At 42.6% G+C, this 144,179-nt stretch overlaps 1 pseudogene; it reads left to right on the forward strand.

The window, feature by feature from the left end:
* The first annotated feature begins 32,922 nt into the window (after nt 1-32,922).
* LOC129696059 (U5 small nuclear ribonucleoprotein 40 kDa protein-like) lies at nt 32,923-113,869 on the forward strand (annotated as a pseudogene).
* The last annotated feature ends 30,310 nt before the right edge of the window (nt 113,870-144,179 follow it).

The following is a 144,179-nucleotide window of genomic DNA, read 5'->3' on the forward strand; positions in this document are numbered from 1 at the left end:
CCTCTGAAGCCGCGCGCGCACGCGCGCGCGCGTGTGTGTGTGTGTGTGTGTGTGTGTGTGTGTGTGTGTGCATGCGCGCGTGGCCGCCAAAAAATTGTGTCCCCTGTCCCCTCCATGTTTTGATAGCGAGTTCCGCTCTTGCTACAAACAGCTTACAATTGCCTGTTTCCTTTATCTTTTTTTTAAAAATATTTTTATTAGAAGCAATTGTACAAAGATAAACCATTCGGCATCTAAAATTATACACTTATTGTACTGCTTCATTTTTAACCTTATACCCTGAAATTGAAAGAAAAGAAGAGAGAGAGTAGTGTGGCTGAAAAGTAAGTAGAGATAAAAGAAAAAAAAGAGAAAACAGGAAAGTGGAGATATACCTGCTACTCGTCACCCCCACCCCCCCGCCCACTTCACCCAACCCAGAATTGTGCTTAAATTTAGATTTGTGTTGCGCCATACTATCCTTGTAAGAATTCGGTGAAGGGTGTCCATGTCTTGAAATATTGATCTGGTTTTTCTGCCAAGACAAGTATAATATATTCCAAATCTAGTGTCTCGGACATGTTTGTAATCCACATCTTCACTGTAGTGACTGATGTGTGTTTCCAAACTTTAAGTATTAGTTTTTTTGCCGTTATCTGGCCATATTTAAGGAAACGTCTTTGAAATAATGTTAGCTCAGAACAGGCTTCTGACGTACCTAGTGTAATTAATTCTATGTCGGGGTCCAATTTTATTTTAAGTATTTGCCTGTTTCCTTTATCATCATTACTTTTTTGCATGTCTTTCATTCATTGTTATTTATCACATCACCATCTATATCTCTCATTTACCTTATCCCTAACCAGTCTGAAGAAGGGTCTCGACCTGAAACGTCATCCATTCCTTCTCTCCAGGGATGCTGTCTGTCGTGCTGAGTTAACTCCGTTTTTGGTGTCTATCTTCAGACTTTATGTTTTGTACGTTACACTTTGCAGAAATTCTTGGCACGTCAGATATCCATCAGTTTAATTCCCTTAGTCCAGCTTCCAAAAGAACATGGCCTGGTTAAATTTTCCAACCTAAAAAAGCAAGGAAGTAGGATTTGCTTGTAGAGCACCTTCCACCCATTGGCAGCAACTGAATAACTTTGTAATTCAGGAAACAGGACGGATAACATGCACAGAAAGACAGGCAGCCAAATCCAGGGCAAAATCAAAAAGGGCCACTTTTCAACATAATTGTATAAGGGGTAAGGGTGTTGTAAAAACAAGATTGAAGGCTTTGTGTCTCAATGCAAGGAGCATTCGTAATAAGGTGGATGAGTTGAATGTGCAGATAGCTATTAATGACTATGATATAGTTAGGATCACGGACACATGGTTCCAGGGTAACCAAGGCTGGGAGGTGAACATCTAGGGATATTCAATATTCAGGAGGGATAGAAAGAAATGAAAAGGAGGTGGGGTAGCATTGCTGCTTAGAGAGGAGATTAACGCAATAGAAAGGAAGGACAAAAACCTGGACCCGCTGCAGTTTGCGTACCGCCATAACAGATCAACGGTGGATGCGATCTCGCTGGCCCTTAACTCCGCATGGACCACTTGGACAACAAAAACTCATATGTCAGGCTGTTATTCATTGATTACAGCTCGGCATTTAACACAATCATCCCCTCCAAACTGGTTACCAAACTCGCAGAACTGGGTCTCTGCGCATCCCTCTGCAACTGGATCCTCGACTTCCTCATCCACAGACCACAGTCTGTTCGTATTGGTGGAAATGTGTCAGCCTCGATAACAATCAGCAAGGGAGCACCTCAAGGCTGCGTGCTCAGCCCCCTGCTGTACTCACTCTATACTCATGACTGCGTAGCGAACCAGAGTGCGAACTCCATCATCAAGTTCGCTGATGACACCACTATTGTGGGGCGTATCACTGATGGGGATGAGTCAGAATACAGAAAAGAGATTGAGCAACTGTCCATATGGTGCCAGCGCAATAACCTGGCCCTCAACACCAGCAAAACCAAGGAACTGATTGTGGACTTTGGAAGGAGTAGGAGGGGGACCCACAGCCCCATTTATATCAACGGGTCGAAGGTTGAAAGGGTCAAGAACTTCAAATTCCTGGGCGTGCTCATCTCTGAAGATCTTTCCTGGTCCGAGAACACTAACGCAATTATCAAAAAAGCTCATCAGCGCCTCTACTTCCTGAGAAGATTACGGAGAGTCGGATTGTCAAGGAAGACTCTCTCTAACTTCTACAGGTGCACAGTCGAGAGCATACTGACCGGTTGCATCATGGCTTGGTTCGGCAATTTGAACGCCCTGGAGAGGAAAAGACTACAAAAAGTAGTAAACACTGCCCAGTCCATCATCGGCTCTGACCTTCCTTCCATCGAGGGGATTTATCGCAGTCGATGCCTCAAAAAGGCTGACAGTATCATCAAAGACCCACACCATCCTGACCACACACTCATCTCCCTGCTACCTTCAGGTAGAAGGTACAGGAGCCTGAAGACTGTAACAACCAGGTTCAGGAATAGCTACTTCCCCACAGCCATCAGGCTATTAAACCTGGCTTGGACAAAACTCTGATTATTAACAACTACTTTATGTTATTTGCACTTTATCAGTTTATTTATTCATGTGTTTATATATTTATATCATGGTATATGGGCACATTTATCTGTTTAGTAGTAAATGCCTACTATTTTCTGTGTGCTTAAGCAAAGCAAGCATTTCATTGTCCTATACAGGGACACATGACAATAAATTCACTTGAACTTGAACTTGGACATTAGCTTGGAGGATGTGGAATCAATATGGGTAGAGCTGCGAAACACTAAGGGGCAGAAAACGCTAGTGGGAGTTGTGTACAGACCACCTAACAGTAGTAGCGGAGTTGGGGATGGCATCAAGCAGGAAATTAGAAATGTGTGCAACAAAGGTAAAACAGTTATAATTGGTGACTTCAATCTAAATATAGATTGGGTGAATCAAATTGGCAAGGGTGCTGAGGAAGAGGATTTTGTGGAATGTATGCGGGATAGTTTTCTAATCCAACATGTAGAGGAACCAACGAGAGAGCAGGCTATTCTAGACTGGGTATTGAGTAATAAGGAAGGGTTAGTAAGCAGTATTGTCGTGCATGGCCCCTTGGGTAACAGTGACCATAATATGGTTGAGTTTTTCATTAGGATGGAGAATGACGTAATTAATTCAGAAACAATGGTTCTGAACTTAAATAAAGGTAACTTTGAGGGTATGACACATGAATTGGCCAAAATAGACTGGCAATTGATTCTTAAAGAGTTGACGGTGGATATGCAATGGAAGGTATTTAAAGACTGCATGGATGAGCTACAACAATTGTTCATCTCAGTTTGGCAAAATAATAAATCAGGGAAGGTAGTGCATCCGTGGATAACAAGGGAAATCAGGGATAGTATCAAAACAAAAGATGAAGCATACACATTAGCCAGAAAAAGCAGCCTAACAGAGGTCTGGTAGAAATTCAGATTATAGCCGATGAGGACAAAGGGCATAATTAGGAAAGGAAAAATAGATTATGGACGAAAACTGGCAGGGAACATAAAAACTGACTGCAAAAGTTTTTATAGATATGTGAAGAGAAAAAGATTAGTTAAAACAAATGAAGGTCCCTTGCAGTCAGAAACAGGTGAATTGATTATGGGGAACAAGGACATGGCAGAACAATTGAATAACTACTTTGGTTCTGTCTTCACTAAGGAAGAGATGAATAATCTGCCGGAAATAGCAGGGGACGGGGATCAAATGAGATGGAGGAACTGAGTGAAATCCAGGTTAGCCGGGTAGTGGTGTTAGGTAAATTTAATGGATTAAAGGCCAATAAATCCCCAGGGCCAGACATCACAGAGTACTTAAGGAAGTAGCCCCAGAAATAGTGGATACATTAGTGATAATTTTTCATAACTCTTTAGATTCTGGAGTAGTTCCTGAGGATTGGAGGGTAGCTAATGTAACCCCACATTTTAAAAAAGGGATGGAGAGGGAAAACGGGGAATTACAGACCAGTTAGTCAAACATCCGTAGTGGGGAAACTGCTAGAGTCAGTTATTAAAGATGGGATAGCAGCACATTTGGAAAGTGGTGAATTCATTGGACAAAGTCAGCATGGATTTATGAAAGGTAAATCATGTCTGACAAATCTTATAGAATGTTTTGAGGATGCAACTAGTAGAGTGGATAAGGGAGAACCAGTGGATGTGTTATATCTGGACGTTCCGAAGGCTTTCGACAAGGTTCCACATACGAGATTAGTATACAATTCAGATTCAGATTCAGATTCAGATTCAGATTTAATTTTAATTGTCCAGTGTCCGGTGGGGGGGGGGGGGGGGGGGGGGGTGGGGGGGGGGGGGGGGGTGGATTGGCAGTCACCGAGGTACGTTGTTGAGTAGAGTGACAGCCGCCGGAAAGAAGCTGTTCCTCGACCTGCTGGTTCGGCAATGGAGAGACCTGTAGCGCCTCCCGGATGGTAGGAGGGTAAACAGTCCATGGTTGGGGTGAGAGCAGTCCTTGGCGATGCTGAGCGCACTCCGCAGACAGCGCTTGCTTTGGACAGACTCAATGGAGGGGAGCGTGGAACCGGTGATGCGTTGGGCAATTTTCACCACCCTCTGCAGTGCCTTCCGGTCGGAGACAGAGCAGTTGCCATACCATACTGTGATGCAGTTGGTAAGGATGCTCTCGATGGTGCAGCGGTAGAAGTTCACCAGGATCTGAGGAGACAGATGGACCTTCTTCAGTCTCCTCAGGAAGAAGAGACGCTGATGAGCCTTCTTGATCAGAGTAGAGGTATTGTGGGTCCAAGAGAGGTCATCGGAGATGTTGACTCCCAGGAACCTGAAGCTAGAAACACGTTCCACCTCCGTCCCGTTAATGTGGATGGGGGTGTGCGTGCCGCCTCTGGACTTCCTGAAGTCTACAATGAGCTCCTTGGTCTTCTTGGAAGCTCCTTGGTCTTCTTGGAACTTAAAGTACACGGTATTGGGGGTTCAGTATTGATGTGGATAGAGAACTGGCTGGCAGACAGGAAGCAAAGAGTAGAAGTAAACGGATCCTTTTCAAAATGGCAGGCAGTGACTAGTGGGGTACCGCAAGACTCAGTGTTGGGACCCCAGCTATTTACAATATATATTAATGATCTGGATGAGGGAATTGAAGGCAACATCTCCAAGTTTGCGGATGACACTAAGCTGGGGGGCAGTGTTAGGTGTGAGGAGGATGCTAGGAGGCTGCAAGGTTACTTGGATAGGCTGGGTGAGTGGGCAAATGCATGGCAGATGCAGTATAATGTGGATAAATGTGAGGTTATCAATTAGGAAAAGGGGAGATGCAACGAGACTTGGGTGTCATGGTACACCAGTGATTGGAAGTAGGCATGCATGTGCAGCAGGCAGTGAAGAAAGTGAATGGTATGTTAGCATTCATAGCAAAAGTATTTGAGTATAGGAGCAGGGAGGTTCTACTGCAGTTGTACATGGTCTTGGTGAGACCACACCTGGAGTATTGCATACAGTTTTTGTCTCCTAATCTGAGGAAAGACATACTTGCCCTAGAGGGAGTACAGAGAAGGTTCACCAGACTGATTCCTGGGATGTCAGGACTTTCATATGAAGAAAGATTGGATAGACTCGGCTTGTACTCGCTAGAATTTAGAAGATTGAGAGGGGATTTTATAGAAACTTACAAAATTCTTAAGTGGTTGGACAGGCTAGATGAAATAAGATTGTTCCCGATGTTGGGGAAATCCAGTACAAGGGGTCACAGTTTATGGATAAGGGGGAAATCTTTTAGGACTGAGATGAAAAAAACATTTTTCACACAGAGAGTGGTGAATCTCTGGAATTCTCTGCCACAGAAGGTAGTTGAGGCCAGTTCATTGGCTATATTTAAGAGGGAGTTAGGTGTGGCCCTTGTGGTTAAAGGGATCAAGGGGTATGGAGAAAAGGCAGGTACAGGATACTGAGTTGGATGATCAGCCATGATCATATTGAATGGCGGTGCGAGCTCGAAGGGCCGAATGGCCTACCCCTGCACCTATTTTCTATGTTTCTATGTAAGACGGAAAGATCCCATACACACCAATGTGGCCGGTACGGTGGCACAGCAGTAGAACTACTGCCCTACAGTGCCAGGGACCCGGGTTCGATCCCGGCTACAGGTGCTGTCTGTAAGGAGTTTTTAACTTCTCCCCGTGACCTGCGTGTGTTTTCTCCGAGATCTTCAATTTTTTCCCACACTCCAAAGACATATAGGTTTATAGATTAACTGGCTTGGTATCAACGTAAATTGTCCCTGGTGTGTGTAGGATAGTCTTACCATGCGGGAATCGCTGGTTTGTGCAGCCTCGGTGAGCCGAAGGCGTGTTTCCATGCTGTATTGATCTACTAAACTAAACTAAACAATATGATACCAATCAGACAATCTGTTTCAGGCACTTAAATGAGAGATAAATATCATCTCAGTTGCTAGGGATAATACACTTTCTGGCTAATGATAATAAAACCAGTCATGCCTTTGTAGACAAAAATGCTGGAGAAACGCAGCGGGTGAGGCAGCATCTATGGTGCGAAGGAAATAGGCAATGTTTCGGGTCGAAACCCTGCTTCAGACTGGGTTTCGACCAGAAACGTTGCCTATTTCCTTCACTCCATAGATGCTGCCTCACCTGCTGAGTTTCTCCCGCATTTTTGTCTACCTTCAATTTTCCAGCATCTGCAGTTCCTTCTTAAACAGTCATGCCTTGGTCTGGCCTTACAGACAGGCACCAGTTTCTCTGTTCAGCACTGATCCCCAGCAGGAAAATAGCTATTGGAAATGGGTCATGTTATTTATTTATTTATTTTCCTGGTATTGCCCTGAACTGAGGGGCCAATTTAAAGACAACCACATTAAATGTTCCAGAGTCATCTCAAGGCCAGATCAGCTGAGGGCTGCAGATTTATTTTTATGAACCAGATGTGTTTTTATTACAAATCTAATTGTTTCTCGATTGCCATTATTGAGGCAAACTCTTCTCAAAACACCTATTTTATTTAATTATTTGTTTTGCTTTCCGCTGCTGCCATGGTGGGCTTCAAGTTCATGTCTCTGGATCAACGAGCTAGATCTCTAGCTATTAATCTAGTAATTTATTCATAATGCTATTGCACCACTGCTGCTAAGAATGTCTTTGATGTCTGGAACTTTTCACTTGTATTTTTTAATGTAATAACCCTGCCTTGCAGCATTTTCATTGGAGACAAATAGTCACAAGATAGACACAAAATGCTGGAGCAACTCAGCGGAACAGGCAGCATCTCTGGATAGAAGGAATGGGTGATGCTTCAGGTCAAGACCCTTCTTCAGTTCTTCAGTTTGAAGAAGTCTCAACCCAAAATGTCACCCATTCCTTCTACCCAGAGATGCTGCTTGTCCCGCTGAGTTACTCCAGCATTTTGTGTCTATCCTCAGTTTAAACCAGCATCTGCAGTTCCTTCCTATAAATATTCACATGTCCATTCAAAGAAAAATAATGACCTTCCCCTTGTTTCTGAGGTGGTAATCACTGTATTTATCACCAGATCTTTGTTTTAAAGGTGAATCCATATGAGTTGCATGTATATATCAGTAGATGTCACTGTTGCTCCATAGAAACATCATTGATGTATGTCAAAATAAAGAGAACTGTTATCACCAGACATTACCGATGTTATATAAATCTGATTAACACATAAATGATGTACCCATGACTCATTGTTTTTCCTTGCAATACCTACAAGGAGAAATAAAGCAGGGAAATATGGTTCTGTCTATACTTAAGTGGGCAGAGATGTGCATATATGGGAGCCAGGCAGTGGGATTAGTTATGTTCTTGCTGTGAACAAATGCTTTTATGTTCACAGAAATACTACTGAGTCTTGCTTTGTTTGGATGCTTTGTCATTTTTACCCATATTGGAATATATTTATCAGTTAGTTTCTAAAGTAGCTTTGTTCGAAGGTATCTTGATTTCCGTAGTCCTCACCATCAAGACAGGAAATTAATCAAAAGTAAAATAACACATTCAATTTAGTCACAGGAATTTTGGAAGGCGACTACGGTATATTGTATTATTTGATGACCTTTCCCATGGTATGATGACTCTGATAAAGTAACACAGTGTTAGAAACCTTTGTACAAATCATATAATTACACTTTGTTATTCCCATTGCATAACTTGAGAAGTTCTGATACAAAGTGACAGCAAGTGAGGTTTTCAGTGTGACTTGGTTTTTAGATGCCCAATGGCTGCCATTGTCAGTGTTAAAGCCTCAGTTTTCCCTAATTACCACATTTTCACAGATGTCTGAAGGATGCCTATCCACTGGATTGAAGTAGAGCTACATGAAAAGTGGTAATGGCCAATTGGTTTATAGAGGCGAAGCTTCACCAGCAATGAAAACAAGGAAATACCAAAGCTCTGCATGCTCTGATTTGTCGTGGTTTAAAAATGTCATGGCATTATTTGCGGAAAAGCAGGGAATTCAGCTGATACCGTGACCAACCGTGAAGCAAAAAGAGAATTGTCTATTACACACAATGCCTTCTGCTGGTCAGTTGAGAGCACCTTGCCTCTGAATATAAGGCTCCATTTTCAGGTCTCACTCCAGACACCTGCACACAGGTATCTAGGCTGACACTCCAGTGCAGTATCAAGGGAGTGCTGAACTGGAAGAGCAGTTGTCATTTGATGAAACTCTAAACTTGTACACTTGGGTGAACTAAGAAGACCCACATAGACAACTTGAAAGAATGGCAGAAGAGTCATCTTCACATCAATACTTCAGCTGTAGTTAGTAAGACAAATGATCTTAGTTAAGATAATCAAATGATCAATTATTTGATAATCATGCTATCAAATTATCAAGGTTGTTGTGTGCAAATTGGCTGCTGTGTTTTCTTTGTTAAAGCACTGAATACAAGTGAAAATGCCTGACTTTTCGGGTCAGGACACTTCTTCACACTTTAAACCTGTGCCCTATAGTTCTAGACTCCTGCTCTGGGAGAACGACTGGCGATAATACCCTCTCGATGTCTCCACTATTCCAGTGAGAATAAAGCCTACAAATTAAATCTCTCATTAAAGTACAGCCTCTATTCCAGCCATTTACCTGGATGCTCCCTCCATCTTCCCATGTTCTTTTGAAGTCAGACTATTATTCACCAGTGATTTACTCGAAAGCAGCAAAAGTAATTAGTACCATTCATGGTGTCAAACTGATACAGATTGATGATACTAATGAGGCGGAGATAGACAATAGACAAAAGGTGCAGGATTAGGCCATTCGGCCCTTTGAGCCAGCACCGCCATTCACTGTGATCACGGCTGATCATCCACAATCAGTACCCCGTTCCTGCCTTCTAACCATATCCCTTGACTCCGCTATCTTTAAGAGCTCGATCTAACTCTCTCTTGAAAGCATCCAGAGAATGGGTGAAAAGGTTTTTCCTCATCTCCATTTTAAATGACTTAACCCTAATTCTTAAACAGTGCCCCCTGGTTCTGGATGCCCCCAACATCGAGATCATGTTTCCTGCCTCTAGCATGTCCAATCCCTTCATAATCTCATATATATATCTATACATAACTAAAGTTCTGATATTGTTATCTTCCGGTTGCGCAGTCATTCTATTTGCGCAAAAATGGTATGTGATAGCGCTACGATTTTTTTGCCAGGTTACTCACCGTTCTCCTGTGCTGCGATTGCACCAAGTTTCGTTCCGATCGGTGGTCTATTGTAAAAGTTAGCGAGGTATGAAAAATCTTAAAAACTGCGCATGCGCAGATCGATCAACTCTCCTGCCATTCAGTGCTGCGTGGATTGGAAATTTCTACTCTCACTCCGCAGGACGGTCCGCTCCTTCCTGTAACATTGCATCTTTACTGGAGCTGAGGATGGCGGGCGGAGGTTTCCAACCAGACACAATTTTCATTGGGACCGGCACGGCGCGGGAGATGTCGCCAAACGGAACGCAGAGAATCTGATCCCAGTGGAGGAGAACGTCCAGAGACCAGCACCCGCTGTGAGTCACCATTGCACCATCAGCTCCAGCCTCTTCCCCCTCTGGTCGCAAATGCTGGCTCCTGCCTCCCTCCCCCTTGGTGCCCCCTCTCCTCCACACACCTACACACCCTGGCCCCCCCCCCCCCCCCCCCCCACACGCACCCCACCATCACACCTCCCCCTCCCCCCACACATACCCCTCCCCCCCACACACACACCTCCCCCACACCCCCTCTCCCCTTTCCACATCCTCCCCCCCCCACACAACCTCCCCCAACAACACCCCCACACGCCCTCACCCACACACCCCCCTCCCCCCACACACACCCGCCGCACCACCCTCCCCCCACCCACACACCCCACTGCCCCACAAACCTCACCCCCGCCCACACACCCCCCTACAACCACAACCTCACACACACCCCCCCACCACCTGCCCAAACACCCCCCTCCCCGCCCACACACACCCCTTCCCCCGCCCACAAACCCACCTCCCCCCTGCCACACACCCCCTCCTCCCACTCACACCCCCCTCCACCCGCCCACACACCCCCCTCACACACCCGCCCACACAACGCCTTTCCCCTTCGCCCCCACAACCCCCCATCACCCACACACCACCACAACACACACCCCCCCCCCCCCACAACCACCTTCCCGACATCACCCCCATCCCCCTACAACCCTCCCAACCCACACCCACCTGCCACACACCCACCCCGTCACACAGCAGTAGGCCACGGCAGCATTGTTCCCCTCCCACCGGACTCAGACAGGCCCTGCCTGAAGCCGTCCCATCCCCAGCTGCAGGACGCTCCCAAAGCCCCCACCAGCCCCCGCCTGAAGGTGGCCCCGTCACCAGCTGCAGGATGCTCCCCACCGGTCCCCACCTGAAGCTGGTGGGGAGCCGCAGCTATAAGCCACAGCAGCGACAGGCCAGAGCAGTGGCAGGCCATGGCAGCAGTAGGCAGTGGCAGCAGTAGCCCACAGCAGCGGCAGCGGTAGACCACAACAGTGATAGGCTAGGGCAGCGGTAGGCAGGCGTAGGCAGCAGTAGACAGTAGCAGCGGCAGGCCATGAAGGGGTAGACAGCGGTGGGCCACAGCAGCGGTAGGCCATGACATGTGTCGGCCGCGGCAGCGCCCCACCACCAGCCCCCGCCTGTGGCCTTCCCCTCCACCGGCTGCAGGACATTATCCCCCACCTGAAGCTATCTCGTCCCCAGCTGCAGGATGCTCCCCTCCCCCCCCCCCCCCCCCCCCCCCCCCCCCCCCCCCCTGAAGCCGTCCCCCTGTCCCGGCTATAGGATGCTCCCCCCGGCCCCTGACAGCCCCCTCCTGAGCGTCTCCCTCCCCCCGTGCACGACGCTCCCCTGCACTGGCCCCCGCCTGAAGCAGTTCTGTCCCCTGTAGCAGGATGCTCCCCACCGGTTCCAACCTTAAGCCGGTGGGGAGTGGCAGCGGTAGGCCACGACAGCGATAGGCCATGGCAGCGGTAGGCAGCGGCAGTGATACGCAGTGGCAGGGGTAGGCAGCGGCGGGGTAGGCAGTGGCAGGGGTAGACAGTGCAGGGCTAGGCAGCGGCAGGGGTAGGCAGCGGCAGGGATAGGCAGCGGCAGGGATAGGCAGCGGCAGGGATAGGCAGCGGCAGAGGTAGGCAACAGCAGGGGTAGACAGCGGCAGGGGTAGGCAGCGGCTGGGATAGGCAGTGGTAGGCTATGGCAGCGGTAGGCCACGGCAACACTCTGCCCCCTTCCCCACCAGCCCTCGACAGGACCCACGAGAAGCCGTCTCCTCCCCGGCCCCACCGCCGTCCAATAGCCCCCGCCACAAGTCTTGCCCCTCCCCGGCTGCAGGATGCTCCCCCCACCGGCCCCGATAGCCCCCGCCTGGTCGTCCCCCTCCCTCGCTGCAGAAAGCAACAAGAGATGCAACAAGAAAGAATGGACTGAATGCATTGGAGGCTTTATTTGAACCCATTCAGCATCCTCACCACCCTTACAATAGATGCGACAAAGCCCAATGATCTATTAGGAAATTTCATGAACAGAGACCCAATCAGTTTCCCTTTATTAACAGTGTCCACTGCCGGACTCCACTCATTGTCTTCAAGTGAAAGGTATGGCCACTGGCATGAGTGAGAGGTGTAGCTAGGGCCACTGGCATGAGCCCTAACCATTCCTTTCCTTTTTGTTGTTTACATTGAATTTTCCTTATTCCACACATACCCTGGCACCATCCCCCTACTCTTTCTCCGCCACATTGACCACTGCATCGTGTTGCCTCATTCACCTGTGCAGAACTCCTTGATTTACTTCACTTTACTACAAACTTACAATCTACCCTCAAATTCATTTTGACTATCTCTGACACCTCTCTTCCTTTCTTGATCTCTCCATAGGGACAGACCATCGACAAACGTCTAGTACAAACCCACCAACCCACATAGTTATGTAGACTATACCTTCTCTCAACCTGCCTCTTACAAAGATGATATCCCCTACTCTCAATTTCTCTGCCTCCGACACATCTGCTCCTAAGCTGAAGCTTTCTATTCTAGGACATTTGAGATGTCCTCTTTCTGTAGTAAATGTGGTTTCTCTCCTGCTGTCATAGATAGATCCTTTACTCATGTCTCCTCCATGTCTGGTCTCTCCTTCCCCCCAGAGGGAACAAGGATAGAGTTCCCTTGATCCTTATCTTTTACCCTGCCAGCCCTTGCATCCTAACATTTTCACCACTTTCAATGTGATCCTACCACCAGTCACATCCTGCAATCCACATCCCTTTCCACTTTCCACAGAGACCGCTCCATCTGAAATCCTTCGTTCATTCATCCCTACCCATCCAAACCATCCCCCCACCAGGCACTTCCTCCTGCAACTGCAGGAGACGCAAAACCTGTCCATATACCTCCTCCATTATATCCATCCTGACACCTCAAAAGTCCTTCCAATGAGACAGAGTTTCAAGTGCATCTCCTCACCTATTGCATCCAGTTTGTCTGGTGTAACCTCCTTTAAATCAGTGAAATCAAGCATAAACTAGGTGACAGTTTCCCTAAACCCTTGCACTCAGTCCACCTAGGCCTGTTAGATCTCCAGGTTGCTAACCATTGTAACTCCATCTCCCATTCCCATCATGAACTTTCTACCCTGGCCCTCCAGTGTGAGTACAGAGTGATAGCACCTCATATTCCACTTGGGTAGCTTTAGACCTAATGGTATGAACATTGAATACTACAATTTTAAGTAAATAACCTACAAACAACACACTCCATTCTCCTCACCCAATTCATAACCCATTTTTTTCCTGTGCCCCAACTGGATTAGCACCCATCCCTTCCAACACTCCTCTGCCCCCTTTCACTAATATTCATTTCTCTGGATTCACAATGCACACCTCTTCCAAGTGGGGATCTTATGTTACAGTTGCACAAGATGTTGATGAAGCCACACCAGGAGTATTGTGTTCAATTCTGGCCTCCTTATTATAGGGAAAATACCATTAAGCTGAAAAGAGTGCAGAAAAAACTTTTCAGGCTTTTCAAGTCAAGAATAGAACCCAAAACGGAATGGATTATATTTGGAATAATAGGAGAAGATACCAATTTAAATAAAGATCAAAATGTTTTTTTTAATTATGGGTTAATAATTGGAAAGAAATTGATACTTAAATTTTGGAAAAATACAACCACACCAACTGTTAAAATGTGGATTAGGAATATGATGGACATAGCACGCCTTGAAGAAATGAGACTCCGACTAATAGATAAATATGACCAATTCTTAAGGAGTTGGTCTCCTTTCATCGACTTTTTGGAATCATGTGATGCAGCGGTACCGTAAGGATTGCTGATTTCAGTTCATGACGCGGATAGATCTACATCTCCGAATACAGATTTGAAAAATTCTCTTTTAAGGGGCCTTCTCTTCTATTTCTATTTTCCACTTTCTCTCTTCCTTTTTTTTTATTTTTTATATACACACTTCACTTTTTTCTACTCTCTACCATCTATTTTTCCACTTTTTCCCCTTTCTATTGTTTTCTTTTTCTTGTCCTGCTTACTTCCTTCTTATAACATAAAACTAGAGGTTGTACATAGAATGGATTACGCTATTACATAGTTGGCACCTAAAATTAGGTTCCACTGTACTGTTTTGTGCTGTATTAACTGCTAATAAAATAAACAAAAAAAACAAAAAAAAAAAAAAAAAAAAACTTATTAGGATGTTACGAGGACCCGAGGGCCTCGGTTATAGGAAGTTGGGCAACCTAGGTCTCTATTCCTTGGCACATGGGAGGCTGAGGGATTATTTTATAAAGGGGTCGGAAATAATGAGGGAATAGATGGGCTGAATACATAAACCTTTCTCCCAATGACAGATATATGGATAGGAAAGGTTCAGGGAATTAATTTCAAGGGACATGAGCCGAATGTAGGCAAACGTGATTTGCTTAAGAGGGGGCATCTTGGTTAGCATGGATGAGTTGGTCTATGACTATGTCTTCATGTTTCTATGACTCTATGTTTTCCTTCAGCAGGGAATCAGGAAATCAGGGCCATCCATTTAGAGCAGAGACAAGGAAGAATATATTTTCTAAGAGATTATGTATCTTTGAAATTCTCTACATCCCACCTCTTTGCTTTGTGCCGATCCGCTCCACTTTAACATTGATGCAGCTTCAAGCGTTGGCGTGAAATCAAAACGATTTAAGAGACACATTTGAAATTAATTGCAGATCTGAATAACTTAACCTGAAATGTCATGACATATAATCTTGCAATTTAACATAAAATCCTCTTGACCTATTTTTCTGAAGGCATGAACAGACTTATTTTGAAAACAAATAGGTCCAGTACTTTATGACAGATAATAGATGTGTTGTGTTTATAAACCCTATAGATTACGTTAATAAAGTGGCCTTGCCACTAATAAAATGCACATGCATATAAATTTGCCCATGATATCACTGAGTGGCTTCACCATTACAAAGTCCTTGATGACCCAAAGTTCCATCTTCACACTTACAGTAAATAGCAGATCACGACCCAAAAAGTCGCCTATCCTTTTTCTCCAAAGATGTTGGCTGACCCGCTGAGTTACTCTTGAATTCTGTGTCTATCTTTGGCATAAACTAGCATTAGCAGTTCCTTTTAATTACATTCTAGTAAATAGCAGATCCCACAATAAAAAAATTAACATCCATAAGTACATTGCTGGCAGCAGAATTCTATTCAACCGCAATCTGGAATCCATGCGCTAGCATTTCCTTCACTTTATCTTTCTCACCAAGCTTGGGGACAATCTGATACATCGAGGAGTGCAGAAATCTATGCTATGAGCAGTTTTAGTCTGCCAAAAATAAGGTTCAAAGCTAGTGAGGCTGACCAAAGTACGATGTTCATGCTGCAAGCCACAGGCAGGAAGGTGATTACAAAAAAACAAAAGCCTTGCAGTCCGATCAAAGTGAGTTGTAAATGGAAATAGACACTTAAGGGCCTGTCCCACTTAGGCGATTTTTGGGGTGACTGCCGGCAACTAAGCTGTCACCACACGGTCGCCGGGGTGTCACCAGTATGGTGGTGATTAGTCTCCTCAGTCGCCCAAAGAGTCGTAGAGTTTTTCTAGTTGCCGCTGGATTATGAGATGTTCAAAACTTTTCGGCGACAGTCGGAGACAGTGGGTTTGTCAGAGCTTGGCTTCTCCTGATGTAGATGTTGTTGTAGGTTGTAGCCAAGATGGCATAGGTTATCGCCAGGATGACGTAGGTTGTCGCCAGGTGACTTAGGTTGTCCCCGGTGCTGACTTTGGTGAATTCCATTGTCGCAGTCGCCTAAAATATTACCTAAGTGGGACAGGCCCTTTTTCACAACACATAGAAGGTGTACACTCCTTGTGTGACATCATCCTCAGTCTTGCAAAGTCTACAGCTAACAAAATAGAACGCTGGAGCATTTGTAACCATTTTCAGCCAGATAGAGTGAATTGTCCATGTTGAGGTCTGCACCATCACAAAAGTCAATCTAGAGCCCCTTCATTTCACTGAGGATATCAAAGTGCTGGAAGGTATTTTCCCCAGTGTTATTAAGTTTTACTATCTCATCTATAATCCATCAGCATGATTAAACTCTAAAGTTCTTTGCAGCTTTGGATCGAAGCAGTAAGAAACTGAATTTCCAAGTGAGGTGACTTACTTCAGCCTAAAGACAGTACTGCATCAAATGTGGTGCCAAGGGCCTCTTAAAAATTAATTTAATGGGAATCAAATGGAAAACGCTCCACTGGTGGTCAGTTGTGCTGACTCATCAATAATTACCAGCATGATTCATGCCCAAATTTCTTCACAGGTTTGAATCAGTGTGGTGGAAAAAAGCTGAACTTCACCACTATAGATATCACTACAAATGCCAAAAACCTCTTCTTCTTCCTTTAATGCAATAAGCATTAATGCAAAGCTATCTTTTTAATCAAGCATTGGGATCTCCATTACAATATTTCATTTTGTGGAGATAGACACACGAAGCTGGCGTAACTCAGCAGGTCAGGCTGCATCTCTGGAGGAAAGTAGGTGACGTGAGTGACTAGGCAGACTGAGAGAGAGGTGAAAGGGAAACAAGAGATATAGACTGTTATATGGAGAGATATGGAACAAATGAATTAAAGATATGGGAAATAACAATGATCAAGGAAAGGTGGAGCCCACAACGGTCCATTGTTGGCTATGGGCTAGTTGTTAACGAGTCATACAGACAGTGAAACTCAACAGGATGATAGTGAAACTAGTACAAAGACTAGGATGGGGATGGGACAGAGAGAGAGGGGATGCAAGCATTACTTAGAGAAATCAATATTGATACCACTGGGTTATAAGTTGCCCAAGTGAAATATGAGGTGCTGTTCCTCCAATTTGCATTTGGCCTCACTCTGACAAAGAAGGAGGCCCAGGATAGAAGGGTCAGTATGGGAATGTGAAGCGGTGTTAACGTGTTTGGCAAACGGGAGATCTGAGCGAAAATGTTCAGTGAAACGATCGCCCAGTCTATACTTGGTCTCGCCGATATATAAGAGTCCATACTTGGAACAGCAGATACAGTAGATGAGTGCAGAGAAGGTTCACCAGACTGATTCCTGGGATGTCAGGACTGTCTTATGAAGAAAGACTGGATAGACTTGTTTATACTCTCTAGAATTTAGGAGATTGAGAGGGGATCTTATAGAAACTTACAAAATTCTTAAGGGGTTGGACAGGCTAGATGCACGAAGATTGTTCCCGATGTTGGGGAAGTCCAGGACAAGGGGTCACAGCTTAAGGATAAGGGGGAAATCCTTTAAAACCGAGATGAGGAGAACTTTTTTCACACAGAGAGTGGTGAATCTCTGGAACTCTCTGCCACAGAGGGTAGTTGAGGCCAGTTCATTGGCTATATTTAAGAGGGAGTTAGATGTGGCCCTTGTGGCTAAGGGGATCAGAGGGTATGGAGAGAAGGCAGGTATGGGATACTGAGTTGGATGATCAACCATGATCATATTGAATGGTGGTGCAGGCTCGAAGGGCTGAATGGCCTACTCCTGCACCTAATTTCTATGTTTCTATGTTTCTAAGAGATTAGAGTAAGTGTAAGTGAACGTCTCATCTTGGACGCAGATGGTGGCATAGATGGAGGAATTGGGAGTTCAGACTAGTCTTTGCAGGAGGCAGGGTGGAAAGAAGTGTAGTCTAGAAAGTCAGTATTTAAAATAGGTCAGACAATAGTCTATTTCCTGTAATTGACATGCTGTCACATTTACTTGATAATGCATCAATAAAGCACCTTGCAAAGTTTGTTATTATGTTAAAGATACTACATAAATGAATGCCATTCTACATACTGGAATATAGTGTTCAATTTAACACGGTGTTCTTTGAAGGGATAAAAAGTTAAAAGAATATTGAGCATATTTTTAATTAAATCTGTTGAAAGCAGGCAGATTGGTTTTCCCAAAACTAATGGTGGGAATCTTGCAGGATAATTACAGATTTTAGCTCCATTGAGTCAATGTCAAGGCATTTAAGACAGATGGCAGCCTTAAAGTAAAATCTTTAATGATGATATTAACATGCTCACAAGGCAAATTAATTAATTCATTTAATCATGTATCTTTTTTAATTTAAATTGAGAGAAATTAAGAATTGTGACTATTGAAAAATAACTCATGGGAGTGAACTTGTATCTCAATAGACAGTCTTATAATCTTAATTTGTTCATCATACAGATGTACATATGAATTAGGAGCTTGAATTAGACTCTTGGGACTGCTCCGCCATTTGATCTGCTTATGGCTGATCTGATTATAAGAATTGCTGCTTACCTGCTAATATTCCATCCCTTGCTTTATGGGAAGTAGTTTCTTTGCCATAAAGATAATCTAAGAATCTTCTTCCACTGTCCTTGAACAAAGAGAAAGATGACTGAACTTTATTGCCTTCCATCACAGTGGGAAATGTTGATTCTGCTGTGGTGGATGTTTATGCTCTATTGTTTATTGTGTTCTTTTTATTCATGTATTATGTATCGTGTATCGTGTATTGTATTATTTTTATTCGTATGGCTTATGGTAACTCAAATTTCACTGTACTAATTGGTGCGTGTGACAATAAAGGTAAACTTGAACTTGAACTTGAGGGTATCAATACCAACAACAGGCCATTCCCATTATAAACATTGAAATAAAATGCATTGCACAAAATAACAATTAGTGAGAATGTTTGTATGATTGTTTGCAAAAAGATAATGAGGCAGGGGAAAGGAATTTCTGAATGTGTTCATTCAACAGAAAAATAAAGAGGGGCAAGCATAAATCATTAGTGAAAAAGAAAATGTAATAAAAGTAAAATAGAACGAACAAGCAAATAAGAGCTATTTATGCAGGAGAAGAAGAATTCTACAGAATACATTAAGTAACAGAAAATTACAGGCATGCTGTCTCTGATTTTCTTATGCACATACTGCAAGCAGATTTCTTGTCAAATATAAACTCAGCAAATTGTCCAATAATACTGATGTTCCCAGTTTCACGTTCAAATATCAATAAATCCATTTTTGCAGTGAAGAGAGAGGATTGGTTTATATTTATAATATGTTTTTGTTTCCTTGCTTTTCATCTAACTTCAGCAGAACCCCTAGAGAAATGATGTAACTGTCTGAAAATATTGAAAGATTGGTCAAACTCCGTGAAAATTATACCAGAAGATTTCTGCAGGTCTGAATGGATGATGCATTGTATCATCCTGAAATGCTGAAGTGTATTTTTGAGTGATTCCACAGTTGTCAAGCAGAGTGCTGGTTAATTCATGGTTCAGTCTTGTAATCAGTAGGATACCACTTATCCAAAACAATCATAAATACATGATACAAGAAAGTGCTCTTATAACAACCTAAAATAAATGGCACAATTATTTCTAACAACAAAAAAACTGTAGATCTGAATCTGAAACAAAAATTAAACAGAAAATGATGGAAATACTCTGCAGGTCAGGACACATCTGTGGAAAAGGACAAATGTTTTAAGTTGACGACCTTTTAGCGCTATTTTCTTTCATAGAGTCATTGAACTAAGGACTCAATAGTGCAGAAGCAAGCCCTTTGACTCATGTTGTCCATGCCTTCCATCAGTTACCAACTGCACTAATCCCATTGAGTAGCACTTGGGTTAGGAGCAGGGCTGTGCACAGCACAACAGCTGTGGATTAGCTGGTATCTCATGGTGTGCTCAGCACTGTTCACCACGATATAGCAAGAACACAAGATGGTGCAGAGGAGGATGTTTGGGGCAGAGTGTTTCATTTAAGTGGAGAGACTGGATTAGGCTAGTGTATTGTCTTTGGATTGGTGGAGGTTGGGGCAGGAAGCTAACAAAGACAGGCACAATTATGAGGGGTGGAAGTAGAATAAATGTGAAAATGTCAGTGATTTTCTAAGAGATAATGGAGGCATTGTGAGAGGACTAATTGGTGAGATTAATAGTTCTTAATTCTTACTGTCAGTATGTTTAATTTAATTATATTATAGCTTCCCTGCCCTTGTATTCTCTTTCTAAGTGATACATGACTTTACCTTTAGTTTCAATGTTGTCTCTGACCTGACCTCTTTTTTTCTACTTTGTTACTTGATTTTTGGGCAAATTGAGAATGTCCCAAGTTAATGTAGTGTTGTGAGCAATTGTGGGCCCAATGTCTGAGGAAGGATGTGCTGGAACTGGAGAGGGTCCAGCGGAGGTTTACGGGAATGATCCCAGGAAAGAGTATGAAGAGCGTTTGGCAACACTGGGCCTGTACATGCTGGAGATTAGAAGAATGAGCGGGACCTCATTAAAATTTACCAAATAGTGAAAGGCCTGGATAGAGTGGATGTGGAGAGTATGTTTCTACTAGTGGCAGAGTCTAGGACCAGAGGTCATAGCCTCAGATTTAAAGGATGTTCATTTAGGAAGGAGATGAGTGAATCTGTGGAATTCTTTGCACAGAAGGCTGTGGAGGCCAAATCAATTGATATGTTTAAGGCATCTCTTAATTAAGATTCTTTAATTAAGAGTTTAGTACGGGTGTCAAGGGTTATGGGGAGAAGACAGGAGAATGGGGTTCGGAGGGAGAGGTTGATCAGCCATGATTGAATGGCGGAGTGATGGGCAGAATGGCCTAATTCTACATATATAACTAATGAACACTTATGAATTGATAAACTTAACATTTATTTCACAACATGTTGGATGGTTATTGGTCCTCAGCCAGTTTGGTGTTATAGTGTCATTGTGAGCCATCAACAACCTCTGCTTCTCCATCTAGGTGTGCCATGTGAATTGGATTATATTGTAGCCCTGGAAAATAAAATCGTGATATAACATCAATTAATAAGAAAGCAGAGTGCAACAATATGGATTATGCCTTGTTTGGCATACCGAGAGAACCAGATTAATTGTGAGCCACTATCAAGGACGTTGATTATTGCTTTTTACCAAGCAACAAGACATTTGGCAGTTTCACAAATATTTTACATTGACACTTACAATTAATGGAAGAGCTACTGCAATATGTAAAAAAAACATGCATTGTTTTGGCTTGTTTGAAAGGCAATGAAAATGGGGAGTTTTGAGTGGAAACTTTGGCCTGTTGGGTAAAAGAATGAAGGCAGGGAGTGCCATAATTTTCTTGTTCCATGTATATTTGTTATGAATGCGTCGAGTGGTTTCAAAATCTGACAGTGCGACTGTGTTATGTTTCATTCTCAGACAGTTACATACTGAAACAGTGATGGCAAATGTGGGAGATACTGATGTTCTGGAAAATATTTTATTATGAAATATAATAGTAAATTGTGAGAGACAACATGTAATGAAAAGTAAGTGAAGCAGCAATGATATTTACCACATCTGATCTTCCTGAAAAGAGTCTGCAGCGTGTATCCAGAAGAATTAATTTAAAGGCAAATTTCTCAAGCCAGATAGAGCGAAAAAAATATTCCATAACAGGATGATGCAAGTTTTGATAAAGATCTTGATATTCATAGAATTGTTATAGCACAGCAAAAGGCCATTTTGCTCATTGAGTCTACATTAAACTATATCAAATATTCCACATGGGCACAATTAATACCATTAATTAAACAATGCTGGGGATATTCAATGTGAATTTGCAAATGTCTATAAGTATCTAGATCATTTCCACAATGCTTCAGTTCCCATTGACAGAGACAACCTTGCCTGTAGCCTACCTACATTTAAGAACTTGCTGGATTTACAAATCAATTATTCAGAAAACTTGGCGCAGAATATTAGGGCTTTCATACTGCTCAAGTACCCTTAACAGCAATCATTTTGTCTAATACACAAAGCAATTTAAGCAATAAATTATTTTCGACCTGCAGTTAATCATTTGTAGATATTTTGAAAATGCCATGTTTGTGCGTGCCAACAAGTTTATTTAGTACTTTTCATTTGTTCTTGCCTCTCTAAATCCAATTTTCTCTCTCTGGACCTGATTTACACTTAATTCTCTCCCTTCATTCTTGTTGTGCTTCTTTTTCATGATGTATTATTTATTGGTTATGTGGGTGAATTGTTCAGTTCAGTTTAATTTATTGTCACATGTACCGAGGTACAGTGAAAAGCTTTTGTTGCATGCTAACCAGTCAGCAGAAAGACAATACATGATTACAATCAATCCATTTACAGTGTATAGATACATGATAAGAGAATAATGTTTCGTGCAAGGTAAAGCCAGCAAAGTCTGATCAATGATAGTCCGAGAGTCACTAATGAGGTAGATAGTAATTCACCACTGCTCTCGGGTTGTGGTAGAATGATTCAGTTGCCTGATAACAGCAGGGAAGAAACTGTCCCTGAATCTGGAGGTGTGCGTTTTCACATTTCTCTACCTTTTGCCTGATGGGAGTGGGGAGAAGAGGGAGTGGCCAGGGTGTCAGTTCCATTATTCGATAAAACTGCAGGTACCCATTGCCTTTTACTTTAATTTTGTTTAGAGATACAGCGCGGAAACAGGCCCTTCGGCCCATCGAGTCCGTACCGACCAGTGATCCCCGCATATTAACCCTACCCTGTTCACACTAGGGACAATTTACACTTACACCAAGCCAATTAACCTATGTCTTTGGAGTGTGGGAGGAAATCGAAAATCTCAGAGAAGACCCATGTGGTCATGGGGAGAAAATACAAACTCCATGCAGACAGCACCTGTAGTCGATATTGAACCCAGGTCTCCGGTATTGTAAGGCAGCAACTCTACCGTTGTGCCACCGTGCTGCCTTCAACAGAGTGTTATCAGCAAGTTACTGTCCAAATCTGATCCAAAGTTTGAGAGATGGTAATAGAAGCAATAGCTTAAAAAAACTACTTTCTATTACCAAACGGAATGGTTTCAATGCATGCTACAAGTGATCATCTTTATCCTGCACACTTGCAAATTAAAGATACACTAAGGTTTGGGTGGATGTAAGGGTTGGGAAGGGGATGAGCTCAGTTCAGACTGCACCCCTAATAATCATTGTGTTCAATAATAACATATACTCGAAGCCTTTATGTGTATCATGTTCAACTGGGTTTAATGTGTTGCTATAAATGCTGTCAGATTTAATCTCCATTAAATGCTTTTGATATCCAACAAAGAAGTCTAACCTAAATTTTCAGATGGGTTTTATTATTATGGTAACAATGGATCTCTGTAACTCATAATACAGCTGTGTTAGTAACGTACTTTGCTTAAACAAATTTGGCGGCACGGTGGCGTAGTGGTAGAGATATTGCCTTACAGCGCCAGAGACCCGATTTTGATCCTGACTATGGGTGCTGCCTGTGCGGAGTTTATACGTTCTCCCCGTGACCTGCATGGGTGTTCTCCGAGATCTTCGGTTTCCTCCCACACTTCAAAGACGTACAGGTTTGAAGGTTAATTGGCTTGATACAATGTAAATTGTCCCTAGTATGTGTAGGATAGTGTTAATGTGTGGAGAGTGCTCGTTGGCGTGGATTCGGTGGGAAGAATGGCCTGTTTTCATGCTGTATCTCTAAACTAAGCTACAGCTAAATGGTCCAGTGAACAGACTTTCCTACTGAGAGTAAATAACGTTTTTGCATGGCCTTCAGGCTATTCTTTTAATTTATTGATAAAAGAGGATTTATTTATATACAAAGATTTTTGACACAAAATCTTCGTAGGTGATCCTCTTTAGAGAATTTGTCCTCATGTTTCCTGTGCAAATTAAGTGCAACACCAAGCGCTTGGCAGATGACGTTTCTTTGAGGGTGAGAATTTACACTGATGTCCCATTGCTTACTGGTTCAGTTTACACTGAACACCAGGGGCAGCCTCGCCAACAGTCTGTCTGTCCATCACCCCAGGTGGCACGTGCTGGTGACGCACTTTTTCCAACATGTCCGCTGCCTTCAAGGAGGTACGTGGATCCCGATGGTGGGCGTCAGCCGTGCGGTCCTGAAGGGGATGCTCGGCTTCTACAGGGACTTGTGAAGAGTCTGGAACTTGGTTGCCATCGACCGCCCCCCCCCCGGCGGAGGGCAACAGCCTGGGTGTGAGAGCAGCCGGTCTTTGTCCCGCCCCACCGGATGTCGGGGGGCTCAAACGTGTGGAGTACTTGTGGTTCGGCAAACCCCCACTTAGCCGGAAGTATTCGTCGGACCCAGGCGCCATAATCCTTCCCGGGAGCCGGTCCCACACAATTTGAGCCGCCTTTCCTAGACACACTTCATCTCCAAGAAGCAGGGAGGTGTGTCCTATATGGGGTCCTCCTCCACACCCTGCACTTCCTCGCCCTGGTCCACCGTCTGGCCACCAAGTGGCGGTCAGTGTTGCCTTCCGGTCGTGAAGGGGGGCCCCCAGTGGGGGGTCCCTCTATGCAGGGATTCTTCCCCTCTACATTGGGGACCTGTGGCAGAGGGTGTTGCACCAAAGAGTTCCCTGTAACCTGTTTCTCTCACGGCAGACAGACTTGCCAGCCACCTGCCACTTTTGCGGGCTGGAAGAGTCTGTGTACCACGTGTACATGGAGTGCGTGAGGCTGCAGCCACTGTTTGAATACCTAAAGGGGCTGCTCCTTGCCTTCTGGCTGCATTTTTCAACCACCATCCACATCTATGGACACCCTGTGTGTAGGGGAGAGGGTAGGGCTGAAGATGTCCTTGGTGGGTTGCTCCTGGGCCTGGCCAAGCTGGCCATCCGCAAGTCACAGCGCCTGGCGGTGGAGGGCTTTACCCGAGCCGGCTGCCTGCCCCTTTACCGGGGTTACGTCCATGCCCGGGTGGGGTTAGAAAGGGAATACGCCCTGTCCACGGGCACCCTGAGGGAGTTCAGGGACCGCTGGGCTCCACAGGGTGTTGAATGTATCCTCACATTCATGTATTGTAACATAGTTGTATAATAGTTTATTATGGAGATATGATTGATTTGTATTATGTTGGTGGGCTCTGGCTTGTTTTATTGTAGTGTAAATATTATTTTTTTATAATCGAATACATTTTTTGATTAAAAAATAACAACACACACACACTGTCTGTCTTTTTGTCTTTTTTTTGGTTATTTTTAGTGTGTTTTAAAAGTATGTGTTAATGTTCTCTGGTTTATTTTATGTGGGCGGCGGGGGAGGGGGTCTGGAGAAACTTTTGTCATTCTCTTACCATGCCGGAGATGCGATTGTTTTCCGGATCGTATCTCCGGTCACTCTGTGGCCTAATATCATGGAGCTGGAGGCCGCGGGGGCATGGACTTGCCATCGGAGCCTGCGATCCCTTGCCTGGGATCGACACTCCAACCTCGGCCTACAGATTTCACCATCAAGAAACACGCAGTGTCGGGTAGAGACCATAGATGTCGGGAGTTCGAAATGACGCAGAAGGTTTTGACCAGCCCTGACCTGGGGTCAGATTGGCCCGCGCGGTGGAGCTGAGATTCCCCACCGATGCAGGAGCTTGATCGCCCCAACGCGAGGGCCCAAACGCCCCCGACTATGGGAGTCAAGATTGTCCCGTCAATGGAAGGCTCGAGGTCCCTGACCGCGGGAGAACAAAGAAGGGAAGAGATTGAAATTTCTTTCGCTTTCCATCACAGTGAGGAATGTGGGAGAGTCACTGTGGTGGATGTTTATGTTAAAATGTATTTTGTATGTTTTGTTGCTTTTTATTGGCAAATGAAATTCCTCGTATGTTGCAAAACATACTTGGCTAATAAAGTATGATTATGATTATGATCATTCTTTCTCATATTCTGATTTTGACATTGAGAGTTATTGAATAATCTAACGCAGAAACAGACCCTTCGGTCCATCTTGCCAATGCTAACCAAAATCCTCCATCTACACTAGCCCCACTTGCCTGCTTTTGAGTCATATCCCTCTAATTCTCTCTATCCATGTACCTGATCAAATGTCTTTTGAATGTTAAATCTTTTAAATCTGCCTCAATTATCTCCTATGGTAGCTCATTCCAGCCAAACCCATCTGACGTCTGAAGAGATCCCAGATGATCACAGAAATCGGAATATAGAGTACACTTCTCATGGGAGCCAAGATTACTTGGTGTCTGCTGAGCAATTCAGGAAGGGACTGTGCTTGAATCTTTCACCTGTCCATTTCTCCTCATCCAATTATATTCCAGTGGAAATCTGAAGTTCTCAGATCATCCTGTTAACCTAATTTGTTGCTTGAATTCGGTCATTAGCCATTGTTCCATTTCTCAGTGAAGAGGTTGTTCGAACATTTGGTTTTTTAACATCATATTTAAATAGCATTTTATGGAAATTAAGCCTTAAATGTGATTTACCAGAATTATTGTCATGGGAGATAAAGTAAAACTATGAGAGAAAAATAAAATCATCCATGAACAGTTTTCATTTTCCTGGTCCAAAGGATAGTGACAATAATGAAGATAAAATGGAATATATTCGGTTGGCATTGAAATGGTACGTCTATAAGTGCTTGTCATGGACAACTGTCAAATTTCTGGAAGAATAACTGAAACAAATCAATTTCTCTTTTGGTCCTCTTTTACATTATTTCACATTTCGGAAGTAATGTTGCATTCTTTATGGCGATTTTTGTAAACATCGTGTTTGGGTGCAACCCAAGGGAGCAGCACAATTATCTTTTGACTGTTGCCACTAAATGTATTAGAGCTAAAGTGTCTATGGTACTGGTCATCTATTTGCTATTTCCTGTATGACCATATAACCATATAACAATTACAGCACGGAAACAGGCCATCTCGACCCTTCTAGTCCGTGCCGAACACATAATCTCCCCTAGTCCCATATATCTGCGCTCAGACCATAACCCTCCATTCCCTTCCCATCCATATAACTATCCAATTTATTTTTAAATGATAAAAACGAACCTGCCTCCACCACCTTCACTGGAAGCTCATTCCACACAGCTACCACTCTCTGAGTAAAGACGTTCCCCCTCATGTTACCCCTAAACTTCAGTCCCTTAATTCTCAAGTCAATGGAATTTGTCAGGCAAGATCTTCCCTTCACTAATCTGTTAAACAGTATGTTAACTTTTACTAAATCAATGGTGTCAAAAGTGAAAGAGTTGCCGAATTAGTGGTAGATTCAATAGTGCTTTTAGTGTCAGCAATGAATGACATATTTCTACCTCATATTGTTTTAATATGGAAATGTAATGGCCAGTCTCTGATTCTGGAAGCATTCCTTTCCTGAGAAACATTCGTAAGTCAGAAACATTCTTTTTACAGCACCTCACATTGTAGCACAGGAAAGAGGCACAAAATCCTGGACTAACTCAGACAGGCAGCATCTCTGAATAGAAGGAATGGGTGATGTTTAAGGTTAGGGGAGAGTACTTTGAAGTTCATGATAAAATAGTCCGAAGTCAGCATGGATTAGTGAAGGGAAGATCTTGCCTGACAAATTTGCTGGAATTATTTGAAGAAGTAAATAGCAGGACAGACAAAAGAGAGTCAGTAGATGGTGTATACCTAGATATTCAGAAAGCCTTTGATAAGGTGTCACCCAGGAGGTTGCTAAGGAAGTTGAGAGCCCACGGTATCAAAGGGCAGATACTAGCATTGATAGCAAGTTGGCTGGATGTCAGTAGACAAAGGGTGGCAATAAATGGGGCTTTTTCTGGTTGGCTGCCAGTGACTAGCGGAGTTCCGCAGGGGTCAGTACTGGGGTCGCTGCTCTTTACGTTAAATATTAATGATTTGGACAAGGGCATTGAAGGCTTTGTGGCCAAGTTTGCAGACTATACAAAAATAGGTGGAGGGGCAGGTAGTGTAGAGAAAACAGGGACTCTGCAGAAGGTCTTGGAAAGGTTGGGAGAGTGGGCAGGGAAGTGGCAGATGGAATTTAGTGTGGTAAAGTGTGGAGCCATACATTTTGTTAGTAGGAAAAAAGGCATATATTATTTTCTAAATGGGGAGAGAATCCAGAAATCGGAGGTGCAAATGGACTTGGGAGTGCTGGTGCAGGACTCCCAAAAAGTTAATCTGCAGGTTGAATCAGTAGTAAAGAAAGCAAACACAATGTTCGAGAGGGCATGTGTACAAAAACAGAGTTGTAATGCTGAGGCTCAATACGGCGCTGGTCAGGCCGCATTTGGAATATTGTGAACTATTTTGGGCACCATATCTGAGGAAGAATGTTCTGGCTCTGGCAAGGATCCAGAGGAGGTTTAGAAGAATGATCCCAGGAATTAGTAGGTTAACGTATGATGAGCATTTGCCGCCACTGTGCCTGTACTCACTGTAGTTTAAAAGAATGAGGGGGGACCTCATTGAAACATACAGAATAGTGAAAGGCTTGGATAGAGGGGATGTGGAGAGGATGTTTCCACAAGTGGGAGAGTTTTAGACTAGAGATAGCATCCAAATTAAAGGACATTCCTTTAGGAAGGAGATGAGGAGGGATTTATTTAGCAAAGGGTGGTGAATCTTTGGAATTCTTTGCCACAGAAGGCTGTGGAGTCAAAGTCAGTGATTAGTACAGGTGTCAGAGTTTATGAGGAGAAGGCAGGAGAATGGTGCTGGGAGGGAGAGATTGATCAGCCATGATTGAATGGCAGAGTAATAATAAAAATAATAAATTTTATTTATGGGCGCCTTTCAAGAGTCTCAAGGACACCTTACAAAAATTTAGCAGGTAGAGGAAAAACATGTAAGGGGAATGAAATAAATAGTAGAGACATGACTAGTACACAAAGTAAAGACAGAATTCAATTCAAAACACAATATAAGGCAATTAATGCACAGATGAAAAGGGAGGGGGACGTGGGGCTAAGGATAGGCAGGTGAAGAGATGGGTCTTGAGGCGGGACTGGTGAGGGACACGGAATTGCGGATCATTTGGGGGAGGGAGTTCCAGAGCGTGGGAGCTGCCCTGGAGAAGGCTCTGTCCCCAAAACTGCGGAGGTTGGACTTGTGGATGGAGAGGAGACCGGCTGATGTGGATCTGAGGGACCGTGGGGGTTGGTAGGGGGAGAGGAGGTCAGTGAGATATGGGGGGGCCAGATGGTGGAGGGCTTTGTAGGTGAGGTTCAGGATTTTGTAGGTGATCCGGTGGGAGATGGGAAGCCAGTGAAGTTGTTTGAGGACTGCGGTGACGTGATGCCAGGATTTGGTGTGGATGATGAGTCGGGCGGCTGCATTCTGGACCAGTTGGAGTCGGTTGATGTAGGTGGAGCTGATGCCAAGAAGAAGTGAGTTGCAATAGTCCAGTCGGGAGGAGATGAAGGCATGGATGAGTCTTTCAGCAGCGGGAGGTGTAAAAGAAGGTCTGAGTTTGGCGATGTTGCGGAGATGAAAGAAGGAGGTTTTAATGACATGGCGGATGTGAGGCTCAAGGGAGAGGGTGGAATCAAAGATCACGCCAAGGTTGCGGGCCTGGAGAGATGGGGAGACAGAGGTGCCGTCGATGGTGAGAGTGGAGTTATTGATTTTGCTGAGTGTGGCTTTGGAGCCTATGAGGATGAATTCTGTCTTATCGCTGTTGAGTTTGAGGAAGTTATGTTGCATCCAGGTTTTTATAGCTGACAAACAGGAGTAGACGGGCTGAATGGCTTAATTCTAGTCCTATTCCTTATGATCTTGTGATCGATGAGAGGGGGACATAGAGATATGAAAGGTTAAGGTGTGAAAACGAGAGATAAAACAAGAAGGGTCTTGACCCGAAACATCACCCATTTCTTTTATCCAGAGATGTCTGTTCCGTTGAGTTACTCCATCATTTTGTGTCTATCTTCGGTGTAAACCAGCATCTGCAGTCCCTTCCTACTTACATTGTATCACTTTTCATGCACTTGCTATAATTATTTTATTTTACTCTGTAATCACCCTAACACTATCCATAATTAAACCAATTATTCAGAAAGAATATATATTATATCCAGCCATAATTCAATTCCATTGAAACATTTTATCATGATTATTATTAGCATGGAAAATGCTTTAAATATGTGAGTGGATATTTGGGTAAAGTCAGATGTCTATAAATCGTGTAATTTTTAACTGTTGTCCCTAACCCCAAGAAAATGCAGCTGCTAAAATATCCATGTAAATTGAAGCCCTGCTTCTTTTCCAAGGCAAAGCATTAAAGTAGTAGAGGACATTTTCTCAGCTGGTATAGCTGATGCCTCACAGAGATCCAGATTCATAAAGTATAGAACAGAATTAGGCCATTCAGCCCATTGAGATTCAAGATTGAGGTCAAATTTCAGATTCAACCTTGATCTCATGTTGTCCATGTGGAGTTTGCACGTTCCCCTTGTGATCGCATGAAATTCCTTCATATGCTCTGTTTTTCTCCCACATTCACAAGACGTGCGGGTTTGTACATTAATTGGCACCTGTAAATGACCCTTGGCATCTAGGGTGTGGGTCAACAGGTGAGCAATGGGCGGCATGGACTCGGTGGGCTGAAGGGCCTGTTTCCATGTTGTATTAATAAACTAAACTCAACTATGAAGGAAACAGTGATGGCCTATCACCACCTATACTTTTCAGAGAGTTGTGAATATCTGAAATTCTCTGCCACGAGGGCGGTGGAGACCAGATCATTAGGTCTATTCAAGGTACGGTTGGAGAAAGATCTAAAGGATCGAGTAATTGAGGCCACAGAAGAGGAGCAGATGGCATCCATGATCACATTGAATGGTGGGCGAAGTTTGAGGGCCTGGTGTACTAGTTCATTGTGTTCTTAACGTCATAAGGAATAGGAATAAAATTAGGCCATTCAGCCCATCAAGTCTACTCTGCCATTCAACCATGGCTGATCTATCTCTCTCTCTTAACCCCATTCTTATTTCTGCTTTGGAGCAGGGAAAGTGTGTCACTGCTTGCAACTCTAGATTTAGTGAAATACTTTATATTATGATGATACTTTATATTCTTTTAGATTATGCTGGTCCCCTTAGCAGTTAGGCAGCATGATGAGTTAGTGCTCTCAAAGAATTAGAGGTGTATAAAATCATGAGAGGGATACATCGGGTAGATGCGCAGTCTCTTGCCCAGAGTAGGGGAATCGAGGACATAGATTTAAGGTGAAGGCGTTATTGACATAATTTCACTAAAACTGAATTGTATCACTAAAACGGAATTGACAGGTTAAATGCAATGAGGGGGTTTTATAGGGATGGTCTCATGATCAAGGATCAATCACTACGCACTGAAATGAGGAGGAATCTTTGTATTAGGGATTGTACTGGGTTGTGGATGTTGGGTCTTTAAGGCTGAGACAGGATTTTTTTATTACAGGATTAGCAGAATAGATCGGGTCTCTTGAACAGAATAGGTGAGCCTCTTGAACAGAACAGAGTCTCTTGCCCTGAGTAGGTGAATCGAGGACCAGAGGACATAGGTTTAAGATGTAGGGGAAAAGATTTAATAGGAATCTGAGTTTTAATTTTTCACCCTAAGGGTGGTGGGTGTATGGAACAAGCTGCCAGAGGAGGTAGTTGAGGCAAGGACTCAACCACCTCTTACCTAAAGAACAGAGTTAGACAGGTACATGGATAGGACAGGTTTAGAGGGATATGGACGAAATGCGGGCAGGTAGCTGGGACACGTGTAGCTGGGCCGGTGTGGGCGAGTTGGGCCGAGGGGCCCGTTTCCACATTGTGTCAATCTGTGACTCTAATCAGTACCAGTGTTAATTGCTTTCTGATTCCGTCAACTGTAGAAGGTTTTCACTTCCATGTGATTCAACTCACATCTTTCTACAACTGTTCTTCTCCATCGGATCTTGAGAATGTAAACTAACCACCTGCAGTGTTTAGTATAAATAGATCTTAAATAAGGGCATATTGCTATGCAAACATTGGGGGTCAAATGAGTACTTAAAGCCCTATGTTTAAGAAAGAACTGCAGATGCTGAAAAAATCGAAGATAGACAAAAATGCTGGAAAAACTCAGCGGGTGAGGAAGCATCTATGGAGAGATGGAATAGGCGATGTTTCGGGCCGAGACCCATCCTCAGACTCAGTCTCTACTTTGCTAGGTTGTGGCAGGCATATGAAATCAATCCCAAAATTTAAGCTGTCTGAAGAAGGATCTCGACCCAAAACGTTACCCATTCCTTCTCTCCAGACATGCTGCGTCCCGCTGATTTACTCCAGCATTTTGTGTCTACCCAAAATTTAAACTGGCAGGCACTCAGAAAAGCCTGGCAACAGCCACGTTGTTCAATATTTCACATCTATCAGCTCAAAAATCAACACCAGGGGGCAAATAATTTTACTCATCATATCTTACAAGCAATATTTACATAGAAACATAGAAACATAGAAAATAGGTGCCATTCGGCCCTTCGAGCCTGCACCGCCTTTTGATATGATCATGGCTGATCATCCAACTCAGTATCCCATCCCTGCCCTCTCTCCATACCCCCTGATCCCTTTAGCTACAAGGGCCACATCTAACTCCCTCTTAAATATAGCCAATGAACTGGCCTCAACTACCTTCTGTGGCAGAGAATTCCACAGATTCACCACTCTCTGTGTAAAAAATGATTTCCTCATCTCGGTCCTAAAAGGCTTCCCTCTTATCCTTAAACTGTGACCCCTATTTCTGGACTTCCCCAACATTGGGAATAATCTTCCTGCATCTGTACTATATGAATTCAAAATTATTTAATTTTGCATGGATAAATTGTAATTCTAATTTTCATTTTTAAGTTTGGCCGATTTGCAGACCCGGGAACCCACCAGAACCTGTATGTCCCCCAAAGACCCAAGAATTGATGAGGAGGGAACATCGGACATGAGGAGCAAGGGCCAGTCGGCGGGTGAACCGCAGTAATGCCTCCAGGGCCTTCAAGGTCGGCTGCAGGAGACACCTCCGGGAAACCAAGATGGCCGGGCGACAAGAGAGACGTCTGTTCACCGATCCAGTCGGAGGTGATGGAGGGTGCCCGGCCCAGTTTTGGGCTTACCTGGATCAGGAACTTGTCTCCAGCAGACCGAGGGAGCGGGCGGACGGGACTATGGACTTTGGAAATGGTACCAAAACATGGCAGCGACTGCATGTGTAAATATGCAAAAAGAATTTAGAAACATAGAAACATAGAAAGTTGGTGCAGGAGGAGGCCATTCGGCCCTTCGAACTAGCACCTACATTCATTGTCTTCGAGGAGGAGGAGCCATCATGGGGAGCGGCTGCTAACCAGCAGCCGTCCGTTTACTTCGCTTTTTTTTTAAAGTTTTTAGTAAGTCCTGTGTTTCGTCCGTTGGTGAAATGGACTTTTTAATGTGGGGGGTAAGGGGGCAATTTTACTTCTAGGTCCCTACCTGGTCGGTGAGGCAGCTTTTTCTCCGGGCTGCCCATCGACCCGTCCTCGTGGCCTACCAGCGGGCTTGGAGCGCCGTTTCCTGGCGGGGACCGCCCAGCACCTCCGCCTCGGTGGCGGCGCAGCGCTGGGGTGCTGTTGCGGAGCAGAGCGGGTGATGCCTTGCCTGGGTCGCCGCACTAGATCGACATGCTGGAGCTCCGGTGAGCTATGTCCGCCGTGTTTGACACGGCTGCGGGTCTGCCGAGTGGAGCGGGCGGCGCCGATTTCAACATCGGGAGCCTGGGAGCTCCAGGCCGGCGCGGCCTTATTGGCTTCTGAAGCCGCGGTCTCCAGCTAGGGAGCAGCCGTTCCAGGTGGCCCAGCTGCTGAGAGGACTCTCCCGACGCCGGTGCAAGATCACCCGGTGAGAACGGCCAGGAACATTGGTCCTCCGTAGAGGCAATTGCGGTGGCCTCAATAGGCCTCACTTTGGGTGAACTTGGGGTTGGGGACTGGACATTGTGCCTTCCCCCACGGTGGTATCCATTGTGGGGGATAATTTTTTTTGTCTGTAAGTAATCCTGTTAGTCTTTGTCCAAGATGGCTGTCGGTAGGGGGAGTGGACGCTGGCGCGCTTTAGCTGCCGCTGCTCTCTTTTCACATTGTGTTTTTGATTTTTTGTTTTTGGACTGAATTCTGTTTTTAATTTGTGTTTCTGTGATGGCTTTATTGTTTATTTTATTCTGATTACATGTTTTTTATTCCTGTTAATCTCTGTAAGGTTTCCTTGAGATTTCTGAAAGGTGCCCAAAAATTAAAAAAATATTATTATTATTATTATTATTATTATTATTATTATTATTATTATTATTATTATTATTGTGATCATGGCTGATCGTCGCCTATCAATAACCCGTGCCGGCCTTCTCCCCATATCCCTTGACTCCACTAGCCCCTAGAGCTCTATCTAACTCTTTCTTAAATCCATCCAGTGACTTGGCCTCCACTGCCCTCTGTGGCAGGGAATTCCATAAATTCACAACTCTCTGGGTGAAAAAGTTTTTTCTCACCTCAGTCTTAAATTACCTCCCCTTTATTCTAAGACTGTGCCCCCTGGTTCTGGACTTGCCCCAATTTCACTGTGCAGTTAGTTGCACACGTGATAAATAATGCACCATTGAACCATTGGTTTTTCCATGGGACAAAAGTCTTCAGTTTCAGGCATACTTGTTTGCCTCTAGTAACTAGGTATTCCTAATTAGCATAGCTTCATCAATTGAACAAAGCTTAGTCGAGAAATATTTCTCATCTAGTTATATTTGCAATGTTATTGTGACAGCAGGCTTTATCTCTGAACATACCTAAACTATCCCTGATTGATCTGCAATGATATTGTACTTCAAAGAATGGTCACATGGAAATGTGTTGAGAAATCGTAATTGACTTATCTCTCTACTTGCTTTGCTGTCTGGAACCCATAACTACAGGACCAGAACATGAAACCAGATATGCGTAATGAACTAATTACATAAAAATGCAATATAGAACATAAAACAGTGAAGAAGATAGACACAAAAAGCTGGAGTAACTCAGCGGAACAGGCAGCATCTCTGGGGAGAAGGAATGGTGACGTTTTGGATGGAGACCCTTCAGTCCAAAGAAGGGTCTCGACCTGAAACGTCACCCATTCCTTCTCTCCAGAGATGCTGCCTGTCTCACCGTGTTACTCCGGTTTTTGGTGTCTATCTTAGGTTTAAACCAGCATCGTCAGTTCTTTCCTACATATAACAGTACAGCACATGAATAGGCAGACCAGGAATGTCAATCTAACTAATCCCATCAGTCTGGGATTTGCCATTTGTTATGCATATTAAAGTATAAAGCTATGGAAGTGAGCAACAGGGATGAAATGGTGAGATCTAGCTTTTCTTTCATTTATTTAATGCCCATTGCTTGGAAGATAATGCCTTCTTGAATCATTTATTTTGGCTTGCCGAGCCTTATAAGGGAGCAATTAAGAGTTCATCGCAATGAGACTAAAGCCTCGTGCTGACCAGAAATGAATTGGAAGGACAGTTATTTTCCCTAAAGGCTGTTAATGAAACAATTTTATAACAGTTTGAGAAGTTTGCAAGAACTTCACTTTTAGTAGTTTTTTATTTTCCATTAGATTTTAGGTTGCCAGTTTCTAGCTGCGGCATGCGAGATCATATTTTCTGGATTGTCTGTCTGGGAATCATTCTTTCTTATGCTTTTCCCATTTGACTTAAGAAAGGCAGGGATGTATAGAAGGGCAATAAGATACAAATTTCAGATTCAGAAGGGCAATAAGATACAGAGACAACAAAATTTAATTTGTGAGCTACTACAGTTACTTGAATACTGGCTTGCCGCTATTACAAAGGTATTCCCAATCAGAGTAGCATCATCAACTGAACATGTCTTAGTCATATAGTATTTATAATCCTGTTTTAGATTAATTTGCAGTGTTCTGGACTACAGGCTTTTTCTGTAAACATCTCTAAATAATTCCTCTTTGAAGTCAATGATATATTACTTCAAGAAATGGCCACATGGAAATGTGAACACAGAAACAAAGAACTGCAGATGCTGAATTATACAAAATATAGACACAAAGTGCTGGAGTAACTCAGTGGGTCAGGCAGCATCAGGCAGCAAATCTGGGGAAAAAGGGATAGGTGACATTTCCTGTTATGACCCTTCTTCAAACTTGCCATTAACAATGAAGAGGAAGAATTGTTTGTCAATGGAATTATCAGGAATTATCAGGAAATGTTGGTTCTGGTACAGAGCTCTTTCCCCTCACAATGGATCAAAATATCTTAACAAGGATGCTGATGTCTGGTTCAATGTAATCCAGTAAACATAGCCCTCTTGTCAGTTTATTTGTCCAATGCGACAAAAATGTCTCCTGGTTGAATCCGCAAATAGGACTTTCATTGTTTCATTTCACATCCAGAACATACAAATAAACCATCTTGATCTCTTGATCTATTTTCTTGCAAATGCTAAGTTATTCCGAAGTTGTCCCAACATATAACAGGGCAATTCAAGATATATATCCATAGTTGTACATTTTAATGTGATAATTTTGTTATCATTTAACTCGGATTGATTCCACGAACCCTGTTCTACCTCCTGCCCTTGCACCAGTTTTGTGCCTAAATATGTGTGACTGGGCTTTGGTATATTGTTGACCAGTTTGCTGATGGTTGCTCCATTTGATTACCTGCAATGTTACCCCGCTCACATTGTTTAGTTGTGCATGAATTCCATATCAAAGCCATGAATAATGTCCTCATCAGACAGCCCTTGTTACCCATGTTTTTATTGCCCAGTTTTATTTGATGAAGAAAAACTTTGTGGAATGAATCGGTTATGATTGCAGATAACAATCCAGAGCTGCACTATTAGCTGTGATGGTCACACACCAGTTGGACATTTAGTTTAGTTTAGTTTAGAGATACAACGCGGAAACAGGTCCTTCGGCCCAATGAGTCCACACTGGCCATCGACCTCCAAACACTAATATTACCCTACACACACTAGGGACAATTTACATTTATACCAAGCCAATTAACTAACATGCCTGTGCTTCTTTGGAGTGTGGGATGAAACCGAAGATCTCGGAGAAAACCCACACAGGTCAAAGGGAGAACATACAAAATCCAGCACCCATCATCAGGATTCAACCCGGGTCTCTGGCATTGCAAGGCAGTGGCTCAACTGCTGTGCCTGAATTGAAGGAATTAAACCCCTTTTGGCTGTAGTGGGTGACTAATTTGATGTGAAACTCTCTCTAAATGATGTGCACAAAATCTACAGCATCTTGCATTGTGGGATAAGCCTTCAATCCTTTGCTAATATCAGTCTTTGCTCAATATACAGAGGCTTGCAAATGTTTTCATACCCCTTGAACTTTTCCACATTTTGTCATGTTACAACCACAAACGTAAATGCCTTTTATTGGGATTTTAAGTGATAGACCAACACAGGTGGTGCATAATTATGAAGTGGAAGAGAAATGATACATGGTTTTCAAATTTTTTTACAAATAAAAAACTGAAAAGTGTGGCGTGCAAAAGTATTCAGCCCCCCTGAGTCAATACTTTGTACAACCACCTTTCGCTGCAATTACAGCTGCAAGTCTTTTGGGGTATGTCTCTACCAGCTTTGCACATCTAGAGACTGAAGTTTTTGCCCATTCTTCTTTGCAAAATAACTCAAGCTCAGTCAAATTGGATGGAGAGCGTCTGTGAACAGCAATTTTCAAGTCTTGCCAGAGATTCACAATTGGATTTAGGTCTGGACTTTGACTGGGCCATTCTAACACAGGAATATGTTTTGATCTAAACCATTCCATTGTAGCTCTGGCTGTATGTTTAAGGTCATTGTCCTGCTGGAAGGTGAACCTCAAGTCTCAAGTCTTTTGCAGACTCTAACAGGTTTTCTTCCAAGATTGCCCTGTATTTGGCTCCATCCATCTTCCCATCAACTATAACCAGCTTCCCTGTCCCTGCTGAAGAAAAGCATCCCCACAGCATGATGCTGCCACCACCATGTTTCACAGTGGGGATGGTGTGTTCAGGGTGATGTGCAGTGTTAGTTTTCCGCCACACATAACGTTTTGCATTTAGGCCAAAAACTTCAATTTTGGTCTCATCCGACCAGAGCACCTTCCTCCACATGTTTGCTGTGTCCTCCACATGGCTTGTGGCAAACTGCAAACGGGACTTCTTATGGCTTTTTTTCAACAATGGCTTTCTTCTTGCCACTCGTCCATAAAGGCCCGATTTGTGGAGTGCACGACTAATAGTTGTCCTGTGGACAGATTCTCCCACCTGAGCTGTGGATCTCTGCAGCTCCTCCAGAGTTACCATGGGCCTCTTGGCTGCTTCTCTGATCAATGCTCTCCTTGCCCGGCCTGTCAGTTTAGGTGGACGGCCATGTCTTGGTAGGTTTGCAGTTGTGCCATACTCTTTCCATTTTCGGATGATGGATTGAACAGTGCTCCGTGAGATGTTCAAAGCTTGGGATATTTTTTTTATAACCTAACCCTGCTTTAAACTTCTCCACAACTTTATCCCTGACCTGTCTGGTGTGTTCCTTGGGCTTCATGATGCTGTTTGTTCACTAATGTTCTCTAACAAACCTCTGAGGCCTTCACAGAACAGCTGTATTTATACTGAGATTAGATTACACACAAGTGGACTCTATTTACTAATTAGGTGACTTCTGAAGGCAATTGGTTGCACTGGATTTTATTTAGGGGTATCAGAGTAAAGGGGGCTGAATACTTTTGCACGCCACACTTTTCCGTTTTTTATTTGTAAAAAATTTGAAATCCATGTATCATTTTCCTTCCACTTCACAATTATATGCCACTTTGTGTTGGTCTATCACATAAAATCCCAATAAAATACATTTACATTTGTGGTTGTAACATGACAAAATGTGGAAAAGTTCAAGGCGTATGAAAACTTTTGCAAGCCACTGTACCTGACCCACTCTTGCAACCGGAAACTAAATTGAAATGTTATTCATCTTTACATGGACTCTGTCACATTATGCAACTGCAAAATATGAACTGTTTGATGTTCTGCAGGCCATTAAAATCTCCAAACATTTGAGAAAGAATCGGCAACATAAAACTGCTGGATCAGCCAGAAAAATTAATTCAGAGATTTACCTATGTCGATGATCATTTTAAACCCACTAGTATGAGTATCCTTCATGCTGCTGAATACATGTTCAGTTTTGCATGGCTAGAAAAAGCATAAGCCAAATTGAGCTCCAGTTACATAGTAATTATGCAGTCTTCTCAAGGTCTCAAGGTCTCATGGTCAGTTTATTGTCCCATGTACCAGTGAAATTTGAGCTACCATACAGCCATACTAAGTGAAAAGCAACAAGACATACACCCACATAAAAGTTACCATAAACATCTATCACAGTAGATTCCATATTTCACACTGTGATGGAAGGCAATAAAATTCAATATTCTTCTTCTTCTTCTCCCGCAGTCGGGGCAGTCAAACTGTCCGCAGTCTGGGTGATCAAAGCCCCCGCAGCTGATGATTGAAGCCCCCTTCGAGTTGATCGAAACTCCCGCGTCAGAGTGGTTGAAGCTCTCTCCGCGGCATGGAGCTCCCGAGTCGGCCTCTTCTAACCAGAGACTCGGGCTTCACAATGTTAAAGTCCACAGGCCCCGCGGTTGGACCTTCAATCCCCGGCAACGGGATCTCAAACTCTGCAATGTTAAAGTTCCACAGACTCCAGTGGCTTGGAGCGCCCGTCGGACTCCAGGAAAGGCCGCCAACTCCACGATGTTAGGGCTTAGTGGGGACGGAGATATGATATGGAGGAAAAAATCGCATGTCCGTTGACTTAAGAGAGTGACAAAAGTTTTCCCCAACCCCCACCCCAGACATAAAACAAACCAAGGAACTCTAAAACATACTGTTTAACACATACTAAAAATAAGAAAGGCCAGACAGACTGTTGCAAGGCAAAAACTGCTCTCTGCTTACTTAAACATAGAAACATAGAAAATAGGTGCAGGAGGAGGCCATTCGGCCCTTCAAGCCAGCACCACCATTCATTGTGATCATGGCTTATCGCCCCAATCAATAACCCGCGTCTCACTAAAAGATGAAATAGCCACACATTTGGATAGAAGTAACAGGATCGGTCCAAGTCAGCATGGATTAACGAAGGGGAAATCATGCTTGACTAATCTTCTGGAATTTTGTGAGGATGTAAATAGGAAAATGGACAAGGGAGAGTCAGTGTATGCAGTGTACCTGGACTTTCAGAAAGCATTTGATAAAGTCCCACATAGGAGATTAGTGGGCAAAATTAGTGCACGGGGTAGAGTGCTGACATGGATAGAAAATTGGTTCGCAGACAGGAAACAAAGAGTAGGGATTAACGGGTCCCTTTCAGAATGGCAGGCAATGATTAGTGGGATACCGCAAGGCTCGGTGCTGGGATCGTAGCTATTTACAATATACATCAATGATTTGGATGAAAGGATTCAAAGTAACATTAGCAAATTTGCAGATGACACAAAACTGGGTGGCAGTGTGAATTGTGAGGAGGATGCTCTAAGAATGGGGAATTACAGACCAGTTAGTCTAACATCGGTAGTGGGGAAACTGCTAGAGTCAGTTATTAAAGATGGGATAGCAGCACATTTGGAAAGTGGTGAAATCATTGGACAAAGTCAGCATGGATTTACGAAAGGTAAATCATGTCTAACGAATCTTATAGAATTTTTCGAGGATGTAACTAGTAGCGTGGATAGGGGAGAACCAGTGGATGTGGTGTATTTGGACTTCCAGAAGGCTTTCGACAAGGTCCCACATAAGAAATTAGTATACAAACTTAAAGCACAAGGCATTGGGGGGTTCAGTATTGATGTGGATAGAGAACTGGCTGGCAAACAGGAAGCAAAGAGTAGGAGTAAACGGGTCCTTTTCACAATGGCAGGCAGTGACTAGTGGGGTACCCCAAGGCTCAGTACTGGGACCCCAGCTATTTACAATATATATTAATGATCTGGATGATTGAAGGCAATATCTCCAAGTTGAAGGCAATATCTCCAAGTTTGTGGATGACACTAAGCTGGGGGGCAGTGTTAGCTGTGAGGAGGATGCTAGGAGACTGCAGGGTGACTTGGATAGGCTGGGTGAGTGGGCAAATGTTTGGCAGATGCAGTATAATGTGGATAAATGTGAGGTTATCCATTTGGGTTGCAAAAACAGGAAAGCAGACTATTATCTAAATGGTGGCCGATTGGGAAAGGGGGAGATGCAGCGAGACCTGGGTGTCATGGTACACCAGTCATTGAAGGTAGGCATGCAGGTGCAGCAGGCAGTAAAGAAAGCAAATGGTATGTTAGCTTTCATTGCAAAAGGATTTGAGTATAGGAGCAGAGAGGTTCTACTGCAGTTGTACAGGGTCTTGGTGAGACCACACCTGGAGTATTGCGTACAGTTTTGGTCTCCAAATCTGAGGAAGGACATTATTGCCATAGAGGGAGTGCAGAGACGGTTCACCAGACTGATTCCTGGGATGTCAGGACTGTCTTATGAAGAAAGACTGGATAGACTTGGTTTATACTCTCTAGAATTTAGAAGATTGAGAGGGGATCTTATAGAAACTTACAAAATTCTTAAGGGGTTGGACAGGCTAGATGCAGGAAGATTGTTCCCGATGTTAGGGAAGTCCAGGACAAGGGGTCACAGCTTAAGGATAAAGGGGAAATCCTTTAAAACCGACAAAATGAGAAGAACTTTTTTCACGCAGAGAGTGGTGAATCTCTGGAACTCTCTGCCACAGAGGGTAGTTGAGGCCAGTTCATTGGCTACATTTAAGAGGGAGTTAGATGTGGCCCTTGTGGCTAAAGGGATCAGGGGATATGGAGAGAAGGCAGGTACGGGATACTGAGTTGGATGATCAGCCATGATCATATTGAATGGCGGTGCAGGCTCGAAGGGCCGAATGGCCTACTCCTGCACCTAATTTCTATGTTTCTATGTAAATTTCTATGAATGCAGGGTGGACAGGTTGGGGGAGTGGGCAGATGCATGGCAGATGAAGTTTAATGTGGATAAATGTGAGATTATCCACTTTGGTAACAGGAAGGCAGATTACTATCTAAATGGCGTCAAGTTGGGAAAAGGGGAAGTACAACGGGATCTGGGGGACTTGGTCATCAGTCTTTGAATGTAAGCATGCAGGTACAGCAGGCAGTGAAGAAAGCGAATGACATGTTGGCCATTATAACAAGAGGAGTCGAGTATAGGAGCAAAGAAGTCTTTCTGCAGTTGTACAGAGCCCTAATGAGACTACACCTGGAGTAGTATGTGCAGTTTTGGTCCCTTAATTTGAGGAAGGACATTCTTGCTATTGAGGGAGTGCAGAGTAGGTTTACAAGGTTAATTCGCGGGATGGCGGGACTGTCATATGCTGAGAGAATGGAGCGACTGGGCTTGTACACTCTGGAGTTTAGAAGGATGGGAGGAGATCTTATTGAAGCATATAAGATTGCTAAGGGTTTGGACATGCTAGAGGCAGGAAACGTGTTCCCGATGTTGGGGTAGTCCAGAACCAGGGGCCACAGTTTAAGAATAAGGGGTAAGTCATTTAGAATGGAGATGAGGAAACAATTGTTCTCACAGAGAGTTGTGAGTCTGTGGAATTCTCTGCCTCAGAAGGCGGTGGAGGCTGGTTCTCTGGTTAATTTCAAGAGAGAGCTAGATAGGGCTCTTAAAGATAGCGGAGTCAGGGGATATGGGTAGAAGGCAGGAATGGGGTACTGATTGGGGATGATTGGCACATTGAATGGTGGTGCTGGCTCAAAGGGCCGAATGGCCTACTCCTGCATTTATTGTCAAATATCACTATATATTAATTGGTGCATGTGACAATAAATGTGAACTTGAATGAACACTGTAGGTCTATAGGTACACAAAAATGCTGGAGAAACTCAGCGGGTGCAGCAGCATCTATGGAGCGAAGGAAATAGGTGACGTTTTGGGCCAAAACCCTTCTTCAGACTGATGGGGGGTGGGGGGGGGGGGGGGGGGGAAGGAAGGAAGGAGGGAGAGGGAGGGGGGGGGGCCGGGGGGGGGGGGGATGGGAGGAGACAGCTCGAGGGTTAAGGAAGGGGGGGCGACAGCCAGGGCTAGCAAAACTGGGAGAATTCAACGTTCATGCCAACCGGACGCAAGCAACCCAGGCGGACGCAAGCAACCCAGGCAGCATCTGCAGTTCCTTCTTGAACACTGTAGGTCTATATGTTATTTTCATCAAGCATATTTATTTCATCTGAGATCTTTTAGGGATGCTTGCACTTATCGCAAGTTATAGGACTCTCACAGTGTTTAACCATGTGTCCTCTTTTCAAACATCGCAAACAGATTCCCTTCTCCTTTAAGAAATCCATCTTTTCTTTATATTCCTTCTTCTTGAATCTTCGACAGCACCTTATGGTGTGACCAAGCTTATTACATAACAAACAAAATCCTTTTTGCTTGATAGTAGGTGCCTCTCCTTTCATTCCACCTCGTTTCCACAGGTATTATAGCAGTAGCAAAACTGCCTCACTTGGGTCCTGATCTTCCTTTTGTTTTAGTAAATGTAGAATGTTTGACAGTTGTAATTGGTTTAGGATCTTGAATACTCCCATGGCGTGGATCTAACATGAACCGTACTTCCCTTTCTAAGAAAGCACCAGGTCAAGCAACATGGCTTCTCGATTCTCCTTTTCCATTATCTGGCCTGCCCAATCTCTCCACTTATCTCTGAGCCTATAGGACAGTTTTAGAATGATGGCTCTAGTATTACTAACACCATTCATGTCCTCCATGAAAATTTTTAATCGAGCTACACCAACCTCTAAGAAATATCGCAAACTCACTTAATGCTTCCACATCTTCTGACTTGATATCTTTCCAACCATAGGCCTTCTTCATGTATGCATTAGCAATCCTCTGTTCATTACCATAACATTCTTTAAGTAACCTTCTTGCCTCTCGATAGCCTTGGCCACCGTGCCTATTAAGACAACTTTCTACAAGCACCTTTGCATGTCCGCTTGTGTAATGCACCAGGAATCGTAAGTACTCTTTTTCATCAGTAGTTTTAATTTCTACTCCTTCATGAAACACCATTATGAAAGCTTCATACTGCAAAGGATCACCATTATATCTAGGAATTTCTATTGGTGGTAGGGTGGAAGAGAGATTTTGTTGAACTATGAGCTTACTGATTTCAGTTTGATGCCTCACCAAATCATAGAATTCACCTTGAGATCTTTGACTTGGCACAGGCGGACGATAAACAGGCCTCTGAAAAGAATACTAGCCTGAGTAAGTTTTGTCACAAGCCATATGATTAGTTTCTTAAACAGGCATCGTCCAATCTTGGCTTCCTCAAGCCTGTGTATTAGACCTCTGAAAAGAGTACTGAGTTGCTGGTTTGTTACGAGCCTCATTAGGAGGCCAATAAATTTGTTGCTTCAGTCTAACATCCAGTTGTTGAGGTAAAGCTTTGTTGGACCACCACTGTTCAAGTGGGTGTTCAATGCAATGAAATCTGATGGTCCTCGGTTGTGGATTTGATCCAGCTGCCTGCCGTCTCCCTTTGAGCAGTTCTTTTTTTCAAATAAGAGTTCACCCAATCAGATACTGTAGAGCTACCTCTTGAACCTTTACCCTCCATCTCAATCTTCGTCCTGGCTTCTTCCAACTTTGTATCCAGTTCCAACCCTTCCTTCTCTCTCTTTAACTGCCTTCTTTATTCCTCAACCTCTCTGCATGTCTATTCCACATGTGCCTCAGCTCCTCTCATTATCTGTTGCAACTGTTCTTCCTGTGCTTCAATCACATGCAGGTGGCAACTTGTAGCGAAAGAGCAGCCATAGTTGCTTCAGCTTCCAAATGAACAGAGGCTCTTGAAATTGAACTGGCTTCTGAACTAGACTTATGTCTTGATCTTCATGTTGAAAAGTTTGAGATACTATCTTGTGGTGTTACTTCATGTTCCATTTCAGCATCTTGTTGCATCACACTACCTGCTGCAGCACACACCGTCCATTGATCAAATTCAGCTAACCATCTCTTTGCATCTTCCATAGAATCATCAAATAATAATCACCTTTTCTTTGAACCACTGGGTGTGTCTTTCGAGTTCTTCCTGAGGCAGCTGTGAATCCAGCAGTGCTTTTTGTTTATCTCCAACCTCTTTAACGAGGCTGTATAGTTGCCCCAGAATAGATTACACTTTATCAGCATTCTCTTCAAGGCACATGAGTTCATCTTGGATCTCTATTAAATCAATAACCCGCTTCCATAGCTTGTTTCTCTCTTTCTCCCTTCTCTCAAACTGGTCTCTCCAGAAATGCAACTCGGTCCTTTTCGGTGAGCTTAACTTGTCTCTTCGGATATGTTGGCTTCTCTCCACCATCTTGTGGCTCCTCTGACTCACCTGCTCCATCTTGCTCCTTGGATTAAACAGGTCTTGGCAGGCTACCAAATCTGCTAATTGGACAAACAGGACCTCTTCAGTTTGCTTCTGTCACTATTGATAAACATTCTGAACCATGTCCTATAAACATCTGATAAGAATCCAAAACAAAACTGGACCTTCATGAAACATCCAAATACTTTTGAAGTATAGAAATGAATTCAGTTCAGAAAGACTATATCTTATCTTGACTTCAAAACATACCAAGGCCAGCATCTGGATTCCAGTTTTACTCACTTCTTGGCTCCCTTCCAAAACTTAGCAGAACTGGCTTCTAATACTTCTCTACTCTTTATCAGAGCCTGTAATTTTACTTTAAAATATGACATTTCGAACGTTCAAAGCATCGCGTTAAGAAGCTGCTCGAATTAAAGCATTCCATTTTCAAGTTTACGGCATTATACAATAGCTGTTCTACGAGCGGGCAAGGAAGTGAGCAGGCAAAATCATCTCTGACCCCTCTCACACTGGCCACAAACTCTTTGAATCACTTCCCTCTGGAAGGCGATTCCAGACTGTCAAAGCTGCCACAGCCAGACATAAAAACAGATTTTATCCATGGTTTTTAAAAACAGTTGCTCTACTCAATAGCCAAAAACCTGTAGCCTCCCTTTGATCTGGTATTTTGTTGGTTCACATGCTTGATCAATGGTGTTTTATCATTAACATTATTATTATTAATGTTTAGTGTTTTCTAAGTCATTCGTAACTGTCACTGTATGTCATGTTATTGTGGGCAGAGCACCAAGGCAAATTCCTTGTATGTGAATACTTGGCCAATAAACTTATTACTTACTTACTTACTCATGCTCTCAAGCAGTGAAGTTTTTAATCTTCAGATAAGTCGCTTGGCTTTGTCGATTATCCTACCGAACAGGTAGATTAAAGGGACTGTCCCACTGCGGCGACCTAATCCACGAGTTCAGAAAAGTTTTCAATTCATACTCGCAGCATGGTCAACACGAGGTCCTAGGAGGTCTTTGTAACTCTCCTCATGCTCGAGAGCAGTCCCCGCGTACGTTAGGCTTCAGCTAGGTCGCGGGGTATTTTTCAAAATGCTGATAAATGCCCCCGAGTAAAAAAAAGTCGCCATGGAAAAAATCTATGTATTTTTTACTCGTAGGTTTAGTCAAGATAGGTCGTAGTAGATCGGCATGTTATTCATAGGTAATTGAGGGTATTCAAACGTAATTGAAGGAGGTAGTCACAGGTAGTCTTCAACATAGAAGGGAGGTCGCAGGAGATCAAAGGAGGTCGTCTTCAGTCTCCACTATTTGGTGTCCAATTTTCCTGAAGCTAGTCGAAGCTAGTCGAAGCTAGTCGAAGCTAGTCAAAGCTAGTCTTCAACATAGTCGAAGGAGGGCGAAGGAAGCCTTCCACATTGTCGAAGGAGGTCTTCAACATGACATTTTTTCAAACTCTCTGAAAATCTTATAAACTCGCCAATTAGGTTGCCGCAGTGGGACAACCCCTTTAACCAATCTCTGGCGAGAGATCTAGTTTCTTCCATTCCTCTTCAACGGAACCAGTTCTTCTGGCAGTAATCTCTTTCAGAGATTCAGCCCAATCTTGTATCCCTCTTCTATGGGACCAATCTTCTACCTGCCCATACTGTAAGGTAGCTTTCTACTAGATGTAGTGACAGATTTTTATATCGTTCAAGGAATCTTTCCTCCAGCCACTATCATTGAAGACAGGGGTTAGGATTAGGAGGTTAGTAGATTATAGAAACGCATTCACGAGCTCTCCACGAGACATTCAATGCCGTCAAAAGATAAATCTTCAAAACACACTCTCAATTAATAGTTTATTTATTGTAGTAGTAAAACAGTGAGATATTCATCCAAACTTCTTCATGTTTAAGTACATTTTGATCTTACTTGTAGTCAAACTCGTGCATGGTCGAAAGCTGTGACCTCTCCCCCATGCTTCTTCAAAATAAACTGAACTAATTACTAGGGCATCTGCGCGAGAATCCCAGCTGCAAACACGCCTCAGACTACATAATAAATCCCACCCGCATAATTATAGGCAGATAAAATTTAAAGGTAACTTAAAGATTATGGTTATAACATACTGAGTTAAGCTCAATGGCTACTACATTCATGTCCTACTCCACCTTAGATATAATTACTTGCCACTATGTTTCATAGATTTTGCCATACCATTTTCCAGTTACCAGCTCATTGCTTGAAGCTTCTGAATAGTTTTTACTGGTTTTCTGGATATGCATATGCAAATTGCTTCATCCTGAGATTATACCATTCAAGCTAGAAGTAGGACAAATCATTCCAAGAAGATTCTGAGCAGGGCAGCACAGTGGTGCAGCAGTAGAGTTGCTGCCTTACAGCGCTTGCAGTGCCAGAGATCCGGGTTCCATCCCAACTATGGGTGCTGTCTATACGGAGTTTGTACATTCTCCCCGTGATCACTTGGGTTTTCTCTGAGATCTTCAATTTCCTCCCACACTCCAACGATGTATAGGTATGTAGGTTAATTGGTGGTATAAGTGTAAAATTATAAATTATCCCTAGTGCGTGTAGGCTAGTGTTAATGTGCGTAGATCGCTGGTGCAAACTCGGTGGGCCAAAGGCCTTGTTTCCGTGCTCTATCACTAAAACTTATTTATTTATTTTTTATTAGCAATTGTACAAGAATAAAACAGTCGGCATATAGAATTATACAGTTATTGTACAGCTCAATTTTAACTTTTTAACTTGGAAATAAAGGAAAAGAAAAGAGAAAGAACGAGAGAGTAAAAGTGAGAGGTGCAAAGATAGGACCCCTAGACTACCAAGGTAGTGTAGCCAAAGAGTGGATAAAAGAAAGGAAGAAAAAAAAAGAAGGGAAAAAAAAGTGGCGATATATTCGCCTCTCATCCCCCCCCCACCCACCTCACCCAACCCATAGTTGGATTTAAATCCAAAGTTGTGTTGCACCATACTATCCTTGTAAGAATTTGGTGAAGGGTGTCCATGTCTTGAAAATTTGATCTGGTTTTTCTGCCAAGACAAGTCTAATATTTTCAAGATGTATTGTCTCGGACATGTTTGTAATCCACATCTTAACAGTAGGGACTGATGTGTGTTTCCAAAATTTAAGTATTAGTTTTTTCACCGTTATCAGGCCATAATAAAGGAAATGTCTTTGAAATAATGTTAGCTCAGAACAGGCTTCTGACATACCTAGAGTGATCAGTTCAGTGTCGGGGTCCAATTTTATTTTAAGTATTTTAGAAAAAAATTTAAAAATTCCTCTCCAGAAATTATGTAACTTTATACAAGAGGCAAAAGAATGGGTTATAGTTGCTTCCTGAAGGAGACATTTATCACAAATAGGAGAAATATTTGGGAAGATCTTATTCAGTTTAGACTTTGAATAATAATGTCTGTGCAGTATTTTAAATTGTATTAGCGAACGCCTAACGTTAAGAGAACAGTTGTGTATGTATAGAAGACTTTCCTCCAATCTGTCTTAAAATTGTTTGGCTGAGCTCATCTTCCCAAGCTCGTCTAATTACTTCCGATGATGGAGTGTGTATATTTAAAAGGGTATTATATAGGTATGATATTAACTTGTTTGAATCTGAGTTTCTATTCATACATTCGTCTGGTGTGTCTGGAATCATGTATTGATAGTCTTGAGTATATGATTTCAGATAGTCTCGTATTTGAAGATAACTAAAGTATTGGCTACCTTTCAGATGATATTTCAACTGTAATTCTTGAAATGAGAGAAGAGTTCCCATCTCATAAAGATCTCCCAGTTTTTTAATTCCTAATCTTTCCCAGTGTGTGAACGTCTTGTCTAAGATTGACGGCTTAAACGAGGGATTATTGGCGATTGGTGAGAGAAGAGATAAATTTCTCAGTTTAAGGGTTGATTTCACTTGTTTCCAGATTCGTAGGGTACTGTGGATAATAGGATTTTTCTCATATACTGTTTTCTTCAAATTTGGGGGAGAGAAGAATCGCGCCTATCTTAAAAGGCGAACAATTTTCTCTCACCATTATTAACCATATTACCTGTTGGCATGTGTTGTCCATCCAATAGATTATGTTTTTAATATTCGTTGCCCAGTAATAGTACAAAAAATTGGGGAGAGCCAATCTGCCAATTTCTGTGGGTTTACATAGATTTAGTTTATGGATTCTGTGTGGTTTGTAATCCCAAATAAAGTTTGTGATCAGAGAATCGAGTTTTTTTTTAAATGTTTCAGGGAGATACATTGGTATTGATTGAAATAGGTACAGGATTTGTGGAAGGAAGACCATCTTTATGGCATTTATTCTACCTATGAGAGACATCGGAAGAGTTTTCCAAAATTGAATAAGGGTATTTAATTTGGTAATTAATGGTGGAAAGTTTGCTTGAAATAGAGAAGTGTGTTTTCTAGTTACGTGAACTCCAAGATATATAAATTTTTCCGTAGCAATTCTAAAAGGAAATTTTAGAAGGTGTGTCGGATCTTGAGGCGTTATTGACATAATTTCACTAAAACTGAATTGTATCACTAAAACTGAATTGATAGGTTAAATGCATTGAGGGAGTTTTATAGGGACGGTCTCATGATCAAGGATCAATCACTACGCACTGAAATGAGGAGGAATCTTTGTATTAGGCATTGTACTGGGTTGTGGATGTTGGGTCTTTAAGGCTGAGACAGGATTTTTTTATTACAGGATTAGCAGAATAGATCGGGTCTCTTGAACAGAGTAGGTGAGTCTCTTGAACAGAACAGTCTCTTGCCCAGAGTAGGTGAATCGAGGACCAGAGGACATAGGTTTAAGATGTAGGGGAAAAGATTTAATAGGAATCTTAGGGGTAACTTTTTCACACAAAGGGTGGTGGGTGTATGGAACAAACTGCCAGAGGAGGTAGTTGAGGCTGGGACTAACCCAACACTTAAGAAACAGTTAGACAGATACATGGACAGGACAGGTTTGGAGGGATATTGACCAAATGCGGTCTGGTGGGACGTGTAGCTGGAACATGTTAGTCAGTGTGGGAAAGTTGGGCTGAAGGGTCTCTTTCCACAATGTATCACACTATAACTCTATGAGGATTATTATAGATGAGAGGGAGAAGACAAGAAAATGGAGCTGGTGTCACAGATTAGATCAGTTATGAACTTACTGAATGGATGAATAAATAAAGCCGAGGGACCAAATTGCCTCCTTCCACTCTGATTTATTGCATTCTCATGTTCACTAAACTGAATGGGAGGATTGCGAGTACGAATATTTCTTCTGGCATTTAGCATGAGTGAAATCCGTCTCCATTCCTCTTGATTTCTTCCTGCGTTAGTGTGGTAGGAGAAGATCTTGGTGTGTGCTTCAGTTACCAAGAATTCAAACATGTTTATTACCACTTTATATTTAGAATGGTCGGCCTATGATGTGTCAACAATGCATCTCCAGATGGTTTTATAGCATAACGCTGGACATTTTGCATTAAAATGCCTCACGACGGAAAATAACAGTAAATATTTAAAATAAGCTTATGTTTTATTGTGAAATGCTATCAGCATTTGCAATGCCTTTGGAAAAGTTCCATTTTTGAAAGCACTGCATTTTCCATTAAAGCACAACTCACTAAAATTCTATTTGCTAATAAAGGTCATTAGATAGTGTATCACAACATAATTGCGCTAACTGCTAATGATAATTAGAACTGTTATCATGTCTCTGCAATAAAATGATTTAGGTATATTTGTTAATGGGCAAATCAGACGACTAGTTTTGATGATGTCCTTAACCATTTTTCTGCAGGGCATTAATGAATATTAATACTTTTGAGCAACAAGTTTGCTTTAAAGGAATCAATTCCTAATTCTTTTCATCATGTGAAAACTGGGCAAGGTTTATTTTTCAGCTGTCGGTGCTAAATTCCTCAAACCACAAAGCATTAGAAAAAAATCAAGTGCTAGTTTCCCATCACTGCCTCTTACCCATAATATAATCATGTTGTCAAAAGGTTAATGGCTTGATGATGATGCCACTCAACTAATCATCACACCATGTTCAATGTTTACTCCTCTCAATTTATCATATATCCCTCGGGTAACTAACTTCTGTTGGAGTCATTTTTTGTTTTGATTTCTGACAGGTAAGTGTCTATCATTTCACCGCCCAAACATGCAATTGCGATAACTATCTTTGTCTCTTAAACTAATCAAAAGAAAAGTAAAAAAGGAAGTGTTTAAACTGAACAAGTTTAACAATGGAAAAATCTTTTAATAGGCTTTTTAAGATTAATTCACTAATTGGAAAATTAATATTGGGTTATTGGTTAATCATGTGTCTGTGACCTGAAATCAGATGTTCATAATATTCACCCTTATTTTCATGCTTTCAGTGGACAAACAGTACTAACAAGGCCACTGCTAGCATTAGTATGTAAATGCGGTACCCGGATGTGGCGACGAAGGTCGAGAAGCCAAAGCAAAGAAGTGGAAGCGAATTAACCGAACGGAAACAAAGCCGAGAAACCAAATAACCAAAAGGGTGATAAGCCTAAAAGCAAACTCACCGAAAGGCCGCTCTGCCGAAATGGCAACTCACTGAAAGGCTGCGTCACCTACAAGCCAACTCACTGAATGGCCGCGCAGCCACAAAGTCAAATAATGGACATGAGGTCACCGTGGGGTGGGACTTGTGAGCGATTGGTCCAGACCCGCGCGTCCATCACATCACTGGCCGATGGAGAAAGGAGGTGGGGGTCATTTTCCCACACAAGCCATAGGTGACTGGCCTCTCTGAACCCGAGCACCGTTGTAAGCGGCCGAAGGAGCGCATTCCTCGGGACAGCCCCCACTCTCCCACGGCCATGGCGGTCTCCGCCTCATCTCCCCCGTGCGGCCGCACTGTGATGGGCTGTGAGTATGCAACACACGCACAAACACGGGCCCGGTTGGAACAGAGGTGTGGGACAGGCTGGTCCCTCCACCCACCCAAAGTCACTGACCACGATGCACCGCCATCGGACCCCAACCCCCAAACCAGGGTGAGTCACCCCCCTGACCCCCAGACCCCGACCCACACACGGGGTGATTTACCCACGATACCCACACCGGATGATTCACCTCCACCCCGGCCGCGGGGACATACAGCTCGGGGGATTGGCAGCCATAGTAAATCGCTTTTAAAACATGGGGGGGTCACAAATTCTCTCGTGGGCCGATGATGCATGACAACTAACAATTTTTATCTCCTCCCACTCTCCCCCCCCCCCCCCCCCCCCCCCCCCCCTTCCCTTCCCCCCCCCCCTCCTCCCCCGACAACAAGAAGCACATTCTATTTATTGTTTAAACACTGTAATACCATCTGGTTGCCTGCATAATGCACACAAGCTTCCACGCACAAAACACCGGATAATCCGTAATCTCTTTTAACCAAAGATGGACACAAAAAGCTGGAATAAAAGCCTTGTCCCATGGTAAGAGTTCATTCCAAGAGTTCTCCCAAGTTTCCCCTGATTCGAACTCGGAGATTTACGATAAAGGCCACTCATCGGTACTCGGGGCTCTCGTGGGACAGGGCTATAACACAGCAGAACAGGCAGCATCTCTGGAGAGAAGGAATGGGTAGCGTTTCGGGTCGAGACCATTCTTCAGACCTGATGATTGAGTCTGAAGGGTCACCTATCATCGGCACGCGAGAGAATTTGTGTGTCCCCCCATGTCTTAAAAATGATTTACTATGGCTGCCAATGCCATGAGCCGTCTGTCCACGCGGCCGGGGAGTGAATCACCCAATGTGAGTATCGGGGGTGAATCACCCCATGTGTGGGTTGGGGGGTTGGGGGTGAATCACCCTGGTGTGGGGGTTGTGATCCGATGGCGGTGCATCGTGGTCAATGACTCTGGGTGGGCGGAAGGACCAGCCTTTCCCATACCACTGTTCCACCTGGCTCCGTGTGTGTGTGCGTTGCAGACTCACAAGCCATCACAGTGCGGCTGCACGGGTAGATGAGGTGGAGGGTGGCCGTTGCTGTGGGAGAGTGGGGGCTGTCCCAAGGGATGCGCTCTTTTAATAATAATAATAATAATAATAATTTTATTTATAGAGCACTTTAAAAACAAACATAGCTGCAACAAAGTGCTGTACATCACTAATCCTTGACAAAAAAGTTAATACACACCAAAAATAACAATCAAAAGAAATAGTAGGAAAAGACATGTAAAATAAAGAAACATCAAAAACACCACAAACAGAAGCAAAGCCTCAGGCATGGTCAAAAGCCAGGGAGTACAAATGCGTTTTAACACTGGATTTGAAGATGGACAGTGAGGGGGCCTGTCTGATGTGCAGCGGCAGGGTGTTCCAGAGTGCCGGAGCAGCAACAGAGAAGGCTCTATCCCCTCTGAGCCTCCGACTAGACCTCGGTACCTCCAGGAGCAGCTGACCAGCTGACCTGAGGGACCGGGCAGGAGTGTATGGGTGGAGCAGCTCAGAGAGGTAAGGCGGGGCGAGCCCATTCAGAGATTTAAAAACAAATAACAGTAACTTAAAATGAACCCGAAAGTGCACCGGGAGCCAGTGTAGGGAGGCCAGAATTGGCGATATGTGCTCCCTCTTTCGAGTCCCTGTTAAAAGGCGAGCAGCAGCATTCTGAACCAACTGGAGACGAGGTTTGGTCACTTACAACTTGCTGCTCGGGTTCAGAGTGCCCAGTCACCTATGGCTTGTGTGGGATAGATGCGGGGGTCTGGACCAATCGCTGACAAGTGCCCCCCCCCCCTCCCGGCAATGTATTTTTAAAAAATATTTTATTTTATTAGAAGTAAGTACAATCATATGGCACCAAAGTGCTTAATATATATTTTCATAATACATTTTATGTACGGCTTCTTATTTTTTTTTGTTATAATAAAGAAGAATAAGAATAAGAAAAATAAATTAGATAGTAAAGGATAGAAAGACGTGAGATATATAGTGTGTGAAGAAGAAGAAAAAAGAAGAATGAATGAAGAAAGTTGAAGAAAAGAAAATAGGAAAAAGAGAAGAAGACATAAAGAAAAGAAGTAAGGAGATCATTGTTTATAATCTTGACCATCCCTCGTCCAGTCCTGTAACAGTTAGCTTTTACAATTGTGTTGCACCATATGATTCCAAAAAGACGACAACTGGAGACCAACTCGTTATGAATTGGTCTGATTTATCTATTAGGAGGAATCGCATTTCCTTAAGATGTGCGGTGTCCAACATGCTTGCGATCCACATTTTAAGCGTTGGTAATTGATGTATTTTTCCAAAATATAAGTATTAATGTTTTTGCTATTATTTAAAATTTTAAATAAATTTTGAGATGCGTTCAATTTATTCCCATCTTCCATTACTCCAAATATAATCATTTCAGTACTAGGTCCCATTCTTATCTTAAATAATTTTGTAAATATTTCAAAAATATCACTCCAAAATCTATAAAGTTTTATGCAGGAAACAAAAGAGTTTGTTATAGTTGCGTTTTGGGATAGACATTTATCACAAATGGGGGATACATTTGGATAGAATTTGTTCAATCTTGTTTTTGAATAATATAATCTATGTAAAATTTTTAAGTGATTAGATTATGTCTTACATTTATCGAACGTTTGTGAATATATATCAAGTACTTTTCCCATGTAACCTTTGTAATTTTTATCATTAATTCCCGTTCCCACTCTTCTCTAAGTACCTCTGTCGATGGCAGGTCTATATTTAAAATACTATTATATAAATATGATATTAATTTTTGTGAGTCAGCTTTAATATTCATTGCTTCTTCCAATAAGTCAGGATTTATTTTTTGATATCCTTGTATGTATTTTTTCATGAAATCACAAATCTGAAGATGTTTAAAATATTGGTTGATTTTCTATTTAAATTTTAATTGTAATTGTTAGAATGATAGTAGGTTTCCGATTTAATACATATCCCCAATCCTTTTAATTCCGAAACTTTCCCATTGGTTATATGTTTTATCAATAAGAGATGGTTTAAATAAAGGGTTATTCGCTATTGGCATTAACAATGATAAATTTCTTAATTTTAAAGATAATTTTATTTGTTTCCAAATTCTTATTGTATCATGTATAATTGGGTTCTTCTTATATATTGTGTTGTTCAGTTTTTTCGGGGAGAAGAGGATCGTTCCTATATTACAAGGAAAACAATCCTCTTTCTCCATTTTTATCCATTCTGTCTGTTGGGTAGAACTGTCCAACCAATAAATTATATTCTTAATATGCACTCCCCAATAATAATACATAAAATTCGGAAGTGAAAGTCCCCCGACATCTTTTGGTTTACATAAGTGTTTTTTTTTTAAATTCTATGCGATCTATAATCCCAAATAAAGTCAGTAATATTAGTCTAATTTTTGGTATTTTGGTATATATACAGGTATAGACTGAAATAGGTATAATAATTGTGGTAGGAAGATCATTTTTATAGCATTTATCTAACTAATAATGATAAGGAAGTGTTTTTCAAAATTTAATCAGCATATTAAGTTTATTTAATAAAGGTATAAAATCATTGTTGAATAATGCTTTATATTTTCTATTAATCTGAATACCCAAGTATTTAAATTTTTCTGTTGCAATTTTAAAGGGGAACTTCAGTAAGTGTGTAGATTCTTAAGGTTTTAACGTCATGATTTCACTTTTATTCCAATTTATTCTATATCAGAAAAATCCCGAATTCCTCTACTAAATTTAATAAATTTGGTATGCTCGTTTATGACTTTTTAATGTATAAAAGTATATCGTCTGCATATAATGAATTGTTATTCTTTGAGTCCCTAGTATTATAGCCCTGAATATTCGGATGAATTCTGATACTTTCAGCCAAAGGTTCTATCATCAGGGCAAATAGCAGGGGTGATAACGCACATCCCTGCCTATTACCCCTTGATAATTGAAATGTTTGAGATAACATATTGTTAGTTAATATTCTTGCCATCAGTTTATCATACAATCATTTTACCCATGTAATAAAATTATCTCCCATATTAAATTTTTGCAGTACTTTATATGTACTGCCACTCTACCTGATCAAATGCTTTTTCTGCGTTCAAAGAAATAATTGATATATCTTCTTCCTCTACTTTATGTGAGTACATTATATTAAACATGCGTCTCAAATTATTAAATTAGTATCTTTTGGGTATATGTCCCGGCAATGTCATGTCCGTTATTTGACTTTTTGGCAGAGCGGCCATTTGGTGAGTTGGCTTGTAGGTGACGTAGCCTTTCTGTGAGTTGGTGTTTCGGCAGAGCGGCCTTTCGGTGAGTTTGCTTTCAGGCGTCCCACCCTTTCAGTTAGTTGCATTTTAGGTGTCCCACACTTTTGGTGAGTTTGCTTTTAGGCGTCTCACCCTTTCGTTTTTTTTTTCCCCATTTGGTTATTTGGCTTCCACTTTTTTGCTTCGGCTTCTCGTCCTTCGATGCCATGTCAGCACATGTGTAAATACAAGGCCCAATTTCATTGAGTGATGATTAAAGGCATACCCATGTTTCTTAAAGACCATGGCACTGAAATCATTCCTAGCCTCAGATTATACACTTTTAATGTACTGAGTTATTTATGGATGACGTAAACATTGCGTCCCGCTGCCCACCTTCCCCCCATATTCATGACTGTTCAAAGTCCATGGTGTGATGAACTGTAAATTGTACCTCATGTTGAAAATACCCACAGTTCCTCCTCCTTTAGTGCATCAGACAGATGGAAGACACTTAAAAGATGCTTCAGCCTCTGCATGTAGGGATGAGGATCAGAAAGGAACAAAGAGGTATTTTCCCCACAGTAATTTCAAAGACCTCGGTTGGAGTATTCAGAATCAGGCAATAAATCACCAGCTCCTAACTATTTGATCGAATTTGATAGAATTTATTTGCCACACAACCAGGGTTGGTGGAATTTGGGTTGTCTGCAGCGGTACAATAATAAAGAACACACAACCACAATAAAAATGTAACACAAACATCCACCACAGTTATATTCATCACTGAGGTGGAAGGCACATAATTTGGCCAGTCCTCCTCCATTTACCCCCAGTGGACCGGACCAGAGTCCAGAGTCAATCCAGGATCGGCTCTTCCTCGCTGGAGAGCGTGGCTTTAAGTTGGTGTAGGCCGCAGGCCGGCGGTCGAGATTTAAAGTCTCCGCCGCAGCCAGAAGCACCGTATACTGCAGGGCCGGCGGTCGAAGTCCCCTCCAGGGGTGATGTTAACTTCACGCCGGGCCCACGGTAGCAGTTGGCCGCGGGCCGGCAATGGTGGATTCTTCTTCCCCCCCCCCCGGGTCCCCCACGAGGGATCCCGGGCTGTAGACGCCGCACCAGCTGGAGTTCTGCAGACCACGACTTCAGGCTGCCGGCTGCCCCGGGCCAGTGAAATGGAGCGCTCCCCTCGAGCGAGCCCCAGCGAGGGCTCACCCGCTCCACGACGAGAGTCCATGCTGCGCCTGCCGCTGAAGCCCCGAGCGCGTCTCCGGGATAGGCCGCGCCAATCCTTGATGTTATGGGGGGGGGGGGGGGGGGGGGCGACCTGGAAAAAGTCGCCTCTCCATGGAGGAGGTGACCGAAGCGGTTTCCCCCTTACCCCCCCACACCACCCCCCACACAAAACACACCGAGAAACATCAAACACATACTTTAAAACATACTAAAAAAATAAAAAAAGTTGAAAAAACCAACGCGCTGCTGACATGGCTGCTGCCAGAGCAGCGCCCCCTACTATTGATGTGTTACTAACTTTACACACTGCTCACTGCCCCAAGTCCATTGCCAACTGCCAACAATATCAATGAGTTAATGATTTGCTGCCCTACAACACATTTACCCACCTACAACTATTCACGCTGCACACCCTATGTCAGAGCCACCAACTTTGAATAATCTGCAGGTAAACCTAGCGGTATCACTAGCACGTTGTAACATACATGTTATTTAGATGGGTACATGGAGAGGACAGATTTACAGCAATATGGGCTAAATGCAGGCAAGTGGGATTAATATTGATAGAAACATCTATATTACTAAAAGTAAGATCTTAACCAGTTCCTGTTTTCTATTTCATGATTTTTGAAAAAACGCTGCCACTTACGGCTATGATTTTTGGTCAATTTAGAGTCCCCCTCCGCTGCGCAGGACAAGAGGATTTGTCCCATCGATGAAAAATAAAAGAGGTGTTAATGTTTAAAACATATTGACATTCTCTCTGCTGCCCCTGCTGGTGGGAGGGCGGAGGGAATATAAAACACGGAAGTGTTGTGCCTCACTCAGTCTATGCAAGATGGAGGAAGTGAGAGGGTCACATCTCTCTGAGCTGTGAATAACACTGAACACATGTCTACTCAGTTGAGTGCCCATAATGTGGTTTGAAAATGAAAATGTGGTTGCTTTGAAATGCTGCACTGCAAAAATGGTTGCTGTTGGTGGTGGTAACTGCTTTGAAATGTTGCACTGCAAAATGGTTGTTGGTGGTGGTGGTAACTGCTTTGAAATGCTGCACTGCAAAAATGGTTGTTGTTGGTGGTGGTAACTGCTTTGAAATGCTGCACTGCAAAAATGGTTGTTGTTGGTGGTGGTAACTGCTTTGAAATGCTGCACTGCAAAAATGGTTGTTGTTGGTGGTGACTTCACAACTTCCTGTTTCCACTGTATATTGATTTGAGATAAAATGCTACCACTTACAGCTGTGATTTTTGGCCATCTTACTCAGTCCCCCGCCGCTCATTTGGTGCAGAGGATTCTTCACATCTGTCCGAGCTGTGAATCAACTGAACACACTGAATGTCTACTGAACTGTGTGTGGTGTTTATGTGGTGTTTATGTCGTGTTTTTGTGGTTTTATAGTGGTTTTATGGTGGTTTCACCCTGCTTGAAATGGTATGAAACTGCATTTGAATGTGGTGGCCTTGCACCCTGTATGAAATGGTATGAAACTGCACTTGAATTTGGTGGTCTTGCACCCTGCTTGAAATGGTATGAAACTGCACTTGAATTTGGTTGTCTTGCACCCTGCTTGGTGGCATGAAACGGCACTTGAATTTGGTGGCCTTGCACCCTGCTTGTTGGCATGAAACTGCTCTTAAATTTGGTGGCCTTGCACCCTGCTTGAAGTGGTCGGAAACTGCACTTGAATTTGGTGGCCTTGCACCCTGCTTGAAATGGTATGAAACTGCATTTGAATGTGGTGGCCTTGCACCCTGTATGAAATGGTATCAAACTGCACTTGAATTTGGTGGCCTTGCATCCTGCTTGAAATGGTATGAAACTGCACCATTTGGTTGTCTTGCACCCTGCTTGAATTGGCATGAAACAGCACTAGCATTGGTGTCCTTACACCCTGCTTAAAGTGGCATGAAATGGCACTTGAATTTGGTGGCCTTGCATCCTGCTTGGTGGCATGAAACAGCTCTTGAATTTGGTGGCCTTGCATTCTGCTTGAAGTGGTCGGAAACTGCACTTGAATTTGTTGGCCTTGCACCCTGCTTGGTATGAAACTGCACTTGAATTTGGTTGTCTTGCATCCTGCTTGAAGTGGTTTGAAACTGCACTTGAATTTAGTGGCCTTGCACCCTGCTTGAATTGGCATGAAACAGCACTAGCATTTGGTGCCCTTGCACCCGGCTTAAGGTGGCATGAAACGGCACTTGAATTTGGTGGCCTTGCACCCTGCTTGAAGTGGTCGGAAACTGCAATTTAATTTGGTGGCCTTGCACCCTGCTTGAAGTGGTATGAAGCTCCACCTGAATTTGGTGGCCTCGCACCCTGCATGAAGTGGTATGAAACTGCAATTGAATTTGGTTCCTTGCACCCTGCTTGAAGTGGTAAGTAACTGCAATTGAATTTGGTGGCCTCCTGCTTGAAATGGTAGGAAACTGCATTTGAATTTGGCATCCTTGCACCCTGCTTGAAATGGAATTTCAAGGAATAGCCGTGAGTCAACTGCTAGCCCACCAGCCTTGAGTGAGCTACCAGCACATCAGGCTTGAGTGACTGAGCTGCCACCCCAAGAATCCATTTGGCCTACAATGTCCATACTAGGCCTGGTGGAGAGGTGGAATATTGCGTTGGGGGACCAGCCCTCCCATGTGAACATGGGACCGAAAGGGTTCCACTTAGTCTAGTAGAAAAATAGAAAGGTGGAAAATAGGTGCAGGAGGATGTCATTTGGCCCTTCGAGCCAGCACCACCATTCATTGTGTAATCATCCGCAATCAATAACCTGTGCCTGCCTTCTCCCCATATCCCTTGATTCTACTAGCCACTAGAGCTATACCTAACTCTCTCTTAAATCCATCCAGTGACCTGGCCTCCACTGTCCTCTGTGGCAGGGAATTCCACAAATTCACAACTCTCAGGGTGAAAACGTTTTTTCTCACCTCAGTCTTAAATGGCTTCCCCTTTATTCTAAGACCGTGTCCCCTGGTTCTGGAAACGCCCAACATTGGGAACATTTTTCCTGCATTTAGCTTGTCCAGTCCTTTTATAATTTTATATGTTTCTGGAAGATCCCCCTCATCCTTCTAAACTCCAATGAATACAAGCCTAGTCTTTTCAATCTTTCCTCATATGACAGTCCCGCCATCCCAGGGATCAATCTCGTGAACCTATGCTGTACTGCCTCAACCACAGGGATTCCTCAAATTAGGAGAACAAAACTGTACACAATACTCCAGATGTGGCCTCACCAGAACCCTATACAACTGCAGAACCTCTCCTATACTGAAATCCTCTTGTTATGAAGGCCAACATTACATTACATTTCTTCACAACCTGTAAGCCAACTTTCAGTGACAGGTGTACAAGGATGCCCAGGTCTCGCTGCACCTCCCCCTCACCTAACCTAACCCCATTGAGATAATAATCTGCCCCCTTGCTTTCGTCGCCGAAGTGGATAACCTCACATGTATCTATATTATACTGCGTGACATGTTAGGCAGTTTGGGCAACTTGAGCTGATTCCATGCTGTATCACTGTGACTCTCAATGAATCTACATCAGGGATGTGTCATGTGCAGCCAGTGCAGGCGAAATGCATAGACTGGGTGCTTGCTCCCTCATCCAATGCTAAGATCCACAGTGTTAAGATTCTTGGGTTATAGGCATTTGCAATGTTGGTGCAGTCTACAGAAAAAATCTTACGGGGATGAACAATGAAATGTTTGCTGCACTAACAAACCTGCCAGAATGCTGGCATGAGAAGCAGAGCAAATCTAAACTCCAAACTTGTACCACCTGCCTTTACCTGGAGGCTGGAGCCAATACTTTCCAGCTCCACTTCACCATCTTCATTCGTTTCCAATAACTGCATTTACTAAACACTCCAACTTGTCTCACTTCTCCTTTTCCCTAAATAGCAAAGTTTTTAAATCATCGCATTTGTGGCTGAACTATTATCTGGATATAAACAATGCCTGAATAAGATTATCAAGTAGCTTCATTCTTACATCGTCATAGTTCTAAAACATTAATGGGCCTGTCCGACTTACGCATCTTTTTTGGCAACATAAGTCGTTGCAGGTCGGCAGAACTTTTCAACATGTTGAAAATTCAGCGGCGACCAGAAAGACGCTACGACTCTTTGGGCGACTGAGGAGACTACTCACAACCATACAGGCGATGCCTTGGCAACATGTTGCGGGGTGTCACCTGTTTGGTTGTGAGTAGTCGCCCAAAGAGTCGTACCTTGTTCTGGGCGCCGCTGGATTTTCAACATGTTGAACATTTTCGGTGACCTGCGATGACCTATGACGGGTTCTGGCAGTTGCTGAAAAAGTTGCGTAAGTGGGGCAGGCCCATAACTGCTTCTTTTTTCACAGATGCTTCCTGGCTATCTGCGTTGTTGCAACATTTTCTGTTTTTAGCTTAGATTTCCAGCAGCTGCAGTTTAAAAAAAAAACAGGCTTTGGTTCTTAGACTATGGACATGAATAAACAATTGGCCTGATTCAAGCAACATTGATATTAGAAATAACATGGATGAAAACCAAAGAGATGAGACCCAGTTTGCAATTCCCTTAGATTAAAGTCAGAAGAGCATGGGTCAATTCTTACTCCACAAAATCTATTTGTACGCAAGAAGAAGTGTCTGAGTAGGCAGTGGAAGATTAAATTTGCAAGAAGGAACTGCAGATGCTGCTTTATACCAAACATAGACACAAAAAGCTGGAGTAACCCAGCTGGTCAGGCAGCATCCCTGGAGAGAAGGAATGGCTGACATTTCTGGTCTGAAGAAGAGCCTTATCCGAAACGTCACCCACTCCTTCTCTCCAGAGATGCTGCCTGTCCCGCTGAGTTACTCTAGCATTTTGTGTCTATCCACAATCAGTTCCTTGGTTCTACTGATATTTGTGCAAGGTTGTTGTTCTGGCACTGTTTGATCAGTCGATCGATCTACATTCCGATTTACAGTATCTGCATCTATAGTTCGTCAGTGGAAGATTAAATGTGTAGGAAGGAAATGCAGAAGCTACTTTACACCAAAGATAGACACAAAATGCTGGAATAACCCAGCGAGTCAGGCAGCATCCCTGGAGAAAAGGCATGTGACATTTCGGGTCGAGATCCATCCTCAAACTGAGTTAATCCAGCATTTTGTATCTATCTTCAAAGGAAGATTAAACCTGCAAGCAAATCCAGCCTCCCGTCTAATCAGTCTGGGCAGCAATGTTCAAAAGGGCTCTGAAGGGTCCCACAGATAAACGTGTTGTGACACATTGCCCAGTAAAGTGACAGTGACTCTGTAAATTATTCATCGGAAGCTTCTTATCAGCATTGTATCATCCCACTTCTGCCAATCTACACGTCCTTGCATTGCCCGTCAGTCTGCCAGTTTTGTCTGTTCTCATTTGTTACAAGGGAGTGCAGTCTAAAACCAAGTCAGAGCTGCACAAGATGTGGACTTCCATATAGCAAGCCGGCAGCCTACCGCCACCCAAAGAAAGACCCCCACAATAACACATCTTGCCAGTCAAATTAACTCGGAAGTGGCTCTGAGGGATAATTAGTCGATATTTGTACTTTTCATTCAAAATAGATAAACTCATAAGAGATAGGAGCAGAATTAGGAATTTCGGCCCATCACATCTACATCATCCAATCATGGCTGATCTATCTCTCCCTCCCAACCCCATTCTCCGGCCTTCTCCCCATAACCTCTGACACCTGTACTAATCAAGAATCCATCTATCTCTGCCTTAAAAATATCAATTGACTTGGCCTCCAAAGCCTTCTGTGGCAAAGAATACCACAGATTAACCACCCTCTGACTAAAGAAATTCCTCCACATTTCCTTCCTTATTGAAGATCCTTTAATTCTGAAGCTATGAGCACTTGTCCTAGACCCTCCCACTTGTGGAAGCATCCTCTTCACGTCTACTATATCCAGGCCTTTCACAGATATAGGGTTTATCTGACCATCACATCTTAGCGCACTTTTATTGCTAATGTTTACAACTCACAATTACACAATTACAATTACCCAATAACAGTAATTTGATCATGGTACCCACATATCTGAAACATAGGTAGTGTCAAACAGCATGGAAACAGGCCTTTCACTTCAATTCATCAATGCAGACCAAGGTGCCCTATTGAAGCTAGTCGCGTTTTTCTCTTTAGTTTGCAAATATAAAGTATGTTTTAATCTCTATGGAAAATAGTTATTGGCTAAGGCATCATTGAGAGCATGGATCTGACAGTACAGAAGCAATTAATAATGGAAGTGTACAATAACCTAATTTACCGTCCCTCATTTTACTTTTCCCTCATCCTTTCACATTTTGCAATTGAAACACTGCAGAGGGTAAAGCTTGCATTTAAAAAACAATTCTCCTCTCCCGTCACAATTTCAACGTTATCTTTTTCCATTCCAGAATCAGAAAATTTGAAACTTGTCCAACCAACCAGCAAGACAAAAAAAAGTTTATCTGCATAGATATTGTCACTTCATCTCTGCAGCTCAGTTACGCATTAGACTTCACACACTGTGGGGATTTATAACATTTAATGAATAGATATTGCAGAATAATTTAAATAGCAGAAAATAGTGCATTATGCGCCATCCTGCATGAACTCTACATTGCTCAGAGAATTTTGAAATGTAATCTTTGTAATGTTCTGAAAAAAAAGAACCATTTTAAGCGTAGTCTGCTCATAAACCTCAAAGCATTAAATTGTTAATATTTTATTTGCTGACATTGAGTTATTTTTTCTCTATTTTGTAAACTAACCACTCTGACACTCCATTGAACTCATGAGTTTCAATTAAAGTGTCAATTGACGCATATTGATTTAATTGCTTTGATAGCCTCATAGAGTCGTAGAATGATACAGTATGGAAACAGGCCCTTCAGCCCAACTTGCTCACACTGTCCAATAATGTCCCGGCCACACTAGTCCCACTTGCCTGAGCTTGGTGCATATCCCTCCAAATCTGTCCTATCCATGTACCTGTCAAACTGTTTCTCAAACGATGGAATAGTCCCAGCCTCAACTACCTCCTTTGGCAGCTTGTTCCATACACCCACCACCCTGTGTGAAAAAGTTACCCCTCGGATTCCTATTACATTTTTTCCCCTTCATCTTGAACCTATGTCCTCTGGTCCTCGATTCCCCTACTCTGGACAAGAGACTCGGTGCATCTACCCAATCTATTCCTCTCATGATTTTGTACACCTCTCTACGATCTCCCTCATCCTCCTGCGCTCCAAGGAGTACAGACCCAGCCTATTCAATCTCTCCCTAGAAGCTCACACCCTCTAGTCCTGGCAACATCCTCAGAAATCTTTTCTGAACCCTTTCAAGCTTGACAATATCTTTCCAGTAACATGGTGCCCAGAACTGAATGCAACATTCTAAATGCGGTCTCACCAACGTCTTATACAACTGCAACATGACCTCCCAACTTCTATACTCACTTTCATAAAGGATGAATTGAAAATTGACAAAAATAGTAGAGTGAAGTGTTAACTTATTTTAAAATCTATTGCCTGGAAAAAAGGGTTTAATGATTTTCCAAATGAGCCTATGAAATTGGTACAAATGGTGTTCTGAGCAATTAGTGTGATAGTCAAGGAAAGAAAAGGCTTGCAGCTAACAAGGCAGCAAACTCAATTGTTCTTCACATTTAATTGCATTGTTACTCCTGACGATATATAACTCCAGTCATCAGACTTTGGAAAAGCTAATTATGGAGAAGTTAAGAATGTAATCAGAATGCCCTGCTTGGAAAAGGTTTAGTTCATGTATTGGATAGATAGGATGGTAGCCTTTCTCTTCAGGCGATCTTTCACAATTTTATAATGAATAGAATTATTTTATCCCCACACATAAGCATGCTGGTTACTTTAGTATGTTGTAATTTCATCTGGTTAGAACATTATTCATAGCTTGGCTTACTTCTGAAATAATGTTTAGTTTTAGTTTAGATACAGGGCAGAAACAGGCCCTTCCGTCCACCGAGTCCGGCTCGACCAGCAATCCCCGCACATTAACACTATCCTACACACACTTGGCACAATTTACATTTATACCACGCCAATTAACCTACATTTTTGGAGTGTGGGAGGAAACCAAAGATCTCAATAGGTCATGGAGGGAAGGTACAAACCTACAGACAGCACCCATAGTCAGGATCGAACGCAGGTCTCTGGCACTGTAAGGCAGCAACTTAAGGCCGCACCACCATGCTGCAATGTGTTAATCAAAGTCTTGTGACCCTCATATAATGCAGTGTACCAGAAATAAGCCTATCTATAAAGGGCCTGTCCAACTTAGGCAATTTTTTCGGCGACTGCCGGCGAATGTCACAGTCATAGCAGGTCGCTGAAAAAGCGGCAACTGGACCCCCCTACGACAATGTCTACGACATGCTACGACAACCTACCACCACCGACAACCGGCACCCATTAGGATGTCCGCCTATGACCATACCTATGACCACACCAACAACAACCTACGACCACACAGGTGACAACCTAAGTCTACCTGCAACAAGCTACGACAAGCAACGACCCTGTCAGCGACAACTGAATACAATTCAGTCGCCGGTACCTGTCGCCGGTTGACGTAGGTTACAACATGCTAAAGGTATGTGCATGCTAAACTGTGGAAGTAGGAGGTACAGAAATAACTAAATAATCCCACAAACAATGAATTAGATCAAAACTTTACAGCCATGTCATGCTAAATTGTGATGCATAGTTGAGAATTAAGCAAATAACAGTGGGAGGAATACTTCAAGAATATCTCCATCCTGAAAAAACAGAGCCAACGTATGTGTAAAAGGATAAGCTAACAAAACTTGCACCATCTTCACTCATACACACCAAATATATTATCTATTCTCGTCTTTGTTAAACTTCCTGTAAGCACAGAAGGCAGTGTTCTGCTGATTTGATTCAATGGCTGAATCAGAATGGCTGAATTAAAATAAGAACCAATCTTCAAAATGGCAAAATGACTTGTTCTGCAACACCCTCCAATTAACACCCTTTGTCTTGTGCTACACTATGTGGTGTGAACATATGGAGGAACTTTGTATTTTTCTTCACTGATTTCCTTTGTCACAGTCAGTAGATAAGATTCTCACCTCCGGATCTGAAGGTTGAGGGTTAAATTTCAAATTTAGGAGCAGCTTCTTCCCAACAATCAGCAGGTTGTGAACACTACCATCTCCATCTAAACTCCAAACTACCAACCTGGCCCCCAGAGAGGAATTTTATCAATGGGTACGAAGTTTATTTCAGGCCCCCTTCCCTTCTCCATTAGTAATCTCATTTTTATCCACTACAGTTTTATGCCACAAGCTATAGCCTGCAAGGCCAAAAAGGTGTATGGAAGATAAGAGAGAGTATGGAGCGCTCTGTTGATTTTCTGCATATGAGGGCTTATGCTCCGATACTCCCTCCATGATAAATATAAATAAATATAAATAAAATAAAAGGATCAGGGAGAAGAAAGCACATTTGGTTTGAATATCTTTGTTAATGCTACAATACAGATAAGGAGAAATAATTCACATTGAAACATCCTTTTATATTTCAATGCTGATCAGATCATCAGAAGATATAATTATTAGTATAAAGTAAAAAAAGATAGATAGGCTTAGTATTAACTTTAAAGGGCTTTCCTGGCCTTTTTTGTAAAACATTTTGAATCACAGCATGAAACATTTATTGCTCTGGCAATGTTTGGTTCAATACTTATCCTGGACAAATCCACAAGACGTTCCTGAGATATTGTAGACCTTAAATAAGTCTTAATCAGCTTGAGTTTGGTAAATGACCTCTCTGCAGAAGCTACTGTTGCTGGAATTGTTAATAGTATTCTTAAGCTAACACAAACATTTGGAAACAGGTCACCAGGTCTATACTCTGTTAGCACTCACACACACCAACCCACACCCACCCACACCCATACACACCCAAACACACCCATACACACCCACGCACCCACCCACCCACGCCCACACACGCGCCCACAAATGCGCCCACATCCACCCTCATGCCCACACACACACACACCAACCCACACCCACCCACCCACCCACACACACACACCCACATACACCCACTCATACACACCCACCCACACACACTCACCTGCCTACACACCACCCACCCACACATACTCACCCACAACCACAGACACACACACACACAGACACAAACCCACTTATACCCACTCACCCACACACATGCACAAAACCACGCACATCCACACCCACACCCACCCACCCACACTCAACCTCACACACACCCACTCACACCCACTTACACACACACACACTCACACTCATTCTGATACACACCCACTCACACCCACCCACACCCACCCACCCACACCCACACACCCACTCACTCACACACACCCACCCACACACACTCACCCATGCCCACCCACACACACACACCCACTCACACACACCCACTTGCACACACCCACTCGCACACACCCACCCACTCTAGACCGGTGCCTCCACCGACACTCCTCAACTCCAGCCTGCCCGCAGGCCTGGAGTTCCACCATTGGACCGCGGCGCTGCCTGCCTGACCACCACGAGGCCGAGATGGCCACCACGAGGAGCAGTAATAACAAACACCCCTCTCCGACCCTCACCGCCTTCCCGGCCAAACCCAGGCACGGACCACAGAAACTGCCACTCGCAGCTGCCAACTCTCACCACCTCCCCAGGTGGGGCCACCGCAGCCACTGTCACCAACCTTCACTGTCTTCAGAAAGCCACTGATGCTGCTGCCCGTATCCCTAATCCAGCCCCCAATGGACCTCCACCAGTGACTTCGCCGACCCTCTCCTCTCCACCGGCCACCAGCGGGCCAGTACCGTCACCTCACCAGAGTTCCCGGCTCAGCACCAGGCTCACAACCTCCACCATGCAGACAGCACGTGGTCTGTCTCTGCTGGGTCCTAGTGCTCCTCTCCTCCTACAGGGAAGACCCATCAGTAGTGATGGGTCTACCCCTTCCTCCTCTTTCAATCAGGTTACCTCGACCACACACCCGCTAGTTAAAATTCCCCCGCTTTATTGTGGATCATAATTTATATGAATTATGATATATAAAACTCTGTAGGCTCACACAAAATGTGAATGCTAGTCTTCACAAAATATATGCAAACATTTTCTGAGATTTCAGGAAATTCCCGGGCCCCCTCATTTGGCTCCCGGGCCCCCTATTGCACTCCGGGCCGGGGCACGATGTATCCCCTGCACCCCCCTCTCATAGGCCCTGCTACCAACGGCCTTGATTGCACGAGGGACGCGTCTTTGTTTTTGTCTTTGAACTCTATTGTCTGCTTGCTTTTATATATTGAGCTATTTCTATTTGCTGTTTATTATGGTGCCAACTGAGTACTATGTTTACATATCTGTTATGCAGCTGCAAGTAAGAATCCTATTGTTCCATTTCAGGACATATTCCTATTAACACTCTGAACCCTTGACTTATTGGACACATAATCAAGATTGATGCATGAGACCAGGATAAAACTAGTACACCATTGGTAAGTGCATACTTTGGACATGACATTAAATCAAGATACTGCCTAACCTCATAGATGCCCATTGAAAATGCCCATTTATTATCTAAATGGTGGCCGATTGGGAAAGGGGGAGATGCAGCGAGACCTGGGTGTCATGGTACACCAGTCATTGAAGGTAGGCATGCAGGTGCAGCAGGCAGTAAAGAAAGCGAATGGTATGTTAGCTTTCATTGCAAAAGGATTTGAGTATAGAAGCAGGGAGGTTCTACTGCAGTTGTACAGGGTCTTAGTGAGACCACACCTGGAGTATTGCGTACAGTTTTGGTCTCCAAATCTGAGGAAGGACATTATTGCCATAGAGGGAGTGCAGAGACGGTTCACCAGACTGATTCCTGGGATGTCAGGACTGTCTTATGAAGAAAGACTGGATAGACTTGGTTTTATACTCTCTAGAATTTAGGAGATTGAGAGGGGATCTTATAGAAACTTACAACATTCTTAAGGGGTTGGACAGGCTAGATGCAGGAAGATTGTTCCCGATGTTAGGGAAGTCCAGGACAAGGGGTCACAGCTTAAGGATAAGGGGGAAATCCTTTAAAACCGAGATGAGAAGAACTTTTTTCATGCAGAGAGTGGTGAATCTCTAGAACTCTCTGCCACAGAGGGTAGTTGAGGCCAGTTCATTGGCTATATTTAAGAGGGAGTTAGATGTGGCCCTTTTGGCTAAGGGGATCAGGGGTTATGGAGAGAAGGCAGGTACGGGGTACTGAGTTGGATGATCAGCCATGATCATATTGAATGGCGGTGCAGGCTCGAAGGGCCGAATGGCCAACTCCTGCACCTAATTTCTATTTTTCTATGTTTCTATGAAAATCCTGTGTGACCATTAGAAAACAGAACAGTGCAGCACATGACCAGGCCCTTCGGCCCATAGTGTGTGTGCCGAACATGATGTCGATGAACTAACTTAGAACATGATCCATATCCCTCCATTTCTTACAAAAACTATGTGCCCGGCCTGTGTCCACTGGGCTCGGCCGCGGGCCGAGTGGACGACATCGTCGGGAGCTCGCAGGTCACAGGTTGTTGACCTGTTTTTTCGGAGCTCCCACAACAACAGCTTCATCTGCTGGACTGGAGGGCGGCAGCTTCGGCAGCTTCGACCACCCCGGGCCGCGGAGTTTGAACTGGCCTGTTCACGGAGCTCGGATTCGGACTTACTTACCATCACCCAGCGGGGTCACAACATTGGAGGCCTGAATCGCCTCAGCGCAGAGGGAGAACAAGGAGGGAAGAGACAAAGACTTTAAGACTTTTGCCTTCCATCACAGCCTGGTGGACACTCACTGTGGTGGATGTTAAATTTGTGTTTATTGTGTGTTTGTGTTATTTTTATTATATGTATGACAGCAAGACACGAAATTTCATTCAGACAATCAAGGATACTTTGACAAGCTTCTCGAACGCCATTTAGTTTAGTTTAGTTAAGCTTAGTTTAGAGATACAGTGTTGAAACAGATCCTTCAGCCCACCGAGCCCACACCGCCCAGCGATCACCACACAATAACACACAGTAGGGACAACTTTACATTTATACCAAGCCAATTAACCAACAAACCTGTACGTCTATGGAGTGGGGAAGTAAAACAAAGATCTTGGAGAAAACCCATGCTGGTGACGGGGAGAATGCACAAACGCCGTACAGGCAGCACCCGTAGTCAAGATGGTACCTGGGTCTCTGGCGCTGTAAGCACTGTAAGGCAGCAACTCTACCGCCGTGCCACCATGCCGCCCATTCCATTGGCGTGGGCCATTGTTACATTGCCTCTACCAGTGTGTTCCAGGCACACACCGCAACTGTATAAAAACTTGCCATGCATCTTCTTTAAACTTAGCCCCTCTCAACTTAAGCCAATGCCCTCTCTCGATCTTGTCATTTCCATCCTTGGGAAAATGTCTGACTGTCTATCTGTTCTTCTTCTAATTTTATGAAGAGCAACTGAGATTCTTATTGCAATGATTTGAACAACATTTATCCCTTAACCAGTTTCACAGTGGAATGATTATCTTGTCATTAACACAGTGCTGTTTATAGAAGCTTGCTCTTTAGAAAGTTGCATTTGTTACAGCAGTGATTACACATTGACTCCATTTCACTGAGTATTAAACACTTTACTTCTTTACAAGCACCATAGACATAAGTAGTGCTCTTATTCTAAGTACATTTAATTATTATCATTTTTTTAATTTACTAACATACTGACCACAATCGTAATTGATAAATGGCTTCCCCAAGGGGATATAAATTATTTAAATTTAGAATTATGGATTAAATTATTTAAAATCAGATAGTAATGGCACTGACTCAAAATGCTTAACTTTTAAAGAGAACCAGTTTTCAATTGCAATATTAAAACTGCACCAGGTTACCATTTATTTCCATTAACTAATATGTGAATTCAGATTTTTTTTCTAATCAATGCATTTGTTTAATTGCACTTGCTCACGGTAGAAATTGCCACTATGCAAATGTATGCAAAAACATTTCAGTGGCAATTAAGAGAAAATATGTAGTTCTCAACACCAGTGGAAATCTGAGTACGTTGCAGCTTGATCGCTGATTGTGCTGAGATCTATGTGCACCAGGTGGCGCCGTGCGATGGCAGCCTCGCCAACAGTCTGTCTCGCCCTTTTCTTTCTTTGTTGTTTTAGTGTGTTGTTAAATGTATGTTTTAGAGTATCTTTAGTTTTGTATTATGGGGGGGGGGGGGGAAAACTTATTTTAATCTCTTTCGACGGAGATGCTATGTTATCTCTTTCCTTGACGAAGATGCGAATACTTTCCGTATCGTATCTCCGTCCACATTGCAGCCTAACATTGAGGAGCTGGTGGGCCCTTTTTCAGGGATCGACCTTGGAGCTCCAACCTGCAGGAGCCTGCAGACTTAACATCGTGGACCTCGCGATCCTTGGTTAGGGACCGACTTCGGGAGCTCCAAGCCGCTGGAGCTTTGACCGCCCCGATCGCAGGAGCTTCGACCGCCCCGACACAGGAGCTTTGATCGCCGGCTGTGGGAACTTCGATCGCCCGGACTGCGGATGGTGCGACTGTCCCATCTATGGGAGAATAAGGAGGAAAGAAGATAAGACTTTATTGCTGTCCATCACAGTGAGGAATGTGTGGAAGCCGCTGTGGTGGGTGTTTATGTTATCTTTTATGTAGTTGTGTGTCTTGTTGCTTTTTTCTCGTATGACTGCATGGTAAATCAAATTTCACTGTACCTTAAATGGTACAAGTGACAATAAAGGACCATTGAACCATTGAAGTTTGACAGAACTTTTTGACAACTAAAACTAGAACATGTTTATTCTAGAATTAATCATTGTGAGCTATTCAAATCAAAGCTTGACATTTTCTGCAGACATAAAATGTTGCGGCCCATTGCAATTATGTTACTGAAGCTGCTGAGAATATAAATCATCAAATGCACTTGTGTTGGACTTATCATTGATAATATAAGACATAGCAGCAGGTGTAACATTGAACAGCATCTCACATTTGTGGTGAGGGGGGGGGGGGGGGGGTGAGGGTAGGGAAGTCAGTCTCAGTCTACCCCACGACAGAAGGGGGAGGAATTGTACAGTTTGATAGCCACAGAGAAGAAGGATCACAGGCATTCTGTCCTGTATCTTGGTGGAACCAATCTGTTGCTGAAGGTGCTCCTCATGTTGACCAGTGTGGAGGGGGTTAGCTGTATTGTCCAGGATGCTCCACAGTTTGAGGAGCATACTCCCCTCTAAGACCACCCCCCATGAATCCAACTACGCCCCCAGGATGGAGCCAGGCTTCCTGATGCGTTTTTTTAATCCTATTAGTTTCCGCAGCCTTCGCCTTGCTGCCCCAGCACACGACAGCAAAGAAGATACCACTAATTGGTAGAACATCTGCAGCATTTTACTGCTGCCCAAGATACTGATCTCAGCTAATCATATTTGCGCGCATTTGATCCACATCCCTCTAAATTTTCCCTATCCATGCACCTCTCCAGATGTCTTTTAAGTGTTGGTATTATACCTGCCTCAACAAATTCCCCTGGCAGCTCATTCCATATACTTACCACCGTCTGTGTGAAAAGCTGCCTCTTAGGTTCTTATTAAATTACTCACTTTAAACCTACGATATCTAGTTCTTGATTCCCCAACACTTGGGAAAAAGAAAGGTGTGCATTCTCACTATCATAGCCTTAAAAATGTTTAATATCATGTAAACAAGAGAAGTTCTCACAACAGGAACCAGTAGACGTGTTATGTTTTAGTACATTACCATTAAACTACCTATCTACTCTCATCATATTATCACTCTCTCTCCTTCACTTTCTCTCACTCTCTCTCACTCTCTATCCCCCTCTACCCATCGCTCTCTCCTCTCATTCCCTTTCTCCCTCCTGGTTTAACCTGGCACAATAGAGTCATAGTCATAGAATCATAGAGTGATACGGCGTGGAAACAGCCCCATCGGCCAAACTTGCCCACACGGGTCAACATGTCCCAGCTACACTAGTCCCACCAGCCACTGAAACATCCCACTGCTGCTTAAATGTTGGGATAATCCCTGGCTCCACTACCTCCTCTGGCAGATTGTTCCATACACCTACGACCCATTGTGTGAAAAAGTTACCCCTCAGATTCTTATTAAATCTCTTCCCCTTCACCTTAAACCTATGTCATCTGGTCCATGATTCACCTACTATGGGCAGTGAAGCAGTTCCCATAATAAAGAATAGGTCACATCAACTTGGGAGTCGGGAGGGTCAGGTACGGTGAATGCAGGCCTTCCCGAGGTTCCATGGCCCCCGATGGCTGCCCAGAAGGTTTGTCGCTCGTCAAGACCTCGTCCGAAGGTTTTGTCGGTTGGCAGGGCCAGAAACCTGCCCGATGGTTCGCCGGACAGTAGGACCAGGTACATTGCCTGAAGGCTCAATGATTGGCTTAACTGTGAGTGAGCTGGAGACATTGGATGTGAGAAGCGTGGGCCGGTCAGAGGGAAGCATCCAGCACATGCAAGGTCGGCAGCAGGAGGCATCCCCAGGATATAAAGCATTATTGAACTATTGAATTATTAAACCCCTCATGCATTTCTTGCACTATGATCTGATTCCCAAGTATCCAAGATCTTTAGCTTGAGCAAACAGAATGACTGAACCTTCAGATATTTTGAAAAACAATCCCTTTTAACCATGGCCGAAATGGCTGATAAAAGAACAATAGCAAGGATTGCTGGTCAGTGCAGACTCAGTGGGCTGAAGGCTTGTTTCCGTGCTGTGTCTGCAAACTAAACAAAACTAAACTAAACTAAACCTCGCCAAATACATTTATCCCAATTCACATCCACCTTTCAATGATCTCTTTAAACATAGAACATTGTAGAGGACCTTATGCCCACAATGTCTGTGCCGAACGTGATGCCAAGTTAAACTAATCTCTGCCAAATCTCTCCATTTCATGCATATCCATATAAATGTAAGTGAAGTCGGTCCCAATCTGCTTAATTTCTCATCTCTCGACAAAACCATCATATCCATCAACACAAAATCAAAGGCATTCAAAGACAATTGGTAACAATGGCAAAAAGTGCTGGAATCCTTTGGCAGACCATACATCATCAATGGAAAGAGAAACAGAGTATGTTGCAGGCATCCTTCATCAGAACTGGAACAACAACAAAAATACTGAGTTTCAAGTTGCAGCAAGGGTAGGAGAGGGATAGATAGGAAATAGGAACGGCTGAGGGAGACCAAGGCTAAAGAGAAATTTTGCAATCCTGTTGTGCAGAGAAGCAGAGCTTCTTCAAGTTTGGCACACCCAGAAGAGCAGTGGGCTGAAACATTGCCTTTTTTCATCTCCACTGTTCTCTGAAGCTGTAGCACTCTATTCTGCACAGTTTTTATTTTACTTCTGAGTCACGTGAGTGACTACGTGAAGAAGGGCCGTCCGTCTGCGTGCGCGTCATTACGTCTGAACACAATGCGCACGACAGACTGGCAGAGGCACTGCATCCTCCCAGCCGTCGGGGTGGGCAGGTAAGGGAAGTTGAATTACTTACCTGTGTTCTTTCTGGCTTGAAGCTTTTTGTAGTTTCAGAGCCCAGATATTGAGGAGACGGTCCGCGGGGAAGTCGGCTGCCGAAGACCGCAGCATTCTCAGTAGCGGGCGACGGTCTTCTTCCCGATATTACCGCCGGTAGAACCGGCAGGCGAAGACTTGGTGCAGGAGGAGGAGCTCCGTGGTGGTCCTGCGGGACGTAAAAACCACCTGTAAGTCTGACCAACCCGTTGACTCAGATGAGTCCGGGGAAGAGGGATACCCTCCCTCAACGGAGAGCGTCTGAGGACGACTCTCCCACATGGAGCAACTTATGGAGAAGTTGCTCCAACAATGATCTGCTCTGAAGGAGGGAGCAGTATCAGCCCGGGGCCTACAGCAGTGCCGTGCCGGGAGCCTCACACATGGGGCAGCCCAATGTCAATGGAGGGGGAAGTACATATTGAAGAAACCACTCTGAATCAGAGTACAAAAGCACGGGGGGGGAGACCTTCCCAGGGACAAGCAGAAGTAAGTAAGTAAGTTTTACTTATATAGCACTGTCTAAGTCAACTAGCATTGACACCAAAGTGCTTTCCATAAATGAATAATAAGCTTCCATACAAACAAAAGAAAATAAGTATTTCTGCAATCATCCAGGTTCCACTGGGTGCTTCCCTGGATGGAGATCTAGCTAATAATATCAAGAGTCAAGAGTAAAGAGTCAAGAGTCAATTTAATTGTCATTTGGACCCCTGGAGGTCCAAACGAAATGCCGTTTCTGCAGCCATACATTACACACAAATAGACCCCAGACACAACATAATTACATTTTACATAAACATCCATCACATAGCTGTGATGGAAGGCCAAAAAAACTTATCTCTCCACTGCACTCTCCCCCCCCCCCCCCCCCCGATGTCAGAGTCAAAGTCAAAGCCTCCGGCTGGCGATGGCGATTGTCCCGCGGCCATTGAAGCCACGCAGGGTGGTGCGAGGTCGCACACCGGGTCTTGGTGTTGGAGCCCCCGGTGTGCGCTCGCAAAGTCCCGCGGCCATTCCAGCCGCGCGGGGCAGCGGTGTCAGGCCCCGCTCCAGGAGCCCTTCAACCCCGCAACACGGGCGGGAGAATTCGCCGTTGCAGGAGGCCCGAAAAGCGGTCTCCCTCCAGGGATCCGCGGGCTCCCGGTGCCGCCGTCCGCAGACCCGCAGTAGCAGCCTTCGCATCAGCAGCAGCAGCGGCATCGGCAGCAGCAGCAGCAGCGGCATCGGCAGCAGCAGCAGCAGCGCTCCTCCACCGCTCCACCCGCTCCGGTCACGGCCAGCTCCGCGACGGCAACTGTGAGTCGGCACCAGAGTCCCCGGCTTCTTCCTGTTGGAGGCCGCTCCTCGTTGCGGCCCCAACGACACCTGAGACCCGACGAAAAAAAGGTCGGGTCTCCAGTGCAGGGAGAGATTCAAAAGTTTCCCCCCCCCTCCCACCCCACCCCCCATCCCCCCACACACACACCCCAACATAAAATAACAAAAACTACATAAAAACACAGACAAAAAATAATAAAACGCGGACAGGCTGCAGAGGCCGCTGCTGGCCAGAGCCGCGCCGCCTACCTAGCTTACCTAGCATCCCATCAACGTTAAGACCTGGCCATGACAGGAACCATGAACAGGTACCCCCCACCAGCTACTGTGCTTCCCTGAAGTAAAATTCCAGGAGGTATTAAAACTACTGGGGCCTGGGATCACACATTTGCAGGAGGAGTGGAAGAGGAACTCCTCACTGACAGAGAACAGGACACAATGGCACTATTTTATTATGCCCACTTTGAGAGAAATTGTATTCGGAAGAAGGCAATCAAACCATCAATTAACTCAAAGTTCGCTGTCCTGTGTAAAGCCAGCAATGTCCAGCCCGCAAACTACCTGTTCGGGGAAGACCTGCTGAGACAGGTACGAGATCTGGACAATGAGGCAAAAACAATCCGCCTCAATAACCGGTCAGGTTACCCAAAAAGGTCCATCGCCAAGGATGCATCCTTACAGCTCTCGGCGTTTCATGCCTAGAGGGCCAGGCACTGGAGGAAGACCCACGCCGGAGTCAAGGCCTTTTAGAGGCAGGGCCCAGCTGGCCCACAGCGAGGATAAGGAGCGAACAACCACCAGTTCAACCTCCAAAACCTTGCGAATGAAAACCAGCGCCATACCGCCAGTAACGTCAGAGGTAAGCCAAACCAGTTCCTTAGGGAACACCCCAGAGAAACCTCACATACTGGTGGGAGGAAGGTTAAAATATATTTTGAAAGAATGGTGTGGGGTCACAATGGATCTGTTTGTACTGCACAGTATAGAAGGGTTCAAAATTGAGTTCATTTTGAATTCATCACCACCCACAAAATTTTGCACATAGGTGTTCTCTCAACAAGAAACTATGGATACAGGAGGAAATTGGAACTTTATCTGACAAAAATGTCATTGAGAGGTCACATACTGAACCTCACCAATTTATATCCAATATATTTCTCAAAAGAGAGAAAAGATGGGGGTTCGCATCATTCTGGACCTTACGGAACTCTAAAAATATGTGCAATATAAACATTTTTAAATGGACAATATTGGAACAGCAACTCAGTTGGTTTCCAAAAATGGTCACATGGCACGCATCAACCTCAAAGATGCATACTATTCGGTGTCCATTCACTAAGAGCAGGAGATATTTGAAGTTTAACTGGATGACATGGCTCTGCCAAATGGGTAGACATCAGCTCCTAGACTATTGACTAAACTACGGAAATCAATTCTGGGTCTACAAAGGTCTCAGAACCACATAGCAATGACATATTTGGAGGACATTTTCATTTTGGAGGCACCAAGAATTGGCAGAAGCATCAGTCAAAGCAAACCAAAACCCTGTTTGAAAGACTTGGTTACCTCATCCATCCAGTTAAATCAAAATTGACAGCTACAAGGGTAATTGATTACCTAGGATTTACTATCAAACACAGTAAATATGTTGGTGACTTTGCCTAGGGGCAAACAACAAGATTCAAGTAAGCCTGCTATGACCTGATAGTCAAATATTAGCCATCTATCAGGCAAACAACGAGTGTAATTGGCAAATAGTAGCTGCATTTCCACCAGTACCTCATGGGCCTTTGCATTACCAGAATTTACAGCGAGCAAAGAAACGAACACTCAGATTCCATGCAGGCCAAATTGGAAAACTATGGATTGCCAGCAGAGGCCATTGTTGAATAACTATGGTGGATAACGAACATGAGACAGGTCAAGCGAAATTTTGCTCGAAAGCCATCGGTGGTTCTTCAGACCAATGCAAGCGGCTAAAGATGGGGAGCCACCAACACAGTCTACACCTGAGGGGCAGATGGAATGAGCAGGAGTCTGTAATTCCCCAACACATGGAATCAATTACCCAGAATTGTTGGGGGCACAATATGGACTCAAGGTTTTCTGTAGCAACTTGCAACCTGTGCTTGTTCAAATTCAGATTGATAACACCACAGTGGTGGCATATATCCATTAACAAGGGTGGTGTAAAATCTGTATCTTGCGACAGATTGTCGAACCTCATTTGGCACTGGTGTATCGAGAGGAATATTTGGGTTACAGCGGTCTATCTACCAGGTAGATATAACATGGTGACAGATGCTGGATCACAAATGTTTAATTAACAACACAGAATGGATGTTGAATCGGACAGTATTTAACGAAATAACTACACGATTTGGCATACCAGATATTGATCTGTTTGCATCTAGACTAAACCATCAGTTACCCAGATATGTGTCCTGCGAGCTGGATCCAGGAGCAAAGGCAATGGATGTTTTTTCCCTCAATTGGGGAGGAATGTTTATGTATGCTTTCCGCCAATTTGTCTCACAAACCGATGCTTGACCAAAATCAAGTAAGACTAAGCCACAGGCATATTGGTAGTGCCAGATTGGCCTACTCAAGCCTGGTTCCCAAATGATTTGGGGAATTATAGTCCAGCCAGTTATGGCTGTACCCAAGAGCAGGTACCTCCTAGTGAACCCAGTTACAGGGAGCAATCATCCACTACATGAACGTATTAACTTGTTGGTCTGCAGATTCTGAGGAGGCCATTTCAAGGCATAGGACTATCCGAACAAATACAACAAAGTTCGGATAATGGATGTCTTGGAGTTCCTATCAACTCTGAACTATAACTATAAACAAAGTTATAGTGCAATCTATAGTGCCAGAGGCGCATTCTCCTCCTATCTGATGCTGGAAGCAGGGCACGGGTTGATAGGAACGCACCCCTTTACAACAAAATTCATGAAGAGAATTTACAATTTAATACTTCCAAGGCCAAGATACATGGACACATGGGATGTGAGCGTGGTACTAACCCTACTTTGACAGTGGGGACCGCCTATAACTACCCTGAAGGTGGTATGCTGACAAAGAGTCCAGACACTGCAAAAGCTACGGTTGGACTACATGACCACCAATATGAACAACATAACATTCATAATCAGGAACCTGATGACAGAAAGGCCAGGAATGCCAGGGATGAAGATCCAGTTATTGGCATATCCAGAGTACCAATGGTTGTGTGTGTGGTAACATACTAACACCACTATCTGAGAGTTACGGTGAACCTCAGAGGCTCAAAACAATCGGTCCTCATCAGCTATAAAAAAACTCACCAGATGGTGTCAACTCAAACCATCTCCTGATGGTCAAAGGAGGTAATGGCGGTAGTAGTAGTGAACATTTATATCGTTAAATCTCACTCCACCAGGGCTGCATCTACGTCGGCAGAAAGAGCTATGGACGTGCCCATTGACGACATCCTAGTGGCTGCAGGATGGATGAATGAAATAACGGTCCACCGGTTTTATAACAAACCCATACTGGGGGTTTTTGCACGTACCATTTTAAGTTCTGTCCCCTAGTTTCCCCACCAAGGTTGGGAGGAGTAACTATTTTTTTTAAAAAATCTTTTCTTTCATTTAAAGCATCAGTGTCTTTACTTAGCTACGTAATGTCTGAATGCTTTAATGATTACACTCATCCATGGTCAATCCATTCAGTGTGTGACGCCTGGATTCGTAACTGGCGTAAAATCACAGAGCTTTGAAATCTTCACGTAGTCACTCACGTGACTCCGAAGTAAAATAGTAAGATTAAATGAGAACTTACCAGTTTGAAGTTTGATCTTGATTTTATGATTTAGATTCAGATTCAGATTCAATTTTAATTGTCATTGTCAGTGTACAGTACAGAGACAACGAAATGCATTTAGCATCTCCTTTGAAGAGCGACATAGCAAACGATTTTGAATTTAAAAAAAATAAATAATAAGTGTCCGGGAGGGGGGGGTGATTGGCAGTCACCGAGGTACGGTGTTTAGTAGAGTGACAGCGGCCGGAAAGAAGCTGTTCCTCGACCTGCTGGTTCGGCAACGGAGAGACCTGTAGCGCCTCCCGGATGGGAGGAGGGTAAACAGTCCATGGTTGGGGTGAGAGCAGTCCTTTACTTAGCTACGTATGAGCGATTACGTGCCCACCGCTCCTACCCTCATACTATCAAGGTCATATGGAAGTTCTAGTTTCTTCACAATCTTACTATTCTCAGGTCTTCTTTTTATCTGTGATTTAACACCGCTGTTTTGAAGATTGATGCGCACGCAGCCGGACGGCCCTTCTTCACGTAATCGCTCATCGTAACTCCTCATAAAATCAAGATCAAACTTCAAACTGGTAAGTTCTCATTTAATCTTACTATTCTCCTTTGCTCTACCCATTGTATTCATTTCCTCCTCAGATGCTGTGTAACCCACAGAGGACTTTGTGTTCCTATGCTGTACTGTTATATCATCTATGTTGTGAACCTATTTTATGTTGGCCATCTTCACATTCTAGGGAGAGGCTCATGTTGTCGTACCTCCCCATGGCGAGCCCTGTCAAATGACCTCAGCCAGGCGAAGGATAACAAACAGGGACAGCAGCAGCGCCGCAGCTTGGCGCCAACCCGGAGCATGCGTCCTTTTTAGGGCGGGCACCTACCGATATCGAACCAGATGGCATCACCCTGCTGCAGACTTCTGCTGCCTCAAACGCAAGAAGAAGACATTCTAGGGAGCATTCTGAAACAAAGCGTAAGTCTCTCATTAATGTATTTCTCTTTTAGGCATCTGTCAGGGATGGCTAGGTGCATATATGATTGCTTTGAGCTATGGGCCACGTATCAGTGCCATTGCTAATATTTTCATTTTCACCTTCATTGCATTCGTTGAATGTATCCCTGGCTCAGCTCATCTACCACTGAAACATTCATCCTTGACCTTATTACATCTCAACCTGACTGTTTGAATGCACTTCCAGATGGCTTCGCTCTTTTACTTCCAATGGGAATTATGTCATCGGAATATTCTCAGTGTCCTATCGCCTTGGGCATCCTTATCCATTTATCTAATGTTTGCTGAATTACTGAATAATGTAAGTTTCTGAATAATGAATGACTAGGCTCTCATCCTTATATTCAAATCTTTGCATTCCAATCCTTCATGAACCTTTCTATGCAATCTCCTGAAATATCGGAACCTTGTAAGAGATCTGTACTCCTTTAACCCTGATCACAGTCCAATCTGTCCAATCCTGAATTTAATCACTCAATTATTTTCACTGGATAGATTTTGCTATCCAATTTGCTATCTCCAACATCTCACTTTCTCCCAGTTTATTATTCTGAAAGATATTTGTGTTACTCTAATTCTGGCCCTTTGTCCACCACTGAATGAACTGATGCTCCATTGGTGTGCTACAATTTGGAGGACTATCCCTCAAGCACTGTGCCTCTCTATCTGTCTTTCCTTGTGTTCCTTGTTTATAGCACTTCCTATGACCATGCTTAAGGTTATCTTCCATAAAGACTCTTTTGTGGCTCACCATCAATTTATTGATAACAGTGCTGAAATACCTTGAAGCCAAAAGCCCCTGTCCCACTTAGGAGACCTAAACAGCAACCTCTAGTGACCTTGCCCACCACCCAAAGTTTCCATGAGGTCACCGGAGGTATTGATCACTCTCCCTAATGGTCGAAAGTGGTTTCTGCATGGTCGAGGCTTCATCTAGGTTGCTGCTATTTTTTCATCATGTTTAAAACCGGCCTCGACTAAAAATAGGTTGCCGTTTTTAAAATCAATAATTTTTTTGTCGCAGGTCTAGTCAAAGCCGGTTTTCTTCATAGTCGAGGAAGGTTTTCAACATATGTGTGGGAGGTGGTAGGAGGTTACAGGTCACCTCGACTTTGATTTTTTTTTGGGTGGAGGGCAAGGTCACCAGAGGTTGCTGTTTAGATCTCCTAACTGGGACGGGATTAAAAGTACTAAAGTAGGAAAATCTTACTAAAAGTGTAGGTGCCAGAGTACTGTTATTAAGGGAAATATATCCTCATTCAAGGCAATTTAAGAGTAGATTAATTTAAGTAAGATGAGGAAAGGCATCTTTTCTCAAAACGTGAATTATTGGAATTCCTTGCCCCAGAAAGATGTAGAGGTTGAATCGTTGAATATATCCATAGCTGGTATAGGTAGATTTATGATCAGAAGGGGTATCAAGGGTAATGGACAGAGGCTTGGAAAGTGGATGAGGAATGAATAGACTGGGGGAAGAGATTGAATAGAAGAAGGGAAGAGATTGAACTTTTTTTCATCTTCCATCACATTGAGGAATGTGGAAGAGTCACTGAGGTGGATGTTTATGTTAAAATGTATTTTGTGTGTTTTGTTGCTTTATATTGATATGACTGTCTTATTGAATTAACTTGCTGAATAGCAGATATAAGAGGTTTGGTTTAGTTTAGTTTAAAGATACAGTGCAGAAACAGGCCCTTTGACCCACCGGGTCCACGCATATTAACACTATCCTACACACATTAGGGGCAATTTTAACAGTTACCAAACCAATTTATCTACAATCCTGTACTCAATGCAACTAGCTCCTCTCTCAACCCCTCCCCCACCCCCTTGCTCATTACCCTGGGTAATTTTAGTTTAGGAATGAACCTAAATTTAGTTAGGAATGCTGGTTTAAACCAAAGATAAGTTCACCAAAGCCAATTAACTAAACAATAAGCTGGAGTATCTCAGCGGGACGGGCAGCATCTATGGAGAGAAGGAGTGAGTGATGTTTCGGGTCGAGACTCTTCTTCAGACTGAAAGTCATGGGAAAGGCAAACGAGAGATATAGATGATGATGTACAGAGATATCGAAAATTGAATGAAAGATATGCAAAACCTTTTTGATTTTTAAAGAAAAAAGGCCGTTGTTAGCTGTTAGTTTGGTGAGAAAGGGAAGCTGGTGTGACTTGGGTGGGGGGTGGATAGAGAGAAAGGGAATGCAGGGGTTATTAGTTTTAGTTGTCAATGGAGAAGTTGTTAAGGGTGAGGACCAGCTCTGCAAGGCGGAGTAGAGTGTTAGCAGAAGGAAATCGGATGGTTCTACGGTCGAGGTAGAAATGGAGGACTTTAAGGCCTTCCGGGTGGGAGATGGAGGTGTAGAGTGACTCGAAATCCATAGTACATTCTGAACCTTCTGAACTTTGTAGTCGGCAGGGCAGTACTCTGTATATCGCCAAGTTGGACAATTTTACATTTTTATCAAGCCAATTAAACAAGCCAATTAACCTACAAACCTGTACGTCTTTGGAGTGTGGAAGGAAACTGAAGTTCTCGGAGAAAACCCACACAGATCACGGGGAAAATGTACAAACTCCATACAGACAGCAAACGTAGTCGGGATCGAACCCGGGTCTCTGGCACTGCATTTTGCTGTAAGGCAGCAACTCTACCACATGACTGCCCTAGTAAAGATGGGGGAGTGGGAGCTCGGAAAGCGGAAGTCATTAAAGAGCCGAAGCGCATATGAGGTATCTTGAACATAGGTCGGGAGAGATTGCATCGGGGGGGATAAGATAGCGTTGAGGTACGTGGAAATCATTTCCGTGGGACAGGAGCAGGCAGAAACAATCGGTCTGCCAGGACAGTTGTGTTCATGGATTTCGCGGAGAAGGTAAAACCGGGTTGTGCGGGGCTATGAAACTGTGGAAGGCAGACAGCCAGAAGTGATGAAATCAGAAATGGAGTTTGAGATTAAGGCCTGGTGCTCCTCTGTGGGATCATGGTCCATGGATAAGTAGGAGGAGGTGTCTGAGAGATGTAACTTGGCCTCAGCTCAATAGAGGTCAGCGCACCAGACTACCATGGCATCTCCCTTGTCGGCGGATTTGATTGTAATGTCAGGGTTGCTGCAGAGTGAGCGGAGGGCTGTCCATTCAGAGGGGGTGAGGTTGGAGTAGGTAAGGGGAGTGGAAAAGTTGAGATAGTTGATGTAACGCCAGCAGTTAGAAATAAATAGGTCTAGAGAGGGTAGAAGGCCATTCTGGGGAGTCCAAAAGGAAGGGGACCGGTGAAAGTTAGAGAAGGTGTCATCACAGGGTGATCAGATCCTCAAGGTGCTGCCCTCACTCTTTAATTAGCGCCATTATCTTTTGTAATTGAATTCAGATTTTTCCGATCTAACAGTGCTCTGAGTGTTCTTAATCCATTATTCAATCAATATATTTGACTGAAAATATATTGGGTATTCCAATGTTTTTTAAAGTTTGACTAAAGGTTATTTTTACTCATGCTTTTCAAACATGGTTTTCAAATTTATATTATAATTTATTTGATGTTATAATTTGCACAACTTATCTGTAGTCCTTAATATTTTGTATAATTAGAAAATGTCTCCCTTTTAATATTATCTGAAGACGATAGTGCTTCAGTTATTGATTAAAAAAGATTTACTTCAGACTGCTGTCTTACTTTGCTCTTGAAATTTCTTACTACTATTTTGGATGAGATATTAATCAGTTTAAGATGAGTGGGCTCACAACTTGGGTGAAACGCAGAAGTCCTTGTACAACAGCCACTGAAAGTTGGGTGAGTCCAGAACCAGGGGGCCACAGTCTTAGAATAAAGGGGAGGTCATTTAAGACTGAGGTGAGAAAGAAAACTTTTTCACCCAGAGAGTTGTGAATTTGTGGAATTCCCAGCCACAGAGGGCAGTGGAGGCCAAATCACTTGATGGATTTAAGAGAGAGTTAGATAGAGCTCTAGGGGCTAATGGAATCAAGGGATATGGGGAGAAGGCAGGCGCGGGTTATTGATTGGGGACAATCAGCCATGATCAGAATGAATGACGGTGCTGGCTCAAAGGGCCGAATGGCCTCCTCCTCCAACTATTTTCTATGTTTCTATGTTTCTATGTAACCAGTTTTAAAACATAGTGAGCCATTGTTCTTAGATTAAGGTAGAAGTTTTGGCTTTTAAATGGATAAATAACTATTACAAACAAGGTCATGTACCAAGTTTCTGGAGCAGCGCCAGGATGCACGAGTTCTATGAAAAATTTCCAGTTCAAGGTTTGAAATATGTCCTAACAAATGTTTTAAGTTACAGCCATCGAGGCTGAAGGTAGTATGAGATGAAATGTTTACATGCTGTTTTCTGCTGCGATTTATATCATACTTTACTTGTGTTTTTAGTTTAATATAGTTTTGAGATACAGCGCAGAAACAGGACCTTGGGCCCACCGAGTCCGCACTGACCAGCGATCACCCCGTACACTAGCACTATCCTGCATACTAAGGACAATTTGTAATTTTGCACAATAGCCAATTAACTGTATGTCTTTGGAACGTGAGAGGAAACTGGAGCTCCCGGGGAAAACCCGCATGGTCACGGGGAGAACCTACAGTCTCTGGACAGAAAGCACCTGTAGTCAAGATCAAATCCAGGTCTCTGGCGCTGAAAATCAGCTCATGTGGTGCTTTAATGCTCCTTCAATGAATGTTTGTGGTTTAAATTTTATATTGCTTGACTGTTTGTCCTCCATCACTGATACCAAATCATTGAAAGCTGATAATACACCACCACACCCATTTCCACAGCACTATCCATTGCATCTGTATCATGACAAACAACCACATGGATAATTTCCTTAATGCATCCCCCTCCTTTCCATCTCCTATCCCTTTTTGCCAATCCTTTTCAATAATGTAGGAGATTAAGTTATTGGTCACTCTGCAACCATCTCTTGGTCATAGCTGTGAGATCAAGCTTATTTATTTATCTTTGTATCATTTTCTCTTTGCAACATCTATCCTGCTGCAAATGCGCCATGTATTCAGACAAGGAGCCTTAAGCTGAGACGTCTTACAATCTTTACTTACTTCAAGTACAATTACTGCTGCACACGTTTGCTTATATTTTCTGCCCTTTCAGGTCACACTTTAGTTTTCATTCACCCCCATCACCATCTTGTCCCATTGCTCCCTCATTTATTTTTAATTTATTAAACATCTCTCCACTTAATCGATCCATCCTTCCTTCCCCTCAATTAGTTTAAAGCTTGGCTACAACTGTGGTATTTTGATTCTCCATGACTCTTGATCACAGCACTGTCCACATCTTAACTGTTATATCTTCAAGTTACTTTACAAGATTTTAATTTCCCATTCAGAGCTTTTGGGTTTATTTAGAAATACTGTAATCTTTTATGCATGGTTTGATGCGGAACATAATTTAAATTTGTCTCTTGGCGAATTGAAGTAGCTAACATCTCTTTTTCTGAGCAGTAATAGGTTTATCAGCTAGTTGATTTCAGTGGTTAATTATACTGGAGCTAATTATAACAGCTAATTCAAGTACTTACAAATTAGAAGTAGGAGATGGAATTCCTTAAAGTTACATTGTTACAATATAAGGCAAAATGCTGATTAAGCTTACCAAAAGTCAAGCATTCTATAACATTACTTTATTAGCTTACAAAATGTTGAAACCTATTTGACACACATGGCTTAATATAATTAACTCTGAACCTACATTTGCGACTTTAAATATATTCACATTGGTGATGGTGTTAACAAGAACATGCTACTAAGCAGATTCAAAGCCAATTTCATATGCATGAAATGTTGACCTAACATCCATCTGATCTGTAAACAAATGGGAAATGAGTTACTAATGACACTCCTTATAGTATTCAGGAACTGATGTAAATTATCGCACAAGGTCATGTGATAGGAGCTGAATGAGGCCATTCAGCCTATCGTCTATTCTGCAATTCAATCAAGGCTGATTTATCTCTCCCTCCTAACCCCATTCTCCTGCCTGCTCTCCATAACCCCTCTCAAGAAACCCCAGAAGTCCTCACAGAAGAAAGATTTCATGGCACAAGAGACAATTTGTAGATATGACATCTACACAACACGTAACTTAAGATCATCTTTAATCCACATACAGACTTAACAGCATGTTAGTAGTCATTGACTCCTGTCTGCTACCGAACTGCGTAGCATAGGAAGTAGGTGTAAATATAAATGATACAGTAAGGCGGGGTAAGTGATGATAACCTATATATGATTGGTTGCATGCATAAACCAATCTACATCCTTCCTCCTTAAAGAGTGAGTATAGTGAGCATCCATGCCATTAAAGTTAAACAAATTTGCCATATCTATCAGGCGGTCTATTGATGCGGCCCGAACGCGTACGGACCAAGTCCTCCACCGGAAAGATTAGGGGGAGGCAGTAAGCCCGGAGGTGAGAAAGCCGCGGAAGAGGCTTGTGGTGACTGAAAGGGAAAGTGTGCAGGAGGGGTAACCCCGCGGTAAGCAACAGCCGCGCCTCGTGGAGGAGTATGCATAAACCAATCTACATAATTCTTTCATGATCAAAGTCAAAACTACTGAGGTCATACCTAGGAAGCAGGATGGTTAGCATAGAAGATATTCAAAGGGAATTGAAGTAAATTCAATTATTAAATTGAACTGCTAAATCCAAAGGCCATTCTCAGCATAGGGTTAGAGGACAACTTGGTTTTAGCAGAGCTGGCAATTACAGCAATTTCGATGAAAGTAAGGTAATATCACAGTTAGCAATATCACAATTGATAGATTTTCTTTCAAGGAACGTGGCAAGTGTAAGTGACATTAATGAATCACCACAACAATTTGGTCCCATGGAAATCACATGAACAATAATGGGTGTTGCTCGAACATCTCCTCAAGATATGATATTAAATATTTGCTATTATCCTATAAGATATGATATTATATTATTATGTTATATTGTACTATAATACATATGATATGATATTATCATATATCAAAAGCAATTATCAAAACAAAATTGACATTGACACACATTGGTAGAAATAATTTTAAATAAATAGACGTTCTTGGTCCTCCAAAATATTCCAAATGGAATTTAAACTAGAGGTGGTGGAGGGAGGACTTAAGCCAGAAAGGGCTATTGGGAAGAAATAGCTACTTTAAATTTAGTTGTATCTGGTTGGGTAACTATAGTAGGGTGGAGATTATTCCATGCTTTAACTGTGTGGGGGAAGAACGAATTGCTGGACACATCTGTCTTCGTAGCTGGGATCACAAATTGGGATCAAATGCTCTCGTCTGCTCCTAATTGGTAATTACATTTTAAGGACTATCCTAAAGGAGAAAATAGAAATTTAGTGAGTGTGGGAATATTTAATACCAATAGAATAATGTGACATCTTGTGACAGTTCTTCCTAAACTGTAGAATTCTGAGATGCACAAATCAAAAAATACAAAAGCGAGCACAAGATTTTATCAAATCAAAATGACCAAAAGTGCCTGGTTTGCAAGATACATGAGGGAACCTCTTAACAGTATTATCCATGCCTCTCAACACATGATGGTCTACATGGCAAGGTTGATGTAGGAAATGGGAGCACAAAAATAAAATCTAGTGCATATTGAACAGATTATGCACCAAAACAATTGGGCAATTGGGAAGAAAATCACAAAGTTAAATAATGGGAACAAAACTTACCAATACATACTCATAAATTCCATGTCCTATTTGGAGCAGCCAAATAGTAAACTGATATTTAAAAATAACAGGTGGAGATTTTAGCATATTAATCCATGCACCAGCCTTCCCTCTTGACAAAATACAGTAAAATAGTCATAATGGTAGCCATCACAGAAATAGGCCCATCATGTTCATGCCAACTGATATGCCTCATCTAAGTGAGACCCTTTTTCCTGCATTTGGCCTATATTCCTCTAAATCTTTTGTATCCCTGTACTTTTCAAGTATCTTTTAAATGACGTTACGACATTTACCTTAACTAACTCTTCTGAAAGCTCGTTCCATATATTCACAACCTTCTGAGTGAAATACTTCTCTTTTCCTCCTGAATTCATTAACTTGCCCCACATTTCCCATTTGTACCAATTCAAAGGTATTACCATCTGGTACTTGACATGATCCTCTGCAGGTTCTATACAGTGCTTCAAATTACAAAGTGACATTTTCACTAATGAACCATGCTTAATTGGAGTTTAGGGCAAATGTCAAAACAGTTACACCAGAGACTATTTAAAGTGATTAGGAAAACATTTGTAGCCCATGGAGTTAAGCCGTTGGGTTGGTATGAATAATTGCCACCATTATTTTTGTGGAGGTGAAATATTTTATTCCAGGTGTTTTTTTAGGGAATGTCAGAGAAGTAGAAACTGAAACTAATGTTGTAGTTAATTTTATCGAAGATAATTTGGGCTTACCTAATAGCATTGTGCATTGTTTTAGTAGAAATTTATACTGATTGATATTAGATTTGTCTGAAGATACTTACATGCACAATCCCAAAGTGTGAAGATAATTTGCTGCTAAATATGAATCCATAGGCAATGCATATCCCTACTTTGACGTAACAGCTGTTGGACATTTTGGTCACAAGTTAATCTGTTTTCATGTAAGAATTTTGGTTTTATTATTCTGCAATGCAGAAACGTCTGAGATAAGAATGAAAATAGGAAAAAACGATTGGTTAATTAAAGCTAATTCTGAATAATTGGCTGGCATTTTAATGATTATAATTATGAAAAGATGTTATTATTTGCATTTGAAGTGTCCATGTCATTTTACTGCTCACTTTAAAGCACTTTATTCATCGAAACAATAAAGTATTTCAACAGTTTAATAATAAATTCCATCCTGGGAACAGAGTTGGATTCATGGGAGAAGGTCTTGGAGGGGAGGATGCTCCTCAAACTGCGGAGCATCTGGACCATACAGCTCACCCCTCCATGGTACACTAGTCAACCTGAGAAGTACCTTCAGCAACAGACTAGTTCCACCAAAATGCACCACAGGTGATCCTTTTTCCCTGTGGCTATCAAACTGTTCAACTCCTTCCCCTTCTGTCGTAAGGTGACTGGCTCCCCTTCCCCCTCCCCACCCCCATCCACAATCTTTGCACATCCCAAATCCTGGAGTTTCCACTCGTCATTTTAGTGTCATATTTCATGTATCTTGATGTGTTTTATGAGTTGGCAGGCCAATTTCCCTCCTGGGATAAATAAAGTTATATCATCTTGTATCGTATAAACTTACAAAGGAAATTAAATACAGTAATTACGTTAGAACAAAATAAACTATTTGTTTCTAATCAGTCATTAAGGTGAAAAAAGAGGTCAATGTAAATAATCCACAATCTTAGTTTGTTTCATTTAGACAGATGATGTAGGCATCGATTGCAATACCAACAATGAATAGCGGTGCTGGATCGAAGGGCCAAATGGCCTCCTTCTGCACCTATTTTGTATGTTTCTATGTTTCTAACATTTAATAACCTCTGCTAATTTCTCATGATAATGTGAGCTCTCCACGTGGTAATCACATTCACGTCACTTTGTAATCAGGGTTTTCTAAGTTATGGATCAGCTGTGACGAACAAGTGGCCAAGTTAAGATCATGCATGACATGGATATGATGGTGGAATCCTGCAACTGCTGTCTCTGTGATTTTAATTGGTAACGGTTGGATTTTTGCTGTTCATGTCGTTTTGGTAAACTGTTGCAGTATATCTTGTGAATGGTACTCATTATAATTATATGGTACCCATGCCGGAGGGATTGAATGTGTGAAGGATGGTACAATGGTCGGATAATATCAGGCAGCTTCGATGCTATAAAAGTTGAACTGATTCCGGAAGTGAGAATTTTTTCATTGCACCATGGTAGAAAGGCTATTGAATTCAGATATTGAACCACTCACCATAGAATGCTCAGCATCTGACCTGTTTTTAAAGCCATGGTATTTGTATCACTAGTCAAGCTAAGATCCTGGTCAATGGTGACCTCTAAGATGCTGATTGCTGAAGTTTCAATGATGGGGAGAGGTGACCAACTCGTTCCTGTTAAAGAAGTTCTTTTGAATATATTTTGACCCAAGTAGTAATGAGTTCTGGAGCTGAGTGTTCCTGGCAAAATCCAGACTGTGTTTCTTTTAGTTTTAGTTTTAGAGAAACAGGCCCTTCGGCCTATCGAGTCTACACCAACCAGCGATCCCCGTACATTAACACCATCTTACCCTAGGGACAATTTTTTCATTTATACCAAGCCAATTAACCTACTAACTGTACGTCTTTGAAGTGTGGGAGGAAACTGAAATCCCGGAGAAAACCCACGCAGGTCACGGGGGAGAACGTACAAACTCCATACAGACAAGCACCCGTAGTCAGGATCGCACCCAGGTTTCTGGCACGATAAGCAATGTAAGGCTGACACCGTACCGTTGCGCCACCGTGCTGCCCCGACTGTGTGTCTGTGAGCAAGTTTGCGGATGATCCAGAGTACATCCCAGAGACAGTAACTGGACAGACTAAATGTGCCCTACTTTATCAAGACAATGTCACAAGGCCGTTTTTATTATTAATTATTGGGATCAATCAAATATGGCTGCTCCAAGTACAGTTTGGTGAGCACTGGACCTAGTTCTATGGAAGGCAATCTATAGACAATGCAGTCAGCCATTCCTTGATAACATGTGAACCCAAATGAAATGGTTAAAGATTCAGAGAGGAGACCTGAAGATGAGAATGTGATTGATCCAACACTTTTGAATGAAGCTAGCTGCAAGTATTTTAAACTTGTCTTTGGCATTCAAAGAAGGTGTATGGTATGCTTGATTCATTGGTTGAGGCAGTGAGTATAAAAGCCAGGAAGTCATCATGCAGCTTTATAGATGCATTTGGAGTATTATGTGCAGTTGTGTTCGCCCCAATGCTGGAAGGATGTGGAGGCTTTGGGTAGGAGTTTACCAGAATGCTGCTTGGATTAGAGAGTATTTTTTAATAAAGAGAGGTTAGACAAACTTAGGTTGTTTTTCTTGAATGTCAGAGGCTGAGGGGAGACCTGAGAGAAGCATATAAAAGTATGAGAGGCATCGATAGTGCAAACAATCAGAACATTTTACACAGGATGGAAATATCAAATACTACAGGACATACATTTAAGATGCCAGGGACAAAATTTAAAGGAGTTGTGCAGGGCAGCTTTCTTACATAGAAGTAGTGGCTGCCTGGATTGCCCTGCCAGGGTTAGTTGTGGAGGCAGATACAACAGTGGCATTTATACGCTTTTAGATGGGCACACGGATATGCAGTTAATGGAGGGATATGGATCATGTGCAGGCAGATGTGTGTAGTTTATCTTGGCATTGTGTTCGGGCCAAGGGCCTTTTCCTGTGCTGCACTATTCTACAGACACAAATGCTGGAGTAACTAAGCGGGACATGTAGCGACTCTGGACAGAAGGAATGGCTGTGTTACTCCAGCATTTTGTGTCTATCTTCGGTGTAAACCAGCATCTGCAGTTCTTTCCCATACTGTACTATTCTATGTTCTATGTAAAAGCATGCCTCCAACATGACTAGCATAAGTTGTGCATTTTATAGTTGCTCAGTAACCCAGCAATAGGCCCATGTCTAATCAAGTCCAGGATTATATCCATCAGGACTCAGATGGGGTTTTACTGAGCTGTCATAGGCAATACCTGATCATGTTTCCTTTTTGGGGTATATTCAAAACCCCAGCTGGACATAATGATCCCCCAAGTAGTGTTTGGCAAAGCGTAGCGATTTCTGGTCATTTAGTTAGAAATATATTTTTTTCTTACAACATTTTGATGTTCAGATTATAATTTTAAGACAAAATCAATGTTGATATTCTTCAGATCTGACTATTGACTAATTTTCACAATGTGCTTGTGCTATTTGTTTGCTGCAGAAAAAAATGACATCAATTGTGTTCTTTTGGCCCATTTGATTAGATGCATGTTGCCTCGAACAAACAAAGATAACATGGCTCTACATATTTCACCTAAATGGTGTTTGACGGTACACAAAATAGTTATATGCACCAACTTGGAAGGTGGCTTGGTACATTTATAGGAAAAGCAATTGGGCGCCAGAGTGGCGCAGCTGGTAGAACTACTACCTCACAGCGCCAGAGACCCAGGTTTGATCTTGATCTCAGTTGCTGTCTGTGTGGAGCTTGCATGTGACAGCATGAGCTTCCTTTGGGCGCTCCAACATCCCAAAGAAGTGCAGGTTTCTAAGTTAATTAACCTCTGTAAATGGCCCCTAGTGTGTTGGGAATGGATGTAAAATGGGATAATGGAACTAATATGAATGGGTGATAGATGGTTGGCGTTCATCTCAGTGGACTGAAGGGCCTGTTTCTGTGCTGTATCTCTAAACTAAGCACTGGAAGATCAGAAAAATTAGCTGGGACCATTTCTGCCATATCCCACAACATTACATAAGATGGGCAAATTACACTTCAATGATCCATCCCTTCTTTCCAAAAGCATAAGTGATACTCATTCAAACTATGCCTTATTCCCATTGTAGGGATGACAACACAATGCACATTTTCTCAAACTTTTTATTCCCATCACTATAAACATGAAGGTCAAATATTAAAAATAAATTCAAGATGCATCATTTGTCTTTTTTTTTGCCAAAAATAACACAAAAAACTCAAGTGCCTCCTCATGCAAAACTCTAAAGTCCAATATTTGGCCTCTTTTTCGCGCTCCAGTGTTTCATAGTGTTCTATGAGAAATTTGCATGAGCATTGCTAGAGTACAGACCTAAGTGTGAGGTCTCATAAATTTAGAAATTACATGGATGTTAGTCCTGCTGTAGAATTGACAGAAGGGGTCATTTAGTCCATAATTAATTGTATAGTCCCAATGCCATAGAAAGGGTCATAAGGCCATAAAGTCATAAGGAATAGTAGAATTGGGACATTCAGCCCATCAAGTCTACTCTGCCATTCAATCATGGCTGATCTATCCATCCCTCCTAACCGCATTCTCCTGCCTTCTCCCCATAACCTCAGACACCCATAATAATCAAGAATCCATCTATCTCAGCCTTAAAAACATCCACTGACCACCTCCACAGCCTTCTGTGGTAAAGAATTCCACAGTTTCACCACTATCTGACTAAAGACATTTCTCCTTGTCTCCTTTCTCAAAGAACGTCCTTTAATTCTGAGGCCATGACCTAGACACTCTCATGAGTAAAAACATCCTCTCCACATCCACTCTATCCAAGCCTTTCACTATTCTGTATGTTTCAATGAGGGGCCCCCCTCATTCTTCTAAACTCCAGCAAGTACAGGCCCAGTGCTGACAAACGCTCAGCATAGGTTAACCTACACATTTTTGGGATCATTCTTGTAAATCTCTGCTGGACCCTCTCCAGCCAGCACATCCTTCCTCATATATTGTGCCCAAAATTGCTCTAAATGTGACCTTCCCAGCACCTTATAGAGCCTCAACGTTGCATTCCTGTTTTTGTATACAAGCCCTCAAAATAAATGCTAGAGGTCAACATAGTTGCTGCTGGCCTCCTCTCATATTCTCTACCACAAGGCACTTTCTGGGCACAGACTTGCAAATGCTTGCAGAAGAACCTGCTGTAAGGTTTCTTATGTTGTCTGTATCTTCAGCAGGAGCACTATAATGCACATTGTTCCTCTTTCTGCATTATCCCTTCCCAGCTATGCTTGGGTTGAATCTCATATTGCAGAGTGTGGGTGCCCATCTCTGATGCTTCTTGCCTGGGGGGAAGTTTCAATGTCCCTTTATGTTCTGATGCTGGCTAAGAACTCAAGGGGACGGACGTGAATTAGTCCTTCATGATGAGGTGAAATGGTGACAACTGATTTGTCTCTTAAAGCACCAGCATTGTTCATGAATACGTGTTTTAATAACACTTCAGCTTAAGCAGTACCCTCCTGCCATAATGTCTTTGACATTGTCTTTCATTATGCATTCAACTTTCTTCAGTATATTCATTTATATTTATTGCAGGAAAGGCAGCGATGTGCTCATTTATTTAATTCCTATCTTGGCAAAGAGTCTCCCCTGATGCTGTTCTATCACTTCTGCCCACTGATGTTATGTAGTCCTCCTTGATAACCTCCACCATTGACTGCATGGAGAACGTCTACTAATAGAACACTCAAATATATTGGGATAATGTGAGATCCAAAATCATGGGTTTCATTTACAATTTCACATTTATCCATCATTTTTACAATTCTTTAATGCTAGGTGATTATATGCAAGCAGTGCTGCCTTTTAAATAGTGCTTTTGACTTGCATCAAGGTTGATTAATGCCAGTGAAGGATATGAACACTGGCAGATTGACACAAAATGTTGGGGCAACTCAACGGGTCAAGCAGCATCTCTGAAGAAAAGGAATTTTTCAATATACATGAAAAACCCGATTATTCATAGTATTTTACGAATTTGGAGACAAATTAAACTTACTCTTAAATTAAGAAATCTATCTCTTCTTTCTCCAATAGCTAATAATCCGTCATTCAATCCATCCATTATAGATAAAACGTTTATCCACTCATAAAGACTAGGAATGAAAAAGGTTGGAGATTTGTACAAAATGGGAAACTTATCATTTCAGAAATTACAATCCAAATACAATCTGAAAGGTAATCAATATTTTAGATATCTTCAAATTCGAGATTATTTGAAAATATATACCCACGATAATCAAACCCTGTTGCCAGATATATTAGATGAAGGTATGAATAGAAATGCAGAATCAAATAATTTAGTATCATACTTGTACAATATCATTCTAAATATAGAAATTCCATTGTCAGATGTAATTAGAAGAGAGTGAGAACAGGAATTAAGTTCAAAAATTTCCAAAGACAGATGGGAAAAATATCTTCTATATGTACATAACTGTTCGATTAATGTAAGACATATTCTAATCCAATTTAGAATACTACATAGACTATATTACTCAAAACCTAAATTGAAATTCTGATTCCGTAAATGTATCTCCCATCTGCGACAAATGTTTATCACAAGAAGTAACTATAACACACTCCTTCGCCTCTTGCATAAAACTCCATACATTTTGGAAAGAAATCTTTGAAATCTTCTCAAAATTATTAAAAACAATACTGGACCCCAATACAGAATTGATTGTTTTTGGAACAACAGGTGCCTGCTCTGAGCTATCAATATTTCAAAGATGTTTCCTTAACTACGGCTTGATAATGGCAAAAAAACTTATACTTAAATTTTGGAAAATTGCATCTACCCCAACGCTTAAAATGTGGATCACAAGCATGTCTGAGACGCTACATCTTGAAGATATGAGACTCGTCTTAGCAAGAAAATCAGAGCAATTTTTAAAGATATGGTCTCCTTTTATTGATTCATTACAAGTATAGTATAGTGAAGACAAAGGCTGAATCAGCAAATCTAATATCATACTTATACAACATTATTTTAAATATAGAAATACCTACAACCGATGGTATTAGAAGAGACTGGGAACAAGAACTAGCTATAAAAAATTCAAAAGAGAGCTGGGATAAACACTTACTATACGTGCATAAATGCTCGATCAACGTACGACATAATCTAATTCAATTCAAAACATTACATAGACTATATTATTCAAAAACTAAAATAAATAAACTTTTCCCCAATGTCTCACCCACTTGTGATAAATGTCAGTCACAAGAAGCTACCATAGCGCACTCTTTTGTTTTTTGTATAAAAATCCAAAAATTCTGGAACCAAATATTTGAAATCTTCACAAAATGAATTTAAATAAAACTTGTACCAAAAGCAGAATGGATCATTTTTGGAATATCGGAAGGTAACCCAGAACTAAACGTGTTTCAAAAGAACTTACTTAATTACGGGCTAATAATGGGAAAAAAGCTTATACTCAAATTCTGGAAAAACGCTCCAATACCAACACTCAAAATGTGGATTTCAAACATGTTCGAAACATTACACCTGGAAGAAATGAAACTCCTCCTAGCAGGCAAAGCAGACCACTTCCAAAAGACGTGGTCTGCATTTATAGAACTATTACAAGCATAAGGTGCAATAGTGATTTTAAAAATAAATTGTACCAGGATCTGGTAACGGGGGGTAAAAAAAACACGGTTGGTATATCCTTTTTTGCGGAGTTTTGTGTTACAATAGAGCGATTGTTTCTTCTTTTTTTTCTTCTCTTTCAAGGGTCTATTTCCTTTCTTTAATTCCTTCTCTAACTTCTTCTCTAAGGGGCTTTCTTTTCCCAACACTTTCCTGCACCTTCACGACTCTTGCTCACTTTCCTTACTTCTTTTATTTCTACCTTTTTTAAAGCTCAAAAAACAAAGTGGTACAACAAATGTAATAAGATATATGTGATGTGTATTACTGTAATTTACTGTACTTCTAATAAAAATAAATTAAAAATAAAAAAAATTAAAAGTATAGTGTAGTGCAACACAACTCTGGAATTAAACTGATTCACAAACAGGGTGATGGGTGTGGTGAGAAATGAAGCAGGTATATCAACAAATAAGGGTTTTTTTTTTTTTCTTTATTATTTTTGGTTTTTGTCTTCTTGCTCTTCTATAGGCTTTTACTCGTTCACTCCTGGACTGCACTATCTCCTAGTCTAGGCGTTTACACATCACTATTTATTTCAATCTCCCTCTTTCTTGCTCTTTCTCTCTTGTTCTACTTTTCTGTTGTTAAATTAAAAATAGAAAATGTACATTAAATGTATTTTGTCATATGCCGTGGTCTATACTACTACATTGCTTCTAATTTAAAAAAAAAAAGGAATTGGTGACATTTTGGGTTGGAAACCTTTTTCAGACTGAAAGATGGAGAAGGACAGAACAAAACAGCACCAGCAACCAGGAAGGGTGGAGTCCATAATGGCCCATTGTTGGCTGAGGAAGATGTACTAACAACTGGGATACATGGAGGCGAACAGTGGAACTAATAAGATGACTAGGAATGCAGGAGTTATGTAAAGTTAGATAAATCAATGTTCATATCGTAGGGTTCATAACACTGGCAGTTTCTCTATACTAAGCCAATGACTTAGTAATAAGGGACCTAATGACTGTTTTTATCTCCTGAAATGATTGCATGTGCACACTTGAAGGTGACCATTTTACTGTAACAAAGAGCAATTTCTACCTCATGGGCCTGTCCCACTTCGGCGATTTTTCAGCGGACTGCTGGTGACTGTCAAGTCGCCGGCAGTTGCCTGAAAAACCGGCAACTGGAATGGTGACTGTCAGAGTGGAACACACACACACACAAACACATTGCTTACTTCACCAGCCTGTTATGCAGGCAGGGGACAAGGCAAGCGGGGGGAGCGCCGTCTAAAAAATTCACACGATGCAAAGCCAAGTTGAAATATACACACACTGCGATGAACAGGAAGGTTGGCGCTGTAAAAAAATGGCTAAAGCACAGTGTACGGCAAATCCTTTAAAAGAGGGGGGAGAAGGAGTGGAGCCAACTTTTAAGAAATCAGAGATACACAGCTGTGAAGCTCGGCGGACATTTAACATTACCGATCGGTTATCCTTGGTTCTGAAAACTACTGTTTCTTTTTCCCCAATGAGCCAATGAAATTCAGCGGTCAGCACCGGCTACAACCTACGAGAACCTCCGAGAAACTTCAACCTCCTGGCAAACCACTAGGACCTCCTGGCGACCCACCTACAGATGGAGAATTCTCACTACTCTCCATGACGGCTTCATTCTAGTCGCCAATAATTTTTCAACATGTTGGAAAATTCACGGCGACCATAATGAGGCCGCGACTAGTTCTCAGAATGCGGGAAGTCATCACGACCAAAAAGGCGACTCCCCAGCAACCACCCACGAACATGTGGTGACCATGTTCTGACTGCATACTCTCCTTCAGTCGCCTAAAAAATCACCTAAGTGGGACAGGCCCATTAGGATATCCAATAGCATGGTAAGTCATGGAGATTGTACTTTGGCATTTTATCTGAAAAGATAACTGGCTTAGGGAAACACATTAAAATTCCCTGCAGCTCTGACCAAAAACAGGTTATTCTTGCCCAAGGTTGATCTTTTTTTTTTTTAATCCATTTTTCCAAACATCTGTGCCGATAGAGAAGTTGCCTAAATACAGTAAGTAGATTTTACATGTACTTTTCTCTGTGATTGCCTTGTTCACTGATCTCAGGAAAAAAATCATCACTTCCAAATTTGTGCGCAGCTTCATAAATTCACTGTCTCTTTGTACATCCACATCATTTTAGGTGATTATGATGGAAATCAGCCGGTTGTCACCCGCATCAGCATCTTTCACTTTCGTAAAGTTCCCTCATTAAAAGCAAGCCATCTGACAACTTGAACAAGGGCCAAGATTTATATTTGGAATATACCAGTGTCACTTTAGCTTCACTTTTAATGTGTTAAGTTTAGTTTGATCTCGCTGATGCATAGTTCAGGTTATGGTGGGTCAATCTGTGCTGGCTGTGGTCAGCAGTCATATGGTCAAAGTCAAAGTCAATTTTATTCATCACATGAACTGAAGTTGGAAAATCATTCTGGAAATGATAAAAAAACCATTCCAACGTAAACACTGGGCTTCAGCCCCTGCCTACCCTTTCGGGCTTTGATTACTACTTTTTTTTCTTGGAAAACTAGCTCAAAAACCATGAAATATGTGATTTAATAGTAAGATTAAATGAGAACTTACCAGTTTGAAGTTTGATCTGTATTTTATGAGGAGTTACGATGAGGGATTACGTGAAGAAGCCCATTCAGCCGCACGTGCGTCAATCTTCAAAGCAGCAGTGTGAAATCACAGATAATAATAGTGACTGAAGTATGATAGTAAGATGAAAGAAGACTAGAACTACCAGATGATCTTAATGAGGGCTGGGAGCGGAGGGCACGTAACCCCTCATCGTAACTCCTCATAAAATACAGATCAAACTTCAAACTGGTAAATTCTCGTTTAATCTTACTATTTTAATTCAGATTCACGCGAGTGACTACGTGAAGATTTCAAAGCTCTGTGATTTCATGCCATGAGAAACAAGTCTACACAACCACAACTGCCTCATTGACAAATGATGGAAAACATTCATAATGCATACAGTCATGACATAGATTTAAACATGCTGATGCTGTTAAATAAGCAATAACAATAGTCACATCTCTCATCCGGATGGAACCTATAACAGAACATAACATAAATTGAGAATACCTCTGGTCTGGCAACGGGTTATTATAACATGTTTGAAATATTGTTTGTTTGACCACACTACAAATTAGGATGTGGTCCAGCGCAATGTAATTAATCCTTGTTGCTGCTGTTATAGCAGCCCTAGTGGAGCGAGATCCAGATCAGTATCTACTCCTGCATACCTCAACTCCGTTTTAACACCTGACAAGATCTGAGCAGATAGGTTCTTATAACGTCTTTAGTAACTAACAATCATAGTTGTTAGATAAGCAATAAGACGGTACATGAGCAGTGGTGTACGTTTAAGGGTATACTGTATAACCTTCAAGAAAAATTTATTCCTATGAAGAAAAAAAGGGGTAAGGGTAAGAACAGTCAGCCATGGCTCAGTAAAACTATAAAGGATAGTATTCGGCTGAAGGCAAGGGCATATAAGGTAGCCAGAGATAGTGGGAGGGTAGAGGATTGGGAAGCATTTAAAGGTCAGCAAAAAATAACTAAGAGATTAATTAAGACGGGGAAAATAGACTATGAAAGGAATTTAGCGAACAACATAAAAACTAATAGTAAGAGTTTTTATAGCTATATAAAAAGAAAAAGGGTGGCTAAGGTGAACGTTGGTCCATTGGAGGGTGAGACTGGAGAGTTGTTGGTGGGGAACATGGAAATGGCAAAGGCATTAAACGAGTATTTTGTATCAGTCTTCACCATAGAAGACACAAAAAATATTCCAACGCTGGATAAACAGGGGGCGGTAGGAATGGAGGAGCTTAATACTATTAAGATCACCAAGGAGGTGGTATTAGGGAAATTGATGAGACTGAAGGAGGATAAATCCCCTGGGCCTGATGGATTACATCCAAGGGTCTTGAGGGAGATAGCGGTGGGGATTGTGGATGCATTGGTGATAATTTTCCAAAACTCCCTGGAGGCAGGAACGGTCCCAGTGGATTGGAAAATGGCCAATGTAACACCTATATTTAAAAAAGGAAGTAAACAGAAGGCGGGTAACTATAGACCGGTTAGTCTAACATCGGTGGTGGGTAAAATGTTAGAGACAATTATTAAAGAAACACTAACGGGGCACTTGGATAAACATGACTTCATCGGACAGAACCAACATGGTTTTGTGAAGGGGAAGTCCTGTTTAACGAATCTGCTCGAATTCTTTGAGGAAGTAACAACCCGGGTGGATAAAGGGGAACCGGTGGATGTGGTATACTTGGACTTCCAAAAGGCTTTTGACAAGGTGCCACATAAGAGACTATTGCTAAAAATAAAAAATTATGGGATTGGGGGTAATATATTAGCATGGGTAGAGGATTGGCTAACAAATAGGAAGCAGAGAGTGGGGATAAATGGTTCATACTCGGGATGGCAACCGGTAACTAGCGGGGTTCCGCAAGGGTCGGTGCTGGGACCCCAGTTGTTCACAATTTATATAAATGATTTGGAGGAGGGAACCAAGTGTAATATATCAAAATTTGCGGACGATACAAAAATGGGAGCAAAAGTAGGGGATGAGGAGGATAGGAAGAGTCTGCAAAAGGATATAGATAAGCTAGGTGAGTGGGCAACAACTTGGCAGATGAAATTTAATACTAATAAATGTGAAGTCATTCACTTTGGGAAAAAAAATGATAGGGCAAGTTATTTTCTAAATGAAGAGGCGCTGCGTTGTAATGCATCGCAAAGGGATCTAGGGGTATTAGTACATGAATCACTGAAAGTTAGTATGCAGGTGCAGCAAGCAATCAGGAAGGCCAATGGAGTTTTGGCCTTTATTGCTAGGGGGATTGAGTATAAAAACACGGAGGTCTTGCTGCAGCTGTACACAGTATTAGTGAGACCACATTTGGAATACTGTGTACAGTTCTGGGGTCCATACTTAAGAAAGGATGTACTAGCCCTGGAGGCAGTGCAGCGAAGGTTTACAAGATTAATTCCTGCAATGAGGGGATTGACATATGAGGAAAGGTTAAGTAGGCTGGAACTCTACTCTTTGGAGTTTAGAAGAATGAGAGGCGATCTCATTGAAACATATAAGATCGTGAGGGGCCTTGATCGGGTGGATGCACCGAGGATGTTCCCGATGATCGGGAAAACTAGAACTAGGGGACATAGTTGCAGAATAAGGGGGGGCTCTTTTAAAACTGAGATGAGGAAGAACTTCTTCACCCAGAGGGTGGTTAATTTATGGAATTCACTGCCCCAGGGAGCAGTGGAAGCAGAAACTTTAAATATATTTAAGACTAAAATAGATGGTTTTTTAGCTGCCAAGGGGATAAGGGGCTACGGGGAGAGGGCAGGGATATGGACCTAGGTATGGTTAGTATAGTAAGACCTGAGTGATCTCCTGGACAAGTGTCGATCGCCTAGATTGGGGTCGGAGAGGAATTTCCCGTTTTTTTTTCCCGAATTGGACCTGGGTTTTTATCCGGTTTTTTGCCTCCCCCAGGAGATCACGAGGTTCTTGGGGTGGAGAGGGGTGATAGCGGTATAAAGGGGAGGGTAGTGTCTTGTGTTCTGTGTCTTGTGTCTACTGTTTGTGGGTAAGTGTGTCTGTTTAGTGTTCAGCCATGAGCGAATGGCGGTGCGGGCTCGATGGACCTGGTGGTCTGCTCTCGCACCTACTTTCTATGTTTCTATGTTTCTAGTTAGCTCAGGGTCTCAAAGGCTCTTGGTGACCTCGACGTATTGTTGTATATGTGTGTCCCCACATAACGAGAAATCTCTGGGTATGTCTTGAGCTATTTTGAGACCTGACACCCCTACTGCTCTGCTTAAATTAATTATAGCATAAAATACTATGCATATATTTGCAGATGTAATCATCCTCTCCTGTCACCATAATGTAATGAGTGACCTGTTGCACTAACCAGCGTCAGGAGGATAACTATCTAATGAGGTCCGATCAAAGCTAAGAATGTAGGTGGAACCCCGTGGTTAAAATAGTGTTACACAATGTCAATCTCCCATACTACATTGTACTTGTCCTGGGAAACCTGTGTAACAGATATCCTTTACTAACTCGATATCCGAGGTGAACCCAACAACTTGGACCTTATTAGCTGCAGTAAGTCTGATGGAAAGCCCCTTGGCACAGTTAATGATCCTATAATTCAATATTGTCAAAGACCATTTAAATGAACTGCAATAACTCAGAATCTGTACCATTTTAAATATAACATGACCATTAAACAAACGCTTCCCATCTCCTGAAGCAGCAAAGTACCGCTTTTTGGTACCATTCCAGCACTGTGAATACATACAATAATAGGCATGACAAACCCAAGCCGTAAGCAGTCTATTGAGAATCTGTAGAACATATATTGATTCTATTATGCAACGGCTGATCTCTCAAGCTGCAGGCTGGACCAGCAAGTTATGTTTAAATAACCATATAATGTTGCATTATTATTATTCCCGACAAATCGGGAATCAAACTGCATAGGCCAATTCCACAGCTGGAACCTAAAGCGACTCTTGATGACTCTTTTTCAAGACCCGACTCATAAAGCAACTTGGAGGAAGACATAAAAGACTATTCCTCATGCTTGTAGCGAGAATGTATCTTTCGCCACTGTTATGCCACACAATTTGCAACCTTTAAACTGGCATGAAAACAACATATCTATATTCGGAGTTACATTGAATCAGAATTTCATAAATACTGCGTGGTCCAACACCCATTCTGTGTTGTCATTGAATTCTGTGTTGTCATTGATCTGTACTTAATGATACTACAGTGGCAAATGAGATTATGTACCTTTTACAGGATCATTCCCTGATTGCACCCTCGTACTTATCATATGCCACATCTTAGGGTATCAACATGAAGTTGAGCATGCACCTATGCATATTCACTCAATCATTCTTTAACCCATAAATGCACATAGGGTCTATAGATAGTTGATACCAATACTGAAGAGTTAATAACTTATGCAAATCTCCTGCACCTCCAACTAGAGATGACATTCACATGTTCTCACCTTAAACCATAGCATCTTTTTTGCATTAGAATGACATATTTATTGAACAACTACTAGAGCAATGCTGAATACTGTTTGTCCATCATAGTGGCTTTATTAGCTTCAGATGGTAATAGCAAGTTGTATTATCAATGACCCTTATTGTTTGTCATTAAGCATGCTGTCAGTTCTCAATCTTGCACAGCTGCATCACATCTATTACACTGCCAGTTTGTCTAATGAATATAAACTGCTTTATAACCACAAGGCTGTTCCAGGTTTCCATTGATTACAATCTATTGCCCAGGGCTGAGTCACAGGCCAACTATCCATTTGATAACAACCTAATTTACTGGCTAGGAGAGAGTAATTTCTCAAGTAGCTTGAGACTGAGTGGGTTTTAGCCAAATACAGCATCAAAATATAATCCAGAAAATACATCACAAGTGTTTTTGAACTCTGAGTGGTCCTTTGAATGATTTATTGTTATCATACTGTTAAATTGCCTCATCATAGCAATGCCCTATGAAATTAGTTTCATCACCCTTCTTTCATAATGAACAGGCCACACCTGGCATAATTTCGAGTCTGCCCTGAATGGCAACTCTGACCCGGTTCCGATAATTCTCACATGTCCCAAGACAACTCTTGCCATAATTCTGACCTTGCCTTGAAAAACAATTCCCCATATCTCCGAGCCTGTCTCGAAGGCAACCTGGCTAAAATACTGGACCTGGCTCAACACTCTTCTGGCCAAATTCCAACCTTCTTGGAATACTAGTATTGTCCAGTTTACCTGGTTAAATGCCTCTGAGTAGATAACAGTGCCTCAATCATTTGTGTATTGCACAACCAATTGTAAATCTTACCAACTTGTTCGTGGTCACTTAGTTGTAGAGTAACTCTGGTCAGCTTTAATGCTGCTACCAGCTTCAGTGAACCGCTTCCTGCCGATGAACCCGTGGGGTGCGTTTTCCCCTAAATTATGAATCCTTACTCGTTGTTGGCCTAATTGGTCCAACAGTTTATGCTTCTCCCTTCAGGTTTTGCCTGTGGAATAGGTCTTACCTGAATAGAATATTCGGCGGGTGGCTCTAACGTCCCCTGATAGTGGTGATCACTGCATTTTGTTGTGATGGCAACCTTGTTGCCGGAAATCGTACCTCTGACATGTGCCCTTCATTCCTTGAGGTATGCTCCACGCTATACCCTCAGCCTCGGCATCAGATTGCACTGACCCAGCAAGTTCTCCTCTTCCATAAGGGAGAAATTAAGCAGCCCTACTACAAGGCGCTGCTGGCATGGCCTCTCCAACAGGCCCACCCTTCAGGGTCAGAAAATGCCCCGGTAAGCTCACCTCCTCCATGAGGGAGACATCATTGCAGCCCTTCTACAGTTGCTGCTGCCATACATTTAAGCAGCCCTGTATAAGGCACTGCTGACATGGCCTAAAGCAATAGGCTGGCACTGCCATAAATTCGGCATCCCCATAATGCAGCCCTGTTACAAGGCACTGTTGGCAAGGGCTCTCCCATCTGCCCAACACTGCCATATCTCCTGATGTTAGGGTGTATCTATCTTGAGCCTCCTCTCAATAATGCTCCATCCTGGCCAACTTCCACATTATTTATTTTTACCGGAAGGGAACCCTCCCGGCACCAGGACTGACCACTTGGGTCGATTTACCCCATATCTTGGGGACCTCTGCGGTCTGGGCACCGCATAGCTGGTAGATTTCCCCTCCCCCGGGAATCCCAGCACCCTTATATATTACCAGAGGGAAAACCCCTACCAGCCCCAGGGCTGTCCGTTCCGGTCCCTTAAACCCTTACCTGGGGACCCATGCAATCTGCAAGCCGCATAATTACTGGATTCCCCTACACGGGAACCCCAGCCTCTATCTGTATATCGGGGAACCCTCCCGATGCCCGGCATATATATTTATATCGGGGGAAAACCCCTCCCGACTCCCGGTCTCCTGGAGCTCCCCTCCACGGGAACCCCAGCATAAATATTTATTTTGGAGGGAAAACCCCTCCAGATTCCCAGTCTACTGGAGGTCCCCTCCACGGGAACCCCAGCATTAACATTCATATCGTCGGAGGGAAAACCACTCCCGGCACCCGGCCTGCTGGCGGTCCCCTCCATGGGAAACCCCAGCTTAAATATTCATATCAGAGGGAAATGCCCTCTTTCACCCGGCCTACTGGAGGTCCCCTCCTTCGGAATCCCAGTGTCTCTGTGCCTATCGGAGGGAACCCTCCCGGCACCCGGAGCGCCTGGAAGCCACTGACCACCCATCAGCGACCCACTTCGTGACATCGACATTCTCCAGCTACCCGCTCTTGGCGGCAAGAACCGGGGTTTCCCCACAGCCCATAGCTGTTTCCCTCGTTGGGCCTCGCGAATCCTCCGGCAGGAAGCCTCTGGAACAAGAGGTTCCTACAGGGAATAAAATAGGTAAGAAAACCAGCTTACCTGAAGTTTAAACTTACCGGGCTGGGGAGCTGCTGCCCCAACCGGCTGCCTGACGTAATGCGTCTGACGTAATGCGTCTGACGTAATACGTCTGACGTAATGCGTCTGACGTAATGACGCACGTGCGGCTGAACGGGCTTCTTCACATAGTCACTCACATGACTCCGAAGTAAAATATAATGGTATGCAACTATCATAACTTTCCATAACTCTCCCCGACGAAAGCTTACAATACTACCAAATATCAACTTGCCATATTTGGTATACTTCTCTCCAGAAGCTGGCTCTTCCAAATCCAGGTATATTTTAAAAGTTGTGCATGTGTACTGACATGTATATGTCACATGCATGCTCAAAACATCATCACAACATTGTCTCTTGCTCAGTTCTGAATATCTGGCGCCCTCCCATCCTCCTAACGAGGAGTGACAAAAAAATTAAGAACAGAAAAATTATTTGTATTTTTCTAGTATAAAGTAAAGTTAGTGAACAACTGTCTTAAAACTTAGAATTAGATACTTAGAAACAATGTTTTCTTATTATGTATGATTACCACAAACAACTTACAAGCGGTATACTGCTACACTAACATGTATGTTTTTTTTTTTAATCATCAATGACTAGGATGTTCCTGTACTCCTGTGACAAGCTTCTCAAACTGAAGTTGAATTTCCTTCTTCAAAGCAACCCACATTACATAATCAACATACTGAAGTGAATTCCATTTTTTGGATTTCAGTTCTACCAAGGTCGAAAATCCTTGTTCAGGCATGGAAATTGTTGTCATTACTAGTGGTTGAAGGGCCTTCAAGGCAATTGATTTGTTCCAAGCAAGTAATCCAACCCAATAGTCTCCATAGTAGGAGTACATCTCCAAAGATGAGTTTTGAGTGAAGTTATAATGATGCTCCATCAACAATTCTGACATTTCCCCAAAATCTGCTCACTTGATGTGGCTGGTGATAAAAGGATTAACTATCCACATCTGATTTTCCAAGTCCTGCAGATGCTTCTGAGGAAAGTATGTTTCACAATTTTTAGACAGCAACTGCAGATGGTCGGAATGATGCCGTTGTGTTTTCTCCAGATCAGGTTGTTTTTCTTTCCCACTCACACTCTTTGAGGAAGCATTACAAATGTGGGAAATTGGAGAAATTGCCTTTACAAATGTTACTATACCACATGTTGATATTCATTTTCATGGGTTCTATTTTCCCAAGGACATCGAAGATGTCAACTCTTTTACCTTGAAGTGACGTTGAGCCGATCCAAATGTTCAAATATAGAAATCATGTAACACAATTTGGCCAGCTAAAAATCATGGTTGAAATGCATTGCTTTTATGTAACCTTGCTCTCCCTTCACAGTAACTTGTCTCCTGAACATACCTCCTTCGTTTCACGTTTTTTCAGAAATTAACTATTTCCTTCTGCACACTCTTACTCTAGAGCTGGTTTCTTTAGGTACTTCAACAAAGACATAGTGTCTTAATTTGCAGGAAAAAGAAAATCAGCAAATTCGAGTAAAAATGAGCTGACCGAGTTCTACTGCAGGTTCGATAAACAGAAACTTAACCCTGTTAGCCCCTCCCCCCCAAACAACGCTTCACACCTACTTAAAGCCTGACTCCAGTCTGCAAAGATCGGGCCCTTTCCCACCCATCCCTCTCCAATCCCCACTTAACACCTACTTACAGCCTGACTGCAATAATAATAATAATAATAATAATAATAATAATAATAATAATAATAATAATAATAATAATAAAAATAAACTTTTTTACAGACTCGAGATCCAGACAAGGGGCAATAATACATTACAAAAAATGCATTTCAGATTAAAAAATATCATAAAGTACATAGAAAATCTTAGTATATTACTTATAAAATCATCATTAAATTATATTTAAAAAAACCCACAATACATAAGTTAAAAATCCAGATTAAAAGAATGGTCAATGTCCTACAATGAGACAACGATACCAGTGTCTCCACAGTTGGGATTTGTAGCGTGTAGTGCTAACCCTTATGTTTGACAAGGCCACAATAATTGCATTTTTAGAGTCATTTATCCTGCAAATGAATTTATACTTGTGATTTCTTAGGATAGCTTCTAAAGTACTGACTCCTGCAGCCACAAACATATTACTGGCACTACATCATCTAGGTTTCCTTAGCAGTGTTCTCATGGCATCGTTATATGCCACCTTTAGTCTCTGCAAACTTGTCTTTCCATAGTTCGACCACAGGTGCGCAGTGTAGAGTGGTGTGCAGTATGCTCTAAATAGCGGAATATTCACCACATCTGCACATGCACCAAATTTACGCAAGAGAATATTCGCCTGTACATAGAGCATGCGTCGTTACCTATAAATATCCTCATCATCTGTAATTTGTTCTGTAATAATATGCCCTAGGAATTTTACCTTATTACAGACACTAAGATTATTGTCAGACAATTTAAAATCAGCAATAGAAAAATATATATAAATATCTGGATAAATTAAGTAATTCACCCTTCATTCACCCCAAATAATTTTCATTCAGCCTTGGGTGAACTATTCACCAGTTTAAGAAGCACTGCTTTAACGGGTCACAAGGGAGGAGTTTACTGTTGTAAATTTTACTTGAATGGATCAACACTGGCATCTGCAGGATTTGATTGGCTCGTGTGGTTTTGGAAAGTATATGGCGACTGCGATAATTATGCTACTGTGGTGCGAACTGCTGGTCGGGCCACTGATTAATCGAACCCTCGTTCATCATGTGATAAGAGGCACGAGACTGAGGGGCGGGGTTAGAAACGAAGTAGAGCATGTGCCCTGCTGCAGACACATGCAGTTGCTCTGGGCTCAGCAACTCCTTTATCGCGCTTTATTGGTGACCTCGACGTTTTCCAAACTGTGGTTTTGGATCACACAATGCAAGCAGCAAACAGCCCGATGCAATCGCAGACCCATTGTGGTTAAATTGCCCGTGTTTTGGACATCGCAGCCGCACATATGGTTTGAGCAGGCCAAGGCTCAAATTCATATTCGGCACATTACTGCTGATGACACAAAATATTATTATGTGGTCAGGGCCTTGGATCTGGACACAGCTGGTCATCTTGTTCATTTTCTTCGCCAGCCGCCAGCTGACAGCAAGTATCTCTCGCCAGGAGCACTGTGCCCACCTCCGTGTCCTCTGTCAGTGTCTCAGTGAGTATGGACTGGCCGTCAACCTCGCAAAGTGTAAATTTGTTCTGAGTTCCATCACTTTTCTGGGGCATCATGTTACACCGCAGGGGGTGGTGCTGCTCCCGAGTAAGGTTTTGGCCATTCGGCAGTTTCCTTGACCATCCATGGTGCGTGGGCTGCAGGAGTTTGTCGGGATGGTCAATTTTTGCAATTGTTTCATACCTGTGGCTGATTGGATTATGCGGTCATTATTTAAGTTCCTGTCCAGCAAGCAGCGTGACCTGGTGTGGGATGATGAGGCCATGGCTGCATTTGAGGGCGCAAAGGAAGCGCTGGAGAAGGCGACGGTGTTGGTCCATCCACGAGCTGATGCTCCGATTGCCCTGACGGTTGATGCTCCGGACACTGTTGTTGGGATCCAGCTCGTACTCTAGCTTTTCCTGGCTATTCACCATTTCTGGGGTTTTTATTGGGCTGGGATTTTACCGCTTTCACAGATCACAAGTCGCTTACTTTTCCTTTCGCAAAGATCTCGGATCTCTGGTCAGCACAGCAGCAACGCCATTTGGCTTACATTTCGGAATACACGACTTGCATCCGGCACGTTGCTGGGAAGAGCAACCTAGTTGCAGATGCATTGTCCCGCGCTGCCATCCATGCCGTCAATGAGGTGGCTCCGGGTATTGATTATACTGCCCTGGCGGCTGCGTAGTGTGACAATGATGAGGTGCTCGCCTACTGCACTGCTATTTCTGGTTTGGTGTTGGAGGATGTGCGGTTTAGTCCTGTTGGTGCCATGAACCTCTGTGATGTATCAACCGGTCAGCCGAAACCCATCCTTCCTGTAGCTTAGCGTCGCCGGTTATTGGATTTCGTTCATGGTTTGGCTCACAACCATCTATCCGGGCGACGATTGTGTTGGTGGCGGTCAAGTTTTTGTGGCATTGCCTGCGTAAGCAGGTCGGTCAGTGGGCCAGAACGTGTATCTCCTGTCAGATATCTAAGATCCAGCGTCATGTCAGTGTGCCCGTGCAGGGTTTTGCTGTGCCCCAGCGGCATTTTGACCATATCCATGTTGATATTATGGTTCCATTGCACCCGTCTAGAGGGGTTACTCATCTGTTTACTATCATTGATTGCTTCACACGATGGCTGGAGGCTGTTCCAATTACTGATACATCTGCCGCTATGTGCGCTCGTGCCCTCGCTGCTCATTGGATAACTCGTTTTGGTATGCCGATGGACATTTCATCTGACATTTCATCACATTTCACCTCTGAGTTGTGGTCTGCCATGGCCCGGATGTTGGGGACTCAGTTGCATCACACCACGGCTTACCAACCGCAATCCAACGGGTTGGTCGAGCAGTTTCACCGCCGTCTCAAGGATGCTTTGAAATCATGGCTCAAAGGTCCGCATTGGGTTGCACTTCCCCCAAGGCGGATCTGGCTATGTCCTCTGCTGAATTATTGTACGGTACTCCGCTTACAGTTTCTTGTGATTTCATTCCAGCTGCGTGGGAGCAGCAGAGCAGCAGGAGTTGCCCTCTTCTGTGCTGTTGCGTCTTCGGGAGCAGGTGGGCAAGCTTTCTCCGGTTCCAACATCCCAACAACATCCTAAGTTCCGTCTACCCTCAAGGACGGCCCATATGTTCCTGCATCGGGATGCTCATCGTACGCCATTGCAACGTCCGTATGAGGGTTCATTCCAGGTGTTGCAGCATGGCATTCCAATTTGTGTGTTGGATGTGGGTGGAAAGCCTGAGATTGTATCGGTGGAGTGTCTTAAGCCGGCTCATGTGGACATTGATCAGCTGGTGCAGGTGGCTCATCTTCGCCATCAGGAGCGTCCACCATCTCAGCCCCTGATGCCCATGCCTGTGGGGTGTCTGAATACGGATTGTGTGGTTACGAGGTCCCGCCGTTGCATTCATCTGCCTGCTCATTTTTGTTCCTCCGGTTCTGGGTGAGGGGGGGGGGGGGTCGTGCGGCTCCATCTGGTGGTCGGCCCACTGGTTTAACGAACCCTCATTCATCATGTGATAAGAGGCACGTGACTGAGGGGCGGTGGTTAGAAAGGAAGTAGAGGGTGTGCCCTGCAGCAGACACATGCAGTTACTCTGGGCACTGCAACACTGCTCTTGTTTTTGATTTCTTTTTTGTTTAATAATGCTTGTCCTTGAATTCACAAAGTCTGACTCCTTTATCCCGCTTTACTACATTGGAAATTCACAGTGCAGCAGTGATGGAATTGCATTATAACGCAGATGGCAGCATGCCTTTTACAGCAACAGCAGACAAAACTGTAGCAGTGTGGGACAGTGAGACGGGGTGAAAGAATCTAGAGAATTTAAGGTCACACATCCTTTGTGGATTCATGTTACCCACTATGACGTGAACCACAGATGGTCTGTACAGGAAACAACGACAAAACAGTGAAGCAATGGGACATTCGGAAGAAGGCTGCAATCCATACATTTCAAAATACTGGCAGTAACGTTTAATGACACAAGCGATCAGATTATCTCTGGTGGTATTGATGACGGCATTAAGGATTGGAACCTCCGCCAAAACAAGTTATTTCTACCATGCGTGGCCGTACAGACTCGGTGACCAGTTTGACCCTGTGGGGTAAAAGAGAACATCACTGTAGATTGGTTACTTTACTTAATAAACAATGTAATGCTTTATTATCATATTATCATAAGCTCCGCCTACTACCACACTATTCATATCATCACAACCCGACATGTCAGTCAATGCTGCTGTACAATAGAAGCAACGTGCTGTAGTGTGTAATATGAGTTATTCAATAAATACTGCTGTACCAGATCTGTGAGTATGTTTGATTCACTCGTCCACTCCGTGTTTAAGTATATCAGTTTTTATTTTATTCCCTGTATTATGTTTTCACTCGTTTTATCCATCTTCTTGTGTTGCCATGGCCAGCTCATTCCGCAAGTCTGACCCTCTGATTTTTGACTCCGACATCGCTGAACGCTGGTGGGTTTTTGAGTGCGATTTCAACCGTTACATCCATGCTGCTCATCGCAACATTCCACCCGAACACCGTGCCTCTATACTTCTCAACCTCGCTAGCCCAGAAGCTATCAAACATGCAGAGCGTTTCGACTATGCACCTGCAGTTCTGGATCACAACAACCAAATCGTGCTACCTGCCAAAATTATTGATGATCCAGAGGTCTTGCTCACTAAATTTATCTTCTTCGGAGATATCTGTTTAAAATTTAAAGAAAAAAGAACACTGAACAGCATTAACAGAAACAAGTTATTATTTGCAGTTTTAGAAGAAAAGGATAAAGTTAAATGCTAAAACAAATAATAAATACCAAAGAAAAAAATCATATTCATCAGTTTCATCAAATCAATTGAATTCACCTAAATTCAATAACTAGATCTAAACATCTATCTAATTCTTAAGAAAAGGCTAAAGATTTTTAATAGCCTATAACAAATAACAAACTGATCCCATTCACACAAGAATTCATAATATCATTTGTCCCCAATCAATAACCCATGCTTGCCTTCTCCCCATATCCCTTGATTCCACTAGCCCATAGAGCTCTATCTAACTCTCTCTTAAATCCATCCAGTGACGGCTTCCACTGCCCTCTGTGGCAGGGAATTCCATAAATTCACAACTCTCTGGGTAAAAAAAGAAATTCTCACCTCAGTCTTAAATGACCTCCCCTTTTCGACAGTCACATAAAATCAGTAACAAAATCGGCATACTATCACCTCAAAAACATAGCAAGATTAAGAGGACTCATGTCAGCTCAAGACTTAGAAAAACTTGTACATGCCTTTATTAGTAGTAGGCTAGATTATTGTAACGGTCTCCTTGCAGTCTTCCGAAAAAAACTGTCAGGCAGCTACAGCTTGTTCAGAACGCTGTTGCTAGAGTTCTAACAAAGACCACACAATTTGAACAAATTACACCAATTCTTAAGTCCTTACATTGGCTCCCTGTATGTCAGAGAATTGATTTCAAAATCCTGCTGCTCACCTATATCACTACATGGTTTAGGACCAAAGTATATCACTGACATGCTTCCACTATATAAGCCTTCTAGACTGCTAAGATCTTCTGAAACCAATCTGTTAGTGATTCCCAGAGTAAATACAAAACATGGGAAAGCAAGATTTAGTTACTATGCAACAAATAGCTGGAATAAACTTCCTGAAGATTTAAGACTTGCCTCAACTTTGACCACTTTTAAAACAACTGAAAACTTTTATGTTTACTTTAGCTTTCAGCTAAATCTTAACTACATTGCACTTTTAACTTTTGCACTTTTAATAATGCATTTTTAATTTTGCTTTTATTTTCTTTTAATTCTATTTTATTTCATTTTATTATTTCATTTTATTGTATGACATGTTTTTAAATGAAGCACTTTGAGTCTGCCTCGTGTATGAAATGTGCTATATAAATAAAGTTGCTTTGCCTTGCCTTGCCTTGCCTATATTCCAAGACTGTGGCCACTGGTTCTGGACTAGCCTAACATTGGGAACATTCTTTCTGCATCTAGCTTGTCCAGTCCTTTTATAATGTTATATGTTTCTATAAGATCCCCCTCATCCTTCTAAACTCCAATGAATACAAGTCTAGTCTTTTCAAGCTTTCCACATATGACAGTCCCCCCATCCCAGGGATCAATCTCGTGAACCTACGCTGCACTACCTCAATCACAAAGATGTCCTTCCTCAAATTAGGAGACCAAAACTGTATGCAACACTCCAGATGTGGTCTTACCAGAGCCCTATACAACTGCAGAAGAACCTCTCTACTCCTATATTGAAATCCTCTTGTTATGAAGGTCAACATACCATTAGCTTTCTTCACTGCCTGCTGTACCTGCACGCCAGTCGTCAGTGACCGGTGTAGAAGAACACCCAGGTCTCGCTGTACCTCCCCCTTATCTAACCTAACTCCATTGAGATAATAATCTGCCCCCTTGTTTTTGCCACCAAAGTGGATAACCTCACATTTATCTATATTATACTGCATCTGCCACACATCTGCCCATTCACTCAACCTGTCCAGGTCACCCTGCAACCTCCTAACATCTTCTTCACAGTTCACACTGCCACCCAGCTTTGTGTCATCCGCAAACTTGCTAGTGTTGCTCCTAATTCTCTCTTCCAAATCATTAATATATTAGGTAAACAGTTGCAGCCCCAACACCAAGCCTTGCAGCACTCCACTCGCCACTGCCTGCCATTCTGAAAAGGACCCGTTCATTCATGCTCTTTGCTTCCGGTCTGCCAACCAATTTTCTATCCATGTCAACACCCTACCCCCAATACCATGTGCTCTAATTTTAGTCACCAGTCTCCCGTGTGGGACCTTATCAAAGGCTTTCTGAAAGTCCAGATACACTACATCCATTGGCACCACTTCATCCATTTTACTTGTCACATTCTCAAAATATTCCAGAAGATTAATCAAGCATGATTTCCCTTTCATAAATCCATGTTGACTTGGACTAATCTTTTTACTGCTATCTAAATGCCCCATTATTACCTCTTTAATAATTGACTCCAGCATCTTTCCCATCACCGGTCAGGCTAACTGGTCTGTAATTCCCTGTTTTCTCTCTCGCTCCTTTCTTGAAAAGTGGGATAACATTAGCTATCCTCCAATCCACAGGAACTGATCCTGAATCTATTGAACATTGGAAAATGATCACCAATGCGCCCACTATTTCTAGAGCCACCTCCCTAAGGACCCTGGGATGCAGACCATCAGGCCCACGGGATTTATCATCCTTCAGTCCCATTAGCCTACCCAATACTATTTCTCGCCTAATGAAAATTTATTTCAATTCCTCTACCCCCTTAGATCCTCTGTCCTCCTGTACATCTGGGAGATTGTTTGTGTCTTCCTTAGTGATGGCAGATCCGAAGTACCTATTCAACTCTTCTGCCATAGTAATTTCACCCGTGTCTGCCTTCAATGGACCCACATTTGACTTTGCTACTCTTTCTCCTTTAACATATCTAAAGAAGCTTTTACTGTCCTTCTTTATATTCCTGGCCAGCTTGCCCTCGTATTTCATCTCTTCAGCCCGTATTGCCCGTTTTGTTTCCTTCTGTTGTCCTATGAAAATTTCCCAATCCTCTGGCTACCGGATACTCTTTACTGTGTTTACATCTTTTCTTTTAGTTTTATTCTATCCCTAACTTCTCTTGTCAGCCATGGTTGCCTCCTACTCCCCTTAGAATCTTTCTTCCTTTTTGGAATGAAATGATCCTGCGTCTTCTGGATTATGCCCAGAAATTCCTGCCATTGCTGTTCCACCGTCATTTTTGCTAGGATCCCTTTCCAGTCTACTTTGGCCAGCTCCCCTCTCATGCCTTCATAATTCCCTTTGTTCAACTGCATCACTGCCACTTTTGATTTAACGTTCTCCTTCTCAAATTGCAGATTAAAACTTAAACTGAACTATAACTTGAATATATCTCCAGAATGTTGCATGCCGTTTGTTCCCCATTTTAATTGAGAGTATGTAAGATGAGATATTTGAATGAAGTAAACATGTTACTGTGTGAAAAATAAGGTACAAACAAATTCCATGATGAATTATCCAAAAGATCCTTTAGAGACCAGGACAGCAAATAACAAAGCCAGCTTCAGAACACAATGATTTGGAATTAAATTATTTTGTGCAAGAATACCACACTATTTTATTCTTTATAGATGGATGCCACAAAAAATAAATTTATGAATGCATTCAGATTTGAAGGATTTTGCACTGAAGGAACGTAACTTTTAAAGATTGATAAATGCCTAAAGCAAAAGCATTACACTGAACAGAAAAATGAGCTTTCTTCAACTGAGGCCTCAGTATGACTATGAATTGCTAATGTATGGAGAGATGAAATGTAAAGAAAATCCAATAAGGGAAGGAGAGAAAGGACTGATATCACTTATCATTCATAGGTTTAAAATGCACATAAAATGAAAGAACTCCAACAAATGAGTTGCATATCGTTTCGTACTGGGCTAAAACTGGACCTTGGAAAACCCTTGGAAAAAATTGGTTGATAACAATTAAAAGGACCTTGGAGGTTAAAGTGGCTGTCATTCGATAGTTGCATTTATATCGAGATGACAATTAGATTTTGTAAATTAATATTGAAGTGTAAATAGGTGTGCAAAGAAGCAAGTCTCCATTCAAGATCGTTGTTTGGCAACAACATGCATTTGAAGAAACAAATTGCAGGATCCCTGTTGTACAAACTGTATTTTGTAATTAATTATGATTACTTTAAATTTATGATTTAAGCATCAACCCCTACTGCCAAATTACTTTATATTTTATGGGACCACAGAAATTTATGACTCAGAGAAAAATGTACTTGGCACAGCAGATTTTGCAGAGCTCAATTTTAACTGCAGTGTAGTTATAAGCATGGGTTATAATGATGTGCTGTAGTTAATAAACACCTTTTCATAATGGAGCCCACCACAACGACGTTGAGGTGATCGTAAATGTTCTGACTGTGAAATGTTAATGGGTTATCAATGCAATTAATGACAAATGTACTGCGGTGAAATATTTGAAGCAGGCTGAGGAGAACATTTCCAGCTATATTATTACACTCTTTCTTCACCATCAAATGTAATTAACTTTTTTTTTAAACTGTCTGGATTTTAACCCCTTTTGTTGTGTAAAACATGTGCTGCCATTAACATCAGCACATCATCAGATCCGCAGCACAAATCTGTGAAATCGGGCTAAAGTACATTAGGAAAACATTCACAGGTTAACACAGGGTCTGTTGGTCCCTTCCAGGAGCAGCTTGGCAGGTGAGTGGCTGCCTTATCTATGCTGATCACTGGAAGGAATATCTGGACCTTGAAACACATATCACCAGCATTAGAGGTGGGGGAAATTTCAAGGGAGGGAAAGCAAAGACCTATTCTGAAAGCTGGAGTAACTCAGCGAGCATCTCTGGAGAATAGGAACACGTGATATTTTGGCTCGAGACCTTTCTTCAGACATATGATATTCTCTGGGAGTCAGCACCTTTTATATGATCATCTGCCCAGGCAGGGTTCTGAGACATGTGCAACCACATGCCACCAGGACACCAGAATAATATTAATAATAATAATAATAATATTAATAATATATTTTATTGTCATTGCACATAAGCGCAACGAGATTTGGTATGCAGCTTCCATCCGATGTCATAACATAAATAACTAATAAAATTTAGATTTAGATACCCCGAGGGCATGGTTTGTAAAAGAACAGTAAAATAGTGAAAACAGTTCAAACAGACTAAAGTGCAGATGTGTCTGTGCGACGTGACCATCCGAGGGAGACAGTCCAGGGGGGGTGGGGGACACTCAGCAGGGCCGGTTCAGAGCCGCTATAGCTCTGGGAATGAAGCTGTTTCGGAGTCTGGAGGTTCGGGCGTAGAAGGCCTTGTAGAAGGCCTTCTACGAGAAGGCGTAGGAGGCCTTCCTGGGCATGCACAACTCTGAAGATCTCTCCTGGTCCGAGAACACTAATGCAATTATCAAGAAAGCTCATCAGTGCCTCTACTTCCTGAGAAGATTACGGAGAGTCGGTTTGTCAAGGAAGACTCTCTCTAACTTTTACAGGTGCACAGTAGAGAGCATGCTGACATAGAGTTGCATCATGGCTTGGTTCGGCAATTTAAGTGCCCTGGAGAGGAAAAGACTACAAAAAGTAGTAAACACTGCCCAGTCTATCATCGACTCTGACCTTCCTTCCATCGAGGGGATTTATCGCAGTTGCTACCTCAAAAAGGCTGGCAGCATCATCAAAGACCCACACCATCCTGGCCACACACTCATCTCCCTGCTACCTTCAGGTAGAAGGTACAGGAGCCTGAAGACTGCAACAACAAGGTTCAGGAATAGCCACTTCCCCACAGCCATCAGGCTATTAAACCTGGCTCGGACAAAACTCTGATTATTAATAACCCATTTTCTGTTATTTGCACTTTATCAGTTTATTTATTCATGTGTGTATATATTTATAGTATGGTATATGGACACACTTATCTGTTTTGTAGGAAATGCCTACTATGTTCTGTGTGCTGAAGCAAAGCAAGAATTTCATTGTCCAAAACAGGGGCACATGACAATAAACTCACTTGAACTTGAACTTGAACTTGTAATGTCTCCCGGAGGGAAGTAGTTCGAACAATCCATTACACGGGTGTGAGGAGTCTTTATGAATTCTGATGGCCTTCCTGAGGCACCATGTGTGGTAGATGCCCTCAAATGCTGGTAGCTGTGTCCCAATGATCTTCTGCACCCTGTGGACGACGCGCTGAAGAGCTCTCCTCTCCTCCTCTGTGCAGCTGAGATACCACACAGAGATGCCATACGTTAATATGCTCTCTGTGGTGCAGCGGTAGAAGGTTGTCAGCAGCTGTTGGGGAAGACCAGTCTTTTTTTAATGTCCTCAGGAAGAACAGGCATTGCTGTGCCTTCTTGACCAGCGCAGCGGTGTTGGTGGACCATCTGAGGTCCTCTGAAATGTGAGTACCCAGAAACTTAAAGCTGGACACTCTCTCCACACTGTCCCCGTAGATGGAGATTGGGGCATATTCTCCATTATGTGACCTCCTGAAGTCAATAATCAGCTCCTTGGTCTTGGAGGTGTTTAGTGACAAGTTGTTACGTGAGCACCAGTCCGCCAGGTTCTGCACCTCCGCTCTGAGTCCAAACTAGAGTCATCGAGTGATACAGTGTGGAAACAGGCCCTTTGTCCCAACTTTCCCACACCGGCCCATATGTCCCAGCTACACTAGTTCCACCTGCTAGCATTTGGTCCATATACCTCCAAATCTGTCCTATCCATGTACCTGTCTAACTGCTTCTTTAATGTTGGGATAGTTCAGAGCAGTTCAGGAGATCCTTCACCCCTGCAGATTTTATAATACTGACCGCTAGGCTGTATGGAGATGCTTTGCATTTTTATTAGTTATTTATTTGGCCTTTTTAAGTATTTATTGCTTTCAGGTATTGTCCATATTGTATTTTATGTATTTTTTGTCTCTGCTTTCATTCTGAATGTGTGGGTTTGTTGGTTGTTGGCTTTTGGACATCTGCATTCCCCTGAGGGGATCATAAAGTATTCATCATTATTTTTATTATTATGATTATTATGATTATTATGATTATTATGATTATTATTATTATTATTATTATTATTATTATTATTATTATTATTATTACTCAACTACTTCCTTTGGCAGCTTGTTCCATGCACCCACCACCCTTGTTCCATGCACCCACCAGCCTAACTAAGCTCTCCTACACCTTAACTTCATGTTCGCTTTGGACATTTTGAAAGAAATATATAATTAAGAACTCAAAATCCAAAGCCTGAGACTCACCTACAACCTCTTAGCTGATAGATTCTGGTGAGCTGCAGATGCCTATGTACCTACTAAATGAGGGCCAGCCTCAATGCCCTCCATGGTCAACTTCAACTTGAAAACTGTTCCTTCCTGATTCATCAGTGCTTTGCACCAAACATAAAGACATGCAACTTTTAAATCAGCTGCAGTATTTGTTATCACAGCAGTTTTACTAAATTACTCAATGTTGCACTTTCATTTGCACTAATTCTTCATGTAATATTCACTATTAACATAAAAAGCTGGATTTTTCTTAGAAGGATATTGATGAGAGGCAGGTAGACAGAAAATGCTCAGCAGGACAGGCAGCATCTCTGGAGAGAAGGAACTGGTGACATTTCGGTTCCAGGTCTTTACAAAAAAGCAAACTGCCCATTTATGTCATGCAGTAAGTGTTAAGGTTCCTGATGTGGATCTTAACATTTGTTGATGGATTGAATTATTGGAAAACGGCATACTCAAGATCTTTTTAAAAATAAATTGCAGAAACAACAATGTCCATAGAATATGGTAAACATAAACATAGAAACATTGAAAATAGGTGCAGGAGGAGGTCATTCGTCCCTTCGGCCCTTCGAGCCAGCACCCCCATTCATTGCGATCATGGCTGATCGTCCCCAATCAATAACCCGTGCCTGCCTTCTCCCCATATCCCTTGGTTCCACTAGCCCCTAGAGCTCTATGTAACTCTCTCTTAAATCCATCCAGTGACTTGGCCTCCACTGCCCTCTGTGGCAGGGAATTCCACAAATTCACAACTCTCTGGGTGAAAACATTTTTTCTCACCTCAGTCTTAAATGGCCTCCCCTTTATTCTAAGACCGTGGCCCCTGGTTCTGGACTCGCCCAACATTGGGAACCTTTTTCCTGCAACTAGCTTGTCCGTCCTTTTATAATTTTATATGTTTCTATAAAATCCCCCCTATTCCTTCTAAACTCCAGTGAATACAAGCCTAGTCTTTTCAATCTTTCCTCATATGACAGTCCCACCATACCAGGGATCAATCTTGTGAAACTACGCTGGACTGCTTTAATCACAAAGATATCCTTCCTCAAATTAGGAGACCAAAACTGTAGGCAATACTCCAGATGTGGTCTTACCAGAGCCCTATACAACTGCAGAATAACCTCTCTACTCCTATACTGAAATCCTCTTGATATGAAGGACAACATTCCATTAGCTTTCTTCATTGCCTGCTGTACCTGCATGCCAAGTTTCAGTGACCGGTGAACAAGGACACCCAGGTCTCGCTGTACCTCCTCCTTACCAAACCTAACCCCATTGATATAATAATCTTCTCCTTTGTGTTTGCCACCAAAGTGGTAAACCTCACATTTATCTATATTACCAGACTAAGTGGGACCCGTTGGGTCCCAGCATCACACGTGAGGGCAGGTCACCCAACGCAATATTCCACCTCTCCACCAATTCTAATATTGCTGGCCAGTGGGGGGGGGGGGGGGGGGGGGCTTTCTGTTGCACTAGTATTGGTGTTGTGGGCAGAAGGTACTGGTTTCCAGAGGGCTAGTATACACATTGTGGGCCGAATGGATTATTGGGTTGGCAGCTCAGTCACTGAGGCCCGGCAGCACAGTCACTCGGACCTGGCAGGCTGGCAGCTGAGAAACTGCCAGAAATTCTGCCCAAAATAGGTAACCGACTGCGAGAGAGAAGGGAGAGTGGGTGGACTGAATAACACACACACACACACACACACACACACACACACACACACACACACACACACACACACACACACACACACACACACACACACACACACACACACACACACACACACACGCACACACGCACACACACACACACACACACACACACACACACACACACACACACACACGCACACACACACACACACACACGCACACACACACGCACACACGCACACACACGCACACACACGCACAGACTCATTCACTCACACACACTCACCCAAGACTTAAATGCCAAGTAACTTCAGAACGTGTTGAATATACAGTGTGTAAAACAAATGTTGAAAGCCTCCTGTAGAGGCTGCTGCTGCTGAAGCAAAAACATGCTTTACATAACATCCACAAATAAACTCACCATAGACAGAGCAATCAGCTCTCTTGAATTATTCAACGGCGCCTGCACTCGGCGCCATCCTGACGTCACCCTCTCGCTTCTTGCCACAAACCGGAAATGACGCATTCAGCGCCAGCATGCCACTAACCAAAAATGACGTAATCGGCGTCATCTTCCAACTAAGCAAAATTGGCACAATGAGTACCTATTTTGAAATTACAGTCCTGGTCTAATAAAATGTTTATTCATGATTTATCCATCCGAAAACGGTTGAATGCAAGCCCTTTAGAAGCCAAGCCAATTGGACCAAAACACTTTGCAAGTCAACAAAATACAGTTGCCAAAAGCCCTTTAAAACGCCAAACTAATGGGGCAAACACTTTGCACACAACAAACACATCTGCTGAAAACCACATCCTGAGGACTCACCCTGCAGTGGACGTGTGTTCAGTGTTATTCGCAGCTCAGAGAGCCATGACCTTCTCGCTTCCTCCATCTGGGAGAGACTGAGTGAGCCACAACACTTCCGGGTTTTATAGTCCCTCCCCCCTGCCTCCAGCGTGGGGCAGCAGAGAGAATGGCGATTAAAAAAACAACATTAATATGTCTCTGATTTTTCATCGATGGGAAAAAATCCTCTGGTCCAGTCTGGTAGAGGGGGGCTCTGAGCAAGTTGGCCAAAAATGATGGCCGCACGTGACGGCGTTCTCTCAGAAATCACATCGCAGTGAGTCAAATGCGGTCAAGACCTTACTTTTGTAATATAGATAGATACTGCATCTGCCATACATCTGCCCACACACTCAGCCTGCCAGGTCACCTGCAACCTTCTAACATCCCCTTCACAGTTCACACTGCCACCCAGCTTTGTGTCATCTGCAAACTTGCTAGTGTTGTTCCTAATTCCCTCTTCCAAATCATTAATATATATGGTAAACAGTTGCGGCCCCAATACCGAGCCTTGTTGCAAGCCACTCACCACTGCCTGCCATTCTGAACACGACCCGTTCACTCCTACTATTTGCTTCCTGTCTGCCAACCAATTTTCTATCCACCTCAACACCCTACCCCAATACCATGCGCTCTAATTTTAGTCACTAGTCTCCCGTGCAGGACCTTATCAAAGGCTTTCTGATAGTCTAGATACACTACATCCACTGGCTCCCCTTCATCCATTTTACTTGTCACATCGTCAAAAAATTCCAGAAGGTTAGTCAAGCATGATTGTCCTTTCATAAATCCATGCTGACTTGGACTAATGCTTTTTCTGCTATCCAAATGCCCCATTATTACCTCTTTAATAATTGATTCCAGCATCTTTCCCGTCACCGGTCAGGCTAACTGGTCTGTAATTCCCCATTTCCTCTGTCGCTCCTTTCTTGAAAAGTGGGATAACATTAGCTATCCTCCAATCCACAGGAACTTAGATTCTTAGATCACTGGGATCTGTTTAGGAGTAAGGGGGAACTGTACCAAAGGGACGGATTGCATATTAACAAGTGGGGGACCAGCATTCTGGCAGGCAGGTTTGCCACTGCTACACGGGTGGTTTTATACTGAATAAGGGGGGTGGAATGTTAAATGGGATAGTCGAAGATAGAGTTAAAGGGAATGGGTTTCTTAAATGTGTGAGCTGAGAGACAGAGGGGTGTAAAATGAGGGTAGAAGCAATAGATAGCAAGGTGAAAAATAAAAGTGGCAGGCAGACAAATCCAGGGCAAAAATCAAAAAGGGCCACTTTTCAACAATTGTATAAGGGGTAAGAGTGTTGTAAAAACAAGCCTGAAGGCTTTGTGTCTCAATGCAAAGAGCATTCGTAATGAGGTGGATTATTTGAATGTGCAGATAGCTATTAATGACTATGATATAGTTGGGATCATGGAGACTTGGCTCCAGGGTGAACAATGCTGGGAGCTGAACATCCAGGGATATTCAATATTCAGGAAGGATAGACAGAAAGGAAAAGGAGGTGGGGCAGCATTGCTGGTTAGAGAGGAAATTAATGCAATAGAAAGGAAGGACATTAGCTTTGGAGGATGTAGAATCGATATGAGTAGAGCTGTGAAACACTAAGGGGGCAGAATATGCTAGTGGGAGTTGTGTACAGGCCACCTAACAGAAGTAGTGGTGTTGGGGATGGCATCAAACAGGAAATTAAAAATGCGTTAAAACAGTTATAATGGGTGACTTCAATCTACATATAGATTGGGTGAATCAAATTGGCAAGGGTGCTGAGGAAGAGGATTTCTTCGAATGTATGCGGGATAGTTTCCAAAACCAACATGTAGAGGACCAACGAGAAAGCAGGCTATTCTAGATTGGGTATTGAGTAATTAGTTAGTTAGCAGTCTTGTTGTGCATGGCCCCTTGGGCAAGAGTGACCATAATATGGTTGAGTTCTTCATTAGGATGGAGTGTGACATAATTAATTCAGAAACAAGGGTTCTGAACTTAAAAAAAGGTAACTTTGAGGGTGTGAGACGTGAATTGGCCAAGATCGACTGGCACTTGGTTCTTAAAGGGCTGACGGTGGATATGCAATGGAAGGCATTTAAAGACTGCATGGATGAAGTACAACAATTGTTCATCCCAGTTTGGCAAAATAATAAATCAGGGAAGTTAGTACATCTGGGGATAACAAGGGAAATCAGGGATAGTATCAAAACAAAAGATGAAGCATTCAAATTAGCCAGAAAAAGCAGCCTACCAGAGGACTGGGAGAAATTCATAGTCCAGCAGAAGAGGACAAAGGGCTTAATTAGGGAAGGGAAAATAGATTATGAAAGAAAACTGGCAGGGAGCATAAAAACTGACTGCAACATTTGTTATAGATATGTGAAGAGAAAAAGATTAGTTAAAACAAATGTAGGTCCCTTACAGTCAGAAACGGGTTAATTGATCATGGGAAACAAGGACATGGCAGACCAATTGAATAACTACTTTGGTTCTGTCTTCACTAATGAAGACATAAATAATCTGCCCGAAATAGCAGGGGGTCAAATGAGATGGAGGAACTGAGTGAAATCCAGGTTAGCCGGGAAGTGGTGTTAGGTAAATTGAATGGATTAAAGGCCGATAAATTCCCAGAGCCAGATAGAATGCATCCCAGTGTACTTAAGGAAGTAGCCCCAGAAATAGTGGATGCATTAGTGATAATATTTCAAATCTCTTTAGATTCTGGAGTAGTTCCTGAGGATTGGAGGGTAGCTAATGTAACCTTACATTTTAAAAAGGGAGGGAGAGAGAAAACGGGGAATTACGGACCAGTTAGTCTAACATCGGTAGTGGGGAAACTGCTAGAGTCAGTTATTAAATATGGGATAGCAGCACATTTGGAAAGTGGTGAAATCATTGGACAAAGTCAGCATGGATTTATGAAAGGTAAATCATGCCTGATGAATCTCATAGAATTTTTCGAGGATGTAACTAGTAGTGGATAAGAAGCACCAGTGGATGTGTTATATCTGGATTTTCAGAAGGCTTTCGACAAGGTCCCACATAAGAGATTAGTATACAAACTTAAAGCACACGGTATTGGGGGTTCAGTATTGATGTGGATAGAGAACTGGCTGGCAGACAGGAAGCAAAGCGTAGGAGTAAAGGGTCCTTTTCAGAATTGCAGGCAGTGACTAGTGGGGTTCCGCATGGCTCAGTGCTGGGACCCCAGCTATTTACAATATATATTAATGATTTGGACGAGGGAATTGAAGGCAACATCTCCAAGTTTGCGGATCACATGAAGCTGGGAGGCAGTGTTAGCTATGAGGAGGATTCTAGGAGGCTGTAAGGTGACTGGGAAAATGCATCGCAGATGCAGTATAATGTGGATAAATGTGAGATTATCCACTTTGGTGACAAAAACAGGAAAGTAGACAATTATCTGAATGGTGGCCGATTAGGAAAAGGGGTGATGCAATGAGACCTGGGTGTCATGGTGCACCAGTCACTGAAAGTAGATATGCAGGTGCAGCAGGCAGTGAAGAAAGCAAATGGTATGTTACCATTCATAGCAAAAGGATTTGAGTATAGGAGCAGTGAGGTTCTACTGCAGTTGTACAGGGTCTTGTTGAGACCACACCTGAAGTATTGCGTGCAGTTTTGGTCTCCTAATCTGAGGAAAGACATTCTTGCCATAGAGGGAGTATAGAGAAAGTTCACCAGACTGATTCCTGGGATGTCAGGACTTTCCTATGAAGAAAGACTGGATAGACTTGGCTTATACTCGCTAGAATTTAGAAGATTGAGGGGGGATCTTATAGAAATTCTTAAGGGGTTGGACAGGCTAGATGCAGGAAGATTGTTCCCGATGTTGGGGAAGTCTAGAATAAGCGGTCACAGTTTAAGGATAACGGGGAAATCTTTTAGGACCGAGGTGAGAAAAACATTTTTCACACAGAGAGTGGTGAATCTCTGGAATTATCAGCCACAGAAAGTAGTTGAGGCCAGTTCATTGGGTATATTTAAGAGGGAGTTAGATGTGGCCCTTGTGGCTAAAATGATCAGGGGGTATGGAGCGAAGGCAGGTACAGGATATTGAGTTGGATGATCAGCCATGATCATATTGAATGACGGTGCAGGCTCGAAGAGCCGAATGGCCTACTCCTGCACCTATTTTCTACGTTTCTATGTTTCTATGTAACTGATCCTGAATCTATTGCATATTGGAAAATTACCACCAATGCATCCACTCTTTCTAGAGCCACGTCCCTGATGACCCTGGGATGCAGTCCATCAGGCCCAGGGGATTTATCATCCTTCAGTCCCATTAACCTACCCAATACTATCGCTTTCCTAATGAAAATTTATTTCAGTTCCTCGACCCCCTTAGATTCTCTGTCCTCCAGTACTTCTGGGAGATTGTTTGTGTCTTCCTTAGTGAAGACAGATCCAAGGTACCTGTTCAACTCTTCTGCCATTTCCTTGTTCCCTATTCCATAGCATATAATAAAATGTAATAAAAAATAACTCCATATGCTGGTTTATACCAAAGAAAGACACAACATGGTGGAGTAACTCAACGGGTCAGGCAGGATCTCTGGAGAAAATGGATAGGTGACGTTTTGGGATAGAACCCTTCGCCAACTGATTATAGTGGAAGGGTGTGGAGGTAATTGGAAGTGAGAACACATCCGGGAGAAATCATGCCTGGCAACATAAAACTTCAGGCAATGAGGTTCCCTGATAGGCCGATTGGTGTCTCGACATGGGGATACGGAGTTGCACACTGTGAAACTGGCTAACAGACTTTTAGTGGAGGAATAGGGAGGAAGGGAGGGGGAAGGAGGTGCTTGCGGACCTTATGTCATATTATAGAATTCAACGTTCATACTGTTGGTTTGTAAGTTATCCAAGCAAAATATGTGGTGCTGTTCTTCCAATCTGTGTGTGTCCTCACTCTGGCAAAGGAGGAGGCCCAGGCCTGAAATGTCATTATTGGAATTGGAAGTGGGGTTAAAGTGGTTAGCAACCGAGAGATCCAGTAGGCCTTCAATTACCAATTTTACTCAGTCCACCAAGACTTGCAGGATCTCCTGGATGCCAAACATTAACTCAAATTCCCAGTACTTTCCAGCCACTCACCACCTTCCGTGAAAAAATACATGTCTCACTCTTCTCCTTTAAACCTTCCCACCTCAAAGCTAAGCTCTCTAGTCTTTGATTAAATAAATAATGGCTCAGAACTTGCATTCTTTAGTGTGCCACCAAAGTTTGCTGCCGCATAAGGACTTTTTCAGGATACTACAGAGTTAACTGCAGCCTGATGTCATCTTATTACCAAATTGTTAAACAGGGTGTAGTGGGTAGACCTCAGCCCCAGGTAATGCCATCACATGGATGGACCGATAGAAATCCCACGAGAAAGCAAATGCAATTTTCTGGGATTATCTGTGGGGAGAGAAATTAGAGTTAGTATTGCAGGTCTATCAGTGTAGTCTAAAAGAGAAAAAAAAGTTTATAAAATCCTCTTCAGCCCCCATTGTCATACAATACAATACAATACAATACAATACAATACAATACAATACAATACAATACAATACAATACAATACAATACGGTTTATTTGTCACATCGCACATAAAGTGCAAGTGAAATGAATATGTCAGCAGCGGTACAATGATAAAGAACATACACAAAACCACAATAAAAATTTAGCATCCACCACAACATTCATCACTGTGGTGGAAGGCACACAATTTGGCCAGTCCTCCTCCATTTCCCCCCGTGGTTAGGACCTCAACCCTCCGCAACCGTTGCTGCGGGCGTCCAGATGGTAAAAGGACAAGGTTCAAGTCCAGGTAAGTCCAGGATCGGCTCTTCCCCACCGGAGACCGCGGCTTTAAGTTGGTGTAGGCCACAGGCCGGCGGTCGAGATTTAAAGTTTAAAGTTCCCGCCATGCCGCAGCCAGAAGCACCACAGACCGCAGGGCTGGCGGTCGAAGCTCCCCTCCAGGGGTGATGGTAAGTCGCCACCGCGCCCACGGTAGAAGTTGGCGGCGGGCCAGCAGTGATGGCTTCTTCTTCCCCCGGGTCCCCCATGAGGGATCCTGGGTTGTAGACACCGCGCCAGCTGGAGCTGTGCAGACCACGGCTTCAGGCTGCCAGCTGCCCCGGGCCAGTGAAACGGAGCGCTCCCCTTCAGCGAGCCCCAGCGAGGGCTCACCCGCTCCATGCTGAGAGTCCACGCTATGCCCGCCGCTGAAGCCCCAGGCGCGTCTCCGGGAAAGGCCGCGCCGATCCTTGCTGTTAGGCCACGGGGGAGGCGACCTGGAAAAAGTCACCTCTCCATGGAGGAGGCAGCCTAAACGGTTTTCCCCTCATCCCCCCACACCACCCCCCACACAAAACACACAAAGAAACATTAAAAACATACTTTAAAACATACTAAAAAAAATGTTAAATGTTGAAAAACTAACGCGCTGCTGACAGGGCTGCCCCCATTGCAGCGCCCCCACCAATAGTGTTGGTCTGGTGGTCTAGTAAAAGTTCATCATCATAAACTTGTTCAAACAAACAGGTTGTCAGTAACTTTCTGTATTCCGCACGGTTTTTTGTGTATCACACAGTCTGGCTCCTGCAATCACACTATCATTAAACGTGTCTATAAATTGTAGCATTGGCATGGTTTATACCATTTAGATTAAGATATTGCTGTTGGCTTGAAATCATAGTTAGTGGCAGGTGGTTTGTGAGTGCCTACCATCTGTAGCTGGAGTTAAGCTCCAAAATAATTCATTAATACTGTTGGTCTAGTAAAAGTCATTTGGTGCCAATCTCATTATTATATTCTGAGTGCCTTAAGGCAGAATATGCATCTAATTATCTTCCTTAAACTTTCAGATAACACGTATACAAATCCAGGATGTTCTATTTCAGAACCAGATATTTGTTGTAAAAAGGTGTTGAAGGGGAAGGCATTCCATGTCTGTGGGCTCTCACATTCAGTCTCTCCCTGGGTCCTTTGGCACTTTGGGTTGTTTAGGTAGTTTGAGTAATTTTGCTGTCAATTACTGGTGCATTTTTGGATTGAGGAAAGAGAAGCAAGTAATGTCCCTGCACTCCTAATGTACCGGTATGATATTGCACCACTATTTCTTGACCATTTAGGAGACTGCATTGCATCTCTATTGTAGTGAAGCCACTTTCTGAGTACCATTCATTGTGGAGTATGGCAGATCTGTCCTCCTGACCCTTATGTAGGAGGTGTGATGGATTCCTGATTAAATAGAACACACTCGGAAAAAAGAGCAGAACTTTGTTTGGAGAGGACCAGATTGATGAGCCAAAACATTGCTGAGGACCATAGAGGCATGCGCTGGTGGCCCAAAGCTCCTGAAAGGCCACCCTGAATGATCCCCTGGGCTCCAGCAGCCGAGCACCTATCTGCTCTAAGTTCCCAACAATTTCATTGGAAAACACTCCAATAAGTTTAACTTGTGCAGACCACATATAGACCACCAGGGGCGCCACACAATGGCAGCATCACCAACAGTCTGTCTGTCTTTTCATATTTTTTTGTTATTTTAGTGTGTTTTGAAAGCATGTGTTAATGTTCTCTGGTTTGTTTTATGTTGGGGATGGGGGGAGGGGGGTCAGAGGAAACTTTTTTTCAGTCTCTTACCTTGCCAGAGATACGATTGTTTTCCGGATCGTATCTCCGGTCACACTGCGGCCTAACATCATGGAGCTGGAGGCCTTGCTCGGAACTGACTTTGAGCACCACCGCGGGGACGTGGACCTACCATCGGAGCCAATCCCTTGCCTGCGATCAACGCTCTAACTGTGGCCTGTGGATTTCACAATTGAGGAGCTCACAGTCTTGGGCAGATACAGATGTCGGGAATCTTGAAACGCCACAGAAGGTTCGACTAGCACCAACCCGGGGTCAGATCACCCTGAGCGAGGGAGCTGAGATTCTCCCCCGATGCAGGAGCTTGATCGCACTGACTCAGAGGGCCCGACCGCTGGCTACGTGAGCCAAGATTGCCCCATCAACGGAAGGCCTGAGGCCCGTGACTGAGGGAGAACAAAGAAGGGAAGAGATTTAACTTTTTTTCGCCTTCCATCACTGTGAGGAATGTGGAGGAGTCGCTGTGGTAGATGTTTATGTTAAAATGTATTTTGTGTGTTCTGTTGCTTTTTATGTGTATGACTGTATGGCAAATCAAAGTCCTAATATGTTGCAAAACATACTTGGCTAACAAAGTATGATTAAGATTATGATAATGCCAAATGAAAAATAGAGGCAATTGATAGTTTATAGAATAGAAAATCAATCTGTTTTTTGCTGTAGCGGACCAGTCAGTAACATTCTCTGATATGCAGATGGCCCATCTCTGACCAAGAGCCCCTGCCACACATTTTGCTCGTAATTCCACCCCCCTCCATTCCATCTGTTGCCCACCCTGAGCTATGTGCCACAGGATTTCTTCCTCATCAATCTTCGGGTTGAGAAGAACTAAAAAATATCCCCCTGCTTTTAACATCACCTTGGTATCCTTCCTTCTGCCCCCAATAATATTGAAGGATTTTTTTTCCAGCGTGTAAAGATCTGCTGACCTAGACAGTAACAGTCTTTGAAGAAGAGTCTCAACCCGAAACATCACCTATTCCTTCGCTTCATAGATGCAGCCTCACCTGCTGAGTTTCTCTAGCATTTTTCTCTACCTTGGACAGTGGTCATTCTAGCTCCTTAAACTTATAAAACTGAAGAACATTCGCATTAACTTTCCACATAGAAGTTCTGACTATTTTCACATTTGTCAAGGTCAGAATCCCTGTGGAAATGTGTAACCATGGCTCCGGGCGGCACGGTGGCACAGCGGTAGAGTTGCTGCCTTACAACACAAGAGACCCTGGTTTGAAGGGTTTCGGCCCGAAACGTCACCTATTTCCATCACTCCATAGATGCTGCTGCATCCGCTGAGTTTCTCCAGCATTTTTGTGTACCTTTGATCCTGACTATGACTGCTTGTCTGTACAGAGTTTGTACGTTCTCCCCTTGACTTGCGTGGGTTTTCTCAGAGATCCTTCTGAACCTTCTGAATTTTGTAGTCAGCAGGGCAGTACTCTGCATATTGCCAACTTGGCCAATTTTACCCATTTTTTAATCAAACCAATTAATCAAGCCAATTAACCTACAAACCTGTACGTCTTTGGAGCTTGGGAGGAAAACGAAGATCTCGCAGAAAACCAACTCAGATCACGGGGAGAACGTACAAACTACATACAGACAGCACCCGTAGTCAGGAAAGAACCTGGGTCTCTGGCGCTGCATTTTGCTGCAAGGCAGCAACTCTACCTCTGTGCCACGTTGATCTTCGGTCTCCTCCCACACTCTAAAGATGTACAGGATTGTAGGTTAATTGGCTTTGTATAAATGTAAATTGTCCCTCGTGTGTCTAGTGTAATGTTAATATGCGGAGATCACTGGTTCTGTGCAGACTTGGTGAGCCGAAGGGCCTGTTTGCACGCTGTATCTCTAAACTAAACAAAACTCTTATTTTTCGTCCAATCAACCACTAAAGCTATGGAAGACAATGTGGAAAATCCCATGGAAGCTATCCCACATTTAAGAGCCAAGAAGAAAAATCTTAAATCCCAATATATGACATTAGCACATTGAACATCAGCCACAGTTGATAACTAAAAATAGGTACTTGGATTATTCAAATTAATTTGGCCATATCCTGTGATATTCCACCCACATTGGAAGGGAAAATTACTTTGGCGAATGTTCCTGGAATTTAATAGAAAGATTAAATGAAAACTTACCGTTTGAAGTTTGATCTTGATTTTATGAGAAGTTGGAGTATGAGACTACGTGAAGACTATGCCCATCAAGTTTCAAACCCACTGTATGAAACCAAAGTCCAATTAAAACAGAATCAAGCTATAGAAAAATTAATAACCCTTGACTTACCAAATGATCTTTACGAGATTCAGGGTTGGGAGTGGAGGGCACGTAGTCTCTCACTCCAACCTCATAAAATAATGATCAAACTTTGAATGGTAAGTTCTCGTTTAATCTATCTATTTTATTTCAAAGTTTTGTGATAAGACTACGTGAAGCCTTTGAAGCTCTGTGGTTTCATGCAGTAAACCAATCTGTATGTGAACACACTACATAGATAAACCATAAATGGTAGAAAAGACATGGGCCATTAATAACATGATGCTAATTTTACATGCATGTACATCACCCTTAAATGGACCCTTAAAAGTCCCAATTGCCTTTCAGTTAGACAACAGCTCATGTAGCACTATCCAGAATTCTATCTGTAATCGTCCAGATATGTTCAATGATATTTTATAACTTCCAAAAGTGCGTTCATCTGAGCCTCCTACTGTAGCAAGAAAGAGGAACATCCATTCTATTGACTGCTGATGTGCCAGCAGGCCTGGTAGAGTGTGACTTGAAATTATTTGTATTCACTCCCGCTTTCAGTTGTTTACACTCTATCTATCTTGAAATAGTCTGCACCAACACCACTTTGTATCTAGGCTTTAGAGGGTTCATATAAAATACACCTTCCATAACCTTAGTCACCAGTGGGTGAGAGCCAATCGTTTATTGTCCCACTTCTAGTACTAGATATGATGACAAAGCACTATAACTTAGTCGCTTCTCATGAAACAAAACTGAAAGAAACCCATAAACCTCTGCTACTTCTGTTTAAAAGTAGCTCACATGTGTCTCTTCACAAAACTTTTCCATACAACCATGCAGTGATAGCTGCATGAGTGATAGGTTGAACTAACCACTGCTCATGTCTGTGAGTAAATATAGGAGCTTCTTTCACCTATTTACAATGGAAACCATGGTTGAGTAGGCCAATTCGGCACTACTGTAATTCATGTTGTCTCATCTTGAATTATTTTTGGAGGCATGTTCCGATATTTATACCCTGTGCATGCCTTTACAACATACTGTTTCTTATATGTGGGTAGCGTCACAGACATATCTGCAGAGTTTATGACAAAACTTAGATATGTAATAGATTTTGTCGGCTCCAGTATGGAATTTCCTGGATGAAGAACAAACCGTAGATATCGTAGGAGTGTCTTGGTTGCTAAAACATCTAACTCTGTGACACATGATCTCTTCCCTACAATAAGCATATCATCTATAAACCCCATGACAATATTCCCTTTAGATCTGAGAGGGGCAACATTGGCTTTAGAATCTTTGTAAATAGCCTAGGGCTGAACTCAACCCCTTAGGTAGAGCCTAAAATTGCCACAACTGGCCTTGCCAGATAAACTTCAGATATATCCTTTATCTCTCGTGTATCGATACTGAATAGTATGCATCTTCAAGATCGAATGAGGCCATAAAGCAATCCTCTGTAATCAGCAATATTGCTGAATGAAAAATATCCATCATAATGGTGTTCAGACTAGCCAAATCCTAGAATGATTCGGTATCCTCCATTTTTCTTCAACCTTGAGAAGATCTTAGAAATATACCCCTCTGGTTCATGGGCAGACTGCTCAATCACACCCTTTTTGTGTAATTTATCTATTTCAATTTGGATAGCCATAGCTTCCTCTTCAGACCGTATGTGCGGGAGTCTTGGCTTCACTGGCTGCGGAGGAAATTGATCAGCCAGAAACTCAATCTTATAACTATTTATGATTTGTAAACTGAAAGGATCAGAGGTCATCTGTCCCCACCTGTTTTTGAACATACTCAATCTACCTCCGACTTGAATATCGTCAGCACATCTCATGCAACTGATGGAATAATATTTGCATACCTCAACGGCGTCCACTTCTATGTCGCTTTGCTGACCATGACAAGACTGTAGGTGGCTGTAGGTGTGATCAAGGTAGTTTCAAAGAAAGAACTTGCTATAAAGGCTGCCAATAAAATAATAGGCAAGAGGTGATTATCACCACCAGCCACCAAGATCCAGCAAACCCTGAGACTGACACCACCAAAATAGCCTTAGACGGTTGATCAATAGTCAGCTGACCCTAAATTTTGGTCTGTCCCTTTGGCTCTGGCATCGTGGCCTGCTGGGGAATGATACTGAGTTGCCTCCATGGTGAGCGCTGTGAACCTGTGCATATAAAATGCCTTTGGCTTTGTTTTAATTATGCAGACCTGGTGCTCCAACCAGCCTCAGTGTAGCAGTATCTGCCACTAGCTTGATAGGGATGATATGCATCCCGGTAGATGGGAGTCTGATAGATAGATAGATAGATAGATAGATAGATAGATAGATAGATAGATAGATAGATAGATAGATAGATAGATAGATAGATAGATAGATAGATAGATAGATAGATAGATAGATAGATAGATAGATAGATAGATAGATAGATAGATAGCCTTTTATTGGCATTCAGACTTAGTCTGAACGAAATTGCAGCAGTCATACACATAATACAATACAATAAAATAATAATAAACACACACTAACATCCACCACAGTGAGTCCACCCAGCATCTCCTCACTGTGATGGAGGCAAAAGTCTTAGGTCGCAGTCTCTTCCCTCCTCTTCTCCCTCTGCGCTGGGGCGATACCCCCCCACTCCCCCCGGGCGATGTTAAGAACAGTCCCGCGGCTCAAACACCGCGGCCCGGGGTGGTTGAAGCTGCCGCCCACCAGTCCTGCAGAAGCAGCCGCTGGCCCACGGCCGAACCCCGGACTCAGGCCACTGCCGCCAGAACACCGTCCCAGCCACCCTCACGTGTGTACTGGGCCGTCTTCAGCCTCGGGCTGGGCCGCCCCGACATGGGTGCCGAACCTCCCCTGGACCGGGCCGCCCCGACATGGGCGTCGCTTCTCCCCCGGACCGGGCCGCCCCGACCTGGGCGCCGAACCTCCCCCGGACCGGGCCGCCCCGACTTGGGCGTCGCTTCTTCCCCGGACTGGGCCGCCCCGACTTGGGCGTCGCTTCTCCCCCCGGACCGGGCCGCCCCGACTTGGGCGCCGAACCTCCCTCGGGCTTCCAGCGCTGCACCTTCCCGAGCTCGGCCGCTCTGACGGGAGCCTCGTTCCACCCTCGGGCTGGCCGCCCTCACGGGAGCGTCCCAGCCTCTCCCAGCCCTGAGCCGGACCACCCTCACGGGAGCGAGCTCAGAGCGAGTCCTGGCGGGCTCTGCCTCCGGAGCCTCGAGGTCGTCAGCTCCATTAGGCCTCAGCGCAGACAGAGGCAGAGAAGGGGAATACGACAAAAAGGTCGTACTCCCCCGGAGGGAGAGACTGCAAACCCCGTTTCAACCCCCCCCCCCCCAAAAAAATACAAACTAAAACCAAAAAACTAAACTAACCAAACAAAATAAACAACATAAAAAACACAAAGACAACGGGACCGCCAGTAAGCCGCTGCAGCCAGAGCCGCGCCGCCACTCCGAACAAATGGTGTCTTCACCACACGCAACACAGCCTTGAATTCTCCTTGCAAGTCTTTTACTTCCTTGCCCAAATCTTCTCCAAAGAGATACTTGCAGATTGCACATTATTTGCCTTGCACAAATGAGCATATATTGGGTTGATCTCAGGCCTTATACTATCCTTTGCAACGCAATTGAGCTCAAACCGTGCATTACACAGAAGTGCTAAGGCGTCTACTGCAAATTAGACAGTTGAGATCCCTCCACCGACCTTGCAAAGGCCGTAATCCTTACTAAACAGACAAACTTTGAATTCGGCGACAAACTGCATAAACTTCTGGCACGCCAGTTGAGAAAAATGGAAAAAGATCAATTCCAAAAATTAGATCAGAAAAAGGTGAGTTGGTTACACTCCCTAAAGATATTAACGAAAGATTTTTACAATTCTATCAAAATGTATACACATCTAAAACTTCAGTAGAAACGATAAAAATTAAAAAATTCCTCGAAAATTGCAATCTTCCGTCACTTAATGCGGCGGAACATGAAGAATTAGGAGCGCAGATCACAATAAAATAAATTGAAGAGACTATTAAATCATTGAATAATGGAAAAATGCCAGGCCCAGACGGGTTTAGTAATGAATTTTATTTTAAAAAATTATGATTTCATCTTCCCGCATTTACATATATATACATTTAAAGAACAGACACTACCATAAACTTTAGCCGAATCAACTATTACACTGATACCCAAAAAAGATAAAGATCTCAAAGAGCCGGGATCATATTGATCAATAGCTCTGCTAAATACAGATCAGAAAATATTAGCTAAAACCCTGGCAAGAAGACTAAGCCAATACGTTAGTAAATTAATACATTCTGATCAAACTGTGTTTATACCCAAGAGACACTCGTTCAACAACTTGAGACGCCTTTTTAATGTAATGCATTCACATAGAACGATAAAAGAAGACATCAATTATTTCATTAGGTGTAGAAAAAGCATTTGACCAAGTAGAACGGAAATATCTTTTTACAGTATTGCTAAAATTTCAATTAGGAGAACACTTTATTTAATGGATAAAGTTGTTATATGACAAGCCTACTGACAGAATACTGACTAATCAAAACACTCGCACCTAAATTTCAATTATCCAGGGGCAATAGACAGGTGTGCATTATCACCTCTGTTATTTGCCCTCGCGATTGAACCTTTAGCTGAAAACATGAGAGTACATCTGAATATTCATGGCTATAATACTAAATATTCTAATAATAAAATATAATTATATGCAGATGATGTATTACTTTATATCACCAATTCCCAAGTTAGTATTCCAAACATACTAGATCTTATAGAGGAAATTGGTTCCTTCTCAGGGTCGAGAATAAACTGGAACAAAAGTGAAATTATTGTCAATAAAACCTCAAGATCTGACACACCTTCTAAAATGTCCTTTTAGAATTGCTACGGAAAAATTTAAATATCTTGGAGTTTACGTAACTAGAAAATACACTTCTTTATTTCAAGCAAACTTTCCACCATTAATTACCAAACTAAATGCCCTTATTCAATTTTGAAAAAGTTTCCGATTTCCCTCATAGGTAGAATAAATGCCATAACGATGATCTTCCTTCCACAAATCCTGTACATATTTCAATCAATACCGATTTTTCGCCCTAAAATTATTTTAAAAAAAACTCGATTCCGTGATCACAAACTTTATTTGGGATTATAAAACACACAGAATCTATAAACGACATTTATGTAAACCCAAAGAAATTGGCGGACTGGCTCTCCCTAATTTATTTTACTATTACTGGGCAACGAATATTAAAACATTAATCTAGTGGATGGACAACACATGCCAACAGGTAAACTGGCTAATAGTGGAGAGAGAAGATTGTTCACCTTTCAATATAGGTGCGATTCTTCTCTCTCCAATAAATCTGAATAGATCAGTATATGAGAAAAATCTGATAATCCATAGTAACTTACGAATCTGGAAACACGTAAAGTCAACCCTTAAATTGGGAAATTTATCTCTTCTCTCACCAATCGCTAACAGTCCCTCATTTAAGCTGTCTACTTTAGACAAGGTGTTCATACAATGGGAAAGATTAGGAATTAAAAAACTGGGAGATCTTTATGAGATGGGGACTCTCCTCTCATTTCAAGAAATACAGTTGAAATATCATCTGAAATGTAGTCAATACTTTAGATATCTTCAAATACGAGCCTATCTGAAATCACATACCCAAGACTGTCTTTCTTTCTTTCTAAATATGTGTATTCATTTTTTCCCAAAAAACAAAAACAAAACAAAAAAAACAAAACAAAAAGAATAATGATAAACATAACAATGATATTGATACATAGGGATCAGGATTACATTAATATCAGGTATAACCTAAATATGAGTCCAGTGTCAAAATACACATTGAATACAGACTCTGTAAATATCGTTAAATGTTTAAAAGAAAACTTATATATGCAGAAAAAAACACAAAGATTAAAAGGAAAAAAAAGGAAAAAAGGAAAGAACCCCCCCCTAATCTAAAGAGAAAAAAAAAGCAAAACAGAATCTGAGCTGAGAATTTCAACAATTAAAGTCTGTTTGTCGTCAAATCCGTTCCACCATATAAAGGTAAAATAATTTTTATAACGGTTGGAGAGGGAACAATTTATGTTGTGTGAAAGTTTTGAATACATTTTCCCCAAGTCTTATCAAATTTAACCAAGGGTTCAACAATGTAATTCCTGATTTTTTCTAAATTTAAACATGATATCGTTTCAGAGTACCAATGAATTGTGGTCGGAGGGTTGGAGTCTTTCCATTTAAATAAAATAGATCTTCTGGCGATTAATGTGGTAAAAACAATCAACCGATGTGCGGAATGGGACAAATGTATAGAATCTAACATTAGTAGCCCAATAATTGCTGTAATAGGATGAGGTTGTAAATGAATACCTAAAACTACAGAAATAGTATCAACAATTTATTCCCAATATTTTACCAAAAGTGGGCAGGACCAAAACATATTACTTCAGAGTTACATCTGTCACAGGTAGGATTTATATGACCATAGAAACGAGCGAACTTATCTTTTGACACTACTCTATCAAACGCCTTCCCGGCATCAAGTGAAATGACACATTCTGGGGTTTTATTTGACGCTGTATATACAATATTCATTAATCTCCTAACATTAAAGTATGAGTAACGATTTTTAGATCTTCTGTGATAATTTGTGGTAAAATATTTTCCAATCTCATAGCTAATATTTTGGAAAGAATTTTGGAATCTAGATTTGACAGTGATATAGATCTACATGATGTCACTTCAGTAGGGTCTTTATCTTTTTTAAGAATTAAATAAATAGATGCTTCATAAAACGATTGTGGTAATCTATTCCTTAAAAAAGGCTTATTTAAAAAACTTGCATAGCCAGGGAGACAATAAACTTGAAAAATAATTCTAAAATTCTACTGTAAACCCATCTAAACCGGGAGCTTTACCAGAATTCATTGAAAGGATTGCTCTCTGCATTTCTTCTTCCGTGATGGGTTCATCTACCAACAGAGACTCATTATGTGGTAAATTTGGCAAGTTCAGTTTCTTTAAAAACTCATGCATTAAATTGGAATCAGTAGGAAATTCTGATTGGTATAGGGAGGTATAAAATTCCTGAAAGGATTTATTAATTTCGTCATGGTCTACAGTTAGTGTACCATCCCGTTTACTCACTTTAGCAATCGTTTGGCCGACTGCTTTCAACTGATTAGCGAGTAATTTACCAGATTTTTCGCCATGTATGTAAAATTGACTTTTGGTTTTAAGTAGCTGGTTCTCAATCGGTGATACTAATAACAAATCATCTCAATTGAAGTTCAACTATTCTTATAGAGCTCTAAACTAGGAGCTTTTGAATATTTTAAATCAATTTCTTTAATCTTGCCAGCCAATATACGTATTTCTTTTTGAGTTTATTTTTTTAAGCGAGGGGTATGAAATAATTCCCGAGGGGTATGAAATAATTTGTTCACGAATATATGCCTTAAAAGCATCCCAGACTACACCATTGGATATTTCTTCAGTAGAGTTTGTCAAGAAGAAACAAAGCAATCTGATCTTTAATAAAATTAACAAAATTTAAATCTTGAAGCAAAGTAGCATTAAATCGTCATTTTTTAGCACTAAACTTGGAATCAGGTAGTTTGATTGATAGTTTCAATGGTGCGTGATCAGAAATAGCAATTGCATCATACTCACATGCAGTGACCGAAACTAGCCGAAAATCTATTATAAAGTAGTCAATCCTAGAATAACTATGATATACATGAGAAAAAAAAAATTCTTTGTCATTTGGGTGTAAGAATCTCCAAACTTCTAACATTCCAGAGTCAAGTAAAAAATAATTGATAAAAATTGCTGATTTATTTGGAAGCACATGATCAATGTAGATCTGTCAATCAAGGGGTTCAGACAGCAGTTGAAATCTCCACCTATTATTAAAAAGTGTTTATTTATTTTATTTTTTTCCCTTTCCTCTCATATCTTTATTCACTCTTTGGCCACACTACTTTGGTCCTATCTTTTCACACTATAGGGGTCCTATTTTTTCACTTTTCACTTTTTCCCTCTCTTGTTCTTTCTCTCTTCTTTTCCCTCATTTTCAGGGTAAAAGGTCAAAATTGAAGCTGTACAATAATTGTATAAATTTACATGCCGAATGTTTTATTCTTGTACAATTGCATCTAATAAAAATAATTTAAAAAAATATATAATAACCCGAGTGATGTTGACGAGCACCCGAATGATGACGTCACAAAGAGCGACTCGCAGTACGCTTGTGCCTCGACTTGGGTTTCCCGAGAGAAGCCGATAGCTTTGTACTAGAGTCGGGCCCTTCACTAGAACTCTCTCTCTCTCTCTCCCAGGGCTCACTCCACTTTACGCAGCCCGCTCGCTCACCAGACTCCCCTCCTCCTCCCCCCCCTCTTCCGCTCTACTCTCTCCTTCTCTCCTCCTTCCTCCCTCCCTCTCCTCTCCTCGCTCCCTCCTCTCTCCCCTCTACTCTCCCCCCTTTCTCCCTCCCTTTCCTCCCTCCCATCCCCTCTACCCCCCTCTCCCCCTCCTCTCTGGCAGGAAGTGGCAGGAAGATGAGAAGCGTTGGAAGGTAATTCCAAACCTTAATCCTTGTCAGTTTTTGGAGTAATTATCAGCATTGAATTGGAAGAGCATAACCTAACTTAACTTAACTTACTTTTTATTGCAGACTCAATGACATTACATAGAATAAATTGCATACAAAGGCACAACAAATTATATACAAAAGCCCAATAAGCACAATAAATTACATACAAAAGCACAATACATGGTTTAAGATCAAGAATAAAAAAAATATGTCCTACAACGAGATAAATATACCAATGTTTCCACAGCTGGGATTGGCAGCATGTAATGCTAAACCTTATGTTTGATAAGGCCAAGATGATTTCAGTTTCAGAGTCAATAATCCGATAAATACATTTATACATAAGATTTCTTTAGACAGTTTGTAAAGTATTGACTCCTGCAGCCACAAACATTTCACTTGCTCTACACCATCTAGGTCTCTGAAGTAATATTCTCATGGCATTATTATAAGCTACTTTAAGTCTCTGTAAGCTTGCTTTTCTGTCGTTTGACTATAGGTGTGAAGTATAGAGTGGTGTACAATATACTCTGAACACAGACAGCTTCACTCCATCTATTCATGCACTAAACTCACGTAAGAGAATGTTTGCTTGTGCATGCATAGTATGGAGTTGCCTTAAAATATCCTCATCATCTGTCATTTGTTCTGTAATAAAATGTTCAAGATATTTTACCTTATTACAGACACTAAGATTATTATCAGACAATTTAAAATCAGGAAATTTTAGACAATTATCCTCTTTGTTTCCACAGATCATAATAGCACTCTTACCAGCATTATATTTAATACTATGTTACACACCATACACAGAACATATAGTAAGGAGCTGCTGGAGACCAGCGCTAGATGAACTAAAGACCACAAGATCATCTGCATACATAGTATGGTTAACTGAAGTATTACCATTCACGCACCCAGTATTACAGGCTTTCAATTGCTTGGACAGATCATCAATATATAGATACTTTGGAAGATCATAGTGCCAGATCGTTGAGTTTAGTTTATTGTCACATGTACCGAGGTACAGTGAAAAGCGTTTTTTGCATGCTAACCAGTCAGTGGAAAGACAATACAGGATTACAATTGAGCTATTTATAATGAGACTTAGTAAGATTAGTGCATGAGTTTGTGAAACTTTGAAATGTTGCTTTATTGAGAGTTGGTGTGAGTCATTGGTGTGGGAATTGAATGGGACCGGGTTAAATAGCCGAGTTTCAATTAACGTTAACAGGGCATAGTACAATCTGACCGGGAGGTAGAATAGCTAAGTGGAGAGTTAGCTCAGGCAAATGTCTCTGCGGCAGATGAGCTGAATCAAGGCACAACTGCGCTGAGTCAGAAATGGTTGATCATAGTGATGGCACTCAGGTTTGGTCCCCTGGGTTAGTCACGGCACAGAGATTTCAAAGAGTCTCATAGGGTTACACATATGTTTCAGGGGAAGAATAGAGTTAGTATCCAGAGAACAGTTGTTCCATGGTGTGAAAATAATGTCTCTGGTCTTCTCAATTTTAATTGCAGGGAAATTCTACTCAACCATTGTCTGACCTCTGCTTGACCCCTATCCCAATCATTTGTTTTTGTTTCTTCTTGTTATTCTTTTCTGTCATTAGACTTTGTGCAACATGTTTTGGGGGATCTCGGATTCCATTTCCCATCTTGCTGGGAGGAATTTATGAGGCTACTCTTCACTGTAGTAGATGGTATAATTCTAAGGTTGGACAATATTACTATTGTCTATTAATAGTAGAATTGTTTGTCATAGAGTCATGGAGTCGTAGAGTGATACAATTTGGAAACAGGTCCTTCGGTCCAACTTGCTCACACCATCCGACATGTCCCAACTATACTAGTCCCATCTGCTCACGTTTGGTCCATTTCCCTCCAAACCTGTCCTTTCCGTGTACCTGTCTAACTGTTTCTTAATTGTTGTGATAGTCCCGGCCCCAACTACCTCCTCTGGCAGCTTGTTCCATACACCTACCACTCTTTGTGTGAAATACAATATAATAGGAATTCCCCTTCTCCTTAAATGCTTGTCTATCTTTATCTATCCTTAGAATGATACTGTCTACTGC

This window comes from Leucoraja erinacea, chromosome 4 (genome assembly GCF_028641065.1).
Source record: "Leucoraja erinacea ecotype New England chromosome 4, Leri_hhj_1, whole genome shotgun sequence".
NCBI lineage: Eukaryota > Metazoa > Chordata > Chondrichthyes > Rajiformes > Rajidae > Leucoraja > Leucoraja erinaceus.